This window comes from Phyllostomus discolor, chromosome 3, assembly GCF_004126475.2.
Source record: "Phyllostomus discolor isolate MPI-MPIP mPhyDis1 chromosome 3, mPhyDis1.pri.v3, whole genome shotgun sequence".
NCBI classification, from domain to species: Eukaryota; Metazoa; Chordata; class Mammalia; order Chiroptera; family Phyllostomidae; genus Phyllostomus; species Phyllostomus discolor.
The window spans coordinates 15,097,747-15,241,925 of record NC_040905.2 but is presented as its reverse complement, the minus strand read 5'-3'; the positions used below and the strand labels follow the sequence as shown (position 1 = coordinate 15,241,925).

General features: G+C 35.8%; 1 pseudogene; it reads right to left on the bottom strand.

Moving 5' to 3' along the window:
- Positions 1-39,251: 39,251 nt before the first annotated feature.
- Positions 39,252-130,651, bottom strand: LOC114501507 (annotated as a pseudogene).
- Positions 130,652-144,179: the final 13,528 nt, after the last annotated feature.

Below are 144,179 nucleotides of genomic sequence, written 5' to 3'. Positions count from 1 at the left end.
ATTCTCATTCAGTGATTGTGTGTATGTAAATATTTGATTGTGAGTTTATTATTTAATAATTCATAATTTGTGGAGACCCAGGGCCTAAGTTAATAATGGTCTCTCTTAGAGAAAATTTTCAATTCCTTGCACTAGAATCAAGGGTGTCATATCCCCATGGTTTTATCTCCTGCTGGGACTGACACTTTCATCTCTCCACCTCACAGAGAACCAGCTACCCCGCATCCTTAGTACTACCTGTATTGGCCAGTGAGAGTTGTCTACAGCATGCTGCAAGCCCCTCAAATCCATAAGCTTTCCATTTTATAAAGAAGTTAGTTCTTTAATAGTAAACTTCCAAAAGTATCTTGTCAGGAAATGTGCTACAAGCAAGTACCATAACTGGCCAGTTCAAATTACACTGGGTTACTTTTTAATATGAATGTAATAATACAAGTTAGACTTTCAGAAATCAACAAATTTCATATAACCAAAAACCAGAGAACAAAGAGTCATGGGATTTTAATAAATTACTAGTTTCATGCTTAGTAATATTTATTTCAAAATACATCACTAAAGTGTATATCAACCAAGTTGATTTTATATTTGTATATACTATTTTGATATACTCATATAAATATTTCCTCATATTATTGAGCTTCTCTGTATAATGACAGCCTTTTGTGTGTGTGTCAGGCAGTAGCTGGGAGTCAAATAATAGCTTCTTATTTTAGTTTTCATGTTATTGTGTCTGGTCACATAATTTGCACAACAGATCCGTTGGTGACATCAGCTGAATTTGAATTAATAATATATAACAAATAAATTAGTTTACATTGGAAGATTCCAGTTGCCACAATAATGGTGTTTGCTAGCGAATTGCTTCTGCTCCTCTTATTTTATTCAGGGTACTTGAAAGTCAAGTCATTACAGAACTGCTTTAACAAAGATGGAGACCTACACTGAGTTTGACCAATTTAATTTCTCTGCCTAAGGAAATATGATTAGGGGTTGCTGCATATGGGTTGGTCATAGAATGAAAGATTTAAGCCATGAGAGCTGTGTAGTGGTAGCTTGTCTGAACCGTGAAGATAAATAACCAGAGAAACAGTCTGGAGAGAAGAAAGACTGAAGCAGCAGAAGAGAAAGAAAAAGTGAAAGGTAGAAGTGCAATTCTGAGTGCTTTCGTGTTGCATGGCTCCAGACCCTTCCTTAGCACCGCCTGTATTTGCCTTCCATGAGATGCTGCTGTGTACTTAAAATATGTCTTTTTGTGGTCTTGCTTTTTTTTCTTAATTTATTTTGCTATTTGCAACCAATGAGGGGGCCAAACTAATTTCAATCTGAGCTTTGAATGAAAGCACAGAAAATAAAATTTCTCCATGAGCAATATGCTTACCAGATCCACTGTGTTAATCTGGGCAATTATTTAAACTTCCTTGTGCTAACTGCATACAATAATAGCCCTACCTTTGTGACAACTAAGTAAATTAGTACATTAAAAAATGCTAAAAAACACTCCATTTACCTAGTAAGCATTATCTGTGTTGACTCATTTGTATCATCCCCATTTTTTATGAATTTTAAATGTCTGTCAATTCCATATCACATGTCACATTTTAATACAGCAGAAAACGATAGAGTCCATTTGATCATACTAGTTTTTTGTTTGTTTTTTTCCCTATGGAGTTCCTTGTCAGTGCTTGTTTAAGGCAGGGAGGGGACTGGGACAAAGGGGAGCATTGTAAAAAATTCCTCCTAAATTAGTGCTTTGTCTGACAGATGCAAATCTATTTTTTAAAATTTTAATAGCAATTTTTTTTAAAAATTGTCATATTTTAGATTGCTGTTTATAATATGTACCCCATTGTCATTTGGGAAATAAACCGAATGACTCTCAATAGTTATAATGTTGAAAAGTAACAACTTTTAAATAGGTCACAATTCCTTTCCCTGGTTTTACATTCAACACCACCTGCTGCTTTAATTTAAAAAAAAAAAGAAATTTAAGATGAAAATAGTTCACTATTAATAGAACACATAGTCAAGGTCACAGCAGGTTCCTGTCCGCGATGAGGTACTTCCTTTGGATTCTTGGCCTTCTCCTGAAGGACCAATGTGTTCAGCTTTAAATAATAAACTGAACTGGCCTTGTGTCAGAATGAAGGCCAGGTGGCCAGAAAGATAACATGACAACTTCAGGGAGGAATTTCCTACTCCTTCATTCCTTATGGACTAATTCTTTCTCTCACTCCTCTTCACATGCTGGCAAGCAAAGCAAGAATGTTCTTCTTGCATGGGGGGAATGTTCTTCTTGCATGGGGGGAAAAAGAATATTTCAACACATCATGGCGAATTCATGAGTGAATATAGCCATATATTTCTAAAACCAAACCAAAGCGCTGCCCCTTTATTCTTGTTTGAAAAGAATAAAAAATGTATCTAGATAGTTTCACTACATGTAAACTACACGTGTATAAAATTTAATGTATACATTTCCCCCCTGAATAAACAATGCGAGCAGTGAATCTAGGGACTTTAAGCTGTTAAGCAGAAAATGGAAAACTGATGCTTATCACAATTTCAGTAAAATTTAAAATTGCTCAGAATACTACTGAAGTATATAAAATAGATTCATGTGCTATATTAAGCTAACATTTTTTTGCTACAAAGGAAGTTGCTTGGTATTTTTGAAATTGGCACCAGTTTCTGCATGCTGTCCTGCGGGTAGACTAGTCACACTTGCCACATTTCTTTAATGGGGCTCCTAAAATGTTCCTCCTTTGCAAAATACACCGTCTGAAAATTAAGTGAGTCTGCAGTCATAGGTGTTCAGTTTGCACCTAGGTTGGTTGAACCATGAGTCAGGACAGAAGGGAGTCATCAAGAGCTGAGGACCATATTAGTTTTCTCTTGCAGTTGTAAAAACTACCACAAATCTTGTACCTTAAAACCAAACACATCAATGTCTTAGAGTTCTATGGGACAGAAATCTGACACAGGTTTCACGTAGCTAACATTAAGCCATTGGTAGGGCTGTGTTCTTTTCTGGAAGTTCTAGGGGAGAATTTGTTTCGTTGTCATGTCCAGCTTCTGGTGTCTACCCTCAATTGCCCATCATGACCCATTTTCCTCCAGCATCAAATGGGCAGGTTGAATCTTTCTCCTGTTGCATAAATCTGACTCCCCCTTCTGCACTTCTCTTCCCCTTCTCAGTGGTAACTTTGAGCCCGCCATGTAATCTAGAATAATCTCATTATGTTATGTCAGCTGTTCAGCAAATTTAATTCCATCAGCAAATTTAGTTGCCTTTTGCCATGTAACAGAACATAGTCACATGTTCCTGGGATTAGAAAGTGGATATCTCGGAGGTGAGGAAGTGCATTACTCTGCCTATCATGAGAATGATATTTGCTCTCTGTGTTGTTTAGGTTGAAGTATTCAATGTTATTTTCATAGAAAATATCATCAATTTAATAACTAAAGATCACCTTTTGATAAAAAGTTACAATAATGGATATATAATGGAACTATTACTTGATATTCATGTAAGAAACTGGTTACTGTCAATGAAATGATAATTATTAGAAAAAAATTGTCTGTTTCACTTCAAAGTGAAATGAGTTACAAACTGAGGATGCAATTTACCCATTTCAATTTACTGAAAATCAAAATAGTGAATGTCATATGTACTGTTCATTATTCCTTTGATGCAGTTCAGCAGTTTTATAAATAACTGAACAAATTTTGAATACCGCCACATGATAAACCCAAACAGGGTGGTTTAAAGACATGTAAATGAGGTAATTGAAAAAAGAGGTAGGAAGACTAAATACAATGTTGAATCACTCAAACAGAATAAGTCAGTTGATATTTTATATTAAAAATCAATTATCTTCCTTAAAGACCTTGACAAATCATGCATCTAACTAAGCAATACACGAATGAAGCATCGGGTACACAGAACCCCGCCCTTCAGTTTTAGAGTTTCCACTTTTGAGAATTATTTCAATGTAGGTATTATTTTGCTAGAAATGACAAAAAAACATTTGTAGTAACATTTTATAAATAGCCTTTAGACCTTCGGCACTCTTGACATGTAATGAAGCTAATTAGACACATTTACTATGTGTGAGAAACAAAGATTTTACCTACTTTAATTCAAGTAGTCTTAAAAGAACCAACAGTAGGAAGGCAATGTTACACCCATTTTATAGGCTTAGAAACTGAAGTGCTGAAAGATTAAATAACTTGTTTAGGAATGAGGTAAGAATTAGATCTGGCATTTCTAACCCACCCAACCTGGTTCCACAACCTGAATTATTAATAGTGCTCTCCTGCCTTCTAACCTGGGTCACATGCAAATCTTTTCCCTCTTATATGTGAGATGCCTTACAGTTCCCATTGTTGAGTTTTAGGTGGTGATTCCACAGATATATATCATATATATATAAGCTATGACATATTATATATTACATAACATATACCATATGTGTGTGCTATTCATGTAATTACTATATTTTCAACATCAAAAAATACAGACTTCATGCTTTCCAAATGTATGGCATGTAAGCTTTTCACAGTTGAGCAAAAACAAAAGTCAGATGAGGCTGGCTTGGTATTGTTCCAATTGAAACTGGATGGACATGCTTGCCATCCCTCTTATCCAGAGCAATACTTTGGAGGGAGCACACGCTAATATGACCATGTATTAGTTTTCTGTTGCCTTGTAACAAGTTATCATAAATTTAGCAGTGTAAAACATCATTGATTTTACAGTTTCCAGGTGAGGACCCCAGCTCAGCGTCTCTCCAGGCTACAATCAAGACATTGGCGGGGACTGAAATCCTATTTTGGGCTTGGGAACTCGTTGATTATTGGCAGCATTCAATGCCTTGTAATTTTATAGGACTGGAGGCCCTCAGTTTCAAGAAGCCACCCATTGTATTGTGGCCCCGTGGTCTTCCCAGCAGGGCAGTCAGTTTTCTCTAGGCCAACAGGAGAGTATCTTTCTGCCTCTTCAGTTTCTTTCACATGGCTCATTTCACCAAGCCAGCTCCACCCAGGATAACCACCCTCTTGATTAAGTCAAAGTGAACTAATTGGTAATCTAATCACAGGGATGGCGTCTCATCATAAACTCAACAGGAGGAGATGACATAGGGTACATAAATCAGGAGCAGGAAATTTAGGGTGTCTTAGAATTCACAGATCATTTACTCAAATTTGATACCAACACGATAAACCTCCTTTCTTCCAGGTGAACAGATTTAAAAAGACTTGAACTCTTAAAAAGGAGCAATCTAATGGATGTCGTTGTAATATGCAGATGCACGCTCTTTGTGGACACGTAAAATGCTAACACGTATTTTGTCTATTTGAAAACAGTATCTTTCGTTATGCAGATGTTTTCACCCGTGCGGGTCTCCATCCCTATTCTCTGCAAAACTATCTTTTGAGTACTTGCATATGAAGGAAAAAAAGCACTTATTTTAAAATTTTTTTGCAGTGAATTTTCATGCTGAATTTTTAATACTGTTAACATATTTTAATATATTTCATATTGAGGCTTCATTCTGTTTAAGAAGCCAGTAAATTGACCTATGCTAATGAAAAATGAATACAACTGCTTAAGTACAATACAAAACTTACAAGAATTTAAGGGATTGAGAGTATCTTACTTAGTCAAAGATGCCCATGCTTGACCCTTTGGAAGTCTCTGAGAGTGAGGAACTTAGCATTGCTTTAGCATGAGTAACGCAAAAAGAAAAACATTGTCATCTTTTACATTTTTGGTTTTAGTCTTCAAAAATATTTTTCCATGGGGAATAAATTTCTTCTCTGACTGTTAATCATACGCTCGCTTTCTGGATGCCAGTGGGAGATAGTACAGCAAGAAATATTTTCCAACTTCATGGCAAAAACCAAAATAATATCAGCTGAAATGTGCAGTCGTCTGCCCCACTGGGCCTGGGAGGCCAAGCAGGGGACAGCTTTATGTATTTTAGCATCTCCTGTGATAATTTTTAGAATTTGGTATGTCACATTACAATTTCATCTGGTGACAATCTACTCAGATGACATATGGCCACAGCAGATGCTCGGCAACAACTTGACCTGGAAGTGGAAGTTCATTGTAAAGATAAGCAACGTTAGCACGACTCTAAAGAGTTGTTAATTTGACTAAAAATACATCCACTTATTATTCATAGAGGATATCATGGACTTTCTGAATATGCATGTTGTTTTTAACAACAAAGCTTAAATAATTTAGGTTGTTCAAATAAGGTAATTGATCCTCATGAAACAAACTTGTTTCTCACATTTAATTATCTGTTTATAACCTAGTTCTCTAATATTCAGAATGTCATTTCCAAGACACAATGTAACAAACAATGTTTATATTCTCAAGTTATTCTGCTCTCTTCAGGCTACTCATAATTTAAAACAATGCAAGTTAGTGATAATATAGTTAAATATATCTTGTTGTTATTCTAGCACAGCTCAGTGCTGTAAAATAATCTTATATTCAAGGCATTTACTAAAGTCAAGTTAATTAAATTATTATAAGAACTTATGTTTACTCCCTTGGCTTCTAAATATAAATGATACTAGGTTTTAATAAATATCATTTCACTTAAAGTCATATACTTTGCATTTCTCATAGGGTATATCCAGCACTGATGTAATTCACCTAAGACTCATCTTGGTTTAGGATACAATTCTATCTCCCCCACTCAGAAAAAATAGAGAAATTCTGATTTATTGCATGTAGCATAGCCATCTTATATAATATGTATTGTTTCAAATTATCTACTATAGGTTCTTGAAGTCATTAATCCTCCGTACCTATTAAATTTCCTTACCATCAACTATCTTCTGCCATATTTAAATCTTTGCATGCATGGCCTCCACAACGGTTTTTGTTGGTGCTGCTTTTTTGTTTTATTTGTTTGTTTTGCTTGTTTTCACCCTGTCATAGACTCTTCCATTTCAGTTATCTGTTGTTGAACGGCCAGTTGTACTCATCAGGTGGTTCTTGCTTGACATCACTCATGCCCTGTGGTTGTGGGCAGATGGTAATGGATATTCAGACTTCATGGTCCCAAAAAATACAGATTTCAATTTTTTTCAGGAAACACTTTTTTTGTATTTTGCCCACTAGTTGACACACATAGACATCTCGTCACACCCTCCAACAAATACGTGGTTGTTGCCTTCTCTCTTCATGTAGAATTCAGTCCTTTTTTGTCTACGGTGTGAGTATGGTTTTTTTTCATATATATATATATATATATATATACGAAAATATACATATATATATATTCCAAATTTTTTTGTTGAGAATAGTTTTTCTCCCATTGAATTACTTTGTAGATTTTTTTCCAGATATTAATTGAACATATAGTGTTTAGGGATTGTCTGAGTTTTTGTTCTTTGCTTGGTTGCCTTAATTTGTCTGTTCTTGTCAGGTGTAGCATATTATAAGGTAAAATTTACATGGACTGATTAAAGCAGGTAATGTCACCCTGACATACTGTTCTTTTTGAAGTAGATTTGCACTATTTTAGGCCCATTGCATTTCCATATACATTTTAATTTTTTAAATATTTTATTTATTTATTTGTTTGTTCCAGAGAGAGGGGAAGGGAGGGAGAATGAGAGGGAGAGAAACATAAATGTGCTAAAGAAACACCCATTTATTCCTTCCTGCATGCCCCCAGCTGAGGACCTAGCTCACAACCCAGATGTGCGTCCTGACCAAACCAGGGAACTTTCTGTTCGCAGGCCTTTGTTCAATGTACTGAGCCATACCACCATGGCTCCCTATAAATTTTAAAATTAGCCTACCAACTTTTACTTAAAAAGCACTTTGTATTTGATGGGAATTACTTTGAAACTATACATCAACATGTGAGTATAGATATCTTAGCAAGAGAGAATCATCCAATGTATGGATATTGTATATCTTGTCATTAAGGTTTTATTTCATCTCTTTAAGCTCTTTTTAGTTATATTCGGTTTTTCATTGAAACTAGAAATAATCTGATCACTTAAAAATTTTACATTTTTAAAAAATATTTTATTGATTATGCTATTACAGCTGTCCCATTACCCCCCGCCACCCTGCACACCCTCCCCCACCCACATTCCCCCACTCTAGTTCATGTCCATGTGTCATAAGTTCTTTAGCTTCTACATATCCCATACTATTCTTTCCATCCCCCTGTCTATTTTCGACCTATCATCTATGCTACTTATTCTCCATAACTTTTACCCCTCTCTTCTCCTCCCACTCCCCTGTTGCTAACCCTCCATGTGTTCTCCATTTCTGTGGTTCTGTTCCTGTTCTAGTTGTTTGCTTAGTTTGTTTTTGTTTTAGGTGTAGTTGTTAATAATTGTGAGTTTGCTGTCATTTTACTATACATGTTTTTCATCATCTTTTTCTTAGATAAGTCCCTTTAACATTTCATATAATAAGGGCTTGGTGATGATGAACTCCTTTAACTTGACCTTATCTGAGAAGCACTTTACCTGCCCTTCCATTCTAAATGAAAGCTTTGCTGCATAGAGCAATCCTGGATGTAGGTCCTTGCCTTTCATGACTTAGAATACTTCCTTCCAGCCCCTTCTTGCCTGCAAGGTCTCTTTTGAGAAATCAGCTGACAGTCTGATGGGAACTCCTTTGTAGGTGACTGTTTCCTTATTTCTTGCTGCTTCTAGGATTCTCTCCTTCATTTTTACCTTGGTTAATGTAATTATGATGTGTCTTGGTGTGTTCCTCCTTGGATCCAACTTCTTTGGGACTCTCCAAGCTTCCTGGACTTCCTGGAAGTCTATTTCCTTTGCCAGAATGGGGAAGTTCTCCTTCATTATTTGTTCAAATAAGTTTTCCACTTGTTGCTCTTCCTCTTCTCCTTCTGGTACCCCTATAATTCAGATGTTTGAACGTTTAAAGAGGTCCCGGAGCTTTCTAAGCCTCTCCTCATTTTGTTTGAATTTTTATTTCTTCATTCTTTTCTGTGTGGTTGTTTCTTTCTTCCTTCTGGTCCATTGCATTGATGTGAGACCCAGCTTTCTTTCCACCACTATTGGTTCCCTGTGTATTTTTCTTCATTTCAGTTATTGTAGCCTTCATTTTTTCATCTAATTTGCAACCAAAATCAAACAATTCTGTGAGCTTCCTGGTCACCAGTGTTTTGAACTGTGCATCTGATAAGTTGGCTATCTCTCAGTCATTTAAAAGGATGGGTTCTGGGGCTTTCATTTGTTCTACAGTTTGAGCCATCTTTTTTGTTTTCTTTGGTCTGGTCACACCTTTTACGTATGATGGGCGAATCCTTAGGTGTTCACCTGGGCTGGGCACCCCAGTCGCTGGGTTGTGACGCTGTATGTGGGGATGGTCCAAGAGGAAACAATGGTGCTTGCTCCCCCAAGCAAACTAGACATTTCTGATGCTGATTCCCATGTGGGTGGGCCTGTGCACCCTGTGGGTCTTTCCAATGACCTTTCCTGTGAGGCTGGGAGTCTCTCCCTGTGCCTCAACCCCCACAGGTGTTTTCAATCAGTGCCCCAAGGCTCTATTTCCCAGCACTGGGATCCTGGCTCGAAGTGCCTTGCTTCATAATCACCGCCTCTCTGGGTCTGCCAGCCGCTGCTTTCACACCCAGGGTCTGCCCACTGCAGTCTAGTGAGCTCCAGACGCTCATTGTGCGCAACTCCTCTCCGTCCGGCTTCCCAACTCCGCCCCTCCTACTGGTCTGGATGAACATGTCTGTTTTTAACTCCTTGGTTGTCCGACTTCCATACAGTTCAATTTTCTGTCAGTCTGGTTGTTATTCTGTTTCTAAATTGTTGTTGTCCCTATCTTGGTTGTGCGAGGAGGCACAGTGTATCTACCTGTGCCTCCATCTTGGCCAAAATTGTACATTTTTAAAGTTATTTTATATTTTAAAATTCTATTTTCCATTTTTAAAATTTTTTAAAATTGTTTTCCATGTTTCCTATATAGATGTTCCTGAAAACCCTTCCCCATTTTCCTCCCTATATCCCCTCCCACCTCCCATCTGGTTACTGTCAGTTTGTTCTTGATTTCAATGTTTCTGGTTATATTTTGCTTACTTGTTTGTTTTGCTGATTAGGCTCCACCTACAAATGAGATCATATGGTAATTGTCTTTCACCACCTGGCTTATTTCACTTCACATAATGTTCTCCAGTTCCATCCATTCTGTTATGAAGGGTAGGAGTTCCTTCTTTCTTTCTGCTGCATAGAATTCCATTGTATAAATGTACCATAGTTTTTTGATCCACTCATATACTGATGGGCATTTAGGTTGCTTCTAGTGCTTAGCTATTGTAAATTGTGCTGCTATGAACATTGGGGTGCATAGGTTCTTCTAAATTGGTGTTTCAGTATTCTTAGGGTATAATCCCAGCAGTGGAATTGCCAGGTGAAAGGCAGTTCCATTTTTAGTTTTCTGAGGAAATTCCATATTGTTTTTCGTAGTGGCTGGACCAGTCTGCATTCTCACCAACAGTGCACTAGGGTTCCCTTTTCTTCACATCCTCTACAACACTTGTTTGTTGATTTATGATGTCATGGATATTCTTTTTATTTAGGGTCACTATGTACTATTACTTTATTTTATGCCCAAAGTGCTTGAGAGTTCTTTCAGTTGCACCAACTGTGCATCATTGCTGCATTCCCATAAATGTATGTGGGTGGCTGGGTGGGTGTTTTTAATAATATATTATAGGCTTTTCTTTTATAGTTTGTATATAATGGGCACCAAAACTAAATCAGCCATTTGTCTGAGAGACCTTGGTGCTCTTTACTGGAGAAAGGCATTAGAAATCAACATGTGGTTTCTGGGAAACCTTGTTGCTATGGAATGTCTTTGTTATTAGGCCCTTTCAGCTGAAAAAGCCAGAAAATGTATGCTATAAACTACTATGTGCTTTCATTTATCTGCATATATGTCTGTATATACCCAACTATCTCTGTATTAAGTTAAGCATAAATTCATTGTGATGTCTTCAACTACATTTCATTACCCAGTGGCTCTTTTTAGCATCTTGCTCATGCTCGTCTATACATTTCTACTTCACCAGTTAAAAAGTTAGTTCCCAGTATATGCTATCAATATACACAACTTTTCAGTACTGTGTACATGAATAAAGTACCAATATTATTAACCTGCACACTCAAGGGAAGCAACTCCTTCAATTAGCAAACAGTGTCTTTGTACAGTTTATTTTGCCTTTGGACTTACAGACCCCTCCTTTCCAAAGTTTCTTAGGTCAGCACTGTCTTGCCTCATTATATTCAGTGAGGTTGTTTCATTTAGTTGTAATACAGTTTGACTGATTTGTCACTTTTTACATTTTGTCCTGATATCTTCCAACTTCCTAAGGGATTTTTTAAAAATTTTGCACATATTCTGGTTTATTCTTACTTCTGTAAAGTTTTATAGTTTTTCCCAATGCATAGTGCCACATATCCACTGTTATTGTACCATCCAGGATGGCTTCACTGCTCTGCAAATTCCAAGTGCTTTGCCTATTCATCCTTCTCAACCTCCCCTCCAAACCCAGGCCACCAGGATCTTTTTATTTTTGCTGCAGTTTTACCTTTCCCAGAATCTTCTATAATTGGAATGCATTATCTTTTCAGACTAGCTTCTTTAACTTAGCATTATGCATTTAAACTTATCTATGTCTTTTCAAGACTTGATAGCTCATTTCATTGCTGAATAATATTCTAACATTTGATTGTTTTGTCCATTCTATTGAAGGGCATCTTGGTTGTCTCCAAATTTGGAGATTATGAGTAAAAATGCTATAAACGTTCAAAAGGAGTTTTTTTTGTTTGTGTGAATATAAGTCTTTGAATCATTGGAATAAATATATGTATGAGTGTAATTGCTGGATCACATGGTAAGACTATGTTTAGCTTTGTAAGAAACTGTCAAACTGTCTTCCAAATTGACATCACTTTGCATTCCCATCCGCAGTGAATGAGGACCCCATGCTCTGCATTCTCACTGCAATTGCTAGTGCCAGTTTTTCTGACCTTTAGCTATTCTAATAAATGCATATCTTATTAAGTTTTTAGTCTATTAGTTCAATCAGTAAAAGAATATCAACTAAATTTTTAATGTCTTTAAAGACTGAGGTATTTTTAACTGTCAGTTTCACTTCCAATATATTTTAAACTTTATTGCTAGGTATACATTTAGAATTGTTATTTATTTTTGGAAAACTTATTTATATTATAAAACATTCCTCTTTATATCTATAAATAACTATGTTAAAGTTTATTCCCTGATATTAATTTACTTCATATTACTTTATTTTTCATTTTAAACTGTTGTTATTATTAAAATATGCATCTGATTATTACCATGCACTTGACTCTTGCTTTTTCTTTTTTTAGGCAAAGAGTCTCATTTATAATAATTAAAATTAATAATAGAATTTTACTCGAATACTTTGCTGTTTGTTTTTTATTTGTGTCATTTTTCTCTTTTCTTCCTTTCCTGTTTTCATTGAATTAAGTAATTTTACTATTCTCTTTTATCTTCTCTATTGATTTTTAGCATTATTTTAAAAAAATATCTGTAGGAATTACAATATGCTTTTCATTCTTTTCACACACTCTACTGTGAATAAACATTATAACACTTCAAAGTAAAATGTAAGTCTGACATTGTACTCATCGTAACCACCTCCTTACCATTTTTTTTTGCCTTATTAGGCATGTTCTTTGTACTTGTAATTATAAACCTTAAGTTCATTGTTATTTTCCTTTCAGCAGTCATTCTTTTCAAAAAAATTTAGAGAAAAAAGCTATATTTACCTACATATTTATGATTCATAGTCTTTTTGATTATTTATATGGAACTGAGTTTCAGTTTATTATAAATTTCTTTAGCCATAGTAACTTCTTTTAAGTATATATTGTAATACAAATCTATGGTTTATTTCAAATATTTTTTTATTTCCCCCCATTTTTAAAGGATATTTTCAACAAATACAGCATAGTAGTTTGACCTTTCAAACATTTCTTCTGGCACATTAGTATGTAATTTCACTGTCTATACAATAGTTTCAGAAGAGAAGTCAATAGTATTTCATCTCTCACTTACTCATATGTATTTTTCTTACACGTTTTTAATATTTTTGGTATTCAACAATTTCACTATGATGTGCCTAGGTACAGTTTCCTTTTGTTTGTATCCTGCTAGGTATTTGATAAGCTTTTTAAATCCATGAGTTGATATTTTCATGGAATCTGCAACACCTAAAAAGCTATTACTTCCTCAAATATTTTTTTCTGTTTTAACCTTCCACAACTCCAAAGGCATACTAGATAGTAGATTGTTTGATATCACTAAAGCTTTCTGTTTGTTTATTTTTTAGCTTTTTTTGTGTGTTTTTAAATTAGATAGTTGCTCTTGGTCTGTCTGATCTTCAGTAAAGAATCTATTATTAAGATCATCCAGTGATCTCATTTCAGATACTGACTTTTCCAATCAAATTTTATTTGATATATTTTATAGTTTTATATTTTTACCAAAATTCCCTATCTCTTCTCTCATTATGTTATTTTTTCATAGTCTTTTTAACATGTAAAATCATTTGCTGCTAATTTCAATAACTTTGCATCTCTAGTTGCGTTTCCTTTGACTACTTTTTCCCTGGATATGGCTCCTATCATTCTGCTTTTTTGTGTATCTGTCAAATCTTTATTGTATGCTGGACACTGTAGATACTATAATGTTGAGAATAAATTTTATTGTTTTCCTTTAACCTCTATTAAAATTTTAGAGGGAGGAAGAGATAGTTCATTTAGTAATGGGTCTGCTTTATCTTTGGATAGTTGGTTTTAGCTTAATTGTAGTAGGCCTATAAGACCTCTCATTAGAGCCACCTTAATCTTTATCTTTAGGCAGAACCTTTCAAGGGGTTAACTACATGCCTACCATGTTCAAAGAGGTCTCTTGACTACCTATTGGATCTTCTTGCATATCCCAGCATAATGTGCAGTTTCCACTGCCCCGGGGGTAATTGTTCTCCATCACCTCATGGAGATTTACACTGCATATTTACCATGCACTGTATTGTTAAGAACTTAAGAAAACTCCTATACAAACTTGTGGATTTTCTTCTCTGCGAAAGACCCTCCTCTCTGGGATCCTGTCACACAAATCCCAGCCAATCTGGCAGCTCCGAACTCCAATCTCTACTTTCTCAGCTCCTCAAGGCTTCTGTGCTGAACTTCAGCATCACTTTCCTGCACTACTGGCATCCAGAACACACCTTGTCAAAGTGCTAGGATCACCTTGGTGACTTTCCTTTTCTCAGGTATCACATAATAGTTTTGCTGTGTCTAACATCTGAAAACATCCCTCAGGTTTTAGGCATATACATTTTTTTTTCTTTTGGCTGAAGAGCTAGTCTGGTGGCAATTACTGCATTATAACCAGACGCAGAAATCCCATTGAGCCAATTTGAGACAGATTCTGTGATTTCTGTTTGAGAGAACTCAATTTTAGAAAATTTAAGCATTTTGCTCAAGGCAATAAGTCATCATTGGAGCAGAGTTTCATATCCCAAAGTGTCTATTGCCCAAACTAGCCATTACAAGAATATGCTCCTGCTTCAATTAAATGTGTCTACAACAGCTTTTTAGAATCTTATAATAAAGTATTGTGACAAAAGTTATACCCTTTAAAACACTATATTGTAACCCAGTGAATTGGATATGACGATCCAGTTAGATATGGTACCTCAGTGACGGAACATATTGTTTGAGGTTAATATGCCTATAAAATGTTAGATATGTGCTTACGATGAAAGTACACATTTCAGAGTAAGTGCATACTTAATTCAATCACTCCTGACTTCAGTATTTTATCCACATGCATAATGTTATGAGCACAATTAAATAATCAGAGAAAAGAAGGAAAAAACACCACAATAATCTTAAATATAACAGATAAGTCTGTTAGATTGCAAATGGCAGCCATTATTTAAAAAGTCTTTATGTCTTTTAGATGAGTAAGGAATTGAAAACTGGAGCAGGACAAAGCAAGCATTTTGAGGTCAAACAATGACATACATAGACACATTAGATGCATACTAAAGTAGACTGCTAGACAGAAAACTGACACATAACAATCAGACAAACAGATGGAATATGTCTAACAGGCATGTCAACTCCACTTCTAGATGAAGAGATAAATGAAGCAGACCAAGTACATGCTTATAGATATTCACGTAAGATACCATCCTTAAGATGCATACCTTGAGCCAGCCGCAGGCATCACCACTACATACATTGCATGTACATATACTGAAATATTCCGAGAAGAGCTAAAATCTTTTTTTTCTTTTTAATTTTTTTATTTCAATCATTGTTCAAGTACAGTTTTCTCCCCCCTAGTCCCGTTCCAGCCCCTCCCCCCAACCCACCCCCCTTCCCCCCATTACCCCCCACCCCTAGTTTTTAGCTAAAATCTTTATAGGACGTCAATGCATTTAGTTTGTTTGCCATCTATGTCTGTTCTACCAGGAAGAGGTATAAAGGATATGGGATAGGTTTCAGACACACCTGAAAGAATAAAACAAAAATTTCTTCTGCACTATGAATCTTAGGTCTACCTGTTTTTAACTGAGGAATCTTCTGCCACTCACTTAATACTTTTAAGTCTTTCATTTAAAAATAGATGTTCCATAAGTGCTATGAAATTAAACCTATTTTTATATAACACATGTGATTATGTAATGTACTATACATGAAACACTTAAGAGAGTACAACACACATAGAAACAATTTATTACATTTATGTCTTAGCCTATCTTATAAATACATTGTCTATGAACAAATTTTTTAAAGTTAATTTCAATATTCACCAGAATTACCATTTTAAAACCTTATATTTCGAGGATTCACTACCTCAATAATTATACATATTTTGACCTTACTATATGAGGCAATATTTTTTATGGCTTCGTTAGTTTAATGATTACATATTCAATTTGTTCTGACCTTCAGGATCACCACATAGTATTCTTTTTAATATTACCATTTAGAGCATATTACTTGAGAATTTTTTAAAAAGCATTTTAGCATTTTGATACCAGTTACCCAGCTTTTCAAGGAGAAACATATTCCATCTTTTCTGTGATTGAATTGAAATAACAAGAATGGAAATGGAAACCATTTACCTGCCTCCAAAACGTCGCCACTACAGAAAACACTCTGATTACCTCCACAGTATCTAACCTGAGATTATAGGAGGGGGGCTGAAAAAGAATATTCCCTTGCTTCCAAATTCAAGAGAATTTGAATATAAGGACAGAATAAAAAAGAGAAATGCATCCCTCATGGATGCATGTGCAAAGGGCCTCTGTGCTTCCACTTACGATGAGCTGAAGTGACCGATAAAGCAGAACGCACAGCAGCAGGGAGGAGAAATAGCCATATCTGTAAAGCAAATGTTGGTGTAATAAAAAAGAAGTGAGGTGACTGATGTGATCAAAATACCAGTGTCGTAGTTTCAAAAGTGAAGCTTGTTTTCATCAAATTAAGAAGCATAACTTCATAGTAAGTATAGAAATTAAATTTTTATAAGAATCAGCTTAGTCCAGTATCCATATAGTATAACCACTTGATAAAATCACATTTCAATTTGGCTAAGTCAGGCATAAAGACTGGAAGTACTGTAATATACGAAACACAAAGATTTAAGTGGTAAAATTAAAATTACCCTCCTAGAAAGAGAAAAGCAAACAAATATTCCTACTGAACTATTTTCTATTTCTCTTATCTAATATTTAGATGTTTATATTTCTCAGAATGTTTTACTTTCTTTTAATTTGTATGTATTTATTTATTTTTAGAGAGGGGAAGAAAGGGAGAGATAGAGGGAGAGAAATATCAATGTGTGGTTGAGGGGGCCTGGCCTGCAACTCAAGCATGTGCCCTCAACTGGGAATCAACCTGGTGATCCTTTGGGTCACAGGCTGGCACTCAATGCACTGAGCCACACCAGCCAGGGCAGAATGTTTTAATTCTCTCTCTCTGACACACACAGACAGATACACACAATACACACTCACACACACCCTTTTAAGAACTTTGACTACTTATAAAATTCCTTTGAAATGCCAAGAAAAACAGGGACTATTTTAATTTCTATTTCATAGAATGTAAAACTGAAATCCAGGTTTGGCTTTGTTTCATAGAACTATAATCAATATATCATGAACAGAAACCAGCCTTGAATTTTTATTTTGTGTTATTTGTCATTACCACAGAATAGGATGACATTATAAAGAACTCGCTGCCTACAAGTGAAGACAGACCCTTTTCTATTCCATTATTTCATGGTCACAAAACTACTGGCTGTCAGAGAAGATACATTTTCTCTAATGAGACATCCTACGTAAGTCATTGAAATTTCTACAGCTAACTACCAAGTCAGGTCGGTAATATCCACTGGTGAAGTAAGTGAAAGGAATCATTCTTCTCAATGGTCTTAAGAGCTTTTATGAAACGATAAATCCTGAAGGAGGCAATACTTGCATGGCATAAAGCCCTGAACTCCACAGGTGGCTTCAGCTCAGTCTCCTAATTCATGTGTAGTGAACCACCGTGGGAATACTTGCACGACGTTCTTGACTTCGCAATTCGAACATTTTAGCCCACTCTTAGCTTTATATTTTGGAATAATTTTTTTAAAGATTTTATTTATTTATTTTTAGGGGGGGAAGGGAGGGAGGGGGAGAGAGAGAGAAAGAGAGAGAAAGAGAGAGAGAGAGAGAGAGAGAGAAACATCAATGTGCGGTTGCTGGGGGTTATGGCCTGCAACCCAGGAATGTACCCTGGCTGGGAATCGAACCTGGGACACTTATATTTTGGAATAATTTTAAAGAATCTTATGAATATTTTTAAATAAAGAAAGCAGTATAGATAGTATAATGATTATTTCCTTTAATATTTCCTTTAAAATACATACGGTTTTCCTTTGGTGCAAAGTATCTCTTACCATCTACTGTGTATCTCCCCAGGTTGCACAGAGTGCACGTGGAAGGTGGAGTTGGTGGAGAGAAACTTTCCAAATGACGAAGCCAGGTGTTTTCAGGATGCATGCATTTTTACTACATTGGGGGAAAATAAAGACAACTGTGCTTGAACCACAATAAAAAATAAAAGCAAATAAATAAAATAATGTTAGTGATAATTTACCCAATACAAATGAACAAAGAAGTCCATTTAGATCAACTCTATAAGTTATTTTATTTTATGTAGGTAATTTTTTTTTAGTAGTGTTTGCATTTCTTTTAATATTCTTCATATTCAATTCAGAGTAGAAAGCAGAAAGTACCCAGGGAAGGACCTGGAACATTGTCCAACAGGCCTGCACACAGTTCTGAGAATCTGTGATGCTTTAGAGAACTTTCAGAATGACTTCACTTAAAAAGGCAGCAAATATACATTTAGCTTGCTAATACCAATTCATCATCTGATTTCTTTTTTCCACTCCAAGTTGAACTATTTGGGGAGATAAAATGAAGTATAAAATTGCTACAGACAAATGCAGAATGCAGGGGAATGTTCAATAAATGCACAACTATAGTTGCAAAATCTCTGAATTTGACGCTGTGGATTGTGACTGTCATGTAAAACAAGTGACCATTAAATAATGGCATGCACAAAGGAAACAGGCATTTCAGAGAGGAGAAGCATATCTGGAATGGACAACAAGTTAGAAAACATAATGGAGTGGAGGACAGAGCTGACAGAGCTCAGCTGTATTTCTATGGAAACTTTAGTTCTTTAATTAGGGTAAGTTCCAGAAAGCAGTCTTTTCACAGTGCTTCCAGGGCACTGAGTGGTTGGGTACTGTTTACCTTAGCACACGGAGCAGATGAAAAAGAAGGCACAGGTTTAGAAGACCAAAGTGGTCTCCTCTTCGCATACAAAGCCTCTGGCGGCAGAGAGTGTTGTTTGCTTTCCGAGAACTGCAGGAGGTTAAGTGAATTGGACAGTTAAAGGAAACGAATTTCTCCAGAGGCAGATATTTCCAGAGAGAACCTCAACCAAAGATGAGAAAAATTCCACCTCCGGAATCCATTAAATATAGCTTAATCTAAATTATTACCCTTCAAACATTGTAAACGTAGTTCTACAACAAAATCGGAAAACATGAAGCCATTCACTAATTCAGGCTGTATCCTTGAGGAAAAGTTTCTTCACCTGAATAATGCCTGGACTTGACACTGGATCCGCAATGAGCTGGGGAATCAATATCACATTAACTACTTCTAAAATAAGTGATTATTTATTTACAAAGCATATGTATTGCCTGTGTAATTAATCCTCACTCTCCTAATAGTACCACTATACTAATAATTGTATAACAGTGAATAAAGAAAATAAGGTCTCATGTAAATGCACAGCTATGGCATTAGCATTAACAGCCTAGAATTCTCCAATCAATCTTATTTCACCTTTCTGTCTCATATAGGTTAATAATATAATTACCTCTTTAGGAGCTTTCTAATACTGTAATCTCTCTAAATAAGTGTTCTTAAAGAAGATTATTCATATAGATTATCAAGACTATTCAGGTTGCTTACTATTTGCCAGTGTCTTAGTAAGAACAAAGACCTACTTCTTTTATATTTAAATGAGACTGTTCCATAAGTAGAAAATATTTTTAGAAGCAGTTTCCTGAGCAGCAACAATATAATACTGTGATCTAATTGAAACGTTTAGTTTCACAACCAATAACAGGCATGTTTCCTGCCAACTTGCCAGACTAGAGGTGAATGTATAAACCAATTTAAGAATATCTTATTAACTAAATTAGTTCTGGGATAGTAATATTTTTCAGCATGTGATTTGCTAGAAAAAATAATCTAATAATTCTCAGCATACCTAATCCCATTCCAAACCTAGAAATAAAAGTCTCTCACTTCTATTTTTCTATTACAAGGGTGTGGGGGACAATTAAGTAATAGTCAGTTGACTTTTCTGTATTTGAATTTGATAAGATTTGATCATGCAATGAAAGAAAAAAGAGTCAAGGATCCAGAAAGAAAGCTCCATGTCTCCAGGTACAACTCTCACAGCCTGCAATCAATGCCGGCACCCCCTGGAAACTACACTGAGGTCAAATGTAATAGCTCTAGAAACAAACTGAAATGTCTCAAGACAACATGTAAATACAACTCAAGTTACTACACTGTCCCAATCATTTCTGTGCAAAAACTTTACTGTGTTGTGATATGAAAAGAGACCTGGAAAAATCATATTGAGTAACAGAATTGGTCTGCTCAGGCTGACAGCACAATGCTACAGACTGGATGGTTTAAGCCACAGAAATTTGTTTTCTCAAAGTTTTGGAGCCCGGAAGTCCAAGATCAAGGTGCCAGCACGGTCAGTTTCTGGTGAGAGCTTTCTTCCCGTCTTATGGGGAAGTTGCCATCGTATTCTGTTCTCACACGGTCTCCTTGAAACACTGAAGTGGAGGAGAGAGCGAAAGAGTGCAGGCAGGAGAGCAGGAGCTTGAACTCCGGTAGTATTTCTTCCGTGAAGGGCATTAATCTCTCAGATCAGGCACTCCATGTCAGGCCAGGGACCCACGCTTCTGACTTCATTAAACCTTACTTCTTAGCCCTGGCTGGCGTAGCTCAGTGGATTGTGCATGGGCTGGGAACCAAAGTGTCCCAGGTTCGATTCCCAGCCAGGGTACATGCCTGGGTTGCAGGCCATAACCCCCAGCAACCGCACATTGATGTTTCTCTCTCTCTCTCTCTCCCTCTCCCTCTCTCTCTCTCTCTCTCCCCCCTTCCCTCCCTTCCCTCTCTAAAAATAAATAAATAAAAATCTTTAAAAAACCTTACTTCCTTAGAAGCTCCATCGCCAAATTCCACCAAACTTGGGGTTAAGGATTCTGCATATAAATTTGAGGGGGAAACAACTCTTAATCCAAAACAGGAACTACCTGATTTTTATGTAGAGGGAGCGTGTACAACTGGCAGGGAGAAGGGGAAAGATAGTTGTCATGAATTATTGAACTGGTCTCTTTGAACAACCTTAAATACCCAGGTAATTATGCTGCATCTAGTGGAACTAGCCTAATCTAAGAAAATAATATTCTCTCCATATAAAATTCTCATGTTAGGCTACCTTAAATGTAAAGTGAGTGCAACTCACTGTAATTATACAAATGTTAGAAAATTTCCAAAATAACCTCTTATTTTAACGTGGTCCACTTGTCAGGTCAGCTACAATAATATGACTTTTCCATGATGTTAAGACCATTTTTTCCTAAATTGTGAAGTGGATGACTGAGTCACTGAGTTAAGTCAAAACAATTCCAAGTGTGAATGTAGTATTTTCTAATAGGAAAAGTGACTGAAACTAAATTATTGGGAATTGCATTATGGTTTTCATCTCTTATTTTGCATAAAGCAATTAAAGCAGTCATGATATATTATGTTAAACAAATGATTTCACCTGTGACCTTTAAAAAGAGTATATGAGAACCATCTTAGCAGTGGCCCAGCATAGTCGCTTTAAGATCATATACACAGATACTATCTATGGATGATGTAAAAATGGAGATCTATTGCAAACTGAAACTCAGTAACTTATTTTTGAGATATTCAGATTAACTGTGAAATCTTGTAAATAAACATAATCTATACACAAAATATATACATGAATATGTGTCAATTATATAAATGAGAGTATTAATAAACATGAGTATACACTTTGTAAATGGATTGTGCTAAAATGTTACAATATGATGTACAAGGTCTAAGTATAGGAACTTCCACCTCTCTCTATATGAGTTTTCCTATTTAAAAAATGAGAATGTGGCCCTGGCTGGTGTAGCTCAGTGGATTGAGCGCAGGCTGTGAACCAAAGTGTCACAGGTTTGATTTCCAGTCAGGGTACATGTCTGGGTTGCAGGCCATGACCCCTAGCAACCACACATTGATGTTTCTCTCTCTCTTTCTCCCTCCCTTCCCTCTCTAAAAATAATAAATAAAATCCTTAAAAATGATTTGTTTTAAAAATAAATAAATAAATAAATAAATAAATAATGAGAATGGCCTTTTTAGCTGCTTCGTAAGATTACTGTGATAAATACATGAGATAATACATTTAAAGTGATAAGAACAATGCTTAGCATATAGAAGGCACTAGAACAATGTTAGATGTCATGATCATGTCCATAATGATTATTCCCACCACCACCTCCATCATCATCATTAACACCTTCATCATCACCACCACGTATAACAGGTAATTTCAGTCTTTGTATTTGCCTTTGGATAACAAGAAATTCTACTGGATATATCACAGCCCAATAAGAACAGAACAGAAGCAAACTTAATAGGGAATTATCCTCTTCCATGTGGAGGCTAAATGATATCATGCCCCATTGCCCTCTGAAGGCTTTATAATAATTCAAAGAGAGGACTGTCATGAGAGTGCGGTGTCATCTATTGGCCCAGGTAGAATTGAAGAATCGCTCCTACTCTCATGTTATTTGATTAAAAATTTTAGCTATTTGAATTTATGCCTAGTCTTTAGTCTGAGTGTATCTGTGTATTATTAGCATTACAATAGTAACATTTAACCCTGAAAATCCAATGAAAAATGTTTTACTTTTCCAGGTAGAGCTATTTACCACATAGCATAAGAAATATTTCAATAATAGGAGAATTGCTTGTCAAGAAAAGAGCTTTCTTTCACTAAAACACCAATACAAAAGAACCTTTGCACCCCAATGTTCATAGCAGCACAATTTACAATAGCCAAGTGCTGGAAGCAACCTAGATGCCCATCAGTAAATGAATGGATCAAAAAACTATGGGACATTTACACAATGGAATTCTATGCAGCAGAAAGAAAGAAGGAGCTCCTACCCTTTGCAACAGCTTGGATGGAGCTGGAAAGCATTGTGCTAAGTGAAATAATCCAGGCGGTGAAAGACAAATACCATATGATATCACCTTTAACAGGAACCTAAACAACAAAACAAAGAAACAAGCAAACTATAACCAAAGACACTGAAATAGAGGACAGACTGACACTGACCATAGGGGTGAGAAGAGGGAATTTCAGGGGAGAATGGGTAGGGTTTACAGGAACAAATTTAAAGGACACATGGACAAAAACTAGGGGGAGGGTGGTAATGGGAGGGAAGTGGGGAGGGTTGGGTGGGTGGGCTGGAATAGGAGTAAAAGGGGGAAAACTGTACTTGAGCAATGATTAAAATAAAAAAAATAGGAAAAAAAAAGAAAAGAGCTTTCTTCTTCTTGCCCTGTACACTAAGAGAGAGAGAAAAAAAAGCTTTTTCTATAAATATGTGAAATCTTCCCTTACCATGAAACATTCTATTTTGAAGGAGTTTTTTGCTTACTCTAAAAAATGTCTTAGAACCATTATTTCCAGCAGAGACATGAGAAAAGATGGACTCAGTCATTTACATGGCAGTGCCGTGATAACAAGGGTTTCATAATCAGGGACCGTATTGAACTATAGCTATTGAATACAATGGCTTTTATTTCAGGCTCAGAATAGCTCCTTTCTATCTGGCCAGGTGAACAGCTCTCTAATTGAACTGTTTTGGATGTCTGTCCCATGCCTGACAGGGTGATATAAGCATTGGATTGTCAATAGGTCTTCATTTCTCTGGCAAGAGAATGTCGTTTTTCCTGCAGAGTAAGTGCATCTGAGAGGTCTCATGATTCAATATGTTACAGAAAAATTAAAGCATATTCATATGAACCATGAATATATGTATTGTTTTTAGCATTCTGGATATAACATTATTTAGTAGAATAAATATCAAAAGAAAAAGCAAAAAGCAAAATTGTGTAAGTGGTAAGGGCAATCTCAAATATATATCTATCTGCTCTTCAAAAATCTTACTGTGATACACTTAGGAAAATTTTAGGTGTTTTTCTCCTAATTCTATGAAAAATAGAAGATAACATATCTAAGCTATTCTGAGCCTGAATCCACAGCAATAGTTTGTGTACCATATGGCTATCTCCTTATAAGTATTCAGATATGAGGTTAATTAAAGTAAACATTATTCTATTCTCACTTTATACATGCTTAGTATACACTTAATCTTAATAAATATTTCATAATATTAGGAACCAATGAAGTGACAAAGTCATCTTCCTTTTATAGATATAGCTTCTAAACTGAAGTACAGAAACTTTATCTATAAAGGCCAACTGTTCTGTAACTACAGTGTTCAGAACCCATAATCTTTAAGAGACCTCCATAGCAGTATCTACATTAGCATTTAAATGGAGGAATAGTTTTTTGAAACCAGTAACTCTGTTGAAATAATGTGGTAGATTAGCACAAAACAATCTGTTGAGCTACAGTGTGCTATTTTTAATAGAATACATAATCTGCTACTTAAAAATGCCCAGAATAGATTTAATCCATTTCTTTAATTTTAATTCCAGCTCAACTTTCTATTTCTCACTCCAGCAAAATTCCTTCAAAGCTCTTTTTGATTAGAACTAGTGAAAGTGACATGTGTATGTAAGACAGCATATATATATATATATATATATATATATATATAGCTATAAATAAATCTGTACAGTCTTTTTAACTAAAGTTTGTATTATGAAAAAGGAGAATTGAAGGCTAAAATTAGATATGCTTTTGAAAATGCACTTTGAGCTTTCCATAAAAAATTAAGTGATTTGTTCTTTGTTTTCATTTTTTTTAAATACAAATGTTATTCAAAACTCCAAACTATTAAATCTCTTTCCTGGCTATCCTAATTAGCTGGAATTGCATAAATTTAATCTGAGGTATAAATCAGGGCTTGGGTTGTCTTTTGTATACCATGTGTACTGGAAAGTAGAAAAACTTCCTTTATGGACTGAGCAAGGAGAGGGGAAGTAATGTGTGCACACAAAAGTGTGTCACCTTCCTTGGTTCCCACACCTTATATTTTCCTCCTTTTCCTAATGTATAATTCTATTTCTTTTTTTTTTTTTTAACTTTAATCAGTCTTTTTTTTTTAAAGATTTTATTTATTTTATTTTTAGGGAGGGAAGAGAGAGAGAGAGAGAGAGAGAGAGAGAGAGACGCATCAATGTGCGGTTGCTGGGGGTTATGGCCTGCAACCCAGGAATGTACCCTGGCTGGGAATCGAACCTGGGACACTTTGGTTCCCAGCCCGCGCTGAATCCACTGAGCTATGCCAGCCAGGGCTGTATAATTCTATTTCTTGAAACAAAGATTTTTAAATAACAATCATTATAATACTAAATTTTCTAGAGGCTAAAGATATTTAATATGTAGGAAAATGGACAAGACTAATCATTGAACTTATTCCTTTCAAATAAAACTGTAAACTTTTTAAGATGGAAAACATAAATACTACAGGTGATTTATTTTTAAAGAAGTAAAGCAATTTCAAGGCTATGTTATCCAGATGGTGGGTTAAGACAATCAATTTGTCTCCAGCTATTACCGGAGTTTATATTTGTTCAGCGTGAGATTTATTCACAATAGGTGGAGGTTGTCTGTTGGACATTAGATGTGAATTTTAAATGCCATTCAAATAGATTAAATACAAATAAAGAAAAACATTTCAGTTTCATATTTTTGATACCATTTAGCTATCTAAATAATATATCATTTAGAAGTTTATTTTTAGTTCAGTGGTCTTGCAAAAGTGTGTCAATTCAGAACACTGTGGAGAATTTTATCACAGCATTAAGAATTGTGATTCTATGTCCAGAATATCAGAACAAAACTTAATTTCAACATTGCATGCTCCAAGATAATAACCTCAAATTAGGTATAAAAATGACATCTTATTGTTGCTTTGTTGTGATTATTTTTTAAAGCACTTAATAATCCTGACATTCCCTACTTCAAAAATGGGACAGAGAAACCTGTGATAAACAATTCATATAATTGAATGGCATCAATGAATGACCCCTGTTCGATCGTTTAGGGATACACTAGTGTTTGTTTGGTAGGTCACACTTACTCACTTTTACAGTTTAACACAGAAGAGTCTACATTTTAGAAGACATCATAGTTATTTAAATGTTTTAGGAACTATACATAGACATATGATCAAAACACAAAAACAGTAATATTAAGAGCTCATTTCATTTTATTAATATTGTGCCTACATCCTGGCACTGTTATATAAAGATCCTATTAAACTGAACTGGCTATAATGCCTTGGTACCCCACATAAGTAATTCAAAAATGAAGCTAGACTCAAGTCTTTATATGCACATATAGCTGAGAAAATGAAATTTAAGAACAACCAGTTATAAACAGCAGAACAGACTTTCCCCAATAGAGCAACCACTTCAGCCACAACCAATCAGATAACTTGCTTGCTTTGCTCCTGAGTCTGCTGTGTAAAAGCAGCCCCCCTAAATCCTGTGGGCAGAGCGCTCCTAACAACTTTCAGTTTGATGCTGCTGGATTCCACTGATGGAATCAAGTAAGTTCTTGAAATGTTTAATATACCTCAATTTATCAACTAATGTTGTATTTAGATATAACTCCAAATAATTGGAACTTTGGCTGGTAGCACTTGGGTAAGAGTGTCCAGCCAGTTCTGCTCTTTCTGGATGAAGGCAAGAAAATTAAACTATCAAATCTCCTTTGCCACTATAGTCAGAGAAGATATTGATAACATTACACAAAAAGTATCCTGGTTTCCATGTCCATGATACTTTTTGCGTACCATCATCAATATTTGCTAAGGCAGGATTAACTGCAGTTTAGATTCAATCTTGAAAAAAAAAAGGAAGAAAATCACTCTCATTTTAATGAAGACTGTAGAAAATAGATGGAATGATATGTTGATTTCAGATTAGAAAAAGAGTATAAATGCCAACTACTAAGAGAAGAAACACAAGCCATTTGAGTGTGGTGGATGTAATTTTATGTTCTGCAAGTCAGTTCATTTTTTTGTCTGTCATACAGGAAGGATGTATTACCAATTACTTCTTGCTCTAGGTGTGACTTTATCTTGACCACAAGAATGGGGCATTTTAAAGCTGTTCTTTGAAATGTCTTCTGTGTAGTCTCTTATATAATACATTGGCCACAAATCTCACAGGGGCATTCAGTCAACTATGATATCACAAAGAAAGAAGTCTGGGTACCTTTATCATTGTCTACATTCTGCAGATTTCAAGACTCAGATAAACAAGATACTTTGCATGCCTTCCATTCTTTCCTCTTCCAAGTAGGATATTTTATTCCTATTCCATTGTTGTATATTTAAGGTGTGTGTGTGGGCACATGCTACCACTATTCTTAGGTTAAAACAATTCGTATATAGTTATTAAAAAATCACCTTTCCAAAAAGAGAATTATATAGACATGAAGTAGATTAAACTGAGGTTCTGGATTTGACCTGTGGAGACTGGATGATGGAACTCTGTGTTGTCACACTCTGGTTAAAAGTGAGGGCATTTAGCTATAGAGGAAGGCAGATGAAATGCAATATCTGGGAACCAAGATGGAGGAGGTGCCCAGGAGAGTGACCAGACCCTCATTAGACTATGCTATTTACAAGAAAAAGCTGTAAGGCACTGTGATTTGGGGGATTTATTAAAGCAATTACCATGAATTATCCCTATTAACACACAATACTGATGACAGTATTTTTTAACTGGTGTTTAGAGCAAAATAATCCTTTTTGGAAAGTACAACTCAAATGTGTAATTATTGTAAACTTTGAATATTTAGAGACTTAGAATTCTTTGTACATAGTAATATGAACACTAATTAGAGGTTATGGTCAGCCAAGAACAGAAGGATGTGGACATGAATAGCATGAATTAGGCACAAGAGGATCAGTAGCAGAAAATCAAAACTAAAGAGACAGAGTGACTTAGAGCAGATTTTTATAATTCCATGGTTAGGAGAAAATTAAAATTTAGTATTTCAACCCACATAGCCTATCATTTAGATTTTTGTGCTTATGCAATAGATTTATTGATAAAATATCTAGATCCAGCCATTATTGTCAGGTTGTTGTTTTTCTTAAATTATGAAAAATTTATATTCATTGTATTCCATAGTATAACTTCTATTATTCTCTATTTTAACATTTTCATTAACCTTGTCATTAAGAAGTATTCAAAATAGTATTAATTGTTATCTGGTAGACCACCTCTGATATTTATGGTTGGATAACATTACCAAATTGGGCATAACAATACTGTGCCCAGAATTGTTATTGTCTAGCCTCAGAAATATCATTGTTCACTATGCTTTACATTCTAGGAGGTTCAAAGATTATTAAGGAAAATAATATTTCATAGGTGTAGAATCAGTCTTATTATTACCACACTTCTATCTCTTATCATTATTATTAAAATTATTATAAGAATAACAGTCAGGTCCTCCTTAGGGAAAAATAGGGACAACTGTATTTGAGCAACAATAAAAAACATTTTTAATTAAAAAATGAAGAATTAGGTATATTGTAGACATAAATCATTTTCTTAGAGGTACATTTCTCAATTTCTTGCTTTGTATTGTCTTTTTCAGTGAAATACCAAACATGCCTAAACAATGTTAAAATTAATAGTTTCTTCCTATATAATATGTACTCATCAACTGGAAGTAAAACATGGACACAAATTGCATACATCTCTGCTATCTTTTCCAGCAGCATCCATTGGTTCTGATAGTGATCAACTCTATTTTTTTGCTATGATAACATCACTTTTTTAACATTTTCTCATCCACAAGCTCATATTATTATCAAGGCTACATGTTGTAAATGTTACTAAGTCTTCCTTTGGAGCATATGGAGTACCCTGGTTTAATTGTCCAGGAAAATATGCAAAAGTAGAACAAGCAAAGCCATGCACAGTATCAGATCTGAGGTCAGTATCATGGGCTAATCTGTCAATGGAAGGTGGAAAGCTAATTCAGATTTCTGTTACTTCCACCTCTATAAACAAACCACTCCTTGGGGTTATGAATCTTTGATTTGTTTGCATATGTTTGAGTGAGAACAGAGTGGAGGTAGGCCAAAAAAATCAGTTCATTATAATTTTTAGAGATCAAAGCAAACAGATAATTAAGTTAAATATTAAAGTAATTAAAAACAAAATTGTTATTTTCAACCCTGAGATTATTCTTTCTATGTATTTTGAACAGTTTACAAATAAAACCACCTAACTAAAGATGCAGCTTTGGATATTTTAATTTTTCCTTTGAGTTACAGTGAACAAATTTTCATTATTTGGAATCAGGGAATTTGTGCCCACCATCATAATTTGTGAAGTTTAACATTAAGACAGATTTTAAATTTGTGTTCTTATTTTTTTCTAAACAATGCAACATCCTTCAAAGATATTATTGCTCATTTCTTATAATTTTGTATTCTACACAACAGAGTTCAATGATAAATAAAGCAAAATTTCCATGAAGTCGTTTAGACTTCATTAAAATAAAAAAAAATTAAAAAAAAACTTCCATGAAGTCAAGGCTCTTACCAATTATCCAGGTATCTTATTGTTTTCAACAGTGGTTTGACTAGAAGATAATCTTGGACTTCTTGAGAAACAGAAGTTGTTAGAAATTTTTTAGATTTTATCTATTTATTTATTTAGTTAGTTATTTGTTAGAGGTAGAAGAAGGGAGGGAAAGAAACCTAAGCTAGAGAACCATAGATTATTTGTGCCCTAGGATACTGAACCTGTGACCTTTTTGCTTTGTGGGCAGACACCCAACTGAACCACACCAGTCAGGGCAAAGTTTTTAGAATGTATAACTTGAAATATAATAGGATAATTTGACAAAAAGATAAAATTATGCTACTATATGTTTTTTTTTTCAATTAGGCCAAGGGTTAGAAGAAAATGGATAGATGAGTTTCTGACTGTTCATGATTTAATATACCATCTGGTTCAATAAAAAAAAAATCAAGGTATTTTAAAGCATATAAAATACAACTTTTTAAAATCCCATTTAATAGCTGCTGTACAAGTATCTATCAATATAATCCACATAATGTAAGTTCAGTGAAGATAGAAATTAGGTCTTTTGTGGCTTATTGACATATTTTTAGCAAGAAAATTAATGACACAAAGTAGATCCCTGATAAATAAATGCTAGTTAAATATTTAGTGGTTTGATGAAAAATATGAAAGAGAAGTGGGCTCAGGTTTCTATAAATTCAGAGTTGTATACCACTTTTTTCACAAACTTGTCATACAAAAATACATTGTCTGATCATCAGTTTTCTTACTTATAAAATGAGGGATTCAATTATTATGGCAGCATTAAAACTAAAGGAGTTCTGGCTTCATCCCTAAGACTTTCCCTTTCAACAACATGTGGTTGCTAATTACATAAGTCCCCCAGTCTTATTTCCCACTGCCACGTTATAAATATATTTTTCTGCTCCTTCTCTTGCCCCGATACCTGTCAGTAACTGCATGTCTGGTACAGCTGTAAGAGTTTTTAACAGGCTCATTCTGTTCCACAGAAACCATGGAGGAAGTTGAGCACATATTTTATCTTCTTAAATATTGAAGGGAGTTATAAAATAGCACTTATGTTGAAAAGAGAACTTTTTTTTTCAATTTAAGCAAACTAAGCAAATGGAACAGAATGAAAACAGGGTTCTTTAGGGATATATCCAAAAAACAAATATTATGTATGCTTCTTGGAGATACAAGGAAGTGCATTTTCTGCCTCAGGAGAAAAAACCCATTCTTCCAAATAATGTGAAGTTTATTGAGCCATAGTTCAAGTCTATGTTAATTATTTTTTCATGAAGAGAGTTTATATAAGCTATCCTATAACAATCAAATTTCATATTCCATATATCATTGCACTTAAATGAAACTCGATGTTTAGTTGGGGAGATGTGTCACTGAATGGCACAAGCTGCAAGCAAGAAAGTTCTCTTTAAAATGATACTATTTTAAAGTTCATTCTCTTCACTAGGTTGCTATTTACACACAGAATGATGTTAACGATACACATACTTTGAAATTAAACACAGGGTTTAAACATTACTTTTTTGTATGCATTACAATAATTTTATTTTTAAAATTTGATAAATAAAGTCAGATGAACCCCCATCCTGGTATCCCTTTGCTGATGCTTCTTTTATTTAATTTCTTGTCAACTTGGTAATTCATTACAAAACATACAAAATTCATTTAAGAAAACTAAAACAGTGAGGTCAAGAAGATATGCATTTTATCCAACTGGAAAACACATCTTTCTGTGATTCTCATTTGATAATATTTAAATAGACTTAAAAAGAAAAAACATCCCATTTTTTAGTCTATTTTATAAAAATAGTTCTAATATTAATTTTAGCACTTAAACAGCTTCAAAATTCTCTTGGGCCCTCCCAAATTTATATGGAGTTTTAGTAGTATTTTGATTTTACCTCTTTATTCTTATCATAACAATGCCTGGCAAGGAGGCTAGAAACATAAGTTATAGTCTTGACTCTGCTAAATAATATTTGTTCTACTGTTTGCTTTCATCTTCTTTTGATTATAAAATTATGGATTGCAACTACTTCCCGAAGGCTACTTCAATCTCCAATTAACAAAAAGAAAACAATATATTTTGTGGATTTACTGCGCTTAAGATCCTCTGGACAAGGGAGACCTAGAAAAAAAGATAAAATATGCAATCCTTTTTCCCAAATGGCCTTTGGAATCAATTGGGTAGGATACAGGTTGAGTGTGGATCGAACATGGGGGCAGCCAACCATCTCCAGGTAACAACTGGTTTTGAAAGGCAACCTTGGAGCAGAAATACACTTTACAGAAGTCTTTTTCTTGTCTCCTATTCTTTGACTATTCTTCTTTGTACTAGTACTCCCTTCTTCATTTTCATTCCCTACCCATCTTGTCCCCAGCTCACCCCACCCAATTACTCGAACACATCAAGCTCATCCCTGCCGCTGGCCCTTTTCATTTGCTCTTTCCTTTGAGTGGCTTGCTCTTCCACTGACTCACTGTTAAATGACCTATTTACTCTTTAAACTCAAAGTCATACCTGTACCTAATTTATAAATCAAAATGTATGAGGAATGATTATAATAAAGAAAACAACGCTTGCTTTGAGATACTACCCTTTTAAATTTTCTAACAGTTTCTTCTAGTTTAAATTTATGTGTAAAATCCAGAAAATTAAGTTAAAGAACTACTTCATTTTATGAAAATAAACAATCAGAGAATGAATGAGAAAACCAGATAGTACCCCGAAAGAGATTCAGGTCTCAAACAACCTTCTACATCTTTTTTGGATGATGAATTCTGGGGATTTTTGGTGACTGGGAGCTTAGGGTTTTGGTTGCCACTTGTGTGTAAAAGCCATAGCTTTTAAACTGGGTCAAGTTCATATTTTTTTATTTGGAAAATTATCTGATCACCAATATCAGACTGAGGACTCTTAGATCGGCAACCTGGAGCCTAAGAACTTTGGTCCACCTGGGTGATTTTAATTAGCAAACAAAATCATACAAAAAAGCAACTTTTTACCTAGAAAATTAACACAATCCTGCTTTAAGTAATTTTTAGTAAATAAAAATTTTATTAATTTTTATGAAAACAGAAAGCTAAAATAAGCCTACATAGTTAATATCATACCCAAAAATTGATTCAAGAATATAATTCAATAATTAACTTATAAATGCCAGGAAATAGATTCAGCTAAGTAACTTCAAATTATTAGCCTAATGTAAGATGTACCTACTAAATATAATTTCTACCCTTTTCTACCTTTTTTCAAAAGGACAGTAATATATTTTGCATTATTATTTTTTCCATTTTTATTTTATTGTTTATAGGTATTTCACTAATATATAGTGCATTTTATTAGTCTCTCACTTTCCATAATAAGCCTTCTTTGTCTAGCCAATTGATTGTAAGTTCCTTGGAGTTACAGAAAAGTCCAATTTTCTTTCCCCACAGAGTAACTTGCTTAGAGTTTATATCATAATAAATGTTTCTAGAAAAAAATAGGTCATAAAGAAAAATACACTTAGTTATTTTGAGACACTCAAACCCCAATTTTTTACAATCACTGAAATATACTAAAATACTATTAATTTGCACCATTAATCATTCCATGCATATTCCAGTGAAAGCATTAATTTCCCTTCAGAGAAAAACTCTTCATTCTTCAACGGCAAGGTGTTCTAAGTGAGCTACAACCAGAGCTGAACCTGACAAATCCGCAACAGTTCCCTAGCAGCAGATAGATAATCTGATTAGTTCTGACACCACGACCTTTCTAGTATTCAGAAGTGTGGTGTCTCCTGCAAGTTGTTGTTTAACACTCTCACAGAAGGTTAAGTAGCGGGAAGAAGATTAGTGTCTTTGGATACCAGCACTGTATCATCAGCAATATTTCTGACAAATAAAAGTCATTAGTTTGCCAAAAATTCTAATGAAATCATGATTAATAAGTGCTTCTCAAAGGTCTTCATCAAAGTCAAGGCCTGTGGGTGATAAATGTAAACATGCAGACCCTGCTTGGCCGAAGCTGTGTGTTTCACTTACACAGCTCCGCTGATTGATCTGTCCATTATTCTAATGTATAATTTATCACATCAAAGGGGACAATTCATTATGTGCATGGTATAGGCAGAGAGTTCTAAACAACAAAATCTTTAGGAGACTTAACAGGTTGCCTAGGTACTAAAATTATATTTTTTCTTATAGAAAATTGAAAACATTAACAAAAATAGCATTTACCAAAAGAAATATCAAATTGTATCATTTTAACTTGAGAGCTTTTTGAGACATTCTTTCGCCAGATGATATTTCTTTCTTTTTTTAATACATTTTATTTATTTTTTTAGAGACTGGAAGGGAGGGAGAAACAGAGAGAGAGAAACATCAATGTGTGGTTGCCTCTCATGTGGTCCCCCATTGGGGACCTGGCCCGCAACCCAGGCATGTGCCCTGATTGGGAATCGAACCTGCAATGCTTTGGTTCGCAGCCCACGCTCAATCCACTAAGCTACTCCAGCCAGGGCAGATGACATTTCTATTACCTTCCCTATTTTCATTCTTTAGGAGGGGTCCATCTGTTGTTAAACTCAAAAGGGATACTGCCCAATCCCTGGTAAATAAGAATTCTCTGGCTATATTGCTTGAACCATAAACAGCAGGATGTGCCATCACTTAAAAGCTCACTGAATTAAATGATAGATTATGGCATTTCCTCCTGTTTAAAATGTGAGACATTGAATAGTTTTGCACACCTTATTTCAAACCATTCATTCCTGATGCAGTCATCTGCATGACTCAAGTCTACTGCTATATGCTGATGTTTGAGTTTTCTGGAACTCAAATGAACTTAACAAATCCTATGAATACCTTAGGAAAATGCATGGTCTTGTTGAAGATAAAAATTATGGTAATGGATGAGATATTCCTCTAGTCTTTGATGTGTACTTGCTTTTTAGAATGCTAAGGATCTGACTATAACTGTATTAAAAGGAGTAGGCATCATTACAGAATGATGCCTACAGAATTTTACATTTTTTTAGACAGAAAGTGAGAACAGATGACTAATTAGTTGATAATACCAACTTATGCCTCCACAGTTTACAGTCACCTAACTAAACTTTCTCATCAGCAGAAAATTTAAAAAGGTCAATATTCATTAATTTTTTAATTAATGGAAATGCATATAGGACTTTGTAATTCTGGATAACAATTTTAAAACTATATTTGCTGTGATGAATGCATTAATCTATTTCAATCTAATTGGCAATAATTATGTACATTTAAAGGAGAAACTCTTTGGCATTGTTTTCTAAAGGATATTATAAATATTAAAGAAATTTGCAATGCAATATATTTGAGACAGTGTCTAATTTAGTTAAGTAAAGCTGCTAGAAATTACACCAAGACACCTCACATTGCAGGTTTCTGTCCACACGATTATGTCGTTGTTTTTATCTGAGTGGCACTGTCATCAAAAGGCTGTAATCCAGCACTTTTCACCACATGAAAGACATCCTTTCTTTCTATGCCTGAAACAGGTTTGTAATCCCCCTCCCAAAACTGCGTTACCAACTTTGACTCTGCATTTAAAAAATTTTGTAGATATCTTGGCATCAGAGATATTTAGAATCAAAATACTTTGGAAGCTTCTAAAACTGATTTCCAAATCCTATCCTAATGCCTGAAATTTGGTTTTTCTTTGGCTAAGTGTTTGCTATAACAACTGCATTACTTTACATTTCATACAGACTATTGAACTCATCATTTGGTTAGGAATTGTCAATGTGGCCAATGAAAATTCTAAATATTTCAAATATTGTGTTGGCCAAAATGTTTGTTTATTTGTTTTCCATATGATGGCTCTGGTAGTGCTTAGTTGTCTTTAACTTCATCCAAACCAGTTTTGTTAGACTGTATTGTAACAGCTGTCATATCAGCATGCATTAGAAAAGATTTATCAAAATTAGTGATTGCTGTGTGGCCATTTTAACACTGATGATGGAAGAAAACAGGCAACATTTTGGAATATTACTCTTTATTATTTCAAGAAACGTAAAAACACAACTGAAACGCAAAAAAGAAAAGATTTGTGCAGCTCGTGAGAAGGTGCTGTGATTGATGGAACGTGTCAAAAGTGGTTTGTAGAGTTTCCTGCTGGAAATTTCTCTCTGGACGATGCTTCATGGTTGGGCAGACAAGTGGAGGTTGATAGTGATCAAACTGAGACATTAATTGAGAACAGTCAATGTTACACCACATGAAAGATAGCCAACATGTTCAAAATATCCAAATCAATAAAGTTACCGGTGAAATGAAAAATGGGTTCTTTATTTTGTAGAAAATACTAAACAGATTTTTTGGCCAGCCCACCATTATAATTTAGTATAGTTAAAACATACTTTATTTGCATCTACAGATGGTATTAGATGGCATAGATGGTATGCATTTTGCTCTTCAGTTCAAATAATTAGTATCCTGCTCTTTTGGCTCAACTTCCCTATGCCTGGCTGTGGTGCCAGAGCACCAATGCCTCTGAGAGGAGCTTTTGGTTCCCTCTCATAGGTGCATTGTCTGTGCATCTAAATGACCATGGAATTTTTTTAAGTGGGCATTAAAGAATGCATGTCACCCTCAGCTTTATCTTTAGTGTTATAGACTGAATTCACATGTTAAAACTCTAATCCCAATGTGATGGGATTTGGAGATGGGGCCTTAGGGACACAACGAGATCATGAGAGGGGAGCCCTCACAAACAGGATTAGCATCCTTATGATAAGAAGTAAGAGAGCTAGCTTGCTTCTGTCTTGTGTGAACACAGACACAGATCAGCCTGCACCTTGACCTTGGAATTCCCAGCCTCCAGAACCATGAACAATACATTTCTGTTGTTGATAAGAGCCCAGTTTGTGGTATTTTATTATAGAAGCCCAGGCTGACTAAGACAATAATATTCACTGAATTTAAACAACAGAGAGTCAATTGCTATCACTGGTATTAACAGATTCTGAAGTCTTTAAAATACTTTAATTTAAAAATATATATTTACACATTCTTAATCAATTTTTAAAAAATTGTTCAATTTGAATCAACCACATGATTTATTATGTGATGAAATATTTCTGAATGGATCAAAGATATGCAAGCAGTCAAGACATTTGTCATCAAAGACAGTGACGCAGAGTGGAAATTGTGCACCAAGTTGTCAATCCCTTTGCTTAAAGTCTCGTCATGCTGTCTAAATGAGCAGGCTTGAGGAAGGACCTACTGTCCTTTAACTCCAGCATCCCAAAAATGAGAGGTAAATTTTACCACCAAGATAGACTTTTAAAATAGCTGATGTATAAGGAAAAAATTGGCTGACTTAACCTTCTAGTAATGCAGTAATGGGTCTGTATCTAAAATTCATAGATTATTCATCTTTATTTTCTATGAAAACTGAAATACAATTTTAAAAACAAACTGAACAAATTAAAAACTAGAAATTGTTCCTTTTTCATACTTCCGGGCCTAGCAATAACCAAAAAACAATGAGGAGAGTTGATAAGACAATCTCATTGATTTTTTTTCTCCGACTACATTAGGCAAGTTCTGTTCATCCACCCTCTTAAATGGATATAAATATGAATTCCCAGAGGTATTTTTAACAAGATTTCTAGGAAAGGTTTCCATATCACTGCACTAACAAGATTTCCATGTAGTTGACAGCTGTGGCACGTAAATTAAATAAAATTTTATTGATGTGTTAAAAACATGCCACTACACAAAATATAGCAAAGTGAATGTTTATTTTAGGTGAAATAGAAAACAATCATTTGCCTTAAACCAAATGTCATTATTTGCTAGCAAAACACTTGTTTCTTTGATTTTGTTTTATTTTTTGTATGTGTGCTTTGCATGAACAACAAGGAAATAAATGTGAAATTTCAGTCATTATAAAATAGGTGCCCTTACATGTGTCTCTAAGAAAGATGATTTAGATGGGCCATTTAAAGCTTAAACACGAAAGCAAACAGAATATGAGAAGACTTCAATACTAGTCCTGACACTGTTATTAACTACCAGTATTTGTTGTTTGTGTGAATTGCATACTCTTTTCCACTATTGGGCTCCTTATGGTTAAAAATAAGGTTTCAAAGGCCCCTCAGTGCCACCTATACAATTCTATACCACCATCATCATCTAAGACTGAACAGAATCGTGCTGCTGAAGAATAATTTACATAGGAAACAGCTTAAAACAGGGAGCATCTTGTTCACAAAATGTTCATGAATTTGTTGCCATCTCCCATTTGCTTTCTGCAATTTAGTCAAACATGATTCGTGAATTTATCTAAAATGTTATGATCAGCACATTTTATAAAGCAAAACAAAACAACAACAGCAACACCCAGAAGCACTCTTCATTGTCCACATTTCTGATATGCCAGTAATATGATGTACTTCACACATTGAATGAAGCACTTTCACAAAATGAGCTCAACAAGCTATTGGATTGCTAAGGAAATTGCCTGATTTAACCTCAGGAAGAGGTCAACTTTGTGGCCAAAAAACAGGCCCAAAATACGTGCATTTCCAAAAATAGGAAAATATGTATTGATATTTGCAATTGTTATATTATAAAACCAGAAGCCCGCCTTCAGCACATCAAGAAGTGAAAATATGATGGGACATGTGGTAAGCTTTGCCACTAGCACACACATGAACTAGCATGCACATGAACTAACACATGCATGAATAATCACACACATGAATGAGTGACAGCAGGAGAGACTACATTGTTGAGAGCTCTTATCTTGCTCTGAAGCTGTTCTACAAATTTTTGCAGCTAATTCAGCTCAAAGAAAATGAGGAAGAGAGAGTGGACGGTTTTACCTACAATACAAAGATCCAGATATAGATAGAGATGGGTTAGTAAGAAATTTGGCTCATTTGATTTCTTAAGTATACATGACATATCTCTTTCCTGTCAAAACAGTGGCAGGGGCAATTATAAGTCTTCATGCATTACATTTAAATAAAACCAGTTTTGTCATCTACAATAGTGGTTTCTAATGACTACCAGTGGTACATTCTATAACTTGAAGTTCAAAAAGAATATAAAGTGACCACTATACTTAATTGAACATAGATTAGTAGGTCCTTATCAGTCTTCTCTAGTACATCCATATATTATAAAAACAGATATATTATTGAAATTTGTGTATTACCTCGTGAGTGGAAAGTCTTTGTGTTTTATTTTCATTTTTGTTTTGTATTGTTTTCCAAACATTTAATTCTGTTCCAACCCCAAAGAAGGGAATAAACCTAAATGTTAAAAATAAAAATTGCTCAAAGACCAAACCATTATAAAATTAAGCTCCCTCCCTTAGCAATAAATACTGAAATGAGGCTCAGCGAAGGAGACAAGAACAGGAACACTGGGGACTCTGGTCCATGGCAAGATCCCAGCACTTCGACCAATTCTATTCTCTGCCTAAAGCATAAAAGAGCAATGAAAAACACAGGAGTAGGTGGCCCCAGAGAGAGCTAGAACTTGTTAACAAAAGAGAAAGAAAGGACACAGAGCAACTTACAGGGCAGAGGAAGGAAAGGTCATCATCTAAAACAGCTCCTTATTCTGGATGAGTCACTGGATGTGGCCACTCCAGCTGATGAGTGCCTACCGCTTCTCTCTGGGCCTCCACTCCCTCCTTAGCGTGCAGGTTAAGTAAGGTCATTCACATCATGGCTGTGAGACTGCTGTAGCAGCAGCCTGGCTGCTGGAGCCCTGAGGCTTCCCATTCACCACCAGCAGGAGAGGTGTCTCCACGTGAACACTGGAAAAGGAATAGTCCTTTCCTTTGTGCTGACTTCAGTGAAGCAGCAGGTTGGGCTCAGGGATGATTACAGAGTCCCCAGTGAGCACTCCTCAGCTCTGCACCATATTACACACCATCATGGCATAGCAAGGCCACCTGAATCTACCAGGCCACGTGTAAAGGGACTTTCTCCTGTGTGGTAAGGCTGAACACCACCTTTCCCAGGACCACAGCACCACCGTTCACACCGGGCTGCAGTGCACTCAGCAGCTTAAACTCCAGGATTACCTTCTGCCTGGAGGCTGACTGATAGCGCCCATCACCACAAGGGCCTAGATGGTCTGGGTGCAAGTTTCCCAGCATGCTCTGCAACTTTTTGGTCTTCACCTTTCCCTTGCTCTCAAGGAGGCTCTTTATCTATTCAAAAATTCCAGAAGTTGTTCTCATTGTTGCGGCTCTGGCTGGGCAGGGTACAGTGCTGTTGCCCAAGAGAAGCCTTCCAGGGCCTCCCCATAATGCTCTTCATATTTATGTAACGTCACCCTGTTCAGATGAAGATCAGGGTTGTTGGAAGCTGTCCTGTCAACCTTCTCTGCTTGACATAGGCACTGAGGGCTTGCTGGAGATCTTAGGGTTCTGACCACTCTTGAAATACAGAGAAAGGCAAGCATTCCCCAGTATACCAGGAGCAGCCATTGTGGGTGTCTATCTGCACAGCCAACTTAGCCTGTCAGATGTGTCCATGACATGGTGAGAATGCTCATCCCCAGAGTCAGTCTGTAGCTGGCAAAGCACCACTGACAGGTTTTGAAGGGGGACTTTTTCTTGCAATGGGTGAATGTTCCTGAGAGCAGGTGGGGGCAGCTACAACACCCCTTTTTTTCCAGGAAACCTTCCTCAGCTGGTTCCAGACTTCCCCCAGCTTGGGCTCCAGCTTCACTGCCTTTGACAGAAGCTCCTCAGCCTTAGGGCTACAGTCAGGAGCTGCATTCAGTGCCTCCCAGTCAGCACAGAACCTGGGCCTTGCCCTGAACAGAGCCCACTACTTCTTTCATCTGCTGCATCTCCTCACACACATCTTGTGGCTTCCTCCTGACATCCTCAACACTATGTGTCTCAAAGTAACACTCTTGAAATGCATAGAGTTGATCTGCCAGTTTCTACAATGTCTGCAAGATCCATTCTGCTTCTTCATCAGCCATCACTCCCAGCCACTGTCCTGTTTGTTTTTTATTTTCCCCCCCAAGATTTGGGAACTTGTTCAATGGACCAAGAAACAGGAAAGAGTATAATGCTGATTTAATCTATATTGAAAATGCGTTTATCAATTATGTAAGACTAAATTAAGGGATGAAAAGCAATACTAAATGTAAAACAATGGATTGGTTATAATAGAGAAGAAACACCCACTAAAGATAATATCATGGAAAGTTTCATGTTTTCAATGTTTCAATGTTTTGTCAATCATTGACAAAATGAGCGTATATATGTACTATAAAAGGCAATATAAAGATTCCACACAAAAAAATTAAAAGGAGAACTACCATATAACTCAGCAATTCCACTCTGGATATACTCAAAGGAAATAAAAATATGATGTTGAAGAGATATATGCATTCTCATATTTATTGCAGCATTATTCACAATAGCCAAAATATGAGAATAATCAGTGTCTAATGAATAAAGTATAGTTTATATGTAGTTATATATAATGATAGATATGGTGATTAACTAAATTGGAGGAAATCTTTATGGTAGAATTATATATCAAGTCATCATGATATACATTCCAAACATCTTACAATTCTACTTTTCAGTTATACCTTAATAAAGCTGAAAAATACAATCTTTTAAAAACAAACAAAGGAAGAGGTTAACATCTCCTGGGCTCCTTGAAAAAACACTCAGGTTCAGATTTTTTTCTCACTTTATAATCACATTAACAAGCAAAATTGTAACTCCTCATTTTTACATAGTAGACTCTCAAAAACTTTCCAGGTATTTTTAGTCACCATTTATGATGCAATTAGTTTCATAACCAAAGACAAAGTAGTCATTTTCAACCACAACAACATTCTAAGGCTTCTACAACTTCAAAAAATTCAGACATAGATAAACTATCTACTATGTATGGTCAAGTTAATAGATAATATTGAGCACCATCACCAAAATTCTAAACAAGCATCAAATATGTGTATATACATGTATGTATATATATGAAAGAGTAGCAAGAAAATAAGAGCATAGATGGAAGGATTCAATGATCACCTAATAGGAATTCCAGAGACAAGATAAGGGAGGCAAATAGAAAGAAAAATATGTAAGAATATTGCTTAGAATTTCACAGAATCATAGAAAAGCACAGGTCTTCATGTTTAAAATAAACTAATTAGTGAGCAGAATAACTAAAAATCTATTCTTGCTCATGTAAATCACAATAAAACTTAATAATACTTTAAAGATATGGAATACTCCTGGCTGGCATAGCTCAGTGGATTGAGCACAGGCTGCGAACCAAAGTGTTGTAGGTTCGATTCCCAGCCAGGGTACATGCCTGGGTTGCAGCACATTGCAACTGCACATTGATGTTTCTCTCTCTCTATCTCCCTCCCTTCCCTCTCTAAAAATAAAAAATAAATAAAATCTTAAAAAAAGATATGGAATACCTACAAATGAATAACTATATGACCTTTTACAAAGAGGTAAGACCAGACCATTAAGCAATAATTTTAAAGTGTAGAAGGAAAATAGTTAGTCCAGAATTTTATACCCAGCTAGTCTACCTTTTTGAATAGGAGAAATATATGAATAATACTTGAGGATATATGAAACCTAAAACCTTAAAAAGCATGGTCTCTCAATGAAAGAACTATAAACAAATGTACTTCACCTAAAAGAAAACTAAACCCAGAGGATACATATATAAAACAATTTAAAACATAGCATTGAAATTAATAAATATATGAATATATTGAATGAACCATTTCTACAAAACATAAAAGCTAAACAAAAGTATATACTTCCAATTAAGGTGTTCCTCTTTAGCTACATAAATAAAATAATAATACTTGTAATTTGTGTAATAGAGAGAACAGGTTTTGGTGTAGATGATTATAAATTATTTGAGTATACAAAGGTAGAGATGAAGCATATGTTTTAGAAACAATAAGAATGATAAAAAGATAATGTATTTTAGAATTAGAGTTAAACATGAAATCTTAATAACAAAAACATATATTAGAATTAATATTAGTGCTCAAGATCTACTTAATTTGCTAAATATACTATTATGTTAAAACACAATTATACATCAACCTTTTTCACCTTTATTTTCCATACTTTTTAGTTTCAGTATATTCCATGTTTTATATTTCTATTCAAATATATCTTGTAGTGATAAAATATAATTTCTGTCAAAAGAAGATTATTGAGAAGTAATGAGGAAATATAACTCCTCTATATGTAAATTAAGTGTGATGGTAAAAGCAAACACAAGTTGTTACTATAAGTAAGCATTCTTTTCCAAATGGAAGCCTTTTAGCTCTAGAAAGTATATGTTTTACTCTTAGGGGTTTGTGCACCCTGCAGAGAAAGAGTACATGAAGAAAGGTTACATTAACCTTTCTTAGGCCTCCACTTTAGTCCCACACTTGCCTGGGCATTTTATTGCTTGGAGTCACTCGTCCTTCTTAGAGAATACCTCACTGCAATAAAAAACACATTGGGTTTGATTTTGCAGATTTTTGCTGAGAGTATTGTATTCAAATGCAGTGTATTACATTACAATTATGTTTATATTATGAACACTACAAATAAACAGAAATCAGAGAATTGAAATCCACAGGTTTTGTGCAATTTCAACTATCAAAATATCTAGGTGCAAAAATATTCAAGGAAATGAGGGTGAGAGTACAGCAAAAGAACTAATGTGACTTGTGACAGTAATTTTTAAAATCAAACACATAAAATATTTACCTCTATCCCCATATCCAATATCCCCATGCACAGTTGGGTCAATGTTCATGCTTCCAAAGGTAAAACAGTTCATGGAGCAGTTGGCAGAGTTACCATCATCCCACTTAATCTCCATAAAGCAATACAGTGCCTGCATCAAGTGTTTGGAACCCTTATAGAGAGGATTTAGAAAGAGAATAGTGTGTGTGGGAGGGTGTGTGTGTGAAAGGGAAGGAGGAGAGAGAGAGACACAGAGAGACAGAGAGAGAGAGAGAGAGAGAGAGAAGGGCGGCAGAGGAAAGGGGAAGGATTGGAGGCATGTGAGCAGAGAAAGAGCACACAACAGAGTATGACACTTGCTAGAATGTATATTGAAGTTCACTTAGGTCCTGTTTAAGGAATTTCTCCAAATGAAGGTACTTGCTCCCTAGCTCTGTGAACTAGAGCTCCAGCCACCGATACTTTCACGGACACATTGTTTAGACAATATTCCCCTGTGGCTCGGGAACAGTCATAAAACTCTTTTATCACACTGTGCTTTTCATTTATTCCTCGGTGTACACATTCATTTCCTATTGCCACTGTAACAAATTACTCCAAACTAAGTGCCTTAAAACAGCACAACTTTGTCCTGCTCGGTGGCTCAGTTGGTAAGAGCATTGTCCTGAAATGCCATGGTAGTGGGTTCCATCCCTGGTCAGGACACCTACAACAATCAAACAAAGAAGGCATAAATAACTGGAACAAGAAGTCATCTCTCTCTCTCTCTCTCTCTCTCTCTCTCCAAAAATTAATAAAAAATAAAAACATTTAAAAATGAAAATCAGATGTTTCTTTAAAAGTAGCACAAATGTATTATGTTATGGTTCTGGAGTTGAGAAGTTCAAAATCAGTTTCACTATGCTAAGTTAAAAGTGTCAGCAGAGCTGATATTTTCTGGAGGTGCTAAGGGAAAATCCATTTTCATGTATTTTTCAGCTTTTTAAAAAAATTGTTGACACTATTTTCCACTTTCCCATCTTTAAAGCATGTCCCTCAAATCACTGCTTCCATTACCACATTGCCTCCTCTCCTGTCTCTCTGATCTGTTGCTGGCCTCTTACAACGACTTCTGTGATTAGTATCATACTCACCTGGTTTACCCAGAATAGTCCCCATCTCAAGATTCTTAATGTAGCCCTGGCTGGCGTAGGTCAGTGGATTGAGCACAGGTTGAGAATCAAAGTGTCGCAGCTTCGATTCCCAGCCAGCCAGGACACATGCCTGGGTTGCAGGCCATGACCCCCAGCAAACCGCACATTGATGTCTCTCTCTCTCTCTCTCTCTCTCTCTCTCTCTCTCTTTCTCTCTCTCTCTTTCTCCCTCCCTTTCCTCTCTAAAAATAAATAAATAAATCTTCTTAAAAAAGATCCTTAATGTAATTGTGTCTGCAACATCACTTTTGCCATATAAGGTAACATATCAGTATATGGACATTTGGGGAGGTCATTATTGAACATAGCGTAGAATATAAAATCGTAGGTTCAGTAGGGTGTCCATCCTTGAAAGCAATATATCTATAATAAACCAAGAGCTTATTCTGAAATTAGAATGCAATTTTTAAAAAAGCATTAGTATCAAGACATATTTTGTACTAATATAGTGCTAAAGTTTATTAAAACTTTTCATCTGAACCACTGAATTTAATTCTCATATATCTATAAGATGTCTTGTTTCATATTTTGTAAATATATAAGCAACAGGCCTATTTTTATGTCACCAAATTGACTGAATGAGAATTCTAGTTTCAGCTTTAACACATAAAAAGCTTGAAGTTTTCTGTCATGGCCTTACATTAAGAAAAAAATCTCACAAACTGAAAATCAATGACTTTTCTTGGACCCATCAGTAAACTAAGGTCATGAAACAAACACTTGCCCAGAAATCTGAAGAACCGGTGTACCCGGAGGGACACAGCAACCTGGGCCTGCTTACCTGAAGCCCCAGCCACTGGAACCATGAACGGCGGGTGCACTGGTCGTGATGACTTCCGGAAGCTGCGTGTGGACCCAGAGAGAAGCTGAAGGGGCTGCAGTCCGAGGGCCAACACCTTCGGGCGCTCTCCCCCAGAAACCGCCCCCAGATTCTCACAGTGAGGACTGGGGGAAAATGACCTCCTGCTCTAGTAAGGAGAGTGAAAACTGTGATTGTGAAATATCCCAGGGCATTCCCCACAGCAAAGGTTTATCCTCCAGGGAAAAGCCTTCTTTTCCCTGGTGAATTTGGGTCAAAATTTTTTATCTCTTCTGAAAGCATCAGTCAATCGAGATGGTTAGGTCATTCATATATGAAGTCATTACTGATATCTGAGAGGATTGAAACTGATATCTGTTTATTTCCTTTGTATCTTGTTCCCCTTCTTTTTCTGCCTTCTCTGGTTTTAACTGAGCATATATGATCCCATTTATGTCTAATCTTAGTATAACAAATACTTACTTTGATCGTTAAGTTCTGGACCTAACATAGTACATATTTTGTAATTAAAGCCCACCTTTAAAAAAACAGTGTGTTGTTTCATATGTAGACCGTGCAGGCAACTTAGAACTGAGCATGGTCAGCTCCTTTCTCGCCTCTCAGGACACAGCTGTCATTCATTTCGCTTATCTGTACGGTGTACATTACTACATCACAGCTTTACATTGTTATAACTACCGCTTTAAACACTGATATTGTATATCATTTAACAATATAAAGTAAAGCATTTGTTTACCTTTATGTGTTTTCTCTGTGACACCTTCCTTTGTTCTACATGCCTATGCATCTTCTGTTAGAGGCATACATGTTTGGGAGCCTAAGGAGATATGATGACTAAATATAATGTCATTTTCTGGATGGGATCCTGAAACAGAAAAAATACTTTAATAAAACCGAAGAAATATTAATAAGATATTATTTAATAAGTATTTCTTGATTTTTGTTCATTACTTGTAACAAATGTGTCATATTACTTCTACAAAGCATGAATACTAGGAGAAACTGGGTGCAAGATATAGGGGAACTTTACTTTGCAACTTTCTGTAAATGTAAAACTTTTGTAACATTTCTTAAAGTTTATTTCAAAACAGTCCACAACAATTGGAATGAATCAACTCATATATTTCCTTCAAGTATTTTACTTTCACAAAATATGTAAGTGTAGCCACAAATATAAATGGCAATAGTGGGTTGAAGGTCTGAGGCATTAATTAAATTTGAGCAATAAGGACAAAGAATTTAAATATATGATAGTAGTATTGCAGAGTATAAGTACATTTATCACCTGTTATAGTGTTTAATGGACAGCTTTCAAGTTGGTCTTCAATATCTTTGTCCTTAAATGAAGAGATCTGTACATTTGTCTTCCACTACCAACTTATTTTAATCTGAAAATTCCCTTGATTTTTACATTTCAATTTAAAATGTTTTCCTACACTATAAAATTTAATGAGTATACAGTTATTAAAATACACCTGCCATTCTTTCAATTAATATTTTTTTAAAGATTTTATTTATTTATTTTTAGAGAGGGAAGGGAGGAGGGGGAGGGGGGAGAGAGAGAGAAACATCAATGAGCGGTTGCTGGGGGCCATGGCCTACAACCCAGGCATGTACCCTGACTGGGAATTGAACCTGGGACACTTTGGTTCCCAGCCCGCGCTCAATCCACTGAGCTACGCCAGCCAGGGCTTCCATTAATATTTTTTAACATAATAAAAGTGTGTGTGTTTACATGTGCTCATTGTGGCAGAATATGCGTATGTATTTTGCCCACAGATGCTCTGTATTACTCACATTTTTGAAATATCTCAACTCTCGGAATACGGGATGAGTGTTGAAACAACTACTACTTTGAGCAAATGACTACTTTGAAGGTAGGTTCAAGTCCACGCCCCATGAGAAAAAAAATAATTAAGTTATAAATTAATAGTTGCTTTATTCCATTTGTTTTGCTCCTTTTAATCCAAGGGCCATGGACTAAAATCTCTCTCACATACTGAATTTGGGGAGGGAAGGGAGGAAAGAAGGTAGGAAAGAGGGAGGGAGTCAGGGAGAGAGAGAAAGAGACGGGCAGAAGACATGCCTCTGTGGGGAACTGGCACAAACTTTTCATTTTCTTCCTTGATACACATGTAACTAAAGATGTATTCGTATAATGAAATGAATAGAATGCATAAAAAAGATTACTGCTCAAATTTTTTTTAAAAGAGCACCTCGGCCAGGGCTACTTGAATGTTACAGAAATCTGCCTCCCTCAAGAAAGGAAACTGATATTGTGGCTTTGCTTGATTTCCTACATTGCTTCCTAAATAATAGAAAGGATAGATGAAGATAGATGATCTTAAAATCCATGTGGAATTATCTCATGACTTATTCCTCTCAGCGTGAACCAGCAACAACTCTTTCCTAGCCGTTTTAAAATGTCCTCAGTTGATTCTACAGTGTACAGCTTTTGAAAGAAACAAATCTCTACCAACTCCTGGACTGGTTTACTTTTCTCTTTGTCTCTCACCCCCTTATCTCTGTTTCTTGGGCCCCATTAAGAAGAAGGAGGAGAAGGAGAAGGAAGAGAAGAGGAGGAGGGGGAGGAAGAAGAGAAGGGGGAGGAGGAGAAGAAAAATCTAAATGCTTTGTAACTTATCCAAAGCAATCCATCATCTTGATAACTGTCCCCAGAACATGTTTGGGAGTGTCCATGTCTATAGAAAGGTTAAGGACAGCAAAATATTATAAATTCTAAAATGGCAATAGTGTTTTATAAGTAAAGAATGAATTTTGAATATGACAAATGCTGTTCTTAGTTTAAGTATATTTTGGAGATACTGCTCTTTAAGAATGGTACTGAGATTCAAATCACCTAGTCTACAATTTTTAAATTAGATATTTTATTGATAGAAAATATAGATTAGATTTACAATTTCTTTATGTGTATATCCATGTACATTGTTAAATAGAATAGCCTATTTTTAATAAAATATTAAGAATAGGAGAAATATTTGTCATATTTTTAAATTACAAAAATGCATTACTTAGCATATTTGTTAGATAATAATTTGTTGAATGTTAGCTAACATATAACAACCCACAATTTTCATAAAGCTTATTAAAAATTACCTTTGAAGTATTTTAGTTTTCTTCTTTTTAACTGTGTCTGGTTACTCTTGGTTTTTTGCTCTCAGATAGATGGATTGGAAAGATAAATAAATAGATATTAGGCAGAGTTTGAAATATACAACTTGATTAATTTCTCCCATTTTTCTTGATCTTATTTACCTGTAACTAGGTGAATAATGTACACAGTAATTTACCAGATGGTCATTCTCCTTTTCAACGTTACAATTTTGTTAGAGAAAAGCTGCATATTTAGAACAGAAATCAAAAGTTGAACAAAGAAATAAAAATGAAAATTTTGGTGTGACCAGTTTTACAAAACACTATGGATTAATTTTTATTTTCACACCACAAACTTTATATCTGGGCTGAGGAATTCATTGTGTTGCAGGTTAAGCAACATTAAATTTTAAAACACCACCATGGTTTCATCCTATGAGCATTTGAGAAACTTTTATATTTTAGCCCACTTGCATATTTAACGGGCTATACTCTGCTAAGCACCAGCAGCATTATGAAACTTCTGAATAATTGAGGTCCATGAGAATGACATACAGGAATGTTATTAGGATTTTTCATTTTTTATTACAGTCAATTAGACACAGATATGCTAATAACTTTGGAGGGTACATTTTTCTGCTTAAGTGAGCAGGCAGGAGAAATCTGTGTTCTACGCCATAGAATAGAGTACCATAGAAATAATCGTGAACAAAATTTCAAAGATCTTGTTTACTCAGCGATTAAGAGAACTGTGATGACAAGAGGGACAAATGTTTTAGCTGTTATTCACCAAGTCTTTTAAATGGCATTGATAGATACAACATTTAAATTACTTGTCCTAATAAATCTCTATCCTTCTGATAATTTATGGCAGTTCAGGCAAAATAGAAACATGTTTCAAGGCATAGGGCCCCTCTCCCCAGAACTGTAATTGTAGTTTGAAAAAACTGCGTTATTGGATAAAGTGCTAATGAATCAGCTACCCCATGCACATGTTCATAAAAACAGTGAGCTCTTCTTTCAGATCTTACCCCTCAGGTGGCATTATGATCTGGCTACGTCCCATGGGAAGCACAGCCCTCTCCCACTCAGAACATCGGTTCCACAGGATCTAGATGTCTGAATGTCACGTTGTGTTTTCTTGCTTTTCGGGATTTTTGTTCTCCCCTCAACCTTCACTCAATTAGTCTGTCCCATCCACTCACATATCATATTTCTGTCAGCTCATAAGTTCACACGTGTGACTGAAGCTACAGGTTCTGATTCTTCTGAGGTGTGTCTTCCGAATAGGCAGACATTCTCAGTGCGTTGGTAAGTAATAAGATGGAGAGGTGGATGTTTGTTAACAGGTAACAGTAAAAAAAAGGATAGGTTGTGCCAAATTTTATAGGTTCTCAATGCAAACTTTCTTCAATAATAAATCTTTTCTGTGTCAAAAATTGCTGAAGTTCAATAAGAGCTTTTGTGTAAATAACTTATCTAATACCTTCTATGGTTCATCCTCTCAGCATGAGCCAGCAGTGACTCTTGTCCTAGCCTATTTTAAAATGTGCTCAGTTGATTATACAGTGCGCTGCATGTGAAAGAAAAAATCTCTATCAAATCCTGAGCTGGCTTTCCTTTCTCTTTGTCTCTCACCCCCTTATCTCTGTTTCTTGGGCCCCATTAAGAAGAAGGAGGAGAAGGAGAAGGAAGAGAAGAGAAGGAGGGGAGAGAAGAAAAGGAAGAAAAAATCTAAAGGCATAGTGAGGGCTCTTAGGGCCCTGCTCATTTATACTCAATTTTCTTATGTAATAATCAGGGAAAGCATATGAAATGCAGTTAGAATTGCCCCAATTTTGCAAATTGAGATACAAGTTTTAGAAAGACTAAGCAACAGTCCCCAGAGCATATAACTAATAAGTGGAAATCTGAGCCTGTTGCTCTTCAGAAACAGTGTCTTCAGCTGCAGTTACAGCTTCCCATCTGTGTTTAAATGTGTGCTTGCAAATACAGAAACTAGTCCCTAATATTATATGATGTGTTTGTTTGAATGCAGTACCTATTCATTTCAACAGACATTTATTTTATTCTAGTTGCTGGAACTCTGTAGGCTGCATTTGCTCATGAGAAAATACAAACTATCAATATATGTTGCCCTTAGTTAGAATGAATTGAGGTTTATACTTACTAGCTGTGCTGAAGTATTGGACGATATGCACTGTATCATCACTCCAACGCTACCTGGAATGCGGGCTCCAGAATGTTTCCTAACTTGATGTGCTACCCTTCCGCTAGTTTTGAATGACAATTTTACTAGGACAGAAAATTAAGTGACTGCATACTTATGTACACATTTCCATCCCCGTTATTTCCTTGAAATACAGATTTTTTGATGAAAGCTCTGAATGAGGAACACCTGCAGGATGAAAAAATGCACAGAATACCGATCCCAGGTGATGCAATTACAAATGTTGTTTCTGAAGGATAATCTTGTCTTCTCCTTGGCTTCACGAATGCCTGGGATTTCCCACTTCAGGTGACAAAACAATTATTCTGGTTATTTAAAAAAATTCCAACTTCTCTTTACTTCATCTGGAAATAACTGAAAGTATTTCTTGGAAGTTTTGTTTATTTATTGTTCCTTTTGGATTTCTAAGCATTAGCCGAATTTTTGGGAACACTCAGAAGGGGAAAAGCAGCTGTTAATGTTAACCTGATAAAATTATTGGTAAGTTACATATTAAGGTAGTTAAAATGGAAGATTTCATGAGGATCAGAAAGTAGAACCAAATAAAAACAAAATATTTCCTTCCGAGTTCCATCCATGTTTATCAACCATTAAATTTCTTTTTTGTTTAGTTTGTTTTTGTTTCAACAGCATTTAAAAGGAAACTCCCCTTGGCTTCTTAGGTGTGATTTATAACAAACACTAAGTTTAAAATTAGTTTTTGTTGGAATTTCCCTGAGAGTCAAGTCCCCTTAGGAAATTACTACCCCACTTGAAGCTGAATGGTCTGTAGCAGGTGAGTTATGGCTCAAAGCAAAACATTCATTAAGGGAAGTTGAGAAGAATTGGGGAAATCAAGGAGGTGGCAACAACCAAATTCTGATTTAATTTGTTCAGTCAATTTCTGAAAGGACTGAGTTCTCCCATCCACAACAAGAAATGCATTTACTTAGGAAAAAAGAAAAACATTATCCTTTAGCAGCCACATGCATCCCTCATTTCCCACAGGGGAAAGCGAGCAGGCTTCCTGAGAGACCTTAATTCAATGGCTGTGCCGCTCTTTTCAGTGCCGGGTTTCCGAAGCCATAGTTCAAGATGCAATGAGGTGTGGATATGGCTCAAGAATGAGCCAATGCAATCATCAAGAAGGATTATTTCTCAATCAAACTCCATCTCTACTTGTATAATGTATACCTAAAAAACTAATTTTTACAGCAATATAGCGGTTAGGCTGTTTTGTTTTGTTGAGACATAGGTGAACAGTGCTTGAAATACTTTCCAATGTTACTAATTTAAAAAGTGTTTAAACAGCCCTGACTGGTGTGCCTCAGTGGATTAGCGCTGGCCTGCAACCAAAGGGTGGTTGGTTCGATTCCCACTCAGGCACATGCCTGAGTTGCTGGCCTGGTCCCTGGTTGGAGTCCCTGGTTGGGGGCATGTGAGAGGCAACTAGTTGACGTATCCTTCACACATCGATGTTTTGCTCCCTCTCTTTCTCCCTCCCTTTCCATCTCTCTAAAAATAAATAAATAAGATCTTTTTATAAAAACATTTAAACATAGTACTCTTTTAAAAACACTGTGCAATGAACTAATTCTAATAAAAATTTAGAAAACCATCATCATAAAACACTCGGTGGAATAAGATCAACGATGCGCAATGAGACACTACTACTATTACGGCAGATAGAGGCTCTGACAATTTCATTTACTTTTTGGTCCATGCAGTTGTTGTGTGTGGATTTGTAAAAGAATCTTAATCTCCTAGGTTTTGGGATTAGTGCTATCTCACTGATAAACACAAGGTTTGAGACTAACTGATGTATTAAGGCCAGAATTCCTTTCACATGAAAAAGAATACCCAGTTGCTACTTGACGCAATCATGTTTTCACTAAATAAAATAACTATCTTTATCTGAAGAAATGAACATACCTTTCAATCACGTTTTCCTCACAAACACTTTAAATAGGAAAAAGGATTGTAAAGTTGAATGAGATACAATGTCTCTAGTCACACTAATATATCTCCTTCAAAGCTGTTTTTGAGATATACAGGGCGGGCAACGGTCAGTTTATAGTTGTTTTTATGAATACAGACATGCTGGTTATGATGATCACAATAGCTTTATTATCTCAAAACAATGCCATGGCAACTGTAAACCTATTCTGCCCACTGCTGTGTTGTGTCCTGGCATCCCACTGTGCCCATATCTCATTAAACCTACAACTTCTCCTTGACGTGGAAAACTGGCCAAAGAAAATAAACCTTGGACCATATGATAATACGATTGGAGACAATGCCCAAAAGAGAAATTAAGTATTTTCATTGGTTCTCCTGTTTTTCAAAGAGAGAGAGAAGATCCTCATCCTGTATGGTTTGCGTCATCAGTTTTCCTTTCACACACAGTGTCTGCGGTTGACCAGAGATTTCAAGACTGCCTTACTTTGCTTTGGCAGGAGTAGAAAGCTCAGGGTGGGAGAATAGGGAGAATCCTTCCCTGAAAAATCTAAAGCCAGAATTTGAAGCCAGAATTACATCCATTTTACTATCTCAAAAGAAGGCAGAGAAATAAATTCAAGTGCTGTTGACTTAAGAACTTTCCAGGTTTGCCACTGTCCATCTCTAAATTGCCTGTATCTTCTGTTTTCCCCTAGTGATTTTTTCTTAAGACCCATTATAAGAAAAACTATCAGAGAAAGACAAATAGTGTATTATCTCATTTGTAGGTGAAATCTTAAAACTCAACGAGACTGAGAGTAGAATGGTGGCCACCAGGGATTGAGAAGTTGAGGAAACCAGGAGACCTTGGTCAAAGGGTGTGCATAAACTTTTAAGTACAGCTCAATAATTAGTTAACAACACTGATTTGCACTAGGTTCACCCAGGAAATAGCCAGTCATGTAATATAAAAAATAGACACATTTATTGAAGAAGATACAAGATTCATAAAACAGTGTACACAGGACAATGACACCTCAGTCCCCTTCAAAGTAGGTACCTTGGAACCTCACACAGTTCTCCCAGTTGCCATCAGCTGCCCTGTTGTATTTTCCTGAATCTCATCAAAGGTCCAAAATCTCTTCCCTTTCAAAAGTGATTTTAGTTTTTGGAAAGGCCAGAAGTCACAGGGTGCCAAATACAGGCTGTAGGGGGCCTGAGTCACCTAGACAATTTAATATTTCCCCCCCAAAAAGTGTACATGACACATCATGCATGAATGGGCACATTGTCATGATGAAGCTGCCAATCACCAGTTTCCATAGCTGTGGCCACTTTCCTCATGTTGCATCTCTCAAATGACAGACAACGTAGAGGTTGTAAACCTTATTAATTGTTTGGCCTGGAGGACCAAACAATTGGCATCATGATGGATAACACCTTTCCAGTAATCAAAAAACAGTTAACAGGGTCTGGATATTGCTTTGACTTTGTCCCACCTTCTTCAGGCTTGGAGAATCAGGTGATTTCTATTGGGACAATTGGGCCTTCATGTTCAGATCATTGGCATAGACCCACAATTCATCTCTGGTTATGTGACCTTCCTGAGGAATTTCGGTTCATTGATAGCAGTTTGAATCAAGTCGTTAGCAACTTCAGCATGATGTTCCTTCTGTGCTGGTAGCTGTGGAATGAATTTTGGCATGACATATTTCATGCCAAGATCCTGCATCAAAATCTCGAACACGTAATTATTTTTAATTCCCAGATCAGCTTCTAGTTCTCACGCTGTCAGTCACTGATCTTTGTTGACTGCAGCCTGCATGCACTCAACATTCTCAAGTGTTCTGCCTGTTGCAGGCCTTCCAGAAAGTGGGTCACTTCCAGCACAGTCTTGGCCATCTTTGCAGCATTTGTGTCACTCTTTTATTTGTGCTGCTCTCCTTGCCTCATCTCTGAAAGTCTTCTGAAACACTCAAATAGTTTTTGTGGAGGAATGTTCAAACTTAATGCAAAATTTGATGCAGATTTGTTTTTCTAATGCCCATTTTGAATGCAATGACCACACAGTACACATACTCAGCCAACAGCATCTACCACCCCCACTGGCTAGTACAGTGAAGTCGTCATTGTTCACACATGCAGAATCCAGTCCACTCTCCTTAGCTGCCAGGTTACATCGATGTCATGCAAACTGTTCTAGTTATGTTAACAATGCTGGACTTTTTCCAGACAGACCTTGTACATTTGAAGGTCACTATGAGAGTGAAGTTTTATGGTCTCACCACAACAAAAACAACAACCAAATGGTAACTGAGGTGAAGGATGTGTTAATTAACCATACTGTGGTAAACATCTTGCAGTATATCCATATATCATGTAATCATATTGCACACATTAAACCTACATAGTGACACAAAAATTACATCTCAAATAAGCTGAAAAAAAGAAAGAAAAATGTCTGAGAGCTTGTTTTTTGAGACTAGCAATGAGCAGGTGATTCAATCTGTTCTCCAGTTTAGTTAACAAAGGGGATATAGATTTCTAGGTGAAGGTATTGGTGATGGAGACTTCTGAGAGGTAAGGGAAGCCATCTACTTAAAAAGCCCTAAATTAATTTTCTGGCTTGTTTGTTTTGTTTATGAGGTTTCATTTATAGCTGAGATCATATGGTATTTGTCTTTCACCACCTGGCTTATTTCACTTAGCTAAATGTTCTCCGAATACATCCATGCCGTCGTGAAGGGTAGGAGCTCCTTCTTTCATTCTACTGCATAGAATTCCATTGTGTCAATGTACCTACCATAGGTTTTGATCCACTCATTTACTGATTGGCACTTAGGTTGCTTCCAGCACTTGACTATTGTAAATTGTGCTGCTCTGAACATTGAGATGCATAGTTTTTTTGAACTGGTGTTTCAGGATTCTTAGGGTATAATCCCAGCAGTGGAATTTCCAGGTCAAAAGGCAGTTCAATACAACCAGAGACACTGAAATAAAGAACAAACTGGCCCTGGCTGGCGTAGCTAAGTGGATTGAACGCGGACTGTGAACCAAAGTATCACAGGTTCGATTCCCAGTCAGGATACATGCCTGGATTGCAGGCCATGACCACCAGCAACCGCATATTGATGTTTCTCTCTCTCTTTCTCTCTCCCTTCCTTCCTTCTCTAAAAATAAATAAATAAATAAATAAAATCTTAAAAAAAAGAACAAGCAGACAGTAACCAGAGGAGAGGGGAGAGGGCATAATGGGGGACAAAAAGAGTAGGGTCATCAAAGAACATGTATAATGGACACATGGAAAAAGCTAAAGACAGGTTGGATGGAGGGTAAAAAATGGGGATGGATGGGGCAGGGATGTGTGGTGGGGATAAATGGAGACAACTGTACTTGAACAACAATAAAAAGAGAAAAAAGAAAAAGAAACAAAAGAAAGAAAAAACATTTTCTCTTTCTTTTTGGATATATTCTCTAAGAAACTAAGCAATGTGGTTGTGAAATAGCTAGAAATTCTTAATTACCTGCATATTGTCTGGATTTCAGACTAGGATATAAAATTAATTTTCATAAAACCAATATAAAAAAAGAAAAATGTATTTCTCCCTCCTTGAAATAAACAAAGCAAAACAGAAAAGCCCTCAATTAAACGATAAAAGCAAAACCTACAGAGATAATTGAAACTTGAGAAGGAACACTGTGACTCAGCCGTTACAAGAAATCTTTGAGGAGGACAAAGGTAAAAAGCAAAGTGACAAAAGTCTGGATTGTATATTTGGTTCTAGGACATTAGAATGAACTTATTCTTTACCAAATTTCACCCAAGTAAGTTTGATTTTGAAGAAAAAGATTTAGGTTCTTAGCTGTTAATCTGGCCAAACACTAGAAATTAATTTTTTACTTTGAAATTTCATAAATATCTAGGAATTTTGGAAATTCTGAAATTCAGAAGCGGCCTCTGCTGTATTTTTGTCTTCAGAAGAACCACTTGGGCTCCATCCTTAGCCATTTTCTCATCTCCCTCCTCAGGCTTTCTGCTGGGGAGCCTTTTAAGACCTTTAGAATGTTAAGTGACTTCAACAAGCACATTTGAGACTGATTAATTGCAACTTTGTTGCCAGTTTTTTTCTTTCTATACAACCTCCTCCCTGGCAACTCCCGTCTTCTCAAATTCAACATATCTAAAGCTGAACCAGTTTTCCTACACACTCACCTATGAACACGTGCACCCACTGTGCAATACTATCCCCCATGCATATGTATGCAGGTACAATTATAGGTAGTATCCCAACTATGTAGTACAAGGAGAAAATTATATTTTATTTATTCTCTCTCTAGCAATTAACACCATGCCAAGCCTACAGTAGTTTATTACATGGTGAAGTGCTAAGTGTGTGAAAGAAGTGAGATTGAGGAAGGTGGTCCCATACTGTGCCTAAGCGGCAATGCGAATAAAGTGAAGTCCAGATCAAGGAAGCTAAATCACATGAGATTAGAGGTTTTGAAGGAATTAACTTTTAAAAAGATTTATTTATTTATTTATTTATAGACAGAGAGGAAGGGAGGGAGAAAGAGAAGAACAGAGACATCAATATGTAGTTTTCTCTCCCACCCGCCTATTGGGGACCTGGCCCACAATCCAGGCATGTGCCCTGCCTGGGAATCGAACCAATGACCCTTTGTTTCATAAGCTGGCACTCAATCCACTGGGCCACACCACCAAGGGCTGAAGGAGTTCAAATAGGTAGAACATATGTGTTCACAGGGGGCCAGCGATGTGAAGACATGGAGAGAAAGTCCCACCTATAAGTCGAGGACAAAGGCCTGGAACAGACCCTTTCCTTTGGCCCTCAGAGGAAACCAACCAACTTTGATCTTGGACTTCCAGCACCCAGAATTGTGAGAAACTAAATTTCTGTTGTTTAAGTCACAGAGTCTGCGCTATTTTGTCAGAGCAGCCCTAGCAGACTAAGGCAGATTTCAGTATGTGGTATTAGTATATGCAGATATTCTGTGGCAGTTAGTGTTTCTAAAGTAGAAAACTACCTATATACATTTTTTTAAAACCTGGGTCTTCTACCTAAAGAGTGGAGCAGAGTTCAGTTCCAAGCCTATATGCATACCCTGAAGAGAAAAAACTATCTGATGAGAGGTTGCCATTTTCCATCAAGATCTCAGTGAATTATAATAAAACCTAAACCGTGTTCGTTTGCACTGGAGTTAGATGGTTAAACAAGCCAATAAATTTTTGGAAACACAGGAAAAAAACATGTTATGTTTACTTTTATTTCCACATTAATTGTAGTACTGACAGAAGAATGACAAAGTGATAGCCTCAGAGACCATTAAAATCGCTCCATTCACAAAACGGGTGTTTTATGAGTAAGTGCTCTGCAGATTGCTCCTCTGTCGGGACGTTGCTCAGGGCTCAGCAGATGGCCACTGGATTTTGAAAACATCTGTTCACTCTCCCTCCTTTTGTTAGTCCAGACCCTGCTGAAGCTAAAGATTTTCATATAATAATGGCATCTGCCTACCAAGACGATGGTATACCTATCTGGCAAGAGCCAAGGAATATAGGGTAGTTTTGATAAATGTAATTTAAATAGTGTCAAGGTGTGAAAACATTTTCAAAATAACAAAGGCTATCCATATTCTATGATGGAGTAGCAAATGCAAGGCCATGGATTGGCTGATGTTTGTACTCTTGAAGGTAACTCACAAGTGAAAACACATTTGCACTTAAGAAACGAGTTGGGATGTCAAAAAGTTGCATTTGTTCCAAACCCCACAAAAACTTAATTTTCTAAATAAGCTTGGCTTGTAAAAATAAGCTTTAAAAAGAGAAACATAAAAACTTACATAAAATTAAGTATCTTTTAAATCCAGGCATTCACTGGGATATGTTTTATTTTTTTTCAGATCAAACAAATAACTGGACTGAAAATATTAAGCACCTGTTTTGTTCATGGGAAGTAGCTGGTTGTTAGGATTGGCAACTATACAAATAGCATTTCTGTCTTTTAGGGCTTTAAAGGTTTTTAAATAAAAAGACCAAGAAGTAAGAGTAATGTAATAAAGCATTTATAAATTATGTCTGAGGGGTCCACCCGGTCAAGTAAACTCTCCTGGAGAAGAAAACCCTTTAGGTGAATTTCAAGGGACAAGTTGTGACAAAGGTTGGGAATATGCATTCATTGTGAAAATAGTGTTAAAAAAGGGATAGAATCATAATTCCACTGGTGAGTTCAGATGCACCAGATAGATTAGTCCAGTGGTTTTCCGTGCTTCATAAGATATTTACTAGAATATATTTTGGTACACATCTTTGTAATTTCACATTTACAGAAAAGTTGCAAAAGACAGTCCTCTATTCTCTGTGTGCCTTGCATTCACCCGTTGTTAACAGTTTCTCTCTTACTTTAATATTCTCTTTCTCCCTCGCTTTGTGTGATGTGGCTGTCTCCTGTGTCCCTCTGACATGTCTTCATGGTGCACAGACCCCTTCTTTAATGTCTGACACGACAGGATGGCCCGGGCTGGCATCTCACTGTTTTCTGGCTCAGCCTCCTTGTCAGCTGCAGCCTCTCCTTTTCACATGAGCAGCAGTCGTTAGAAAGCAAAACTAGGACACAGGTACATGCATAACCTCTTGGCATTCTCTTGGGGGAGAGAACTCAGAAACTAGTGTATCTGTTGCATGATGAGCTCCTGCTGATGTTTCTAATTTTACTCAACACAACAGACACCTTCAAATATATTTATTTTTTCTTAATCTTTTTCATTCCCTTCCAAAACAGTGAGAAACCAGGTATTTATTAGCCTCGATATATGTAACATTTGTTAAAGCTTAGCAAACACAGAAGATAGTTTCAAAACTGGTAACCTACACTGTTGTAAAAGAACTCGGCTAATGTTGATGTTGGCACTGTTCACATTAATTACTAAGATTGTAATTGAAAACCTAAATTAGTTCAGTTAAACAACTCTGGATTTGAATTACATATTCCTATATTCTTATATTAAAGAGCAAAAAATAAAAAAATAGATATTTTCTAAATTTAATTTCTTTGGTTACATTTCCTGTAAAATTTCCTTATTTTTATGCCAAATTTTATATTTCATAAAAAAAATTTGCTATAATATTGTTTCTATTTTTTTCTTAATTTTCATTTGCTTTTTTTCTTTACCTTTACTCTTTCTTTCTTCCTACCTTCTTCCTTTTCATTTTTCCCTTAGAAGATCATTTTTTGTTAAATATTTTTTCTCATCTTCAAGCCTGTCTCTGTTTCTCATGTTAGCCTGTGAGCTTTGTTATCTTAACTTCACAGAAGTATTTGCCTCACGCGTTAGGTGTTTGTTGACAAAGTGTGTCTGTAACAGGGAGGCTCCGAAAATCGGCTGCGAAGTCCCTTCACTGGAGCCAGAATGACTGCCACCATACTGCCGGATCGGGGCAGGGCCAGACAGTCACCGTGGAGATTCTTTCCGTTGTCTTTGCTTTCTAGAAAATAATAGCATCATCATTGTTTCATCATCATATACGTTTGTCTGTGAGCTTTCTAGACAAGGAACTGGAGAATTGGTGCTGAAAATCAAACTGTTTAGATGGACTCACCTTAGCTTCCACATGGAATTAAGAAACTCGAAGCAATATGGTTCCTACTAGTTTTTCTTCAATGGATGGAGAAATAAAAAGGAGAAAGCTGACCCTATGATATATTTTCTTTGGTTATTGGTCAAAAATAAAAGTTTCAAAGGTTTTCTCTGCTTTATAAACCATTAGGTTGTAGTCTTTTAGTTCACTATGAATTGGCACAATCACGATAAAATATGCAATGCAAAACCAGGGCTCGAAGGTTAGAAATAACATGAATGAGTAAGTATATAAATAAAGGGAGATGAGATATTTCAGTATAACCAAAGAGATCATTTTCCTCTCTCTGTAAGTCTGTATTTTGTGTAGTAGAACTCAGTTGCCTCACTCACTTCTTTTTATATGAATTCACCTATATTAAACTAAAAGACTCAGAGACTCAGAGATGGATTTCTCCAAAAAGACTCAATGGATTTACATTATGCCTTCAGAGTTCAGGATCAATGTTTTTATTACCGCAGAGCTTCTCTCACTTTCTGGGAGCACTAGTTCCTGGAATGCTAAAACATGTCACATTTGATCTTGGTGATAAACGAGGATTTTTGACCTATCCTCTTCGGCACTGAGGGCCTTATTTTCCTTCTCTCATTTTCCTGATCAGAAGGAATACATTTTCACTCTGTAGCCAAGTTACATCTGAAAGGGTTGCTGGAGTTTCAGAAGCACTTATGTAGCTTTCTTCAGTTTCACACACAAAGAATGAGGTGGTAACATTTACTATGAATAAATCAATAAGACTGATGTACTAGAAACGCAGTTTGAAAAGGGCAGAAGCCTTCTAAAAGCTTTGGAAGCTAACTTTAAACTTAAGAGAGAGGGTTGAAAGTTGAAACTCACATAGTGGGATTATAACCATTATCTTTTTTTCATGTGTATAAAAGAACTATAAGTCACTGGGATTTACTGCACTAGTAAGGACTTTTCCAAGGGATGAAGAAACATAATAATCACTTGCTAGTGCCTCAAACTGTTTATTCTGCAAGAAAAAGCTATGTATTTTATGTGGTGCCCCAGTAATGGTCTGCAATTCAAGTGAACCTTAATATATGACAATGATTGTAATAAAGCTACAAGAGCAGACCCACTCTTTAAATTGGTGGTGGGGGGAGGTTGTCAGGAACATCTCTAAAGGACACATGGACAAAACCAAGGGGAGGGGTAGAATCAAGGGTAGTGAGTGGGGATGGCTGAGGGTGGGGGAGTGGTGAGGGGAAAATGGAGACAACTGTACTTGAACAACAACAAAAAAATTTAAAAAATGTCATTCTATACAGAATGGACTTCCTTTAATAAAATTGAAAAAAATAAATAGTAGATATTTATACCTAACAATACATCATTATCTGATTAAATAAGAATCACAAGATGCATTTTGGTGTGGATATTTATATAGCAAAAGATTGTAATGGCAATAATATACATTTTGGGGTACACAGCCCTTACTTACATGAATTGGAATTCTGACTTCAAAAAACATTCTTGAGAATGCAGTATTTGGAGCTATCACAGTAGTTAGTAACCACAGAATACAGAATGACACCTGCAGAACACGTCTGAAGTACTCGATAAGCAAATGATGATCTATATCTAAAAGCAATTCTGTAGTGACCCTGCAGGTAACAGAGCTAATCTGCTTTTGAAAAGCCCTGTTCAGAAGGAACGGGATGTACAGATACTTGCTGGTAAGTCCAAACACAGCTCTCAGAAAAGCTCATTCCGTATATACCAGCCTTCGCAAGAATTTCTCAAACAGCGGGCAAACAGCATTAGATTTCAGGCTGCTTCACTCCTCAAGCAGAAGAAAAGGTTATTTAGGGCTTTGTGTGTTTAGCAGATTCATTTTAACCACAAGATAATTCTACAAGTTTGAAAAGTTATGTTTTATTCAATACAGAGGGATAATAGTTACAGAATTAGTAAGCGGGACAGAATTTAAAAGTCAAGAGATTTGTGAGGTTCTTTTGTCACCTTTAACATCATTGTTTTTTAAATATTTTGGCAAACTATATTTAAAACATTATTTTAGATTCTGGAGAGATGGAACAAGGAGGGAGGTCATGGAGAGAATGACACAGGATGAAAGGACAGCTGCTCTCGTCTAAGAATCTCAAGGGACAATGGAAGGACCAACAAGCACACATGTCAGTGGAGAGACTTAAAAGAGAAAGGCAAGGAGTGTGGATGGAAAGCAGAGAAAGACAGGTGTCATGTTGCCATTGAATGGCACAGGCAGTTCTCCTGTACATGAAGAACACATGGAGTTAACTGCATATATGTTCAGATAAGTAGAAACCAATGTTTGTGTTATGACAACAGCTCCTTGTTTGGGAGAGAAGAAAAGGGGTGACTAGGAGAAAAGATTCATATTGGACTTGTATCAGAAAAAAAATCATGACATGTTCAATTAAGAATCTCTGTTCTACTAGCAAAGTTTCTTTTCTCTGCTACATAACTTATCTGTTCCTTCTTTCTTCACTTAGAGAGCTGTTAAACTTTTTTCTGCATTCTCATAAACAATTCAGTTTTCACTTTCAGCTGGCACACATATCTTAGCAAACAGAAAACTGGTGATTAGTGGAACAACATTTTCTAATGCATGCTTTTGGGGGGCCTTATGACCCCAAAGAACATACCCCAAGGGCCTTATTAATATATTCATTCCAGGAAATAAGTGCATCCCTAGGGTAAACATTTCTTGCTAGAATTTGAAGGCCTTCTCAATATGGTTACATAGATATGAAAAACCTCTGCCATTCAAATTCATGTAGGAGAAGGAATTTTTAACTTGTTAGAAACTGCCTAGCATATTTTTTAATGGAAAACTTATTCATATAACGACACTTAGTAATCCAAGGTCTCAGAAATGAAACTACTGTGTTATAGCAAAGTAATCTCTCCTGCCTGCCACTTCTCTTTCAATTTTTTCTCTCTCTGCCTCCAAAACTAAAAATTAATTGAGATGTAGAAGATGGTGAGAATCTAGCTTCAAAACAGTGAACCCACTAAAGAGTTTTTAGAGAAAGGATGGGAGAGTGAAGAAAACAGGGAAAGACAGATTGGAGAAATGAAAGGTCAGTCTCTGGCACCTATTTAAAAGCTACAGAACTTCATTACTGGACTAGATGCCAGGGTCAATGAGAAGGATGAGTTTATGGTTTGGTTAGTTGAACAGTCTTTCAGGAGGTTTCTGTTCATTACTGCACAGATTACTGAGAGGAGGATCATTTAGAGAGGATTGACAAATTTATTATTAGGAAACTGTTTGAGACAATGGAAGAATCCACAAGGTTTTTGCTGTTATTGGTTCTCAGGTTAGAACATACTTAAGGTGATTTATTTACATTTGAATTTCCCTGCATTTAGTAGTAAGTGAAAGAAGGCGCATGGATATATTTCCATAGAATGAACAGGTAACCATGTTCTAGGAGATCCTTCACGGAGGAACAACATATAAACAGTGGATACAAGAGAAAGAGAGTGTAACATAAAATAATGCAATAAAATAAGGTGCAGAATATATTACCACAATAATAGGAGAGCTAGAAACTTTAAGAAATTCATGAGAAAGGCTTTTCACGAAATGTGAAAATCCAGTGGAGAAAAATGTTATGGAGAAATTAAGGAAAATCAAGACTACAGTACTTGTCGACTTTGCAGTTAAAAGAATTCCAGGGATTTAACATGACAAGTTCTAAGAGAGTCTTGATAAGATGAAGTCAAATTGCAATGATTTAGTGATAGATAATGACAAAGTGAAGACATGAGGTAGATCATTCTTCTAATGAATTTGTCTAGGAAAGGAAGGGTGAGTGAGTTTCAGCAAAGGAGTCAAAAACATGCAAGGTCTGTCCAGGAAAAGTTAAACCATTATTAATATAATGAGAACGGTTTGCACATGACACCAGTGTAACCTGGCAGCCAAGGAGAGTGGACGAGCATATGCATGTGTGAACAATAATGACTTCACTTACTAGTCAGTAGGGATGGTAGATGCTATTGAGTGAGCATGTGTACTATGTGACCATCACATTCAAAATGACTGAGCAAGTACAGCAACAGATCTGCAACAAATTTTGTGTTTAACTTGAATATTCCTCCATGGAAATTATTTCAGTGATTCAGAAAGCCACAGCTATGGGCAACTGGTGATTGGTGGCTTCATTGCAACAACACGCCCACTCATGCATCACGTCTTGTGCAGAGTTTTTTGGTGAAACATCAAATCACTCAAGTGACTCAACCCTGCTACAGCCCAGATTTGGCACCCTGTGACTTCCAGCTTTACCCACAATTTGAATTTCCCTGCAATTCAGACTGTTGATGAAATTCAGGAAAATAGGACAAGGCAGCTGATGGTGACTGAGAGAACTATGTGAGGTCCCAGGTGCCTACTTTGAAGGGGATGGAGGTGTCATTGTCCTATGTACAATGTTCCTTGTATCTTGTAACTTCTTCAGTAAATGTTTCTATTCTTCATAGTACATGGCTCGGTATTTTCTGGACAGGCATCATACAATGGAGAAATGAAAACCTCTTTAATAAATGGTGCTGAGAGTATTGGAAATCCACATGCAAAAGAAAAACTAAACCATTTGTCATCACACATAAAAATTAACACAAAATGAATAAAAAACCTAAATATAAATATAAGACCTGAAACAATAAATCACATAAGAGAAAACAGGTACTAAACTTATGAACCTTACTCTCAAAGAGAATTTTATAAATTTACCTCAAAACTAGGGAAATAAAAATAAAAAATAAATGAATGGGACTGTATCAAAGTATATCAAATTAAATAACTTCTTGACAGCAAAAAAAAATCACCAGCAAAACAAAATGAAAACCCATATAATGGGAAAAGATTTTGTAGACAACAGCTTCCAACAAGGGGTTAATATACAAAATATATGAAGAACTCATACAACTCAACACCAAATAATCTAATCAAAAATGATCAGAGAACCTGAATCGTTTCAGGTCAGACCTGAATCATGTCAGAAACACTTTTCCCACGAAGACATACAAATGGCCAACAGATATACGAAAATATGTTCAACTTCACTATTAGGAAAATGCAAATCAAAACTACAATGAGAGTCCACCTTACACATGTTAGAATGACTACTATCAACAGAGAAAGAAGTAATAACTTTTGGAGATGTTGTGGAGAAAAAGGATCTCTCATTCACTGTTTATGAGAATATGGAAAACATATGGAGTTTCCTCAAAAAGATTAGAACTAGGGTTACCATATGGGTTACCTAGTAACCCTTCTGGGTATTTACCTATAAAAGTTGAAAGCATTCTTTCATAAAGATGCATGTATCCTTATGTTTACTGCCACATTATCCACAGTGACCAAGACATGGAAATATCCAAAGTGCTCTTTGTTAGAGGACTGGAAACAAGGTGTGGTACATGTATACAATGGACTACTTACCATTCAGCCATAAGAAAAGATGAAATACTGCCATGTGTGGCAATATGGGTGGGTCTTGAGAATATCATCATGCTAAACAAAATAACTCAGATGGAAAAAGTCAAGAACCATATGACTGCATTCATAGGTGGGATATTAAACTGAAAACAACAAATGAACAAACAAGAAAAACAAACTCATAGCCACAGGCAACTCTATGGTTGTTACCGGAGGGAAAGGAAGCTGGGAGATGAAGGCAGTAAAGAGGGTTGAAAATGTGGTGAAAGAAAGATATTTGACTTTGAGTGGTGAACATGCAATGCAATATACAGGTGACGTATTATAGAACTGTATGCTTGAAAACTAGGCAACTTTATTCACCAATATAATCTTAATAATTTCATTAAAAAATAAAAATTAGACTGCTGAAATCATTAAAAAATGACTTCGTTTTGAGGAAACTAACACCTGTTTTCCACCACTGTGAAGAGATGAATTTGTTTGAACTCTTCGTTATGTTGATCATGAGAGGGTTACAGACTCAGAGCAGAGCAAGACATCGGTACCCGCTATCTGAAGCACAGCAGTCACTCGCACACACGAGAGGAGGAGAAAACGCAGCAACAGAGGAAGATAAAAGTTGAAGAAAACTGTGTGTGGCGGGGGGGGGGGTGGTGATGAACAGAGTGGGATTCTTGAAACTTTAAATAAACTAAAATAATTTAGGTATAAAAGTTTGCATTAAAAAGTTATACAAATGTGGAGAAATAGGATATTATTTATCACTATTTACTTGACTGATATTAAATATACATATACATATATATATTTCTCTGTGATTAAAGTCTACCATTAAACTCTCACATAAGTCTGCAAAAACCAGCACCAATTCTTTCACTGTTAATCTGAGAGCTGTGACACTGCTAGTGAAGAGGAATTCCCATTGAATCAAAATAGTTAAATTCTGAGAACTGCATAATTACATAACATTAATGTTTTCCAAAAGTATTTTCTGGTATTGTGCATGCATCTGTGTGTCTGTGTGCCCTTGATGTAGACAGATCATTCTGCCTTTTGAACACAGGGAATTGTATCCCATCATCTCCAGCTTCAGTGCGCTGAGTACTGGCTTTGCACTTGGACAGCCATGGCACACAGGCAGAGAAAGCGACCCCTTTGCTGTCTGAAGCCAGGAAATGTGTAGCTTAGTCATTAAGTGAACCAGGCAAACGTGTGGGCAGTCTATTCCTTTTCACTTGACATCTAGGCTCTCACAGGAAATGCCCAATTATTGTGATTCTATGAAAGACAGCCCTAATAGTTTTGTAAAATATAAAATTGAAAAAACATACGACATATTTTTAGAAAACAAAACAGTGGTAAAGATACTGTTGAGTGTATATAGGAAGGTTCTAATTCATGCAACATTTTAAAATTATTTTTCTACTCTGTAAACAACTAAAACAGTATATGGATAGATTTTATTTTGTTTATCTAGTTTTGCTCTACTTTATCAGGATATATTTTCAGTGTTTCTATAGTGTCCATACCATCTTCTAAATTCTGTCAACAATTACCTAGATACCCACTTCAAGTCTATTGATTTAAAATTTTGTCTGGAGTGCAGAAATATTATCTACTCTGCCCAAAATGAATTAAGTATAGGAACTGCCATGTCTCCATGTTCCACGGAACAATAAAGGATTCAGAGCAGTGCGCCCTTTATGAACGGATTGCTCTCCAATGCTAAAAAACATTTTGAAGTCATTGGAAACTTGGTTGATTTCTCACAGTAGTAAGGCAGGACATTATTTAGCCCCTTGCTTTCTTTATGTCACTGTAATAGCAGTGCTTATTTTCCTCACTCTTTAAGAGTTATCTGGGCCAATAAAAGAACATATTTAAAACACAGTCATGGCTTTTACTATTAAGTATCATAAGTCTGTCAAAAACAAAGCCAATTCTTTAATCCCTAACACTTGATCTCAAGGTACAAACTGGGATGTCCTCCATAATGCCAAGAAAGAAACCCGCACTCACTATCCCCAAGTTGAGTTGCAGCGATGCTGAACCAAATACAGGGAACATAGGGACAAATCTGAAGGAAGGTAGGCCTGGATTCAAATTCTCTTAATCTGACAGGGCAATTTTCATATCTTCTATAAACTACCACATCATCTATTTTTCCTGAATTATTGCTACAGTTATTCATGAATCTCTCTGCCACCACCCTGCCTACACACAGCACATTCTGTGCAGAGTAACCAGTGCAGTCCTTTAAAGCCACACAGATGAGTTCATATTAGCCCTCCACTCAAAGGTGCACGTGAGGCTACAAGTCTCCATACTCCTTTCATCTCTGACCTTGCCTGCTATTCCTCTCTTCATGTTTACTCCACTTCAGACACAATGGCTTCCAGGATGGTCTTTGAATATCAGGCAAGTTCCCACCTCAAAGCTTTTCCACAGGTGAGTCCTCTATCTAGGATGACTTTTTTCTCACCTCATTAAACTTCTTCTCAAAAGATACCTTTTTTTGAAACCAAAGCAACTATAGTATGTAAGAGTGTAAGCCCATCCTCACTGCTATCCTCTTTTAGCTGCTTCAAGTTTTTCATAGTCCTAATCACCTTCTAGTTTAGTATGTAAATCAGTCATTAATTCTGTTTATGGTATGCCTTTTCACAAGAGAACATAAACAACAAGTACACACTATTCACATATATGTCCAAATTCACACACACACACAAGCTTTGAAAGTCATAATGAAGTTTGATTTTAAAGTGAACTGACTCATTCTAGCATTTTGCCAGGCCCTGGCAAACAAGACCACTTAGTGATTAACAACCTGTGACGTGATAACTCTGAATGAGGCATCAGAAAAAAATGTCACATTAGGGAGCAGTGATCCAAAATCAGAACAATTCTCTTTCTCTCTTTCACACACACACACACACACACACACACACACACACACACACACCTGAGAGCATCTGTAAGACATTTTTATGCATCTACAAAGTTGACACATTTTGGAAAATCTAGCATCTTCCTTTTAAAACTATCTTAGGGAGAACCAGTATAAATTTTTCTAAACATGCATTTCTTTTCCTTTAATCCTCATCCAAGGATTCATTTTTATTGATTTTAGAGAGAAAGGAATGAAGAGAGAGAGAGAGAGAGCACAGCATCCATTGCTTCCTCCTGTATGCGCCATGACCAGGAGTCAAACCCCTGACGTTCTGTGCATGGGATGGCACTCCAACTGAGTCACTCAGTCAGTACATTGAGTGCACTTCTTACATCTGTGTTCATTTATTTATTGGTTCATCCATTATAACATACCTGATTTTTTTTCATTTTTGAGATTATAGTCATTGTAGTGCTTTGCTGCTTCACAAAAACTGTATATTGTAAGGAAATATATCATGAAGTTATAGTAAAAATGACCATGTATTTTTAGTTACCCTTTAGGCTGCCTAAGTATTCAATTATTTATTCCAAAAAGGTTAATTTTACTTTCATTTTAGAGTAGAAAACCCATTCACATCATAGAATAAAGTTTTCATTCGGTTAATTCTTGAATGAGGGTCATTCATATCTATCATGAGAAGCTGATAGCTGAAGCTTTTAAGTCATGAAAATAAATTTATCCTCTGTGCATGCGAATCAGCTTGGAAGCGCCGGGTTTAAGTACTGAGATGTATCAAAATGGAATGAAAATAGATGCCACGTAGACATGCTAGAAGAAGAGCTCACTCACAAACACAGAACAACATTTATACATTGAAATCTTTAATGCTGTTGTCAGTGTTTCCTAGTTCAGGATTTCCTGCAAAACTAAAAAGCAGTTGCCTCTTGTTTCCCGTTGTTTTGAATATGAATTTTTCTCTGCCGTATTCACGACATTCATAATGTCCCCCTAACAATGTTCACATTTAAAGACTTTTAAGTTTGCTTTAAATCAGCTAAAAAGGAAAATGTAGTCACTGGTTATATAATAAGTCCAAATGTTCTATACAGATTTCCTTTAAGTTTAATCTCTTGTTTTGTTTATGTGAGGTCTGAATGGTTAATGAGAATTTATATTCACAAATAATTTTAAACTGAACACACTATAGAAATGTTGAATATCAGTGACTCCCAGGCTAGTTTTTATAAATGAGTTCATTTAAAAAACTGTGTCAGGCAATGGCCAAGACATAGAAACAACCCAAGTGTCCTTCAATAGATGATTGGATAAAGAAGATGTATATATATACAGTGGAATATTAATCAGCCATAAGGAAAGATGAAATACTTCCATTTCTGACAACATGGATGGATCTTGAGAATATCACAAAGCAACAGGAAATGTCAAGAACCATCTGATTTCACGCACATGTGGGAAACAAAAGTGAAAGTAACAAATGAACAAACAAGACAAATAAATAAAAACTCATAGACACCGACAACAGTATGGTGGTTACCAGAGGGAAGGGGTTGGAGGGTAGTAAAGGGTAAAGGGGGTCAAATATATGGTGACAGAAGAAGATTTGACTTTGGGTGGTGGGCACACAATATACAGGCAATGCATCATAGAATTGTACTCTTGAAACCTATATAATTTTATTAACTGATGTCATTCCAATAAATTTAGTATTTTAAAATTTCATTTATTTATTTGTACTGAGAGGGGAAAGGAGGGAGAAAGAAGAGAGATATAACAATGTGTGAGAGAAACATTGATTGGTTAACTCTAGCACACACCCCACCTGGGGACAGGCCCACAGTACAAGTACGTGCACTGTCCGGGAATCAAACTGGTGACCTTTTGCTTTGCAGGACGATGTCCAACCAACTGAGCCATACCTGTCAGGGCAAATTTAATTTTCAAAAACCAAAAAGTAAAAACATGAGAAAAATTGTGTCATAAAATGTTGTATTATTAAATATCAATGAACTTTACTATACATTTTACAGTCACAAACAGGAAACAAACACAAATATAATGCATATTTTTTCACTTTTGCATACAGAGCTATTGGAGATAATATGTAAAGATATAAGAAAGAGACTGGCCTTTTCAAAAATATATTTACTGGGGTGTTATCAGCAAGATGGTGACATAGGGAACATTAACACCCCTTAACTCATGAACACACCAATTCAACAATAATCAATAGATGGTTTATGTAAACCAAATGGTAACCACAAAAAATACTTACGGATGTTACACAAAAGAGAGAAAAGAATGAAAGTGTATTAATACAAAACATTAATAAAACATAAAAGCCAAAAGCAAGAGGAAAAGAGGGTCAAAAACAAGACAAATAGAAAACAATGTACATATTTCAATAGTAAGTTTTCCCTATTAGTAATTATTTAAAATGTAAACAGATTAAACTCCCTAATCAAAAGACATAGAATGGCTGAATAAAAGACATACAATGAATGGATAAAAAAGAATATCAAACTATATAAAGCCTATAAAAAATTCAATTTAGCTTCAAACACACATAGGTTGAAAGCAAAGAAATGGAAAAAGATATCTCATGTAAAAGGCACCCTACGGAGAACAGGGATGGCTATATTTGCACCAGACAAAAAAGACATTTAGTCAAAACTGTAACAAGAGACATAAAGGCATGTACAAAATGATAGAAGAATCAGTTCCATAGAAAGATATTTTAAATAAACAATTATAAATATAAAATTATTTTAAAATTTTAAAATAACAATTATAAATATATATTCACCCATCATCGAAGCATCTAGGTATATAAAACAAATGTTGAAAGAACCAAAGATACAAATAGACAGTAAGCCAATAATAGTATGAGACTTTAATACCCATTTTAAATAATGGATCCAACTGTGCAGAAAAGCAGCAAAGAAACAGTAGACAACCAACATTATAGGCCAAATGGATCAGACACACATATACAGAAATTGTCCCCAACAGCATCTGAATGCACACACTTCTCAATAGCACATGAAACTTTATTGAGCGTATTACCAAATGACAGGTCACGAGACAAGTCTTAATCAAATTGAATAAGATTGACATCATCCCAAGTATCTTTTCTTATTACAATGGTAGGAAACCAATTGCAAAAGGAAGCTGAAAAAGTCACAAACACGTGAAAATGGAAACAACATTGCTTTAAATAACTAATTGGTCAAAGAAGAATTTAAGAAGAAAATTAAGAAAAATCGTGAGACAAATAAAAGTACATTATATCAATACACATGGGTTGCATCAAATGCAATAGTATAAGGAAAATGTATAGCAATGGATGCTTAAAGAAAGAAGGTCTCAAATAAATAACAAGTGTACACATGTGGGCACGTTACAGAACCCTGGCCTGTGCTGCTCTGGAACATCTGTGGGGTCGTCTGATTGCCTGCCGCCAACAAGTGTGACATCCAATGCCAGAGTTCAGTGAAAAGGAAAGGGATTATTTATATGAAAGTTATACAGATTTAGAGTAATGGTGAAATTCTGCCATTGAACCCCCCTCCCTTTAAAACACCCATAAACACCTAGTCCTGCCTCCCTTTGCCAAACCAGTTTGAGATACCATCTTTCAGAAACACAGAAGTCCGTAGCTCAGCATTCCTGGTCAACAGTTCAACATTCCAGGCATCTCCCATTAATCTGTGCTTGGCTGGGCAGTTCCCCACAGTTCCATCAGCCATGCCACAGTGTCCTCCCAGGCAGGTTTCCCAACGGGTCTCCTCTTTCTGTCATGTGATGCCACAAAGCTTCGTGTCATGTCCTTACTCCAAACCACGTGGCACCTCATTATATACCTCATGGCGGCCCAGTGGGGGCCCTTCTACACCCTTTCAAACTGCATGGATGCACATCATGGCTGGCCGCCCTAATTTTAAATGCTGACCCAGGGCTCCCTGTGTGACCTCATAGATGGCACTATCCATTCTGAAAGACATACGTCTCTTATCCAGGTGGCAGCACAGCTTCCCTTCATGAAAAACACAGCTATCACCTTGCCATTGTTATAAAAACTGTTTTAAGCCATATTTTCCACCATCCCCAACCAATAGCTATGGGCATCTTGGGGACCTTTCACCCTATGCCCCACTTCAGGGACACTCACATACAAAACTCTCTTAATGCTAATTTAAGAACCAATTAAGTGGCAGAACACAAAATTAATGTACAAAATTAGCTGTGTTTCTATACATGAACAATTAACCTTCTGAAAATAAAATTAAGAAAATTCCCTTTATAAAAGAAAAAGGTAAAATAAAATATTTAACAATAAACAACTAAGGAGAAAGACTAATACACTAAAAAAGACAAAAAATGATGGCAAAGAATAAAATGAGACACATAAAGAATGGAAAGACATTCCTTGTTCAGTGATTGGAAAACACTATTTTTAAAATGTCCCTACTACCCTCAGCTATCTGTAGATTCAATGCAATCTCTGTGAAAACTCAAGGACTTTTTTTACAGAAATAAAAAAAAAATTAGAACTTGTATAGAAACATAAAGGATCCTGAGTATTCAAAGCAATCTTAGAAATTCAAAGTTTAAAACATCACATTGTGGATTTTCAAAATGTATTATGAAGGAATAATACTTAAAACAGTATGGAACTGGCATAAAGACAGACATATAGGCCAGTGAAACATAAGCCCCCAATAAGCCCATGCATTTATGGTCAAATGACTTTTAACGAGGGCCCCAAGGATGCACAAATGGGAAAAGATAATCACTTCAGCAAGTGATGTTGGGAAAATTGGATATACAGATGCAAAAGAATGACTTTGGATGCGTATTGCAGCATACATAAAAAGTAACTCAAAATAGCCTAGAGACTTAAACATAAGACCTGAAACTATAAAATTCTTAGAAAAAAATTCTTTAGAAACACAGAGGAAATGCTTCATGACATTGGTCTTGGCAATGTTCATGGATTTGGCTTCCAATGCACTTGCAGCAAAAGTTAAATAGACAAGTGAGAGAATATCAAATTAAGAAGCTTCCACCCCTTAAAGGAAACAATCAACAGAGTGAAAAGGCAACCCATAGAATGGGGAAAAATATTTGCAAACAATATATCATATAAGTCATTAATTTTCAAATTATATAAGGTCTTCTACACATCAATAAAGAAAAACCCTAATATCCCAACTTAAAATAGGCTAAAGATTAAAAAAAACATATTGAATGTTCTTAAATGCATATTACTAAGCGAAACAAGCCAATATGAAAAGGCTACATAATGTATGGTTCCAACTGTGGATGTTCTGGAAAAGGCAAAACTATGAAACTATGAAGACAATGAAAAGATAGCAGTTGCTGAGTTTGAGGGATAACATTGAGGTAGCACAGAGAATTTCAGGGCAGTGAAAATACTCTCTATTACATTATAATGATGGGTACATATCATCAACATTTGTCTAAATTCATAGAATGCTCAACACCTAGAGAATGAATCCTAAGGTAAACTATAGACTTTAGATGATTATGATGTGACACTGAGGATCCATCACTGGTTTAAAAAAAAAAAGTACCACCTTGGTAAATTATGTTGATAAAAGAAAGGGGGGCCCTACATGCGTGGGATAAAAGGTATGTGAGAAAGCTCTACTTTCTTTTCAGTTTTGTTGTGAACTTAATACTTGAATAGGTTTTTTTTTTTTCAAAAAAGATACACGAACGACCAAAGAGCATGAAAAAAATGCTTTATATCACTAATTATCAGAGAACTGCAAATCCAAATCACAATGAGATATTGCTTCATACTTTTTAAGATGGTTATTATAAAAAATGTTGGTAAAAATTTGGAGAAAAGGGAACAAACTCTTGTACACTGTTAATGGGAATGCAAAATGGTACAACCACTTTGCAAAATGGTATAGAGATTCCACTCAAAATTAAAACTAAAACTACTATAACATCCACAGTCTCAATTATGGATATTTATCCAAAATAATTGAAATCAAGATATCAAAGATATGTTAGCATATCAATGTTTATTGAAGCACTATTCAAAATAACCAGGGTGTGGAAATAAATGTCCATCGACAGATAAATAGATTTGGACAATATAGTCTATACACAGAAGGGTATGTTAGTGAGCCTTGAAAAGGCAAATCCTGCATTAAGCTAACAACATGGATGAACTCTGAAAACATCATGCTCAGCAAAATAAGCCAGTCGAGGAAGGACAAATACTGCACCAGTACCTAAAATAGTCAAAATCATAGAATCATAGAAATGGTAGTTTCCAAGGGCTGGTAGGGAGAAAAAAAATGGAAATTTAAAATAAATGAGCATAAAGTTTCAATTATGTTAGATGAATGTGTTCTAAAGGTCTGCTTTGCAACTTTGTGCCTATAGCTGACATTACTGTGTTGTACACTTAAAATTTTACTGAGTGTTAAAATGTGTGTTCTTATCATCGCTTCTCAGTCTTTTGGCTAAGGCCACATGTAGCATCTATTCTTATCAGTTTAAAATAAAAAAAAATCCTTGCTGAAATATTGGTGAACATTTGTTTCTTTGAAATGTTCCATAAAAGGGTATAAAATGATGCAGGTCTCTTACTAGTTGCTGTTTTTAGAGTGGTTAAAGCACTTCTATGCCTAACTGGAACATAACGAACAGTTGCTGCTTCTGTTTTCTCTTCTGCAAAGTCACTCTGTTCCCAAGTTTCCTCAATAGTGTCTATTATCATTGTACTGCCCTCTTCAAAGTTTTCTGATGGCTTTTCACTGACTATCGAAAATAAAGCATATTTTCTTGTCCTCGAATTCACAAACATCTGTAATGTCTTAAAAATCTGTCCAAACTATAGCAGGATCATCTACCAAGCTATCAGACACTCAACTTATAGAGCATATAGAGATGGGCAGGAAGCCGAGAGCAGGCAGAACTAAACTCAGGATTACCTATAACTAAGCATTAGTTTCTCAAAGATGAATTGTATTTTCCCTAACCCCAGGCACATAGTGAAGGAGCTCTTGATCTGTATCAGTGACCACAGCCAGTGGCCTCTGCTCTAGGGAGTGGTGGGTAGAGCACATTAACAGGTGTCACCAAACACACTGAAAGTAGAAGTCATTTCAGGGCAGGGTGACAGCCAGTGAATGGGGTTAGAAGAAAAGGTTCCATTAGAGATGAGAAGATTCTTCCTAGAACTTCGTAAGGGGCAGCATCCAAGCCTAGGAGGTTCCTGTGTGATAGCAGGGACCTTCAGTGTTATTTAGAAATGGAGGAGGGGAGTAGTGGTGATGGACTGAGAATCCTCTGGGACTGTAATTAGTAACAATAGCATAGGGAACATGGGGACTCCAAGGATTTATTCAATGAATTCTGTAAACTGGTATCCTTAATCATCCATTATATAAAGATTCCTAGCCCTGGCTGGCATAGCTCAGTGGATTGAGCTTGGGCTGGGAACCAAAGTATCCCAGGTTCGATTCCCAGCCAGGGTACATTTCTGGGTTGCAGGCCACAACCCCCAGCAACCACACATTGATGTTTCTCTCTCTCTCTGTATCTATCTCCCTCCCTTCCCTCCCTAAAAATAAATAAATAAAATCTTAAAAAAAAAGATTCCTAACTCACTTCCAGGTATGATGTTCCCCTGATTTACTCAAATTGGATAAGATTAAGAATACTCACCAGGGATTGGTGAAGAAAGTAATAGTACCTACAGCAATATCCTGCTTTTGTGCTCCCGTTACGAAGAGAAAATCGAGTGCCTAGGGAAGATCAGAGAGATTATCAAGGTGAACAAAATATTTTGAAAATCTAGGGGTAGGTCTTTCTTTCAGTAAAATGATTCTTTAGGTGAGTTCATTTTGCTTCATCATATGTAGATATGGAGACTGTCTACATTTCGGTGAACCTGGTGGAGGGAATTGTATAAGCTATGGGAGTCACATGCTTCATTCCTTCTGATTAAAAGTAAAACAAATTAATTTAAAAAACAAACAAACATTAGAATATAATCAAGTCCTACTACAATCATTGCTCCAAAGGTAATGTCTAAAACTGAAGGAGTAGCCAAAAGCAGTTTGTTGTGTTTTGGTTTTTATTAAACTCTACCAAGCTAAAGGGAAGAGAGGAGCAGTAAGCAGTGTTTTGTGTAGTTAAATATTCATTTATTTACAGACTCCAAGGAAAATAAAGATGTTTTGCAAAATGTACAATAGGAAATAATTTCCTTCTTAGTAAGGGTTTTAATTTTTGGACTGAGAACAAAATCCTATGGGCATTTTCCAAATAGGTAATAAAAATAAGTTGGGTGTAAGAAAATCTCATTGCCAAATCATAATCATTATTTCTATTTCATTAATGAAGTTATAAGCATATTACTATATACAACAGTACGTGGTATAAAGGATTATATTTTAAATTGCAAATCTTAAATAAAAGCAATTGAAAAAATACCTACTTACATTTTAATTCTATAAATCTTTCATTAGCCACAGAAAACCTGATACACATATATGCATACACACATACCCACACTAATGTGTTAAAATCAGATCTTGTTTTTCCTGCTGTACAAATTTAGATTTGAATCTTTTATCTAGTGGTGGTAATGTATAGAAGGCTTAAAATTGAAACAAGATAAGATCTTTACATAATAGAGTTATTTGAGGACTTAGTATAAAACCCTGAGCAATACTTTGAGGTTATTTTTAGAATCCTGGCAAACCAGCACCATCATATGTAATTGTCAAGAGTCTTTTCTCAATCTTCATAGTAAATTCCATCTCTAATGTTTTGTTTACCTATTCAATATTTACTGAAAAAGGCAAACTGATCAATGTTATTTCATTATTTCATAAATTATTTGTGAAATTCAGATTTTAAATCCATGCTTTAAAAATGTAGTTCAGATGCTTCATCCATTCACCAAGTCAATGTTGAGCACATATTTTGTACCAAATATTAGTCTAGACAGTTGCTGAAGGTATCATATGAAGATGAAAAAGTTCCTGTTCTCATAGAAATTAAATTGTAATAAAGAAACAAAACTTAGAAATATGATTGACAAAGGAAAGCCTTTTTAAGGAGGTAAATATTAGGCTAATATATGAAAAACAAAAAAGATCTGGTTTTATGAGTAATTAAGAAAATGCAATTCCAGACTGAGGATACAGTGCTTCTGTATACCAAAATTAGAATGGGAAAAATCATAATTGTATAATGGTTTTCTCAATTTACATTAACACCAGGCAAGACCAAATCACAACAAAGAAATAATGGACAATGTCTATAAAGTCTTTAATTTCAAACTTTGAGTTCACTCCAACTTTTGCTGGTGAATCAAAGCAGGATTCCTCCCATTAGTAACATTATTAGGATAAATCCTAAATACTGCTTAAGACATCTAGCACTGGCATACAGTAATTTCCCCTACACTCTGTAACACTACAATATATTATTGCCACTTTTTGTAAGCTAAGGTTTCACAACACACTCTGTAGAAGATGGTTCACAGGTATATCATTGAAAAACCTAAGCTTCAAATTAAGGAAATCTCTTTTCTTGTGTGTAATTCATGTCTCCATAGGAAGGTTATATCTTTTTAGCCAGATAAGGCAAAATGAAGTTCTAACTGAGTTTCAATATTGATCCATATTTTTTTCTGGAGAAAGTAATAAAATCTATCACCATACCTGGCCATTTGCAAAGACACTCAATGTTTGCTACATGTGTTGGTCAATAAATACCAAATGCTCAGCGAGCTACCACTGTTTAGTCTTGAGTCATATACCTTCAGATGATGAAGCTTCCTACCTTTACATAAAGGGCAAGAGGTGACGTTGGTAATGTTTACATAATTGTTTAGAGTTGCATTGCAATGTTATTATTTATGAATTCCTTCATTAATATTCAGGGATATATTGCATAGTGTTGAATTTGGCAGATGTAGGGAGGGAGAGGTGTAGTCAGAGAAGATTGTTGTTGCTGTTGTCAGTGTTTTTGTCTCTGAATCAGAAGGAGTCACAGTCAGTCCATGTAGAGATCCTGGACTTCAAAAAAGAGACTGTGTATCTATGGGCCATTTGTATGTCCTCTCTGGAGAAATGTCCCTTTGGATCTTTTTCTCTTTTTTTTTCAATTGGATCATTTTCATTGGATCAATACCATCTTCTTGGTATTGAGTCATATGAGTTCTTTATGTATTTTGGAGATCAAATCCTTTTCTGATGGATCATTGGCAAACATGTTCTCCCCTATGGTTGGTTCCCTTTTCATTTTGATGATGGTTTCTTTAGCTATGCAGAAGCTTTTTAGTTTGATGTAGTCCCATTTGTCTATTTTTGCTTTTATTTCCCTTGCCCTAGGAGATATATTGGCAAGAATATTGCTACATGGGATATCTGGCATTTTTCTGCCTATGTTCTCCTGTAGGACTGTTACAGTGTCACAAAGTTTATTTATGCCTTTTATCCACTTTGAGTTTATTCTGATGTATGGTATGAGTTGGTGGTCAAGTTTGATTTTTTTTTTTAATGTACTAGTTCATTTCTCCCAACACTATTTATTGAAGAGGCTGCCTTTACTCCAGTTTATATTTAAGACCCCTTTGTCAAATACTGATTGACCATAGAGAGTTGGGTTTATTTCTGTATTCTCTGTTCTGTTCCATCGATCTGTGTGTCTGTTCTTATGCCAGAGCCTGACTGTTTTCATTACAGTGGCCTTGTAAATATAGTTTGATATCAGATATTTTGATCTCTCCTACTTTAGAGAGATGCAAAATAAAACCACAATGAGATATCACCTCACATTTGGAGAATGGCCATCATAATCAAATCAACAAACAACAAGTGCTGGCAAGGATGCAGAGAAAAGGGAACTCTAGTGCACTGTTGGTGGGAATGCAGATTAGTACAGCCACTGTGGAAAACAGTATGGAATTTCCTTAAAAAATTAAAAATGAAACTGCCTTTTGACCCAGTGATTTCAGTGCTGTGAATATACCCTACAAGTCCCAAATCATCAATTCAAAAGAACTTATGCACCCCTACCTTTAGAGCAGTGCTATTTATAATAACTAAACACAGGAAACAGCCTAAGTGCCCATCAGCAAATGAGTGGGTTAAAAACTGTGGTACACTTACACAAAGGAATACTATACAGCAGAAAGAAAGAAGGAGATCCTACTCTTCACAAAAACATGGATGGATCTGGAGAGCATTATGTTAAGTGAAATAAGCTAGGCGATGAAAGAAAAATACCATATGATGTCACCTATAAGTGGAACCTAATCAACAAACAAATAAGCAAGCAAGCAAAATATAACCAGAGACATTGAAATAAAGAACAAATTGACAGTAGCCAAAGGGGAGCGGGGAGAAAGATAATGGGGAGAAATAGGGGAAGGGTTATCAAGGAACGTGTATAAAGGACACATAGACAAAGCTAAAGGGAGTAGGATTGAGGGTGGGAGGCAGGGATGGGTGGGGTGGGGGAGAGTAGTGGGGGGAAATGGAGACAACTGTACTTGAACAACCATAAAAAAGAAATGAATAATACAAACCTACAATTTCAAGTTAGAATTACCATAAAAATGATTTAAAATTTTAAGTATACTTAAAATGGGAGGTTGAAGTCACAAAATTTACTTAATTTAAAGAGCATCAACTTTTTAAATATAGTTTTCATCTGGAAAATAATTTAAGAAGATGAATTCAAGGGGAGTATTGATAAAAATATCATATTTATTATTAAAAAAGAAAAATTTTCATTAGACACCCATAGAATTCTAATCTTTAATCAACAGGCTTTTTAATGTACTATAGGAGATATACTAAAATATATGTTCAAATGTATTTCCATTTTAGCTGTTGTTCTTTTAAATTGTGTCTACTGAAAAATAGGAAACATGAAAAATGATAGAATTTTAGGGAAATAAGAGTTCTCTTTGTTTTGAACATCTAATAGTTTGTCTTTTGCCCCATTTTATAACAATAGCTTATGAAAAAGGAAAAGTAGAAAAATGCTTTAAAATTTGTATGGATAAATTTTTGTTAATGTTTTGATGAATTTTAGAAAATGTGTTTATTGAAGAACTTCTATTCCTTTTATAGGTATAGATGAATCCACATGCATAAGTCTTTATGACAGTCTGTTTTTTCTGGTAAGTTTCATGCCATATGGGTAAAAGAGAGCAATACAAACAAATAAAAAGGCAAGGTGGAGCTATGTAACTTGTAGAGGCAGTAAGGAAATGTAAACAAGGCCTCCAGATACTTTTAGTCAGGTAAAATTAGTTGTATGCACACGTAATTGTGAAGTGGATATAATTTGTGTTGTTTTTGCCAGTGGCTGATAATAATGAGATACTTCCTCATAACGTAAAATCACATCATCTATACTATGTACACATGCTCACATTTTTTCATGAATAGATATGGAATCACTAAGTTGTTTCTAGAAAGATATATCTTAAAGTGGTTTGGTTATGGCTTGTAGAGAGAATATTTCTCTTTAAACTTGTGTTAGATCACAGTATTTTGACGGCATGAGTAGTGTCTAATGATTACCATGGAGGAGAATTTGATACAAAGATTCCCATGTAAGTAATTTTTTTTAAATGCTCCAAAGAGAATCTGGTAAAAGATGGGGGAAAGCAGGATAGTGAAGGAAAAGAGGATCAATCAGGTGAAGTCCTAGTTTCTTCTGACAAGGCAGGGATCCAGACCCCCCCCCCCCCCAAAAAAAAAAATCACTGTAAAGCATGTTCTCCTTGGAGGTGACCACACCAGACTTTCATAATCCTACACCAGTCAGATGTTGGGGGAGACAAGGACTGCAATTCCAGGCATAGTTATCTCTTGGGGTATCTGAACATCTGGGCACCTGGCCCCCAGAATTGTTAAGAGGATGCTAGATGATCTGAGAAAGAATACTGATTGTAGCCACTAGAAAGAAATTTTTAAAACTTGAAGTGGACAGGATCATGAAAGAAATTTAATTTTACTTGCATAACATTGTAAGCAGTGAGGTCTGTTTGATACCATATCTGATAATTATAGAATCACTGGCATAAAGGACTAGGCATTCATTGATAAAGTAAATAATCAATGAATAATAACAATGACCCCAATATTAAGTGAGCAGAAGCCATGGAGGAACGCATGGATCTATAAATGATTACGTGAACGGAGATCCTCTCAGGTGGCCTGAACAGCCCTGTGGGGCTGTGTCATGGAGAGAAATCATGATCTTACAGAAACATGATGGTGAGATTAGTTGGCCGAGGAGTGATGTGTGGGGGGCAACCACAGTGTACCAGGCATTTCATAATCCATATCTCATTGCACTTTTAGCACGACCTGTTGTGTAGGTGTCATTTTTCTAGCTGAAATGGAGAAACTGAGAGTATAGAAAATTGAATACTTTGTCTTAAGTTTATACAGCTATTAAGAAAAATTCGAATTCAGGTCTCTGAGTGCTAAGATCTGCACTCTTTTCAATATTATTTTAGATATTTTCTACAGATCCACTTTTGATTATCAGAGTTTTTATATTAGAATGTAAAACTAAATGCAGCTGATTTAAGCCTCCAGAAGAGAAAATTTCCTCTAGGAATTTTGATCATTTTTCTTAAATAATAAAGACTAATCGACTCTTAGTTTTTAGAATGTAAATAATAAATATGAATAATGAATTAAAATTTTACTAGTCAATGACACCCAGGTATGAGGATGGTGTGGTAATAAACTTGTATCCCTAAGTGAGACAGAATAAGTAAACTAACAATAGATATGTCCTTCTATCTTCTGCCTAGTCCTCAAGAGAAAACAAGGAAATAAAAACTATGTCCTGTTCTTCTTTCCCATTTAATAGTCTTTTTTTTAAATAAAAAGTCAATTTTTAAAATTACAAATTTAATTGGCCCTTTTGGAAATGGATAGGCTAGGGGGATAAACAGTCAAACGTATGGTTTGCTTCAGTTAAGCCACAGATGTTTTCCAGTGTCAACCTGTGTGTGTGTGTGTGTGTGTGTGTGTGTGTGTGAATTCTGTAGATGTAATTCACTGCCTTAGGGAAAACGTACATTTTCACCTACACTTAGGCTAAGAATACTCAAGGCACTGAAGGATTATCTAGTGCTGCTTTTCAGCAGTATTTTAAAAAGGTTTTAAAAAAAGGTTGGGAATGTGTATGTCCACACTCTCTTTAATTACCACACTAGTTTCTTTATCTCATTTTAGAGGTTGCTTTTCAACTGGGTATCTTGAAGCCCCTTTCTCTATGTTCCAGGGAATGGGAAGGAGAAATGTAGAGTGGTAGACACACAAAAAAATGCATTTTAAAGAATGCAAACTGGATATAACTTGGGGCCCTAAGAAATACAGTTTCTGATGGATGGATCGCAACCTCTAGGTCAAGAGAAAGTTGTATTTCTGAAATGTGTTAGTTTCCTAGGTCTGCTGTAACTAATACCATAAAATGGGTTGCTAAAAAACAATGGACACTTATTGTTTCACGGTTCCAGAGACTAGATGTCCAAAATCAAGCTATTAGCAAGACCGTGCCCCCTCTGACACCTGCAGGGAGAATGCTTCGTTGCTCTTTGTAGCTTCTAGCGGTATCCACCAGCCATTGATATGGTTTGTACGTGTATCACGTCAGCCTCTGCCTTCATCTACTCACGGAGTTTCCCTGAGTGTCTCTGTCACCACATGGCTATCTTCTTTACTGAATACTGATGAGAGTGGATTAAGGGCCCACCCTACCCCAGTATGATCTACTGTGGGATGCAATAGCATCCACAGCAACCCTACTTCCACATAAGAGTATTCTGAAGCACTGGGCATTAAGACTTCAGAATACGCTTTTTTGAGAGAGACACAATACAACCGACTACTTAAAGGGAATGTAGGAGGAAGATAAATTGGTGGTAGATCATAATCTTTCCTGTGGTCTTAATGAGGCCCAAGGAGGCATGAAATTATTGACTATACTTCTTTTTTTTTAATTAAAACTTCGTTTTTAGCTTTGAAGGAGAGAAAATATATGCTCAAAAATAAGTCAAGCAAAATAGCCAACTTTTAAAAATATGATGTGATATTTAACTCATAATCTAGTAATAAAATGATAAATGTACTATGTTTATTAAAATATGGAGTCTGAAAAAAGCATTTTTCACACTTTATTCTGATATGCTCCATATTGAAAACTAATATATACTTATTAAATTCTCGAGGGTAATAGATTATTTAATTAAGAATGGCTTGCTTTAGATTCATTGAGATAATTAGAACAATCTGATACTTAAAAAGTAAATTGATTTAGCAGCAAAATTTTTCTTGTAAAGCTAATAATATAATTAATTTTTATTTGCCCAGTTTGGAACTCAATTGTTTTATTTTTCTGCTGATAAAGGCTTCTTTTTTATGAGGGAATTTTAAAGTTTGATCTGAGAAGCTTAAAAAAAAACAGTTGTGGCTTGTCAAATATGAACAAGAAAAATGAGAAATGATTTATTTTAATGCAGCAACACTGGTGACAATGAGCTGTGAAAGGTTTTATTTTTATAATAGAACTAATTCAAGAAGTAACTATGGAAAAGTTGAAATCCCATGAGCTTGTAAATCATACTGCTGTAATTATCTCTGCTTTCTCCTTCTTTCATAGAAACAAATTCACTTCAAACAAAACTATTTAAAAGGAGACAAAGCCCCCACATATAATATTCTCAAACCCAGGAAAAGTCAGTTATTTTAATGAGTATGAAATAAAGTCTAATGAAATGAATGACATTAAGTAGTATGAGCATAATTTCCATTTTTTCCATCTTTTAGGAAACTGTCTTATTGCTTCACTTTCTAAAATAATAATCTAAAAATAAAACAAATTTTAACAATGGTGACTGGCATTGAGTATATTGTAGATTTTGTTCCCACATATGAAGGTAATTTTGCTGTTTTATAGGAAAAAACATGCTTCTTTCATTAATATAATGTAATAAAATACAACACTTATTTCTAATATTTTGCTTGGAATCATTCAAAAGTTAACTTTTTGAAGTAAATGAAATAGACCCTAAATGAAATTTTGGTGTAATCCAAATAGCTATTTGTCAACTTGCTTAAAGCGATAAAACCCTCTCCTACAAGTAAAACAAATGATATGGCATTAAGAGAGAATAATTTATGATGAAATTGCACATGTATTTTAATAGGTTTATTGAGCTATAATGTAATTATAGTAATAGTCGTTTAGTTGATGTATAGTTTTATGTTTTAAAATCATATACAACCATATATTTATTAGCATAATCAAGATATAGGAAAAGTCCATTGCCCAAATCATTTCCTTGTGCTATGCTATCATTTTGCATTCATGCCCTCTCGCTTCATCTATACACCTTTGCTTTTTCTAGAACAGGTGTGTCAAACCCATTTCCACTGGGGGCAACATCAGCCTTGCAGTTGCCTTCACAGGGCCTAAATAATTTTAGGACTGTATAAATGTAACTACTCCTTAACTGTTAAGGAGTTGAAATTACATGCAGCCCTTTGAAGGCAACAGTGAAGTTGATGTGCCCCTCCACCGCCCCAGGGTGAAAATGAGTTTGATACCCCTGATCTAGAATGTCACATAATGGAATTATATAAAATCTAGCTGTTTATGTAGAACTTCTTTCATCTGAGATTCATCCATGTTATTGCACATGGTTAATGATTCATTCCATTTCATTGAGGAATAGTATTTTGTTCTGAAATTATGCCATGGTTTGTCTATCCACTTACCTGATGCAAGACATTTAGGTGGCCTCCATTTTTCAGTGGTTAGAAATAAAGTAACCTATAAACCTTCATACACAGGCATTGTGTGAACATAGCTTTCAGTTATTTGGGGGAGGGTACTTGTGAATGTCATAACTAGTTAATATAAATCTAAGTTAGGTGTAGAAGAAACTGTCCATCTGTTTTCCAAAGAGGTTGTGCCACCAGGAATATATGAGAGTCCTAATTGTTCTGTGACCTGTGCCAGAATTTGTAATGGCCGTTTTAATTTACATTTTGCCATTCTACTAGGTTTATAGGATATACCTTTTTAAAAACAAAAGTAAAAAGAACAAATTAATCATTAAATGGAGCTATTTAGTTGAAGGTGGAGAATAATGTCAAGAAAAATACTGTCTTATGTTCTTAAAAGTAAGCTAGTGCTCCCTAGAATAAATTAATATTCTCATTCTTCATAGTAAAGTAGCCATTTGAGATATTTCATCATTATATGAATTGACAACTTCTGTTGCCAGGGTATCAGAACAGATCAGAACACCTAGGTCAGTGGGTACAGCTATCTAAACTTACCCATTGTCATTTCCAAAACAGCACATCTGCCTAAAACAGTATTTTTTTCTTGTTCAACAGGGAATATTTATTAACAGTTCATTGTTTTTCTGTATTAAATTTCCATAGGCCAGTTAAATAGAATTAAATTTTTTAAAAGTTCATGTATTTCTTAAGCAGAATGAATAGTTTTACCCATATAGTAGGGGTCAAATTATAAATAAAAATATTATAAATCTCAATCTTTAATGTTGAGTCAACAAGCAAAATCTCTCTTGAAACTAAGGTAAGTTTCAGCTATGTTTCTAATATTAATTAATAAGCAGAGAGCAACATTTCAGAAAACCTTGTCTAATACTGATTTTTGGCAAAGTTTGCCATCTTAATTTCATCAGTAATGGTGTCACTCTTACATCTGAAGAAAAACGAGAGTAGATTTTTATACATTTAGCAGATATTTCATGAATGTAGCATTCACAGAGGTAGTATCACCAGTTAAAGTTGATACTTTAACTTGTTTTGTCCTATTAGCTTGTACTGTACTTTAACTCGTGTTGTACTATTGATAGTACAATAGTAAAAGCTGTTGTACTATCTCAAGGTTATTCTAGAAATTCATGAATCGGGCACTTAGCAAAAGCCTTCCCCCATCTGATAATTCTACATTCCTAATATTTAGATTTTGATTACATGTACAAAAATTAGTTAATCGAACAAAGAAAAAGAAAAAATATAAAGCACGTTATTGAGGTAACACACTTGAAAAGAGCTTCTATTGTACTCAGTAGTCCTTCTTGGGATTTATTACTGTACGAATTTTTCACTAAACTTATATAGAAATTTTTGAAGCAAATAATACTAACAATGACAAAAATAAGAATAGAGCTTTATCAACTTTTTTATAAAGATTTTATGTTTTTTAGAGAGAAGAGAAAGGAAGGAGAAAGAAAGGGACAGAGACATACTCAGTTGTAACCTTTCAGTTCATAGGTCGGCACTCAATCCACTGAGCCACACCAGCCAGGGTTAACTTGATCAATTCTTACGGATAGGTCTATGAATGGTTTCCTTGGTTAATTTCCACATCATTAAAATATGTTCACTGTATATAAAACATAGATCAAATCCTTAAAATAATTTAATTGATTTGGTTATTTATTTAACATAATTTTATAGAAAAACTAAAATATATTTATCACTGAAGATTATTTTTACATTTTACATGGTTATATTCATACCCTTTCTTTGCAAAGGGATGCACAGAAAAGGGCTTCATCACTGTAACTTTTCTTCCTTTGTATACTGCATAAAAATGAAACTATATTAATATTATATTGAAATCATCAGAAATCTGTTTTCTTGAAAGTCCCTGACGAGATTGTTCATGCAAAAATATTCAATGGAAAATTGGTTAAATTTCCATATTTTTGTTCTTAATTAAGGAGATTATGATTATCTTTCTAGAGGTCCAGAGAGGCTTGAGTTTACCAGAGACATGGTGGAATATTTTTATGTTTTAAGACTAAGTTTAATGTGCCAGAATATAACAAGGGCACAAAGACAAGGGATGCTGATACCTGTCAAACTCAACCAAGTTAATTAGGATAAACTGACATACAGGAAGCTAATTGTGTCAGATAAAATATCACACTTTAATTATAATTTTAAGAGATCTGATACTAACTTCACCCCAATCATTTCTTATTGCGAACTTTCCAACTACTTCCATAGGTGACATCTGCGTTTGCTTATTCTTTTGATGATTAAAAAGTATAAAATTCAGAAACTATTTTTTGATACATAAAACCACAGGTTTATATCTCTGTTTATAAATTACATAACCTAACAAAACAAGAGGGACCTATAAACTCTTAGAAATAAACCATCATCACCCCAATATTTTCCTTAGAGAGAAGAAAAATTAAAAGTTTTTCACAGTTGTTAATAACAAATTAGAAATAATTAATATCCAAAAATAGAACACTAATTTTGCCTTCAATGTGAATTCAATATAGTTAATTATCTCCCTATTAAATCTGAACAGAAACATGTAGCCACATATTCAGTCTTACAGAATTGAGACTGAATTCAAAATTATCTCTAAAGTAAGTACCCACTGAGAGTTCTTCATCTCAAAATTAATTATCAGAGATATATTCCCACAGGAAAAATTTCTTCAGTAAGGAAAAATGACTGAGTTTTGATTTATTATTTGCTGATATGGCTAACATAGTATGTAGGAATGGTTAAGATCTAAAAAAAAGAAATCAATATTAAAATTAATATATTTCAACTCTTTTGTCTCGTCATTACAGAATTTGTGATTAGAGAGGTTAAACCAGTGAACTAAAATTGCATATTTATTGGGTTGTAGAAAAACAAAGATAGTTTTAAGCTAGATCTGAGCCTGAAACCTGCTATGCTGTCATCAAGTAGTCATATGACAAAGGAAAAGTTCCTTAGACCATATGGTATCCTAGAAATATGGGTTATTTTGAGTGTAAGCCCAGGAGTTGTTATCTATGCTATAACAATAGGAAAACCTGGAATTAATGATCACCTCACCTATAACTTCTCAACTTCACTCTCTTTATCTGGTACAGCACTCTCCTACCGATTTGTCTACCTAATGAAAACACATCTTGGAAATAAAGACCACTTCTAGAGGCTGTAATCTACTTCAGATCCCTGTGCTTTCTGTGGTGGATATTATAGGGTTTGGGAAAAGCGAGATGAAAAATGAATTATTTACTAATGGAATCTAAAGTACCAACACAAGAAAGAAAATCTTTGGTGTCAACTGGCCAGTCTCAAAGCTCAGAGGTGGCTTTCGGTGACACACACAGTTCAGCGCCTTCTCTGCCTGCAGACACAATGAGGGTTATTATCAGAACATCATGAATGCAGCCGAGCTGGAGAATATGAAATTTCTGACTTCCTATAATTCATTTGCTATTTAGGAAATTGTAGCAGGGATAACAGAGGACAGGGTAGAGTGATTAGAAATCCCGATTCTTCTGACTACTCACGAACCACCTGCAATGGCATTAGTTGAATTAGTTCTGAACATTATTGTGATCTGGTGGAAAACATTTATGAAAACATATGCAGTTGTTCTTCCTATTCACCTTTCAGTTACTTATTTCAGAATAGATGCTTAAAGCTGTACTATTAAATTGCCATGCATGGGGTAGGTGAATTACAATGCAAGGATTCTTCGGTAGTTGGGTAGATTCTACCACCAACATCAACTGTCTGAGAAGAGGGAGTAAGGTATTCCAGGTCACTCAAACACTGCCAGTAATGTTTGTTAAGTAGCCTTCGAAGACAAAACCACCTGGTATATCTGCTGCAGACCGTTTCCAGATGAAAACCTCACAGCCCTTTGTTACAGAGCTAGCATATCCTTGACAGAAGACACTGCCTGGCAGGTGACTGCCTGAGGCAGCTTTTCCTCTCAGCACATATACACAACATTGGGTCAGGACACTTTTACTAAATGCCAGCCTTCCATATACTAACACTGACAGTCCCATAAACCCTGTGTTCATTCACCTACACTCACGGCCTCTTATTCTCTCCTGTTTAAATGCGGAGTGTCCCTGTAATTCTGAAGATGGGGATGTATACTTAGTTTGAGTAAATTTTCAACTGTTTTTTCCAGGTCTTTACTTTTCTCACTCATCATTCTCTCTGCCAGATGGAAAAGAAATATTGGCATACAAATATAACCTGTTCTACTATCTCTTATTATTTTAAACCAAGATATTTCTGTCATAAATTCCCTTGCAGTCTTGGTTGCCCTTCTCTGTACCATTTCTCTGATGGTTTGTTTGTAGAGGTTGCCTTCCCATCTCTACCTGTGTTCATTCTTCAGCATCCTTCACCGTTTCTCACCTGGACAACTGCAACATTCTCTTTGTTTTCTCCACACTGACCCAAATTTATCTGCAACAAACCAAGCAACATGATCTGAACAATTTTTTTTAGTTTGAAAGTTGAGGTTTTTTTAAATTAAATTTATTGGGGTAACATCGGTTAGTAAGATCACATAGGTTTCAAGTGTACAAATCGATGATACATGATACGGTATATTGCATTTCATGTTCACCACCCAAAGTTAGATCATCTTTCATCGTCATAGATTTGGCCTTCTTTACCATTTACAAACCACTCAAACCCTTTCCCTCTGGTAACCGCCATGCTATTGTTCATGTCTATGAGTGTCAGTTTTCAATCACACATATGAGTGAAATCATATGGTTCTTAGCTTTTTATGACTGAATTATTTCACTTAGCATAATATTATCAGGCCCATCCATGTTGTCACAAATGGCAGTGTGTCATCTTTTCTTATGACTGAGTAGTATTCCATTGTGTGTATGTGTGTGTCACATCTTCTTTATATGATAAAATGACAATTTGGTTGTTTCCATGTTTTGCCCACTGTGAATAATGCTGCAATGAACATAAGAATGCATATATCTTTGCAAACACACATTTTTAAGTTTGGGGAATAAATACCCAGAAGAGGGGTTGCTGGGTCATGTGGTAGCTGTATACTTAATTCTTAAGGAAACTCCATACTGTTTTATATAGTGACTATAGCAGTTAACATTCCCACCAACAGTGAATGAGGGTTCCTTTTTCTCTAGAGCCACTCGAACACTTTTATTCCTTGTCTTCTTGATAATATCCATTCTAATATGTTTATCTCATTGTAGTTTTGATTTCCATTTCCCTTACAGCTGGTGAAGTTGAACATCTTTTCATGTATCTGTTGCCATTTGTATGTCTTTTGGGGAAAATTGTCTGTTCATATCCTCTGCTCATTTTTCAATAGGATTGTTTGGTGTTGGGTTATATTAGTTCTCTATACATTTTGGATTTTAACCCCTTGTCAGAACTGTTGTTTGCAAGTATCATCTCCCTTTTCATTGCTTACCTTTTTGTTTTGTTGCTGGTTTCTCTTTCGTAAGGAAACATTTTAGTTTTATATATCCCATTCATTTTTTTTGCTTTTACTTCCATTGCATTTGGAATTAAATTCATAAAATATTCTCAAATATCAAGTTTTGTATTTTAGTACCTATGATTTCTTCTATGTAATTTATCATCTCACACCTTATATTTAAGTCTTTGATGCACTTGAATTAATTTTTGTATGTGGGGACAAACTATAGTCTAGTTTCATGCTTTTGCATGCGGCTTTTCAATGTTCCCAGCACCATTTATTGAAAACTCTCTTTTCTCAATGTATATTTTTGACTCTTTTGTCAAAAATTATTTGCCCATGTGCATGTGGTTTTATTTCTTGGCTCTTGATTCTGTTCCATTGGTTCGGGCATCTGTTTTTCTGACAATACCACACTGTTTTGTTTACCATTCCTGTGTAGTATAACTCGAAGTCAGGGAGTGTGATACCTCTGGCTTCATTTTTTTTTTCCTGAGGATTGCTTTGGCTGTTCAGAGTCTCTTCTGGTTCCGTATGAATCTAATGGTTTTTGGTTCTAGTTCTTTAAAATATGTCATTAAAATTTTGATAGGGATTGCATTCAATGTGTATATTGCTTTGGGTAATATGGCAATTTTAATTATCTTTCTTCTAATCCATGAACACAGCATATCTTTGCATTTCATTGTGTCCTCTTAAATCTCTTTTAATAATGCTTTGTAGTTTTCAGTATATAGTCCTTCACATTTTCTGTTAAGTTTATTTGTGGGCATTTTATTTTTTTAGTTGCCATTGCAAAATAAATTGTTTTTCATTTCTCTTTCTGAAATTTCATTGTTAGTATATGGTAAAGTAGTGGAATTTTGTACTTTTGTATCCTACAACTTTACTATATCTGTTTATTGTTTTATAGGTTTTTGGTGGAGTCTTTAGGGTTTTCTATATAAAGATTCATGCCATTTGCAAAAAAGGACACTCTTACTTCTTCATGCCCAGTTTGAATGTCTTTTGTTTCTTTCTCTTGTCAGTTGCTCTGGCTAGAACTTCCAGCACTATCTTGAATAAGAGTGGTAGGAGTGGACATATTTTTTGTTTCTGATTTTAGAGGACAATTTTTTAGTTTTTTACCATTGAGTAAAACATTAGCTAAAGGTTTGTCATCTATGGCTTTTATTATGTTGAGGTTCTTTCCTTCTATACCTATTTTATTGAGTGTTTTAATCATAAATGGATGTTATATCTTATCAAATGTATTTTATGCACCTATAGAGATCATATAACTTTTATCATTTTTATTATGTGGTGTATTATATTGATTGATTTGTATGTGTTGAATCATCTTTGTGTTCCTGGTATGGACCCCAGTTGACAGTGCTGCATTATTTTTCTAATGTATTGTTGTATTTAATTTTATTGTATTTTGCTTAGGATTTTTGCATCTGTGTTAATCAGATATTGCTCTATAGTTTTTCTTTTTGTGTGGTATCCTTACCAGATTTTGGTGTCAAGGTTATGCTAGCTTCATAAAATGTGTTGGAAATTACTGCCTCTTCTCCAGTTTTTTGGAACACTTTGAGAAGGATTAGTATCAAATCTTCTTTCAATATTTGGCAGAATTCACTAATGAGGCATTTTTAATCACACTATTGCTCCTCTCCAATTTTTCCACCCAATGGCTTCCCACTAAATTTTTTTCATTTATTTATTTATTTATTTATTTATTTATTTATTTAGAGAGGGAAAGGGAAAGAGAAGAAAAGAAACATTGATGTGAAAGAGAAACATTGATTGGTTGCCTCTGGTACATGCCCTGACGAGGGTCCAACCTACAACCCAGGTATGTGCCCTGACTGGGAATTGAAACTGTGACTCTTTGCTTTGCCCAACTACATCCAACCAACTAAGCCACACTGGTCAGGGCCCCACTAAGCTTTTTAAGGACCTCCTCATTCTTTGTGATTGAAATCTGCTTTCTCCACCACTGTCTTCTTTCCTCATAATCCCCAGAAACGCAGGTATGTTGTTCTCTCAAACATGCTAAACTTGTTCTAACATAAGAATGTTGTACTTGCTCTTCCCTCTACTTTAGACATATAACTCTTAGGATCACCCTCTGTCACCATTCACATATCAAATGTTCTTTTTCCTGAAAGAACTTGGTTGACCACACCTGCAGTTTCTCTGTCATATCACCTGTTGTCATATCACCTGTTGCATTTATTCATGCCATTGGCCACTGTCTGACATTATTATTCATTCACTCTAATAATTTACCTGCTTCTTTGGAATAAGTTTCAAATGGAGAGAGGGGGATCTTAATTATTGTTCACAATTGTCCCCTAAGTGTTTGGAACAGAGCTTGACATCTTATAGATTCCTATAAATTTTTTTTGAAAAATCTACTATTATGTGTAAATGTTACACAGTTACATTAAGATCAAAACTGAAGAAATCTGGCTAAGTTAGGTATTTCAAGGAAACTTCTTTTGTCTAAAATTAAACAAGGGGAAATAAGTATCTTCTAATTTGTTAGCAAATTGTTAAGGTTATAAGGTAATCAAGTGATTTCTTTCTCAAACCTGAAACATATTTCACATATATACTTTATAATAAGGAATCTCCTAGGAAATCAAAGCCAAATTAACAATGAGACAATAAGACAAACTATCAAGAAAACAAGGCTACTATTTCTTGCCAAGGAAAGCATCATTTGCCTTCACTTTCATGACACACTGCCAATTGTCTTCATTTACACCCAAATAAACTATTCTATATTTTGAGGTTAAACATGTTGTTAAAAGAGACAGACTCATTCCAAAATGAACAGTGGTGCAGATATAATTCCTTTGCCACAGATTTTTAAGATTATTTTTAAATGAATTTTTAAAAGTCATGAAGTAAATGATGAAATAAAGATAATTAAACCTTCCAAAATGAGCATGGATCTTTGGAGACATACTAAAGTATTTCACTTAGGAACATCTGATGTATCCACAAATATCCTTTTGATGGAAGGAAGAAGACACATTTAATTCTCAAGTTACGTGAATCAATGTCAAACCTAACATCTTTGGAGAAGTTAATTGAAATTAAATCCAGGAGGTTTAGTGCAGCGGAGGAGTTTCAATGCCTGAAGTTACCCATTTGGAATTGCACTGAAAACAAACAAAAACAAACCTAATGACTGTTAAATAGCTAGTTTCACAGGGAGAAGAGACTATATTATCAAACAACAATAGCTTTTAACAGAGGATAATTTATAATAAAAATGTCAATTTGTTACTTCAAAAGTACTGAAAGAGATGAATAAACAAGTAGCTATAAAACATATTTCCATTTTTAAGCACCCCAAGAAAACAATTTCAACTTTTGAACATGGAGTTTTTAAAACTGAATTTATTAACTATAATGGGAACAAATGATTTAACATTCTGCTTTCTCTTTCCATCCAGTGTTGTAATACAAAGTAAAAATACAATAATGTTACAGGAAGCAATGGAAATGATTCAACGATCAATAGAGACAAGGTTAATTTAATATCGGGGTGTCCATTACATATGTTAACAAATCTGTACTGAAGATATCAATTAATTGACAAGAAAAATACCAACATCAACTGTTTCATGATGACAAGAATATTCTTCTTTCATTGACTTGAATTAGTAACACTGACATTTGAATTTACCAAGGAAATGTGATATCCCTAGCCCTCTACATAGGAATCACAGGTACCACACGTTAGTGTTTGCACAGTGGGGAAAGAGCCGATATTCTAGAATGATGCTGTTTACTACAATAATGCTTGATGGCTAGGCATTTATGACAAGTGATGCAAATATGGGTTACATGAAGTTTTCCAAAAGATAATTTTTATTTTTTAAATTATTTTACTGTTGTTCAAGTACAGTTGTCCCCATTTTCCTCCCAACATGCTCCTCCACCCCACTTATCCCCACCTCCCACCCTCAATTCTACCTCCTTTGGCTTTGTCCATGGGTTTTTTACACATAGTCTTTGATGACCCTTCCTCTATTTCACCCCATTATCCTCTCCCAACTCCCCTCTGGTTACTGTCAGTTTGTTCTTTATTTCAGTGCCTCTGGTAATATTTTGCTCAATTGTTTGTTTGTTGATTAGGTTCCACTTATAGGTGAGGTCCTATGGCAGTTGTCTTTCACTGCTTGCCTTATTTCACTTAGCATAATGCTCTCCAGTTCCGTCCATGCTGTCACAAAGGGTAGGAGCTCCTTCTTTCTTTTTGCTATGTAGTATTCCATTGTGTAAGCATACCACAGTTTTCTGACCCACTCATTTACTAATGGGTACTTAGGTTGCTCCCAGCACTTGGCTATTGTTAATTATGTTGCTATGAACACTGGGGTGCATGGGTTCTCTTAATTTGGTGTTACAGGATTCTTGGGGTATCCTAACAGTGGAATTGCTGGGTCAAAAGTCAGTTCTATTTTTAGTTTCCTGAGGAAATTCCATACTGTTTTCCATGGTGGCTTCACCAGTTTGCATTTCCACCAACAGTGCACTAGGGTTCCCTTTTTTCCACAACCTCTCCAGCACTTGTTGTTTGTGGATTTGTTTATGATGGCCATTCTGACAGGTGTGAAGTTATGTTTCACTGCAACTTTAGGGGATAAAGAAAATTCCAGCAAAATGAAAAGGGGACTGGTCATAGAAAAGGGGACAGGAAAATATATTTATAAATGATACCTGGGACAATAGTTTGATCTCCAAAGTATATAAGGAACTGACACATCTCTACTCCAGGAAGACAAAGAACCCAACTGAAAAATGGGCAAGAGACCTGAACAGACATTTCTCCAAGTAGGACATACAAAGGGACCAAAAGATAATTTTTAAAATTAAAGTAAAAAATTATTTTGTTTAACTTGCTTATAGAAGTCAACGGGAAGAGGGGTAACACTTAATGACCAGCTACCATATTCCTGTTGCCTGGCAAGACATATTAAGTCTGCTGGTTACTGAATTCTCTTCACAGCCATGTACACTATATTTTGTATCTATTGCATGGTTGATAAGTTCAGAAATCTATGTACTTTTTTTGAAGCCACTCTGCTGGTTAATGCCCTAGCTATGGTTCTATGCAGCTCTTCCCACATGGAAAGTATACTGTGCCATCTCACACAAGCTGGTGGTCTCACTCTGGGGCTGGTGGGGAGGAGGGTCAACTAGTGAGCAGTCACAGGACTATGTCATACCTAGTGGGAACAGGGAGCAAGCGATGCGCACTCAAAATCTCTTTTTCTTTAACTCCAGTTGCTCAGATGAGCTGGTTTCATTGCATAATGTTCTAGAAAGTAAATTATACCAGCAACCCTTTGTTTCAAATGTCCTATGTACAGTTTTCCATGACACCTGTTGTATGGTAAAGCACATGATATCCCACAGGAGATACAATGTTTAAACTTTTAAAAATCAATTATTAAAAATGTCATTCTCAGAATTTTGCAAATACTATCTCCTTTACATCATAACACAGGTAAGAATGAGGGAATGCAGTTTCCAACAATGTCATGGATGTAGGCACACAGTCCCTGAATCTGAGAAGGCCTTGCTTTCCTCTTTAAAAAGTGAGGACAACACTGTTCTCAGTGTAGAGGGAGAAGGGAGTGGACCCCCTGTGTTAGTATACTGGGTCTGTCATACAGTAATTTCACAATCAATTCATTTTTTTATCTTCTTCAGTTAAGTTAGCTTATATAGAGCACAGAAAATGTAAAACTGTTGTCTTTTCAGGGCACCACAAATCTCTTTCATAGCCACATTATCATAGTCACCCCAGCTGCACAGCCACTCGAGAGATCAGAGCTCACTCTGATCTCTGAGATACAGACTATGGACAAGTCTGGTTGGACTATCTAAAGAGGAATTGGTCTACATTGTAACAAAAACAATAATTTTCATTCTCCAAATACTGCCATGAAGCTGAAATTAGAATCATAAACATTGCATTAAAATAGATGGCAGAGTTAGCAACCATAAATCACAGACACATTCTTAGGTTTGTAATGTAGGTATTTAATAACAATGGAATTAACCTTCCAGTAGCAAATGCCGTGAAAATGGCTTATGCAGGTCCTGTTCGAGTTGCTCAGGTGGTTGGAACATCATCCTCATACACCAAAGTTGTGTGTTTGATCCAAGGTCAGGGCACATACAAGAATCAGCCAATGAATGCATAAATAAGTGTAGCAACAACTCAATGTTTTTTTTCTCTTTCTCTAATCAATAAATTAAAAATGGTTTATGCATAGAGAGAAAAGCAAAACTCCTATTAGTTTGCTACCCTATTGATTTTAGGTGTTACATGCATGGGTACTTGGCGCCTAATTCACTGTGCTACCACTACACATGTGTTAACTTATTTCAGATGCCACTACTTTACTAATCGTATGCCAAGACACAAAAGAGCATGTAAATATGTTTGTCATTCTCTTTAGATTGATTCTCTTTGGAGGATGGATTGTTAATTATTCTAAGTTTGATGATGGAAAGCAGATTTTAGTTTTTTCAAGATTTTATTTATTTTCAGAGAGAGGGGAAGAGACAGAGAGGGAGAGAAACATTAATGTGCAAGAGAAACATCAGCTGGTTGCCTCTTGCATTCCCCATCCAGGGACCTGGCCTGCAAACCAGACATGTGTCCTGACCAAGTATCGAACAGGCGACCTTTCAGTTCACAGGCTGACACTCAAACCACTGAGCCACACTCGCCAGGGCTGGAAATAGATTTTAAATAGATTTATCCCAGTAGAAAACTACTGCTAGTTTGGCCACATCATGACCAAACTAAAAAGAAAAAAAAAAGCTTGTTTTTATTTAAAGTTATCATTCAAATTCAACTTGTGTATCTCCTTTGGATATTGAGTGGATTTTACATGCTAATATACTGCCAAGTAGAAAGAGACTGTAGATATCAATAGGGATAACTACCTGGAAAACACTTGCAATTGCTGAGTTATTTTCAAAAGCCAAATGTCTAACTTTAGAGATTTCATTATATTGTAAATATCTAACAATAATGTTAAAATAAAATTCTGTAGGATATCCATTTCCAATTCTGGTTGCACATTACAAATATATGCACAGGGAATGCCTATGGTCCTCATTGAATCTGTGTATTCTAATCCCTTGTTTCTCCTGTATGAATGACTACTGTACTGCCACTTATTAACCCACAACTCCCACTCTTATTTAATACATTCCATTGTCCTGATGGCCTTCTGCTTCCCAAGTTTCGCCTTAGCTATTTGCACAATGATTGCACTATCAATCATTTATTTTCTTCAAATTAGTTTTGCATTCCATGGCTTTCCCTCTCTTGTACTTGCAACTTGACCTGTTCTCTAGGCTACAACTTTCTTTCAACATAAAATTGTAGATCCATAAAGTGCATGTGTATGTGCATGTACCATGTACACATGCTTTATTTGGTTCTTCATGTAAAATGATAATTCAAATACTATTTAGTCAATTACTTTACAGCATAATTTATAGAGCTACAAACTAACTGGGAGCTTTCCTGTCCAAAAGCAAACAATTAAGAACACACACACACACACACACACACACACACCCCAGTACAGCTTCTTTTAATGTAAAATGATTTCTTAATGATGAACCTATTTATGTGAACTACACCACAGAATAATATTACTCTGAGAGTTCACACTTCAAATTGTACTCTGTTCACAAGGAAATCAATTATTTAAATATTGAGTCAAATAAAAATAGCACAGTAGGTTAACCAGTCTTATCAGTAATGAACTGAGTTTGAAATCAAGAAGAGTGGGAAGTAGAAGGTAGGTGAAAGGTTTGGTTCTTTCTAATGAAGTTACTTAATCATAGAAAAGTGAGACTCCAGCCTGTGACCATTTATTCTAAGTGCTTTGTTTTTCAATGATGGGTGAGCAGGAGGGTTTGAAACTGCCAGCTTATTGATTGCCTCACCTCAAGCTTCCACCTGGGGTGTGTAATCAGAGCCGAGTTTGTATAGGCAGCAAGAAAGCAATATACTCATTTGTAAGTATACAGTGTTATCTTATTTTATTTTACTCCTCTCCCGCTCTCCAGTGATTTCTGTTGTGACTACACACTTGTGAGGAATTCAGTCATTTGATAATTTATTTAAACAGACATATGAACTTGAAGAAAAAACTACATTAAAGAATATTGATTCAACTACAAAAACTGATCATGTAAATGTTTATAAAGAATATGCTTTTAAACACATCGAAGTAAACATTCATGAATATCATTGAAGTCAGTGGTATGGGGTTATCCTACAAACATAACATACAATTATATATAAAGTATCCCCATGTATAAAATACAGTCCAATGCCTTTCAGCAAAGCATACACCTATGTAACCCTAGCCATATTAAAGATGTAAAATATTTCACACACCCCACAATATTGTTCTTGACTCTTTGTAATCAGTCCTCTCAATACCCTTGACTTTAGGCAATTTGGGCTCTGATTTTTTGTAACTACAGATCAGTGTGTATTTTTTCCTATATTTTTGTGATACAGAGTTCATTCATTTTTCTTTTATTTTTTACAGTAATCTAATTTTATTTATTTATTTATTTATTTATTTATTTTAATTGTTGTTCAAGTACAGTTTTCTGTCTTTTACTCCCATCCCAGCCCACCCACCCATCCCTCCCCTCCTCCCTCCTATTTCCACACCCCCCCAGTTTTTGTCCATGTGTCCTTTATATTTGTTCCTGCAAACCCTTCCCCTTTTTCCCTGAAATTCCCTCCCCTCTCCCTTCTGGTCACTGTCAGACTGTTCTCTATTTCAGTGTCTTTGGTTATATTTTGCCTGTTTGTTTGTTTTGTTGATTAGGTTCCTGCTAAAGGTGAGATCATATGGTATTTGTCTTTCACCGTCTGGCTTATTTCTCTTAGTATAATGCTTTCCAGCTCCATCCATGCTGTTGCAAAGGGGAGGAGTTCCTTCTTTCTTTCTGCTGCATAGAATTCCATTGTGTAAATGTACCATAGTTTTTTGATCCATTCATTTACTGATGGGTATCTAGGTTGCTTCCAACACTTGGCTATTGTAAATTGTGCTGTTATGAACACTGGGGTGCATAGGTTCTTTTGGATTGGTGTTTCAGGGTTCTTAGGATATAATCCTAGCAGTGGAATTCCTGGGTCCAAAGGCAGATCCATTTTTAGTTTTCTGAGAAAATTCTATACTGTTTTCCATAGTGGTTGCACCAGTCTGCAATTCCACCAACAGTGTACTAGGGTTCCGTTTTCTCCACAACCTCTCTAACACTTGCTGTTTGTTGCTAAGCCTTTATGATGGCCATTCTGACTGGAGTGAAGTGATATCTCATTGTGGTTTTAATTTGCATCTCTTTGATAGCTAACAATATTGAGCATCTTTTCAAGTGTCTCTGGATCCTCTGTGTGTCCTCCTTGGAGAAGTGTCTGTTCAAGACTTTTGCCCATTTTTTAATTGGGTTGCTTGTCTTCTTAGAGAAGAGTCTTGTAAGTTCTTTATATATTTTGGAGATTAAACCCTTAGTCTGAGGTATCGTTGGCAAATATGTTTTCCCATACGTTTGGTTCTCTTTTCCTATAATTTTATATAAATGGAATCACACTTTGTTTTCTCTTTGGCTTCTTTTTCTTCAATAATTTTTTAGATATGTGTGTATATTTGTGTGTATCATTAGTTTATTTTTTATGGCTGAGTAATATACCATTGTATTTATAGGTCACAATTTATTTATTCACAATTTATGGATACTTGGTTTGAATTCAAATCCATTATGAGAAGTAAAGTATTATATATATCTATCTACATATATTATCATTTCCTTTAGATAAATAATTATAGATTGAGATAAATTGCTGGGTGACACAATAAATGCATGTATAGTAAAATGTCTCTGAATTATCTTTGATTTTCTTAAATTTTATGTGTTCCATTTTAATCAGCGTTCCTATTTGGCAATTGTGCTCATTGGTCTTACTTCAGAAATACTTGCCGATGCCAAGGTCACAAATATAATGGTGTGCACATTATTTTCTAGAAATTTTAATAATTTAAGTTTTGAGTTTAGGTCTGTTATATTTCTAAGTAGATTTCTTTATGCTTTGAGGTAACGATAAAGGTTCACATATTTTACACATTCACACTCAAATTAGCACTACCTATTTTATAAATTGAAAACTATCACTTCTCCTTATGTAATTATCTTTCCTGAATATATGAGGTCTGTCCAGGAAACATCTGACCATTGTTAATAAAACAAGAAGCATCTGTACAACATCAGTGCAATCTAGCAGCCAAGGAGATTGGCCTGTAATATGCATTCATGAACAATGATGACTTCACTGCACTAGTCACCGGGGGTGAAAGACTCCATTGAGTGGACATGTGTACTGTGTGACCATCTCATTCAAAATGGCTGAGCAAGTAGAGCAAGGAATCTGCATCAAATTTATGTTAAGCTTGGACATTCCTCCACAGAAACTATTATGATGATTCAGAAGACCACAGTCATGGGCAACTAGTGATCGGCAGCTTCATCAAGACAACATACCTGCTCATGCATCACATCTTGTGCAGAGCTTTTAGGTGAAACATCAAATCACCCAAGTGACTCAGCCCCACTACAGCCCAGACTTGATACCCTGTGACTTCTGGCTTTTTCTAAAACTAAAATGACCTTTGAAAGGGAAGAAATTTCAGACTGTTGCTGTGATTCAGGAAAATATGACAGGTCAGCTGATGGCAATTGGGAGAACTCTGTGAGGTCCCAAGTGCCTGCTTTGAAGGAGACTACAGCATTCCTGTCCTATCTACAATGTTTCTTGTATCTTCTTCAATAAATGTCTCATTATTTCATATTACATGTATCTATTTCTAGATTACTTTATTATCAATCTTTTTGTCTTTTGTTAATACTACAGTATCTTAATTACTGCAGCTCTATATACCATGAAATGAGGCAATACAAATCCTCCAATTTGTGTTTCACTTTGAAAATTGTCTTGACTATTTTAGGTATTTTACTCCTCTATATATAAATTTGACAATCAATTTGTCATTACTCAAAATGCCCTGTTAGAATTGTAATTGAAATTATATGAACCTGCATGTCATATTTGAGATATTGTACATTTATCAATATTGTGTCTTCCAAATAACATAAATTTAGGTATTGTTCATTTTCTATCAACAATATTTTGTAATTTCACTGTACCAGTCTTGCACTACTTTTATTACCTTTATCTTTAATTATTTGATCCTTTTTGATATTATAAATGATATATTTATTTGGTCCTTTTTTCTTCATTAAATATGTATATATATATACACACATTTACACAATGGAATTCTATGCAGCAGAAAAAAAGAAGGAGCTCCCACCCTTTGTGACAGCATGGATGGAACTGGAAAGCATCATGCTAAGAGAAATAAGCCAGATGGTAAAAGACAAATACCATATGATCTCACCTTTAGCAGGAACCTAATCAACAAAACAAACAAACAAGTAAAATATAAACAAAGACACTGAAATAGAGAACAGGCTGACAGTGACCAGAGGGGAGAGGGGAGGGAATTTCAGGGGAATTTCAGGGGAATTTCAGGGGAAAAGGGGAAGGGTTTGCAGGAACAAGTACAAAGGACACATGGACAAAAACTGGGGGGGTGGAAATGGAAGGGAGGTGGGGAGGGTTGGAGGTGGGCTGGGATGGGAGTAAAAGGCAAAAGACTGTACTTGAACAACAATTAAAATAATTTTTTAAAAAAATAAATAAATAATCAAAAAATAATTAATGGTTATCAAATTTAAAAGAAAATGTCAAACTGAAAAAGGGAAACATGTAGCCATACAATTGATTTTTGTATACTGACTTTGCTAAATTTATTGTTTTGACAACTTTCTATATATTTAGTTAGATTTTCTATGTATACAATTATGCTACATGCAAATACTAATGGTTTTTGCATTTCAATCTACTATAGTAATTCTTTCTAGTAGTGATGTTAAGACTCTTTACATTTAACACAAGTATTAGTTTTGTCACATTTAAATCTATCACTTTCCTATAAGTTCTTTTTTTGAACATTTGTGCTTTATTCATTTCTCTCTCTCCAGTCTTCTTTTGCATTATTCTCACAATTCAATTGTATCATTTGCTATTGTTCTATTAGTACATTTTCCTGCTGCTGTTGTTTCCAGTGGTTCTTCTAGGATTTATGGTGCGTACCATTGGTGTATCACAGTCTACCTATTAACAGCATTTGCCATTACATTTGTATTGTCATTTTTTACCTCTATGTAGTCTCTAAACTTCATAATATCTTGTGAATTTTCTGTTTGAAGTAATCACCTGTATAGAAAAGAGAATACACTACTATTATTTTTATGTTAATAATTATTTTATGGAATATATTTAAAATGCAAAAAGAACCCCCTTTACATTTAATCATTTAGTTTGTGTTTCCAGTGCTTTTAATTTTCAGCATAAATTCAATTTCATTGTCATAGTATTATTTTGCATTATCCTGGGGAACTTGCTGTAAGCGCTCTTCTGCTGCAAATCCCCTCTGAAGCCTCTGTGGGAGATCCTTCCACACTGCTCCTGCTTCTGGTGGCTCCCAGCACTTCTTGGCTGCTGGGCCATCTCTGCCTCCATCTTCACGTGGCTCTTCCCATGTTTTCATCCTATGAGTGTCTCCCCCGTGTGTCATTTCTGAGGACACCAGGTTTAAAGAGCCCTCACAGAAAATCCAGGATGATCTCACTGTAAGATCCTTAAGTTACATACATCCACAAAGATTTTTGTCCAAATAAGCTTATTTTCACAGGCTGAAGGGGATAGGGCATGAATACCTTACAGTGATCTACCATTAAACCACTACAGTTCTGTTGCTTTTTTCGGTTTATTATGTTTCTGTGTAATTCAGCTTGAATGGTTTCTACTGTATGCTATTGTTATTGATCTTCCTTCATTAGAGTCTAACTTGCTTTAAACCTCATCTATAATTTTTTAATTTAAAATGTACATTTTAAGTCAAGAATTCCTCAATGGCCTTATAAGTGGTAATACATGTATCTTCTCTTTGTGTTTATATTTTACTTTAAATTGGTGAGCATGTTTATGAAGCTGCAGTAGAGCCCTCGTCTGATGATGCTTCAACATTGTCATAGTGCCTCTATGTCTGTGGGTGCTTATAAAGTTCACATAGTGTTTCCCTCTTCTCAGTGACCACAGCTCTGTGCTACATGTTGTACAATGTCTAAAAACTTTTATTTCAGGAAAGTGGGCCCATTTTTAAAAGATATTTATAGTAGAGAAATTTATTCAAAGTTACTCTTCAAGCAGACATATTTATATCTACCTATGTGTATCTATATCCAGATATATATAATACATAGCTATAAAGATATAAAGGTATAAATATATGTACAGATACAGATATAGATAAAATGGAAATATTCCTTCTCCTGATATTTCAAAGTGAAAGTGATTATACCACTATGAAAGTTTTTTATTTTATCAATATAACTGTATTTGAAACAACAGATTTTGTATGGGAATTTAAGCAATTAAATTGCAGTGAGTCCAATCCATGAGTGAATCTCCAGTGGTATATGTAATGATGCCCATGTGCACTACCAGTCCACTCATGGAAATACATATACTAATGGCTGCCTCCAGGACAATGAGACAGAATTCTATCTGTGCTAATTTGTTTCTACCCATGTTTGCACTCAAGAAATAATTAGAAACCAATTAGACTTGATACTTGGTACAACTGATTAGAATATACTTGTATGCCTCACCATGAAGGTGGGAAAGTATATGTGAAAAAGTACTCTTAGCTAAGCAATTAAATACACTTTAAAATACAAATGTTGACAATTATAAAAATTAAAATTATACAGAAGAAAACTGAGTGATTGTGCAATTTGTTAGATTCAATGCTAAGTAAGTCCTGTCATCCCTATATCTCCCTCTATTAGTTAGGGACCAGGTTTGATTGGAGAAGAAACCACACAGTGCTAGTGTGGCTAAAACAGAATATGAGCTATCTGAAAAAAGGCACTTGAAATTAGGGATCTCGGACATTATAGAAACTTGCTGCTATCCTCAGAGATTCTAGCTCCTTCCTTCCTGACCCCACGTCTACCATTACATCCCTTCATTCAGAATGGTTGCTAGAAATACAGCCATTACCACTGACTTCCAGGTAGCAGAGTGGAAAATAATGTTATTTTACAAAGATTTCTGAAAGTGCTTCACACTACTTTTTCCTCATATTTCATGGTCAATATTAATATACAGTACCAGTGGCCAGCAAAGATGCTGGAAAATGTAGGATTTTATTCTGGCCAATGTCTGCTGGATTAACGTTTGAACTTCTGTGACCAATGGAAGGGGGTAATGTATATTAATAATTGTGTCTATTTAATGTTTTTCACTTCATTTTATGTATTTTTCTTGTCAAAACAGTACATAATCTAATGTGTATATATATAAACATTGGTAAACATATATATATATTTGCAATGTTGATTTTATGACATAGGTCAGAAGTGTTAAAAATTTATAAATATAACAGTATTACAAATGGAAGAAATCAAAAGAAGTATACTGAAGTGGATATAAGTTCATATGATTTTAAGGGATGGATTAAAATCTAGGAATTTCTTCATTTGGAATTCTTAAATAAAGTTCAGGAAAAACAGTGAAATCTAACCTAGATGACATCATCAGATATAAAGAAATAGTATTCCAGTTACAGGAAATCAGTATGCTTTTTAAATGTTTTATTTATTTCAGGGTTATAACATGATTGTACTAAATTTTATTCTTTAAGTAAACCTGAATATGTTTTTAATTAAAAGCATAAACAGGTACCAGGTACGCATTTGGCTATGTTTATAAGTTTTACCACTATTAAGGAAATTGCAAATGAAGGAGAATTAGTTCTATGATAATACTGCTCAAAATTCAGTTAGGTGTCAATAGGAGGAAATACTTGTTATAAAATGGGATGTAAAAGAAACTTAGGACAGCAAGTTTTAATTGCACTGCGTTTTGGGTTTATGTGCGTCTGTGAATAAAAGAATGCATCTAATTCCACGTTTGATGGAAAGCTTATGGCAGCTGTTTCAATACAGCACTGAAGTATCAGAATATAATACATCCAAACGTAAAAGACAAACTCTTTGTATTCCACCTGCTTCTTCAAATCTTGTATTCTGTTCATTTCAGGGTGTTTTGTCTTTCGTCTCAGGAGCCCACGTAACAATGTCACTGGCAGCTGGATCACGCGGACACACTTGACATCCAATTTAGTTAATGCCAGGTCAGTGTGAGAGGGGCAGCGCCACAACGAGTGCAGCCAGGGAGGCTGTGTGTGACTCCCGAGGATTGCCCTCTGATTCCCAGGGCACTTGTTAAACAATTCCGTGTCAGGACACCAGCAAGAGAACACTAACAATCAGTGTCAACAAAATGCATAGGTAACAGATTGTTTTGAGAGTCAGCGGGTTAAGATACACTGCCATTTGTTTCTCCTTCTGAAATGCATTCTTTCCATAGAGCTTACAGTTAAAGATTCAGGGAGATGATGACAACTGACTGTACATAACATTATTGGAATAATCATTACTGTCATTAGTTTTTGACACAGTGCAGTATATGTTTAAGCTTTGTCTGTGGCACAGTTTAATTCATCTGAAGTCTGTCAAACTTGAGAAGAGCTAACTTGCAAAGTGGAGTGAGTTGTTGCATTTACACACATACAATAAAACACAATGATGTGTGCTACCAATGCAAATTGTTACCAAGAGAAGAGTAAAGTGGAACCCAAATAATAATTTTGCATGATGTAAAAACTGGAGGTATTTTATGTTGTTTGTTTTATATCTTTTTTTTACAGTTTATACCTTATGCACACCCATTTCAATTTTTAAGAAAAAGTCATGTTTGTAATTCAATATTTTATATAATTTATTGAATTAATGAGAAAGTTATTTAGCTTTAATATTTGCATTCTTAAATATCAAAAAATGATGTTTCTAGATGACTTGCTTCAAAATGTGGATTCACCCTTAATATTTCTGAATTTAAAAGGTTAGTTTTAAAATTTGAGTTCCAATAATATACCAAGTGCTGTGATGTGACTAGAATGAAATATATCTGAACCAACAGGCATTACCAAGAGTTATTGAGATTGCTGAGGCACTTTCTATTCAAAAGTGTTTTGATGCTTACAAATGGAACAGAAGATATATTTCACTCAAAGCTTGGTGACAACAACATTAAAAACACTAAAAACAAAAAAAGTTTAAAAGTTTTTTAAATAAACTTTTTAGAATAATTCTAAATTTACAAACCATTTTTAAGATGGTACAATAAGGATCTTTATAATTAGGTACAGGTATAGGCATATACCCATATCTCATTTCCTCCATGTTAAACATATTTCATTGGTATGCTGCATATTTTACAATTAATAAACTAATATTGATGCATTATTATTAACTGAAGGTCATACTTTATGCAGGTTTCTTAGTTTTTACCACATATATATGCATATGTATGTATATGATCTGTTCAGAAGGTATCAGCCATATAATATGAAAAATAGAGACATTCACTGAAGAAGATACAAGATACAAGAAAAATTGTACATAAGACAATGATGCCTCAGTCTCCTTCAGAGTAGGCAACTTGGGACTTCATATAGTTCTCCCAGTCACCATCAGCTGCCCTGTCATATTTTCCTGAATCACATTGATGGTCTGAAATCTCTTTCCTTTCAAAGGTGACTTTAGTTTTGGAAAAAGCCAGAAGTTACAGGGTGTCAAATCTGGGCTGTAGGGGCACTGAGTCACCTGGGAAACTTGATGTTTCACCTACACACTCTGCACAAGACATGATGCATGAGTGGGCATGTTGTCTTGATGAAGCAGCCAATCACCAGTTGCTCTTAGGTGCGGCCTTCTAAATTATCCAAATAGTTTCTGCAGAGGAATGTTCAAAATTAATGCAAACTTTGATGCAGATCCCTTGCTCTACCTGATCAGTCATTTTGAATGTGCTGGCCACACAATACAAATGCTCACTCACTGGTGCCTACCGCCTGCCCTGACTAGTACAGTGAACTTGTCACTGTTCACACATGCACATTCTGGTCTAGTCTCCTTGGCTGCCAGGTTATATTGATGCCCTGCAAACAGTTCTCACTGTATTAACAATGGCTGGACTGTTTTTGGACATACCTGGCCTATATATATTTTTTGTCCCAGGATCACATCCAGAATATCATGTTATAGTTAGTCATCACCTCTTCTTAGGTTCTTCTTGGCTGTGACAGTTTCTCATGTTTTCTTTTTTTTCTTTTCTTTTATCTTTTTTTTTTTGATGACCTTGACATTTGTTAGGAATATTTTCAGGTATGCTGTAGAATACCTCTCAATTAAGAATCGGTGCCTTTCTTTTTTGTTGTTGTTGCTTCATGACTGGAATGAATAGGCTATGTCATTATTCTCTAGCCTTTGGGTGGATGTGGCTAACAGAAGCCCTGAGTAGGAAATCACAGGAGAGTGAGTTGAGTTCTGTGTTTCCACAGTTGTCTCTGTGAGGAATGTGGGTTGACTGTATCCATTGAATACAGTGTGCAACTCCACAGAATCTCTCTGCCTGGTTCTCAGTTGTCTGTAGCCATTCTCTCTCCTTAATGAATCTTCACTCTCACTGTTCCTAGATTATCTTATTACCCCTCATGGTTTCCTTACCCCTCACACATATTTGTGAACAGTCCTTCGTTAAACTTTTCTTGAATCAGCATAATGAAGTTGTGTCAGGTTCTCCACTGGAACACTGGTTAGTACATTTTGAATCAAATTTAATTTCCCTTAACATTGAGGCAGGGCTAATTTTATAATGTATCTTCGTGGTACTATAATATTGGGTTGGTAAAAATGTTTTTTCTGTAAGATGGCTCTGATAGTGCTTACCTGTCTGTAACTTCATTCAAAAACAATTTTGTTAGATGTACTGTGACAGCTGTCATATCAGTGTGCATTTAAAAAAATCAAAATTGGTGAACTTTTGTATAGCCATTTTAGTATTGAAGATAGAAGAAAACACACAACATTTTCCACATACCATGCTTTATTATTTCAAGAAAGGTAAAAATGCAACCAAAACAAAAAAAAAGAGTTGTGCAGTGTATGGAGAAGGTGCTGTGACTGACTGAACATGTCAAAAGTGGTTTGCAAAGTTTTATGCTGGAGATTTCTTGCTGGATGATGCTCCACGGGTCAGGTAGATCAGTTGAAGTTGACTACAATCAAATTGTGACAGAAATTGAGAACAATCAATTTTATGCAATGCAGGAAATAGCAGACATATTCAAAATCCAAATCAATAAAATTATTGATGAAAACAAAAAATATTTATCTCTTGTTTTATGGATAAAAAACTAAATATACTTTATGGCCAACCCAATACTTTATATAAAATAATATTTGTTTATAGCTACTGCTATTCTTGGATTAGCACTCTCACTCTTTGAAGTCCTTCTAAAGCCAGAGAAATTTATTTATTTATTTTTCTATTTTTTTCCCTTTTCAACTTACCTACAATTCCAAAATAATCCAGTTTTATTGCAGCACTTTCCTATATCCATTATGACTGGCTAAATGCTTGCTAACCAAGACAGGATCTCCTGCTGCTATGGCTATGGTCATCAGTAGTAGTCACAGACTGTTAGTTCATAGCCATCCCTTTGTGTTCTTGAGCTGCCATCTAAGAAATCCAACTACCCCGTGCTCAGCATAATCATGTAGGTACCTCTGTCGCTTCCAGCTAAGCCCAGCCTTCCAGCCTTTCTCTCCAGGCCACTAGACACGTGAGTGAAGATATATGTAACTTATGATTAAGCCCATATGCCAGGTAGATACCACATGTGATGTCATCACATCTCACGTGATGTCACGTGATGCAGAAGAATTAAGTAGACAAACTCTCTTTCCAAATGTCTCACCTATAAAACATGAAATATAATTTTAAAAATTTCTATTTAAAACCCTTCGGTTGAGGTAGTTTGCTGTGCAGAAACAGACAATAAAAGCAGAATCTAGTACCTAATAGTTGAAAGACGGACACCTCCTCAACATCCTTAACACAGGGCATTGTTTGCGGGATGGAGTGAGGGTCAAGACCTTCAAGGGGATTGACAGTGAAAGGTTTAAAAGCTCCAAGAAGAATTTTCCTTCAATTTTCCAATCAGTGAGGTAAATTTATGGGAGGCTGGAAGAAAAGGGCACCTATGTTTTGTGACGAAAAGTTTGGTGACACTGTCATCTGTAGAAAACAATGTCAATTGTATAATGTGTTTAAGGTTTGGTTAGAAGGTTTTTAATGGTGTATGTTTTTATACAATACAAGATACTAAAAGTGATAACATAATTTATTTGTAGGATTTTATTATAATAGATACTTAACAATAAAAATACGCACAGGTGAATTAAAACTAAAACTGGGGATGTGTGTTATAATGGTATTTTATTGGTCCAACGAGAATGTTTCATGGCTTCTGTTGGTAGTGGACTTGAGTAATGCTAAGCTCCTATGACTTCATATATCGCCCTTCCTTTGTGTTGGTCTTCAGCTTCTTTTAAATTATTTTCTAGTGAAACACTTCATTATGTCACTTGGATATACAAATCAGTAACCACAATAATCAAACATTTTAATTATGTATTAAATTTAAACAATACATTCCCCTATTGCTTGCACACATTTCTAGAGTTAGTAACTATGGATGTTAATTTTCATATAAGTATGGATTCTGGGGGGTAAGAATCACTGAACAATTTAAAGTGCATTTGTACACCAGTATCCCAGACATGAGAAAAAAGCTGCACTTAAAATAGCATTAGCTCTTCCAATAGTGAGGCAGTGTCTCCATTGATCTTAAAAAATGTTAAATTTAGCTGAGATCTTCTTTGTCAAGTAATCAATGTGTTTACTAAATGAGAAAACAGTGTCAAAAAACTAGTGAGACTCCAAGTCATTTGGAAGATGAAATGTGGGTCAGGAAAATTTTACCAACTTGAACTTCACCATCATTAGTCAGGACTGGTGATACAAGAAAGAAAATAGAAACATCTGTTTGTGTTTTTGAAGGGTAAGAATGAGGTAAGTAGTTGACCTCGTGAGCAAAGTCTGAGAAAAACATTTGTAAAATGTATACGTACAACAGATGGTGGACAAAGCCTTCTTCGATAGCTGTGATTTCGATTTGAAAAAGTTTATGAGTATTTTAGAAGCTGACTTAAAATCACTAAGCAATAATTCATCAGTCCTATCTAATTGAATGTAGTTTGTTGTGTTCTGTGGCTCTTGCTTTTCACCTACAATCTCACACTCACTGGAAAATGTATATGGTGTATATTATTATGGCTTAACCCTCAGCTATTGTTCAGCAGAAGTAGATAACTTATGCCCCACCTTCATTTTGTTATAGTGATCAAATTAATCGCCATTGAAATTGTGAAAAATAGACACCAGGCTATGAGAAGAAAGAATCCTTGAAGAAATGTCCTTGGTGCTGAACAAGTCTCATACAAATGGCAACCTATTGAGTGCAGAATAAATGAGGTAATTACCATTCAGTTTTACAGATGGAAAAGCTGAGTCACCAGGAGGTTAAGTGACTTTCCCAAGGTCAGAAAAAGCCATTAGCATTATTATATAGTTCTCCTTATTGTCTTTTATTTCTTCTCTTATATTTTATCTACTCTAGCAAAAAGCTTTAAAAGATAAATATTCTCCACATACCCAGCAGGTTCATTCTCCCAGTTTGATATTGACACAAAAACCATAAAAGCAAGTTTCGTTTTGTTTGTTTGTTTTTAACAGGTAAATATATTTTACTCTTTAATTCTTTTGTCGTCACTGTAGAAATTGGTTTATTCTGTGAATGTAACGAAGACAACAGAAATCAACTGCAATACCAGGGAGTTTTCCACATTAGTGTATTGGAAAGTAAACGTATGTCAATGTGTTGCAGAACCCCACCAATGTGCTCTGGAACAGCTGTGGGGTCGGATTGCCTGCCCCCCAAAAGTGTGAATTCCAAGGCAAGAGTTTAGTAAAAAAAGGAAAAGGGTTGTTCATTTAAAGGTTATACAGATTTAGAGTAATGGCAGATTTCTACTGTTAAGTCCCATTCTCTTAACCACCCCCAAACACATAGTCCTGCCTCTCTTTGCCAAACCAGGCCAGTTTCAGAATACGCCACTTGGAGGCACCCTCTTTCAGAGACGCAGAAGTCTGCAGCTCAGCATTCCCAGTCACAGTTCGGCTCTAAGCGTCTCACCCGACTCTGAGCGGCCGCGCAGGCCCCTGCAGCACAGCCAGCTCTGCCGCCGTCTTCTCTAGGAAGACCTCCTGACCTCGTGGCAGCCCACTCTACTTTAAATGCTACACTCAGAACTTCCTGCACGATCTGATAGACAGCCCCTCCTATAGTGTGTTACTGTCCGCCATTTTTGTCAGCTCCCCATGTGTTTGAGTCTTTGGGCTGCCAACTATAGGCAGGGCAAGAGTTTGCAGTGATGCTCAGTCATCCGGGAGGGCTATGTCACTTGTCACTGCACATTCTCAGATTCACGTTCACAGTTCTGCAGCTTCCAAGGTCTTCCTTTCAGGAAGGTGTGGGCTGTTACCTTGCCTTTGTTATGCAATGTACCTAAAATGCTGTACCATCTGCTCTTCCCTGCCCCCAATGCTGGATTATGGGGGTTGATCCCCTACTTCCAGGGTACTCATGCTCTGCACCCCTTTATAAATCTATCCCTCCTGAAGAAAACCCTCTTTCCCTTCTGATTACTGATTTATATAGAAATCATTTTGTACTACATGAATTACAGAAAAAACAGTAACCTACATAAGTATTTTTGGTATTCTATAAGTCTGTGACAGCAAATATATTTCTAAGTGATTAGTACTCAGATTTATAAATTTTATATAATTTAACAAAAATATCACTTTAGTGTGACATACATAGGTAAACAATACTCAGATGCCACTTAATTTCTTATCGAATCTATAATTGGTTGGTTGTATATTTTAACTTAATTTAAATAATAGTTTCACATAATGTTTGTTCACAGTAGCTGTGGGAAGCAGTCTGTTCTATCAAATGTGAATTCACTTCATGGATGAGGATGAGACTATACCTTTAAATAGAGTCTGATTTCATCTTTCTATCTCCAGATAGCTGCATACATAATAAATATTTTCTCCCTTTTCACATGGTTGTTTACCCTAGAATATGTCAAAATTTACCTTCTTGCTATTGTCTCCATAACTAGATATGTAACTCTACAAATAAATAGTTTTGTGAATGTTGCAAAATATGTCCATAGGTATTAAATTTATATGTACACACGTACAAATCCCCGTCAGTTTGTCACTTTTGTCTTACTCGAGGGCAGATGGCTTCTTCTCTATGGCATGTCAACACATACCCAGAGGGTGTAGTCATATATGCCAAAAACACACAATATTTTTATAATAACTGTAAAGTTTCTATCATAAGGATCAGATTTCTGGCCAGTCAGGATGATTTCACTAACGACATTCTCGGCTGGCCTGGGCGATAACTAGACTGTGTCACAGATACAGAGTACTAACTACTTTATGACAATAAGTGGTACATGGATTTAACTTTTTTACCTTTAAAAAAAAAATCTAACTAACTAAAGATTTCTCCCTCATTTCTTGAAATATATTTTCTCTTCCCTCGGCTTTATGTTGACTCCGTTCTATCCTGGTTTGCTTTCTGTCTCTGCATCTACCTGTTCTCACCTGGTTATTGTGTATCTGAATGTTCTCCCTGTGTGTACATGTTTTGTTTTTATTTTTCATTTGATTCTCTTCTGATTAAGGAGCCTTAAATATCAGCTTCCCTCTTCTGCCTTCTTCTCTTATTTCTCAGAACTTCCTGCATGATCTGATATATAGCTCCTCCTACAGTGTGTTATTGGACACTATAGGAGAAGCTATATGATCTGATACATAGCATGATCTGATATTCCTGCATGATCTGATATATAGCTCCTCCTATAGTGTGATCTTTTCACGAAAAAGATCATCAAGAATAATGAGAATTTTCTGATATTCCTAAATCTATGGCTACTGCCAAAATTTGGTTGCATAACACTTCTTGGACAATTTACAAGTACCTCAAACTTGAAATGGTAGTGATTGAACTCAATATCTGTCCACCAAAATGTGTTATTTCTTCTATGCAGCTTACCCAAGAGAGTGCACCCAGTCACCCTCATGTCAGTCAGCTCTCACTACTATGCTACATGAAACACAACCTCAAATGTACTTATTCAGGTACCCAAACTGAAAACCAGGCTGCCATCATTGATCCCTTCTTCTATATCCATCCCACAGTTGATCAGTCAAAAAGCTGTTTACTCTTTTCTTTTAATAACTCCCAATTCATTCACTCTTTTCATTTTAAACACCACTATTCAATTTATCATGAACCATCTCCTGTCTGGATTACTGCAATAGTCTCCTAAACTGAATGTCCTCTCCCCTACTCTGACTGTACAATCCTATTCTTCCAGATAGCAAAGTGACATGTCTACAACTATATGATTGCACGAAAAAAGTGTATATTTGGGTTAGACTGAAATAATATTTCCTCTCCTTTGTGATTATAAATTTCCAGGTCTGGGAATTTAGATTTGACCATATGAACTACTTTAGCCAAAGAGATACATGAAAAAAAAATCCATAGCAAGAGGTGCGTTTAAGAACCAGCACATGTTTACTACACTCTTTCTTACTTCTGTCATGGTGAGTGATGTTGTCCCCCAAAGTGGTCTCAAAGATTGGTCTCCTTGAGTAAGGAGACAGCGACAAAGCCCAGCAGAGTCCCTGGCCACCTGTGACAAGCAAGAAATGAGCCTGTGTTGTTTACAGTCACTGAGCTATTAGGGGTTTTATTAGCACAACATGACCTCTTCTACCTTGACTAGTGCAACATTTGGCCTCTGAACATTTGAAGCATTTGCTAGGTTTAAGGAATCCCCTACCTTGTACTCTTCAGAAAGAAACTACGGCTCATTGCATTAGTCAACATTCTCCAGAGATGCATGTCAACAAGAGATAGACAGATGATAGATAGACAGATGGTAGATAGATAGATGATAGATAGACAGATGATAGATAAGAGATGATAGATAAACATGAATAGATTTTCTATTAAGGCCTTTAATTTTTTGGATGAAGCTCACATATTTTGAAGGGTAGTCTGGATATTCAAAATCTACCAATGTAAATGTTAATCTTATTTAAATCAGCCTTCAGAGAAACATCTAGAGTAATGTTTGAGCAAATATCTGGGTACCATACCCAGCCAAGTTGACACACAAAAGTAATCATGATACTCACTGTGGCAACAGGAAACGCTAGGCTGAAACATGAGATTCATCTGACCCAGGCATTGAACTGATGCATAGGAGCAGGGGCTGTGAGAAGCTGTCTCTGGCCACTGTGATGCTTTCAGCAGGATCAGTCTCTCTTGTGGAGCTAGTCTGGGTCCACTGTTGGGGGGCGGGGGTCAAGCTTTAGCATTCAAAGGACAAGAGGCAGTGGCAGGGGTAGGATTTTTATACCTTTTTCCTCGTTCCAAATCCTCAGGACCTGTTCTCTAGATTCCCTGGTGAGTTTAGAAGGAGATGTATATCTATATCGTACTGTTTTAATGAACTATTATTAGTTGCTCTTACTAACCATGATGGCTCATTCTTGTAAAAATCTTGTAATAAGACACTAAAACTTTAGTATCAAATACAAACAATGTTTAATTGTGTAATGTAACCAGTTGCAGTTGGCAGCATGTCTCCTTCCTCTTGAATTCCGAGTGTCAGCTGTTGTGTTAGCATGTTTCTCTGTCCTCAACCACCTCTTCTCTACCATGAACTTCCTGAGTGTGTCAGAAAGACTTACTCAAAAACTCTAAAAAGTCATTGGCCTTAAAAATCTTCAAGATAAGGTTCAGATGCCCCTTCATTTAGGAAATGTCTGTAATGTTTACTTCTATCAAGGAAGACTTTGCTTACTTCTACCAAGCATATAATACTTCATTATGTTAGTAATTGTCACAAATTCAGGACTTTTTCATTGCAATTTAAATCTCTGAGGACAGAAGCCATTCAACCATTTTCTTTTTTATTTCCAGCCCCAATGTAATGTTTAATATCTGGTACATTTTCAATTGTTTTAAAAATGAATTGTTGAATGGAAAAAAATACCGCAAAATATTTAAGAAATAAATGAAAGCTCAAAGAAATGAAAAGTGAAGAAGACTGAGGATGAAGGGGGTCAGAAAAACATTAGAAAAACTCACCTATATTCTCATGGAAGTTAGTTGGATCAGGTTACAAAGAGATCATGAAGAACTTTTCTCATTTTCTTCTAAAAATTTCATCAAGTACAAATGGATAATTTATAGAATTATAATACTTTTATAAAGTATAAAATTCTTTATTACAGATAAATCACTGATATTAAGACATTTAGAGCCTTTGGTTTGTATTGATAAGCTGAGACATTTAATTAGCTGTTTCACTAAAGCTATAAGTCCTCAGTGAGAGGGTCATGGAGGGAAAGGGGAAAGGTGGAAAGAAGATGGGAATGGATGAATGGTCAGACCAATATGCTCTGTACGGTGTGCTGGAAATCTATTAATCTTGTGCACTTAGGTGAGCAATTGTTTAACTTGACTACTTCACTGAACTTATCACTTGCTTTAGTCATTATTCCTATTTCTTTATTGATTACCAATGGCATTGGCATTGTAACAATAAAATTAAAGCAATCAAATAATGATGATCTTGTTCTTTCTGTATGTGGCAAAATAATGTCCCTTTGGGTTTTAGACAGGAGGTTTACAGAAAGAGCATATTAAAAACTAGATGCAGAATATGCAAGGATGAAGAAGGGGAAATGCACATGAAAAAAAACATGACATTGCAGAAACTATGGATTTTTTCAATTTAAAATGCATTTATTGTTTTCTTGGTTTCATAAAGAAGTAAGCTAAAATTATGTAATACTCATTTCATTTCTTCAAATTTCACCTTCTTAGTAGATATATTCAGAGTTCTAACTAGATAAGTTTGAAAGGGAAAGAGGTTTGCTAAAATGCAGTTGTGTGATTGGGCCACTTTTGGGAGCCTTTCTGCCTCCCGATGCATTCTTCATCACTGTCCCAGAGCGCTTATGTCACCATGCAAACCTCATTGTTACTTACTGTGTCCAAGCCCCAGTGATACTCTCCACACTTCCCAACTTGGCAAAAGTAAGAGCTCTCAAAACCCCAACTAATGGCATATTGTCACCTTGTTCTCCATGCTTCAGCTTCCAGACACTGTGCTGGAAGCAGCCTCTGACCAAGCCTTTCCGCAGCCCTTCCTTTTGTCCCACTCCTCTGCCCACCATTGAGTGTCTGCCAAAATGCAAGTGATGGTGGCTGACTCCTTTGCTAGAGGAAGCGCTGAATTTATAACTTTTGCTTTTCTCACTTGGTTGTACTCCACGTATTTTGACAGAGGTATCAGGTTTTAAAGTCGGATTTAGTGTCTGGTCACCAGGAGTGATCTGCTGTGTATAAAACAGGGCCTTAACGCTAAAATGACTTGGATCAGGTAGAGGACCAACAGACTCTACAGGCGTAGAGGGTCAAAGGCTGATTTGTACACTGAGCTGCTGCTCTGATGAAACACCATCAAGGCACCCTGATTCTGTAGACCGCTCACTAATGAAATGGAAAAACTGGACTATATGACCTCTCACGTGCCTTGAGACCTGAAACACGCCTCTCCATGGCCAGGTTTTGTAGAAAATAGAGAACTCTGGGTCATACTTTAGGAGAGGTTGTCTCAGGAGAATGAAGAAAAAAATATTTTAAATGTCCTACTGCAATTATCTCTAAGGAGTATTTTCCTGGCATCCATTAATAAGACTTTTAGATAAGAAAAATAATACAAAATTAATAAGACAATATGAGGGAGACAATTATTACTATGTCTGTTTCACAGTTAAGGAAACTGCAAAATGCTTAAATGAGAAGAAATACATCTTTTTGTAAGGATTATTGAAGGGTCATAGGAAATATTTTATAAAATACTGCTACTAAGATAATTTCTATGAAACTGTTTTACCTAAATAATATCTCTTACCATGATAAGGTTTGGAAATTAGCATTTGGGATCATAATGAAAATACATGATCTATGAAAATGACAGAGGTAAGCAGGGTCTAGAGCCACAAAAGGGGACACAACACTTGTAGGATGCCATACACATAATATTGTATAAATGTGTATTTTAACTTGATATGTACACATAACTCTTTCATTGAAGAGGGTCAATTCATTAGGGAAAAAGCATGAAAAATTTTTTGCAATAACTGTCCCATCTATGATATATTAACCCACCCTCATTCCTCTCTATCTTTCCACTGAGGATGCTCACTTCCTTGACCATCTCCTTAGTTATTCTCCATTACTAATCAGTCACTTTTTATTATTTAGAACTTCATGAAAACCTCAGTCTCATTTGATTTAAAATCCTCCTCTCAGCCCTGGCTGGCATAGCTCAGTGGATTGAGTGCGGGCTGGGAACCAAAGTGTCCCAGGCTCGATTCCCAGCCAGGGTACATTCCTGGGTTGCAGGCCATAACCCCCAGCAACCGCACATTGATATCTCTCTCTCTCTCTCTCTCTCTCTCTCTCTCTCTCTCTCTCTCTCCCCCACACTCCCTTCCTTCCCTCCCTAAAAATAAATAAATAAGATATTAAAAAAAAATTCTCCTCTCCACAAGCGAAGTCTAGCCCAATGCCCTTTGAGTCTTGGAGCAAGTGGGGTCATATGGTTTGTTTTTCAATAGCAACTTTTCCTTCCTTTCCTGCATGTGCTCCACCTCAGACAAGGTGGTAGGGCAGGCACAAGACAGACTTCTGGCTTCCACATAAGCACACAGTGCCTCCCTGGGGGTGTTCTTACTCCTACTATTCTACGACATTGGTCTAGGTGCTGTTTTCCCTCTTTCACATTGATGACGAGCAAACACTTGGAGGGTGGTCCCAGCTTCTTCATGGGGCTGTCACAGCTCTCTTTTCCACCAAGCACATTACAATTCTGGGAAAGAAGTGTTAGTTTATCCAATTTGCACTTATTATCTTGGGAACTACCTTTCTCCAAACACTGCACTCCACTAAACGTGACTTTTCTTCTCCCCAGATAGATTTCCATGCAGATTGGGGTGAGCAGAGGAGGAGTAAAGATATAGGAAAGGTGGCTCCTAGCGAAATAATGAGTATCAGAGAATCCTCAAGAATACAGTTGGTGCCAACTGATGACATTTCTCTGAATTTAGAAGGGAGGACCTTTAGTCCTCTAATTATGTCGTTAGTCCTCTAATATGAAGTTAGTCATAACTCTGGGCAGACACAAATAATCTCACCCCACATGTAGCAACTTCTACTTACTGAAGAATGAATATATAAAGTAGATAACAAATATAAAATATATACTGTCAGCATTGTAATCATTCAACATAAGTTTGTCTAAACTTTCCTGGAGATTCTATAAATGTTTACAACTCTACAGATGCACTTCCCATGGGGAGCATCATTCATCATTGCAAAATGTAAAATGAGATGTGAATATTAAAGGCAAGTATTTTTATGTTATTCAACCTACCTGAAATTTAAAAACTTAACAAAAATATTACATACCTAAAATACAGCAATCCTTAATTCTCTCTTCCTCTCTCTGTCTCATAAAATTGTATTAGAAATGAATATCAGCTGGTGTCATTTATTAAATGTGTGTGTATATATATATATATATATATATATCCTAGTGAAATATATCAAATTGGGTCTGAAGGACAAAAAATCTGATATAATTAGGAAAGATAACATAACATGCAAATTCATTTTTTGTTATTATTTGTAAAAATCAAAGATTTGATGCTATAACTTTTTATATAAACACTAATTCTCCTTACATCATAAAATATGTTTCAAAATTAACCAGTTAGATAATTAAATTTATTTAATTACATGCTACCTAGGAAAATCAAGGGGTCTAGTCTAACCTGGTACCTTTTTAAACATATTTTTCCTGATTCACTGAAGAATCATTTCAGTTTATTGGCCTGTGCATGTAAAAAATGGACCTCAGGCTAGCAGTAAGAAAGGAATAACTTCTTTTCCATTTTGTTAATGCTAGAGTGCAAACACTTGTTGGACAGCTGAATCTTCTTATTAATCAATTTCACTGTCACTTATCACCCTATACTCCTACCATCACCCAAATTAAAGCAAACAAAAAAAATCATTGAAAACATACACATGAAGTTGCATTAGGATAATTTACAGATAATGCTAGGTCTTTCTTTTAATTTCACCTCCATGTACATAAATAAGTATTTATATAACTATTAAATAGTTTTCATTTTCATAGTTTCTAACTTAAGAACAAACTATGAAAACAATATACAGCTTTTCTTAGACATATCAGTAAGCAAGTTTTATCTCTGAGTTTATTAGTCTAATTATTTAAATGAAGCAATAAAATATACTTACCATAAGCATGTTGTTGGTGGAATTACAATGCCCAAAGCCAACAAGCGCTCTTTCGCATTGCTTGAGAAGTCAGAGAAGGCAGCACTGCCCATGGAGACCAGGTTTCATACCTTTCAAGCATGTGTTCCATCAAAGACGGACACGAAAGTTTAGGACCCGACAGCAGCTCATGAACAAAACACACGTGTGTGTTAACATGAAATGATGGAAACCTGCATTAAACTCATGGTAATCGAAAAAATTGTAAATAGTGTAGGGATACTGGAACCATTATTAAGGGAGAATTAGCCAGATTTTATATAGCCAGTCAATTTTATTATTGCCTGATTACAGAATGGTATAATGTTAGAATAAAACATGAAATGAGAAGAATATTGCTGGAGTGATAACAGAGAATTATCTCAGAGAATGTATCTCTGACTACATTAGAACAGACTATTTTTAAAAGGCTCATACTTGGGGTGAGCACATTAATATCTTGATATATGAGAAGCCTAATGGTAGCATCCAAGAAATGTTGCTAAATGAATGTGAATTGTTTAATGAGTAAAAGTGGTAAGCCGTAGTATAGGATTAATATTGAGGTATGATCAGATAAGCAGATATTATTACCTTGGGAAATGAAAGTTTTGAAAGTCTCACTGGGTATCACCACTAGTCTGTCACGTCCAGAAAGCCAACTGAGCCAGGCCTTAGTCTGTGAAGCTATATCACTATATCTCCACCCTGAGAAGTGAGAAGTATGAAATCTGAATTTCAGTGCTGCTGATCCCAGGCTAACCTGTGAGTTTATCGTTGACTCTGCTTGCGTCCTAATCTGCTTTATTCTTGCTGAGTCTGAAGCATTCTCCTTCTCAGGCATTATTTGCTGTCAGAAGGAAGCTAGGCGGCTATAGTTAAGTATTGATCCTACTGCAAAAGGAACAGAGAAAATGCTGAATATGATGTGACAGGCAGGTACTGAAGTGGAAATAGTGAAGAGATTTCCAAAGAGTGTTGGACGGAACACAGGCAGCCATCGAGGTGATGGATAGTTTAAGTTTTTAATGTTTCGTATAAGAGAAGGCAGACCCATGCCGTTCTATTAAAAATAATTTAATAATTAAAGGAAAATCGAAGATGCTTACTCTTCAACCCAAACCAAGCTAATGCAATAATAATAGCTTCCATTTATTAATTATATACTTTTTCAATAACCTGTTCAGTTCTCACAGCAGCCGTGTGAGGGAGAGTTGAATGCTAACTCGTCTAACTGAAATGGAAAATGAGAGGTTAAGTGACTTTTCCCATATCACTCAAGCAGTAACTGGCAGAAGCAGGGACCCAAATTTATGTCTGCCCATCCCTAAACCCAGTTGATTTTATTTCTAAGCCATTCTGCCTTCCCACCTGGAGAAGCAACTACAGAGAATATTATTTCTGAGAAGCAGAAAAAGGATTTGCTCGCAGAAAACATACCCCTGCCTGCCAAGCGATGCTTAAAATCCCCTTAACAGGGTGTTAAATTCTTTGCTTCCACAGTCTGAGATAAGGTTTAAAATAAAATGCAAATAAACTTTGGAGAGATAACATTTGGAAGTAAATTCATGAAAAAAATATAAAATCTTTTTGTGAGCAGATTTGTGGAGGGAGTAACGACTGTGTGCCACACGGCACATGAAGGCGGGGCAAGCGAGGAAAATGGGAAAGAAGGGAACTTGGTGGACGCGATAGGTAGACACCCTGCGGCGCTCTATTCTTGTGTGACAGTCTGTCCTGAACTTCCTCCTGGCGTGGCATTAGATTCTTTAGGAAAATAATAACTAAAAAACCGCATGGTCTTTTATAGACGTTTATGTTTTTGAACTCTGAGAAAAGAATAAAAACAATAGTAATAAAAAGAATATATTCAACGCCTCGATTTTGATTCCCTGAACACTGCCGCTGAGCCACAGTGCGACCCTCTGCTTTCCCCACATCTCTGTTCTTCGTTTGAGAAGCTCTGTGCTCATTGAGCTCAGAGAGCCAGCTCCGCTTGCCAATGTTGTCCCTGGGAAAAGAGGCACGTTCAAAGAAGGACATTTTGCTGCTCCTGTGATACGAGAAAACGTGTGCAGCTGCTACAAATATGCTACGAGGGTAACATCTGGAAGGACAGTTTCTCTATTGATTAGATCATTGTCATTTAGCTAAAAATACAAATCTTCTCTGACAGCTTTCCCTTTCCTTTTTAATCCTCAGTTCATAACTCAAAAAAAAAAGGAAAAGAAAAACATACTTTAAATATACTTGCATTTATTCTAAGTTTAGAATTATCTTGAATTTTGTTTACTTGAAATTCCCATGTATTACAGAATATTTAATATTAAAACTGATAATGTTTTGATCGATTTTCATAGTGTTTCCTTATAACATTAAATAATTAACTCACCTTATATTAAGTGATGGGGTATATTTAATAACTGAAGAAAGTACTAAGAAATCCCCAATATAAAAATTTCATAATTTGATAAATGCATGAGAAATATATATGGTAATTTAAATAATCAAATAGGGATGGTAGAATACTATGCAGCCATAAAAAGAAGAAAAGTCTTACCCTTTGCAACAGCATGTATGGACGTGGAGATTATTATGCTAAGTGGCAAAAGCCAGTCAGAGAAAGACAAATACCATATGATTTCACTTATATATGGAATCTAATGAGCAAAATGAACTGTTGAACAGAATAGAAACAGAGGCACGGATACATGGAACAACTAGTAGTTGTCAGAAGAGACGGGGGTTGGAGGGCTGGATGAAAAAGGTTAAGAGATTAACCAAAAAACATATATACATAGCACAGAGACAAACAGTGTGGTGACAGCCAGCAGGAGAGGAGGGTGGGGTGGGAGGTAGAGGCAGGCACAGCGGGGAAAACTGGGGGTGGAAAGAGGCTTTGCTTGGGGAGACAGGCGCACGATGCAGGGTGCAGGTGACATTTTACTGAGTTGTGCACTTGAAACCTGTATGTTTTGCAAATCAATGTCACCCTGATAACTTCAATAAATAAAACAAAGTGATGTTATTTTATACAAACAAAACTTGAAGGGTTTGCAAATGAGATTGGTAAAGAAATCTTTAGGAATCTATTTTTTTTTTTGCCAAGCAGCTATAATTTGCCAGTCAGAATGAAAAAGCACCACACCTCCACTGTAAGGAAAAATTAAGAATTTTTGTGTGTAGAATTTCAATAAATACTTTCATCAACAGAAAGTGTTTTCACGTGCAATTTTTAACTTTTCCAATTCCAATTATTTCATATGGTTGAAGACAATATAACAAAATGATCTTTATTTACGATGATGGAAAGATAAAGTAGAAATAAGGCAAGAAAGCAGGTCATTTCAGAACAAAAGCAAAATGAAACATTAGTCTCTCTCTCTCTCTTTCTCTCTCTCTCTCTCTCATACACATACAGGAGCCCTACAAATCACTGACATAATGTTAGCCTTAACTAAATACATAAAAGACACTATACTTTTTCTTGGAACAATTCGTTAACAATAGGGCATTGTGAGTTCTTTAGAGAGATAAAATAATGAATATTGCCCACAACTCACTGGATTATGGAACTGTTTTTCAAGGAACCAAAAATACTAGCATTTATTAAATTAGTATATGCCAGACACTGTGTTAAGCATTTTGTACATCACATTCTAGCCTGTAACCACTGTGTCACTTTGTAAGCAATGGTTTGTTTGTTTTTTAATTTCAGTTTACAGAGAAGGAATAAAGTCCCAGATGATCAGGCCATCTGCCCAAGCGAGCCACAGTAGGAGACATGAACCCCATCTCCTGCATTTCCACAACCCCTCTCTTGCCCACTGCGCTCTATTACCTCCAACAATACAACCTGAATCCTAGCTCAGTGGTGTATCTATCACCAAAACAAGTGTTCACTGAGACTTGTGATCATTTCAAAGCGTCAAGAGAAATCTCATGGAGTTACAGGCCTTAGAGCCCATTCAGCCCATGCAAACTATGGCGATTTAGTTATTAGCAACACCTCTATTTTCAGGAAGATAAATGTGTTATCTCTTTAAGGAATCCTACTGTAAAGTGGAAGAGTACATTAATTGTGTTACAATGTACGTAGTTTTCCACATGTTATAGAACTACTATTAACTTTTACTTACCTTTGAACTTTTCATCCAAAATCCATTTTAATAAAACAGCCAAAGGTAATCCAGTGTTTGGAATTCGATGCAGGTGCCTCTATTCATAGACCTATATTTGGCCACAAGAAAATAGAAAGATGGAGGCAGGCAAGAACGAAGGGAGGTAGGCAGGGAGAGAGAGGGGGAGGGAGGGAAATGATAGGATGGAAGAAAGGAGGAGGGATGAAGGGAGGGAAGAAAATAAAGTCAAAGGAAATATTTTTTTTGCATTTAAAAATGTTAAAAGTTTGTAAGTCAATGTCCAAAGTAGCAAATATATTTTGAGTTTAATTTATAGACTAGAATTATACCTTGTTTTAAATAGTGTTTGACTAAATCACTAGCATAAATTGTTATAATTAATATTTTCAAAGGGTTTACACACTCATTACACCAGATCACTGCCAGCTTTGTACTGATATAGTAGTAAAATTATTATAAAAATGAACATTTCCACTATCTTTTACATAAGTTTGAATCTAATGGTATTTTGATTGAAGTTTAAAATATTTTATCACTACTGCATTAAGAATTTTGTGGCATGATATATTTTATGTAGTATTATGTCTCACTAAAAAACTAAAGTAATAACTGCATTATATGCAAATATACTTTAATGCTCATAATAGGTCATGTTGCCAAATATTTTAATTATGCCTTAAACTCATAAATTTATTATTTGAATTTTGTGACTTGTATAAGTGGAAATTATTTTAAAAGCTTAATTTTCTCAGGTTCCATGTTGCAACTTAATGCCAGTGTAATATATTTAACAGAACTTCAAAATAGATAAAATATCACAGCATATGCATTTGAGAGAAAATTCAATGTACATTTCCTTGTGACCGACAAAATTTTCAGGTCTATTTGACATTGTGTATCAGTAAAAGTGGGTCCTCCATTACTCAGCTTTCTGCATTTTGTGTTAAAGTGAGTGCACTTATTTTCTTCTTTTCCTTATTGAGTTCAAATCGACCATCTCTAATTATCATGAACTTCCCTAAGGTGTTATGAAACAGGACCCACAGAATTAAAGACTATTGCACATCAGATTACTACAGATTAGTAAAAATGAAAGAAAAAGTTTAATGATCTAGTAGCTTTCCCCTTAACTAAAGTATCCTTAGTTAGTTCCCAGGTTAATAATTGGATTTTATAGCAGGGCCCTGAAATGATCAGTTTTATTAAAACTTGCTCCTTTAAGTTCAGATATGAAAGGGCAATTTGAAATATATTCTATTACCTTAGGAGTTAGCAGAAATTCATATATTTTTAAGCAATTGTTAAGAGGTTTGGAAAGGTTTCTGAGACGAATGTGAGGAAAAGGAGAGAAATCTACCATATAAAGGCATAATTAAGTTATTATTAGGGATTTTGTTATTTATAACCTTTTGATCCTTTGTAATTAAATCATATGGTCTCACAAAGCCACCTGCTTTGAATTCATAAGAAATAAGCAAAAAAGTAAATTATGATTCTTTTATTAATTATCTTAAGGTGCTAAAATTTGTCCTAAAACCAAATTTCTGTCAAAAGAGTTTCATAAATTACTCACTGGTCTTTGATTCTTTTCCACTTTAATTTATATTTTGGAAGTACTTATACTTCCGCAGCCTGCATCTTAAATTGTTATTAGATGGTATCAAAATTGCTATTGACTCTTCATTGACCCAGTTATTGAGCATCCACAATTAATGCAATATTTATTTGGACTTACTCTATGGCATTATAACATTCTGATATGACTCCCTAATGTACCTGTCCTATGTAATCACCTAACCTTAACATGAATGGGGTTTATGAATACAATGGGATATCACTGTGATGATTGTGTTATATAGCAGAAAGATTGATGGTCTCTAATCAGTTGACTCTGAATTAATTGAAAGGGATACACTGGGTGGGACGCATCCATAAAAGGAGTAAGAGAATATCTCCTGCCAGCCTTAAGAAGCAGAATACTATGTCTCGAAGAGGATCACATGGCAGGCAGCCTCTTGGAGCTAAGAACAGCCCCTGTTGACAGCCAGCAAGATAGCAGTCACCTCATTCCCACAACCATGAGGAGAGAAATTCTGCCAACAACTTGTGAGATGAGAAGAGATCCCTCAGCATCAGGTGAGATGGAAGGTCTAGCGAAAGCTTCCACTGCAGTCTGACTCCCTGAACAGAGGACTCAGCCAGACTGCCAAGATTCCAGCTCACAGAACTGCGAGACAAGAAAAGCTGCTAACTGTGTGGTAATGTGTCACTCGACAATGGAAAACAAGCACCATGTTCTTATTTGCAGGGATTCTTCCATTATTTAAGCATTGGTGAAACTTTGAAAAATTCAGAAAAAGATTGTATGAGGAATGTCGTGTGGGCTATTGTGAACAATTTTAGCACACATATGAGCAAGTGCCCTCTGATGGCAAAGTGTCCTTGCTCCAAGAGACCACCCAAACTTCATATAATGGGTGTATTTTAGGACAGAGTTTAAAATAGGTCCTGATTAGATTCTGACTGATTGTATTTCTTATGAAGATACTAAACTTAACAAAGATCAGTGTCTGAAGAAATTATAGAAGGAAACAGGAAACAGAGATAACGGTGAGATAACTGTTATATGACAGAGGGTGAGGCTCGAGTGGTGGCCTCAGATTGAGGCAGGAGGCATCTGGATGCCACTATGGCAAAATAACTTGACACAGTAATGGATGGAGGCCTACTCGCTCATTTATCACCTCCACTCTGGACCATAAAACTCACCCACTACCTACCTGTTCAGTCTCTGTCAGCTCAGCCTCACCCCACCGTTATCTTTGGACAAATAGTGCCAACCACAAATCACCAGTCAGTGATGAAATGCTTAGGTCCATGTGTTGTCATGGGTAAAATCAGGACCTACCTGACCTTCAGGGATTCAGGTAGCAGTGAAAAATGGGTGGGGCTAAGTTAACCCAGGTGAACATGCTTACTGCTGTCTTCCAAATTATTACGACTGTTGAATTAAAACTCAAAGTCTAGACCTAATCTTGATGTGAGTAGAGTAAGAAATGACAGTGTGCTCTTTGGTGCTTGGAACTTTTAAGTTGAGCCCATGGATCCCCAGCATGAAACGCAGGAGTGAGAGGTATGAAGATCTGACCTTTTGTGTTATTCATTGACTGACAAGTAGCCAATGATATGGATCCATTTCCTAAATCAGCAAAGTTGGTGTTGGTATGCCTATTTTACACAAGAGAAAACTAAGCCTTAACGTGATTAAATAGCTCAGCTGCTACAGCATAGAAATGTGAACTTACACTGCCTTACTCTACCACCTAAGACTTTTAAATTCTCCCTGCTACCTTCCTAATAACAGTATTTATAAACTGAAGCACACAGGGAAAGGTTGAGGAATTTGGGACAATAAAATGACTTCTGTCTGGTCATACCGACTTTTGGATTTCTGTTGAGCATTCATATGCAGATTTCTAACAGACAACACTGAAGGAATAGGAATATTCTAAAGGGCATTATTGGAGGAGTTACCAGGCAACAGGTGGTAGAGGAAGCACGGCGTGCAAGAGGTCATTCCAAGAACGTAGAGTGTAAATACACAAGAAGTCTATACAGGGAACAGAGAAAGAGGGGCATGTCAGTGACTGGGAGGAAAATGAAGGGGATACACAGGAGAAAACCTAGAATGGTGTTACCAAGAATGTAAAAATCATTACAAAGGAAGAATTTTTAGCATTGAAAATGCCACAGAGGGACCAAGGGAAATGAGTACTTAAAAAAATGACCTTTGAGTTTGGCATTTACAGGGACACTGACAACTCCGAAAGAACAGGTTGGGGAGAGTTAGGTGGGCAGCTAACTCCACACTAATAGGATTCTAGAAAGTGAGAAAGTGGCAACTACTCTATTTTAAAAAAAATTGTCTGTGAATGGGAAGGGGAGGAAGTGATATAACTCTAGAGGAAAACATAGTTGAACAAGGGCTTCGTTCTAAAGAAGAGCAAGAGTTAGGTATATTCTCAAGGTGACAGAAAGTGCTAGCAGAACTCTGAATATTCAGAAAAGATAGATGGTTGATGGAGAAAAAAATTCCTGCTGAAAAAGTGATATGGACCCAGGGGACATACAGGCCCAGCCACTGATTGGATGAACAAGACATAATGGAGAATTCCAGTGAAGCATAGGGTGGCTATAAACAGGCGTTTAGGTTGAGGATAAAATTTTGAAGGCTCCTTACCCAGTAATCTCCATTTACCTGTGGTAGATGAGGCCAGTTTCTCTACTGAGAGAGCAGAGAGATTGCCAAAATGGGACAGATACCCTGTGAAAACTTAGAAAGATTTGGAATAACATCTCGGGAAAAAGAAAGGAAGCTGTCGGTCAGGGACGAGACAGCATTGGCAGGTACCACTTTATGGAGTCCTGGGGGCCCACGGCAGCAGCTCAGGAGGAGATGTTCTGAGTGACCAAAGCTTTAGGAATGGCAAAGGTGAGACATGTAGGTGGTACTTTTTGGTGAAGGAGAAATTACATGCAAAATAATCCAAAATGATTTGGATTTACTGAATAAGGATGCAATGAATGGGAAGGGTCACATTACTAAAGAGTAGCTTTAAGCCAGGACAGGGTTTAGTGTGTGGCTTGGAAGTTGCAGAAGTGGAATAGTAGTGAAGGTTTTAAAGTCAAGCATGTAATATACCTTGAGGCTTTAAAATCGAAATGGCCATCTCAATTGATGCTATAATCCTCTAGGAATATAACTGACTTGAGTTAAAAGTCAAGCTACCAAAGACGTGGTAAAATCCAGTCGTCTAATAGAGGAAGATATTACAGGGTTTCACAAGGCTAGAGGAAAATGTCTTTGCATAAAAGTGGAAGAATAATATTTGTGGATTTGGCACTTCGATCCTCAGTACCTTACCATGCTCCTTGATATTTGAGGGAGAAATACTCACTGTTGTTTGTGTTTTGGGCTCTCTTAAGTTGAAGGCCAGGTGACAAATTACAAAGCCTAAAGCACGAGTGGGGAAAGACAAAACCCCTGGGGGCACGTCCAGGACGACAGCCCGAGCAATCAGAAGAGCGGTACTTGGGCTGATTCCAGATAAAACTTTCTCCGCCTCAAAGACTTTTCTGAGGAATGATTCTCCATGTAGGCACAAATATAGAATCTTTAGCTACTCTATTTAAAACATTTTTAGAATTTTTAACATGCTTTATTTTTCTGTATCTAAATTTAAATTGGGGGATAATGCTCATCTCAGCAACTAAATATCTACAGCCAACATACATAAATTAGAACACAAAAGCCCATGCAGCTATTTATTGGGTGGGGAAAATCTACTAGGTGGGAAAAACCCAGAATAGAGTGGTTGTAAATTATATATTTGTGCGTAAGAACTTACGTGGTGCAAAATATGCTCCTCCATCAGCAAAACTCACAGCATTTATAGATCAGTAAAACATCTTTGAACATTCTTCAGATATCTGGCTTAGCAAAAACTTGAAAAAGCACTTCCTCATGTATTTTTGTGCTGGATAGTAAAGCCTATGAATACTTCACAAGGCACATTTAATCTTTTTTTCATATCATCTATGCCAGCCCCATCCATGTTGAATTTGTAGAAAATATTAGCTTTGCAATCATACATTTATTTTGAGAGGGAAGATTATGGGATGTCAAGCCTGTGAGAGACATTAGGGGGCAGAAGCCCACCCACACAACGGGGCAAACTTTTTATGTGGAGAGTCATCATCGCCCACGGTCCCCTCATGGAACAGCAGCCCTACAGCTGCTCCTGGAGGCCAGAGCTCCTTGTGAGCTTTATCTCTGCAGCCTCATCGCAGTCGGCCATGATGTTAGGTTCTATTAGGGCCATTTCGGTAGTGATGAGGTGTGGTGGACTCCAGCCAGCAGAGTTCCACCTGTTGTGGCTGAAAGAGAAAATCAATGCACAGGTGACAGCAATCCTGTGGAGAGAAAGGGAATTGCATGGCTACTCTCTCAAGGGGAGAGAAAACCTATGAGTGCCTCGGCCACTCTCCCAAAAGGAGAGCACCCCGACCCTTGCCTAGACAGGCTTTTATTGTTTTTCTCGGGGCTTACATCAGAGGAAGATTTATTATCTATTATATAGAATATTGTTGTCTATATTTTAGGTACAATCAAGGAAATAAAAATAACATGCAGAGGGGAATGGTGGCAAGTTGATTAGCTCTGTCCTTGGGTGAATTCACACAGGCTTTGGGAATTACCTTGAAGATAGACAATACACATGTTATTTCAGACCAGGGTGATGGAGTTTTAGCAAGAGCAAGCCATACCAATCAGTATGCATTTTCTAGGCCTGATTCCCATGGAAAAACTCGGTTTGAAGGTCTGGCTCCTGCCCACCACTTCGCTTCTATAGGTTTTCCATACAGAGCTGAGTCACATTTGCCAGGCTGAAACAAACCGGTCCCCTACAATGAGAGCATTTATTGAGTGTGTTATGGGTTGAATTGTGTCTCCCCAAAGTTGTATATTAAAATCCTAACCCCCGGTACCTTAGAATGTGACCACAGTTGGAGGTTGGAGATTTGGTCTTTAAAAGAGAGATTCAATGAAAATGAGGTCGCTGATGTAGGTCCTAATCCAAAACGACTGGTGAACTTTCTAGAAGAAAGACAGGTCATCGACACGCACTGTGGGAAGTATGTGTGAAGACACACAGAGAGACGGCAAGCCAAGGAATGAAGCCTCAGAAGAAACCAACCCTGCCACACCTTGATCTCAGAATGGTGAGGAAGTAAATTTCTGTTGTCTAAGATGCTTTGTTATGGCAGCCTTTGCGAACCAGTGCGGGAGCTACAAGGAAAGCGACGCCTAAGAAGCCCGTGTTCTCTTTGCAGATCCAATTTTCAAGACCCTTTCTTCCTTGTCAATGACAGCCCAGTTTCCCTAACACAGGAGACTGACACAGACTTCAAACAGAGAGACGAAGGATGCTAAAGGATCTCTGTGTGCCCTGAAATCCTTTTTGTGCTGTGTTTGTCCCTCACGTTTCAGAAGGAAGGTCTGAGAAACAAGCTTAGCTAAACAAGTTTTTCCCTGGGGCGAAAGGGGTGGGGAAAAGAAAGAATTTAAATTACTTGCTAATGAGTAAAATTCCTTGGTGTATAAAGCTAAACTTTAAGTTACTAATTCAGAGATTTTCTGTTTAATGTATGATTTTGGAACACACTCCAATTTAGTGTTTAGGGCATTAGGAAAACTCAGAGGCACAGCTTGAATGCATTCTAATTACAAAATTAAAAGATGGGATATTGAACTACTTAGTATGCCACTTACATACTTTCAAACAATAATGAGTGTTTTGAAATAAACAGTAGTCTAATAAAATTCGAATGAATGATTGTTAGGGTATGGTAAATAGGAGCAAAGTGTGATTTTCTTATCTGAAAAGCAGTACACAGAATGGAAGCATGTTAAATATTTTTCTGCAAATGTCAACAATATAGTAAATCCTAGCAGTCTTTTGAAGACTTACAAAACAGATAGAAATGACTCAGCAGTAAAACCAGTAGTTTATATTAGCAATTTTCTAATGGAGAAAACATTCTTGTAGGTAAACACTAAATTTTTTTCCCTCTCTGTTACTGTATGATGTGGTGAACTCCTCCTATATTGCCAAACTGTAAGCAACGCGAGGCTGCCCTGGCTGGCCTGGCTCGGTGGATTGCGCGTGTGCCTGCTAACCAAAGGGTCACCTGTTCCATCCCCACAGGTGTGGGTTGCAGGCCAGATCCCCAGGTAACTGTATGAAAGAGGCAACCACGCATTGTTCTCTCCCTCTCTTTATCCCTCTCTTTCCCTCTCTCTAAAAATAAATAAAATCTTAAAACATAAAATTAAAAAATTCGTAGTTAAAAAAAGAAGAAATGCGACGTTCATGTTGTGAAGAGGCGATGTCCGTCTGCCAAAGCTATGGGGAACAAAACTGTCCAGTGAGCATTTCTAAGGAGGAATTCTTGTACCACAGATACATAAACAATAAATAACACATATCCTAGCTGGCATAGCTCAGTGGATTGAGCATGGGCTGTGCACCAAAGTGTTGCAGGTTCGATTCCTAGTCAGGGTACATGCCTGGGTTGCAGGCCATGACCCCCAGCAACTGCACATTGATGCTTCTCTCTCTCTATCTCCCTCCCTTCCCTCTCTAAAAATTAATAAACAAAATCTTAAAAAAAACAATAAATAACATCTATCAAGAGGGAAAAGTATACATGTATCTTTTCACTTGAAAAACCTAAGTCCGTAAGATGTTTTATGATGCTATTGCTTCTGAACTGTGTCCCTGAGTCCAGGTGAAATAGTGGACCATCGATGAAGGAAGGAAACAAAATCTAAGACAGCAATTTTCAACCTTTTTTTTATTTTCATGGCACACATAAACTAATTCCCAAATTTCTGTGGCACCCTGAAAACTATATTTTTTGCCGATCTGACAAAAATAGGTATCTTGTTCATTCATTCACACTGGATGGCTATTATTGTGTTGGCTGTTGTCATTTTTTTAAATTTGACAATCTAAGAGAACCAAGTCAGTGCCCCGGTGAGCTGTTGCATGTTTTAAAGATTCCCGTGGCACACCTGTTGAAAATCACTGGTCTGAGACATAAGGAAGGAAGGGAAGATATGAGACATTGTGGACCTCTTTCTATTGACTTCAAGAATTAAATTTAAAAACTGTGAATGATGTACCAATAATATTCCAAGCGTATTCTTTTGCTTAAAAAACTCTAATGTTTACACTTTGCCTTAATAGACTTAGGCTGCATTACAAAATATCCAAATCAGTATTTAAAACAGGTTGACTATTAATTTTGACCTTATAGCAAACTATAAAAATAATTTGTTTTCAGATCTTATCGTATTTATGACTGTTTCCACAATGGATTTATTGTCCCTAGTTAATATTGTTTTATTTGAAATACATGTGATTTTCATTTTCATCCTTTTTACAACATAAAGGTGAAGAAAAAATATTACAGTTTAAAAACCTGACTCAATAAATAGAGCTGATGGTTTAGTGCTCCCCTTTTAAAAAATCTCACTGAACATGAGGGGTAGGCCGATCAAACAAAAAGGAGAAAGGACTCATGGACACGGACAACAGTGTGGTGACTGCTGGGGAGAGGGGGGTACAAGTGGACTAAATAGTAATGGAAAAAATACAATGAAAAGTAAATTTAAAAAATTAAAAAAAATTAAATGTCACTGAAGTGTAATATGTCAGTATGGATTTTGCTAAACTTCTCATTCATTCCCTGGGCCAAGTTTTTGTTTTTTTAAAAAACATCTCTCAAAGCCTTGGTTCAGAACAAGCTAGGAAAATGGAAGACAAAGGCCTTTGATAAGATAAAAAAATGGTGATGCAAATTCTGTCATCATAAACAAAATAAAATGAACAGTAAAAGTGGATTTGACGTTAACAATAGAGATACCTGATTTACCTGCTCATGTCGATTCAAGTTTGGTTGGGCAGCTTTTCTTTTCTCTCACTTCACTCCTCAAACCCCCAGTGACAGTTCCGAACACCCTGAAGCCATTTCCTCTTCTATTTAAAGGGAAAAGCAGTTAAAGCTTATTGATGGAGAACGTAAGTCCAAGCCGAGAGGGAGAAGCGGGATCCTAAGGGGAAAGAAAAATGTATAAATCTAAGACCGTGTATTCTGAAATGAAGGAAGGACGGGGTGGCAGGGAGAGGGAACACCTTGACGGCAGACACAGGCGCTGCAGTGCGGGCTGATTGGGACTGATGCGTGTGCTGAAAGAAAACCCTGCAAACAAGCAAGCAAACAAAACTTCTGCACTCATCGGGACCTTACGTATATACTTGCTTTTATTGTTTTGTTTGTCGTGTTATGGAAATAAATTATTCCTGCTATATCAAGTAGGGCATGAGGGGTCACAGAGAGAAGTACAAAAATAAAAGAAACTTAATATCAGAGATGGAAAATAAAAAGCCATATACGCAAGAAATGAGGTTAGAGAATAGTTTTTGGAAGAACCAAAGCTAAAGAACCTACAGTCACAAAGATGAAAGGTCATGCGAAAACGTGTGTCCACGAGCATCCACAAATAATTATACAATCAGAAACAAATCACTGGAGTCAAGACAAGACTGTCTGTCAACTTAACACACAGCACATCAGAGCCACCCACTCCCCTGTCCTGCAGCTATCGGAGCAGAGGGGACCTGGGACCGGACCAGTGAAGGAGTGACTCAAAGGGCACAGCACTAGGAGCAGCAGGAAACGGCCACCTCTGCAGGACCCAATCATCAGAAGGTGAGTGCCCCTAATCAGAGCTGCACTAACCACAAATACAGGAAAAAACATCATTCCCGTTTGTATTGAGAATGAATCATTATTAATTTTGCTTAAAATTCATTTAAAAATACAAACAACAAATTCCACCAAACATGAAGGAAATAAGCAGTATTTAAAACAGACATCAAAAAGGAATTCTTCCTCGTAGTTTTATAAAGGAAATGCAGGATGGGGCAAAAGCAGGTGTATAGAGAACTGTGCTCAAGTGTGCTTGAATACAGGAAGCAGACCACAGGAATGAGTGACAATGAAGGCCAGCAACCTGAAAACCCATGAGGTTATACCTAAGTGCATCGTGCCGTTGTGACATTCTTTTGAGTTAATAAAGTTAAATAATCACGAAGTGCATTTTTTTCCATATCAACAACTGTAAATGTACTTTTACCCACCACTGTATCTAAAAGATAAAATTGGTACTATCCGTATAGAAAGAAATATTAGAGTTAACACATTAATTTCATCCTTTAGAAAGCACAGTTTTCTAGGAAAATGTAAATATTCTAGGGAAAAGATAATTACCAAAGCAAAATAAAATAAAATATTATTTGAAGATCACAATTGAAATGGCTGGGGACAAAATTAGGCAACTGGAAATGTTTAATACAAAACCTGAAAAAAAAATTTTGGAATTGATGCTATTTCTCATTTATTGGCCATGTGAGAAATACATGGCAATTTTATTTTCCAACTGCTAAGTATCCATCACAATTCTAGACAGTTTACATACATTTTTACAGTATATTGGAAGTAAATTATATTTCATTTTTACAAATGAAAATCCACAAATTTTGAAATTATAATAATTATCTTCAAGCCATTAGAATAAAAGATTGTCACTATCCTGCCTCTTGAAAGTCTAAAATATTCAGGGACTTGGGTAATTTAAGCTGAATCAGGTATAAATTCTATGTTCCTGGGTGCAAGGTACTACCAGAGATCCCCAATAAGCATACCATATTGCATTGAAGTACAATTACTTAACACATTGCCATAAAATTTTCAATTAAGAGAGTCCAAGTCTCTCAAACCTATAAATGTAATATAGTAACATACATTTCAGAATGAACTTTTCTATAACTCTTGGTTTAATGGCACTTTGATATCTAAATATATTTTTATTTAACAGAACTGAGAATTATAATGAATCATACTAATAAGACAGCATATAGTCTTTTGCTAATGACTATATAACTTCTATTGCTGTCAGTGGTTAATTTCAAAGTCATTCATTCCGTATGAAAAATTGTAATTTTACAAGTTTTTATGTAGTACTTGGCATGATTTTGGGTTTAAGTATGGTAATCGTACTATTCTTTACTTTTTTAGCATTGTGTCTTTTGTTGGTTTTGAAGCCACAAGTTAAAATGGAGTGGCAGCATGAATATATTTTATATATTAAAATTTTCTTAATGATACAATTTTTGTTCCAATGTTATCTTAACTTTTTATTGACTTTTTTCCATTATCTTTCTATTAAACAACAAAAAAGTTAGCTTTAGGGTAGGCTATTTTTTTTAGATGGAAGGGAGAAGATTATTAAAAACTTACATTATAAAGATCCAACATATTCTAACCTCTAATGAATATGTTTAATTTTTTATAGATGTTCAGTCATTTTAAACTCATGTACAAATGAGTGAAGGTCCAATCAGGAAAAAAGAATTGCTTTCCTGCTGTCTCCTTGTTCATCAAAACAGATTTTAATTTTAAAAATTAGAAAATATTTAATACAAATTGTAATTTGAAGTGATTTAATTAAAATATTCAGAAAGGCCTTTAGAAACTAGAAAACAAAATAGCCACCCCAAATTTGTAGAAGCCAAACATTTTCTCAAAAGAGTTGCTGGCCGAATCACAGTGCCAGTAGGAAGTGCATAGTGCGCCTTTTTGCTCTAAGTGCCGATGATGTTGCTACTTTTCCATTTAAAAAGTGAGAGAATATACTTTTGTTCAGAGAGGACTCAAGATTTGAAAGAAAGAAGCAAATGAAATCAGTAGTTTTGAATGCCTCAACAAGATAAAATATTAGGAATTTTATATTTTTAAATCAGATAATAAACACCCTGAAAGGTAGGCATGTAGAAATTTCATTTTACAGATGACAAAGGCAATGCAGTGAGAAACCCAGGAAAAGTCCTAGTTAGCCTGGGTTATGGTAGCCAGCAGGGCTCAAGCATTCCAAAGCTCATGCCTATTCCAACTGACTCAGACACACTGAAGTGTTTTGGGGGCAGTACCTAACAACTATGCCAGAAATTTTCTTTTGGGAAAAAAAAGAGAAAGGAAAATGAGATAACCTATTTGTTTGTTATAGGTAGAACATTCCTGTGTTTGTAGATTGGATGAGGGAATCTCTCCTGTATAATCAGAAACTGTCAATCAGCTGTGCTTCAGCACAAGCTTAACGGGCCACAAGTGCCAGAGCAGGATGAAGAGAGTAAGTGGGAGAACGTTATTGACACTCTTAACAAGCTCTGATCAATTGATTCATGTAGAAAATTCAATGAAACCTGCCTGACCGGAGCCCAGTTGACATCAGAATGAAGTGCAATTGCGAGTAGAAGCTGTTGTATAGGATCCCCATTGGCCAACTGAATTGATCAAGTATTTATATCCCCTTCGGTTTAGATCCCAGAATAAAGACACTGCCATTACTCACCCACATATATTACAGCAAAACCCCTGAAAAAGGCATAACAAAGACTGGGTAAAAATAACCATGCAATTGTGTTTGTTTACACGTGCAAATAACAAGAAAGTACGGTATTTTGTTCTTGATCGAATGTATCTGAAAAAACTTGTTGTAATTCCAGCTCTGTGGAAAGGCCTAGAAATAGTGAAAGAACATTTTCCTATAGTTTTCATGTCCTGTTTTGTCACCAGGATTTTATTAAATATCATAAATTATTTAAAAAATTATTTAGCATAGCAGTTAAAAATAATTGCCTTCACTAATTGTAATTGAATCCTATTAAAAGGCTGGCTGACTTTTTAAAAAACCTACTTTTGATGTGCCATTTATGTATATTCCTAATAGAATTCTGTGATGTAAATTCTAAAAATAATATATACTAAATGAACATATGAATGAAATAACCACAGACTCTTTCAACATAATTCTGCTGCTGATCCATTCTTCTGAACATAATTCTTTGCATTACTGGTGGCTGAATTCCCACACATGAAGAGTGGATTTAGCCCCATCTTCCGTACAGGTTCAGAACATTTTATCTTAATTAGATTTTATATTGCAAACTGCAATTTAGTATAATATTCATGTGATGGACTTTTAGTGAGCTTTGTCAAACATAATCCTAACATTGATTGTGCCTATTATATAAAGCATTAAAATTATGAGTTTAGCAGCAGAAGGTATTGAAACAATCAGGAAGTAAGCCTGAACAGTTGATATAAAAGACAAAAATAATACTTCAGTTTCTTGTACTCAGATTAGTTCGCTTTCTATCATTCCACATTTGACATTATAGTCCTTATTTTGGTCTGCCAGGTCTGTATTTTCCCTAAATGGTTAAAAGAACAATAGAACAGAATTAATTGCATCTCTGGATACCATTGCTTTTTGTACCATATAATCTCTTAAAAGTTATTTGTACACCGCATAAGCAAAATGAAGGGTAAAAAGCACATAATCATGTCAATAGATGCAGAAAAGTAATTTGATAAAACCCAGCACTCATTTATGGTAAAAACCTTCAGCAAAGTGAGAATAGAGAATACACACCCCAACACAATGAAAGATGCATATGACAAACCCACAGCCAACAGTATACTCAGCTGGCAAAAACTAAAAGCCTGCACCTCAAGATCAGACACAAGACAGGTATATCAGATTTCACCACTCCTACTTAACATAGTATCGGGGTCCTAGCCTCAGCAATGAGACTGGAAGAGGAAATAAAGGGCACAAAACTGGAAAAATAAATGGTCATTATTTGTTTTTATTGTTTAGATTTAACTTAGTCACTTATTTGTTTATAGTACCAATGTAGGTATTGATACAGGTATAAGTTTAATAAATTTTCAGTAAATTGCTGAGCAGTATTTCTAAGAAAAATGCTACATATCAATGTGTATCTATCTATTTCGACACCAAACAGAATGAATTACATTAACAGTAGGCCACCATGGCATTTAGACTTTTTCCTCAGAGCAGGCACACTTGACTTAAAACACAATAAGCCCTTAAGTATTTGCTGAAGCAACAAATGAATGAATGATTAATTTAATATGATTTTATAATCTGTAAAAGATCACAAATATTTCACAAAATTACACTGTGTGAAAAAATTACTTAGACTCTAATAGTGCCATTTTGATCTATTGCCCACACTTGAGTTTACAATTTTTTTCTTGTCTAAGATCTCATTTATAAAACAGGTTTCAAATACAGGTGGGGCAAAAGTAGGTTTACAGTGGTTTCTATGAAAAATAACTCAATCACAATAAATAAGAATATCAGAACAAGCTCTGTGTTTCATGTACTCACAACACTAAGCTGCTTTTGTTCCACCTTGTATGATAAAATAGTATTCTAATGGTCCCCTTAACATTTTTTTAAATCGGAGACTTTTTAATCTAGTCAAGAATGTCACAGAGAATCCAAAGTTGTTCAGAAGTAGTATTCGTGCAGTGAAAAGATATAAAATCATTAAGCTGTGCCTATGAGCATGTGAAACCACTTTAGAAGAAGAGACTTCATGAACCCAGCGAAACTTTTTATCACACCAGTTCTGTGAAACCTTTGCTTTGCTGCAGCAAAAGGAGACTTTCCTCATGTGCCATTAAGAATTTCATGGAGACTAATGGAAGCAAGTGTAGGGAAAAACACTGCTCACTTCACAACTGAATGAGGTTCAGCCCCTTCCTGAGAGTAACTTACTTAATTCATTCTAATGGACAAAGAAGATAGTAAAACGCTCAGCTCTAGGTTTGGTGGGGTGTGGGGAGAAACAATTTGCTTCCAAAGAGTCATGGGTTCTTTCCAAAAGAGTACGAATAAGTAACTGCAAATATTGAGTTACTCTCCTGTGGTTTGTTAATAACTTCTGAGTAGCATAAAATTCCCAAGAAAACAGTCACAGGATCTTCAGCACATGTCAAAACATAGCCAGAGCTGAAGAAAAGGAAAAACAGGATACGTAAAAGCCAGAGAAAAAAGGATGCATCACTAAGAAAGGGAATGATAAAGAATAATAATGCACACTGAATATTTAATTAATGCCTCCCTCAATATTTCTTTTTTTGAGATTTTATTTATTTATTTTTGGAGAGAGGGAAAGGGAGAGAAAGAAACATTAGTATGTGGTTGCCTCTCACATGCCCCCTACTTGGGACCTGACTCACAACCCAGGCATGTGTTCTGACTGGGAATCAAACTGGCAACCCTTTGGTTCACAGGCCGGCACTCAATCCACTGAGCCACACCAGCCAAGGCTATTTCTTTATATCAATTGTGTAGTTTACTACTACAGTTTATGACATGAGACATGCTTTTGAACATAAATTATGATCATAACATATGGAAAATAGTATAGAGCTTATATAAAATTAGCATCAAAAAATTTCAAAATCTTTAAAATAACTTTTTTACATGCTTGATCTCAAAAAAAATTGTATCAATTTCATATTAGCTATAACCAGAAAAAACATTCTGTAAGGAAGCATTTGTAAAAGTTTTTCATTTTGTTTGTTTTGTTTCATTTTCTTTTTCCTTATCTGTCATGCCTACTCCATACGCACAATTTTGTTGCCATTATAACCCCTCAATGAGCCAACTGTACCAAATAAAGCAGATAGTATGTCATTTGGACTCTGTGTGACAAAGAGCTAGTGAAGTATAGCAGTAAACAAAATAAGTCGTGTGTGTGTGTATACATATGTGTGTATATACTGCATATATGTATGCAATTATTACACTGGTAAATTTACCTAATAACATGCAGATTTGCGAATCCACATAGAATCTGTTCTACATCCTCAGAGACTGACAGCAATGTGATTCTCCAAAGTTGTGTCACAGAGGTTTACATAAGTGAAACATTCATGACTGATTTACTTACAAAAGGCAAGTTTCAACATACCTTTCCTCTATTTTTAGGGCTGTGTTTGTCACAGAGTGGGACTGTGAACCTGAACCTCTGAAATCAATGAAGCCACGTTAACAAAATTCACACAGTTTTTACAAAAGGAGGCAATAAAGTCCACTGAAAGCCCGGAAACTTTTGGATCATCTAAGAGCAGCTCAAACTTTCTGCCCTCTTCTCAGCTAGGGAACTTCCGAAGCACCCTCTGCCAAGGTGCTCTCAGCCCCGCGGACAGCCTGAGACGGGAGCAGGTGACTGGATGGAGAGCACTTTCTGTAGAGGAGGGCCGGCCAGCTGGCAGGGTCACTGTGCCTTTGACATCAAACTCACAGAGGCCTCTCCTCTCTTCAAATTCCATGCACAGACCTTTGAACTCACTCTGATACTGAGATCCACTACAGTGCATTTCATAATATAGAGGAAAAGATGATAAAAACAATGAAGATATAAGATTTCCTCCTGTTTACAAGGCAAAATTTCTACTTAGTGGGATTAATCTGAACATCTATATGAAAGAATATAGTCTCTGGTCTCTTAAGATTTGCTTATTTTTTTTAGAAACCTCATTAGCAAATTAACTTTTCTGTGATTCTGTGACCAAATAAAGGATTATTTCTTTAAACAAAAGCATTATATTCTTTGCACAATTTTTGAGACTTCCTGTCTTAAATGCAGAATTCCTGTAACCATTGCTAAAGAATGAAGCTTCTCTAATTCCCTCATAAAAGAAAATGACTTCTGTTTTAAGTGTGTCACTGTGTGACTCTGAGACCATTCTTTTTCACCTATGCTTTTTGCTTTTGATCTAAAAATGTGAGTCAGATTTTAAATTCCTTTCCTTCTAGGGGAATAGTATAAAGTCCATGTAGGGCTTTAGCTGAAACCAAATCTATTCATGAACATACATGGTTATTATCTGTGTAATATTCTGAATATAATTCCTGATTGCCACAGTTTGGTCTTTTGTAATTTCTCTAGGGCAGCGATTCCTAAACTTCTGGGATTTTGAACCAGTTAGAAAAAATAAGAAGCCACTAGCATATTAAAACCAAAAACAAAAGTGATTTGTTTATCACCAATATATCATGAGAGAAATATTGAATGATTAGAAATAGTGATTTCACTCTAATGACAATTTTTCAAATACTAAAAGATTCAATTTTTAAGAAACACTCTGTCATCTTTCTTATTTCTCTGTCTCTGATGGGAACTTTGTCACAGATTGGCACTTTTCCCAAGGCAGTTAGGAATTCGGGAAGGGCAGTCTTGGCTTCTCATGTACTCAGTCTATGAATATTGATCACTTCATACACTACAGCCTTACACACAGACATGAGTTCCCTGTTTAACAGGCATCATTTATTGAATTTAATGACTGTCCATCAGCTGTTTGCATATTCTATGTCATCACTGTATCGTTTGGAAAATTAAGCAAGCATTGCTTAATAGTTTTACTTTTTCTGTTGTTTATATGTGACTCCAGCCCCCTATTTTGGGGAATTATAACTTTGCATGATAGTATGTTAAATAGGATTAATATAAATTTAACAAAATTACTTAGAGTAAATGTTCTTAATGATTCATTAGGTAAGTAACTCCAAGGAAAAAATAATTGGGGGTTTCTAATTTATAACATGATCTAGAACTAAAACTATTTATTTAGTGAAACAGCTTCATTAGGTAGACACACTGAGAAAACATCACTTAATCTTGACCTCTATTATTGTCTTATGGAGACTTTCAGTGTTCTTTTGCAGATATAAACAAAATGTATGTTAAATATTTTATATGTTGTTTTTACACAAACCTAGAAACAATAGACCTTTGTATAAGCCTTTTTCACTTGGTAAGAATACCTTAAAGATATCTTCATATCAGGACATAGACAATAACTTCGTTCTATCTATTTTGGACATTTAGTGAACTGCAGCAAACCTAGAGAGGCATAACTTTACATACTGTGTATAAACAAAGCCCATATTTGCTGTTATTGCCTGGAAACATATATACTAGACACCTTTATTTAACAGCTAAATGTTTGCATTTATTTCATTTCTTTACCATTCCAGGATGGATGTTCTTAAAATGCTGTGGCAGGAAAAGTTCCAACTTGCTTGTCTTAAAGGTGAAAACCAATTGCTCATCCTGCAGTTACTTGGTGTTTCCTGGAAACCCCTATTAAATGTGTGCTGGAAGCAGCAATCCAGGAGCTCCGTGCGTCTTGCCAGTAATGATGAGCAGGCAGACATACTACATTGAAAAATGGAAATAACTAAGACAAACTAATAAGTTCAAGTGTTTTAAAAATCCAGTGTCATTTTATTTAGACTAATGATTTTACATTTACTCAGAACATTTGCCCTCTTTACAAAGCAGTTGCACACTTGTACCAATGTTTTGCATTAACAGTCTAGAAAAGTCAGAGTGGGCTCCTGGCTGGAACAACTATGGTTTAGTGTTTGGGAGGTTAAGAGCATGCCTCCTGCCTCATCCAGCTGAGCTGTGTTCCAGGAACGTCAACAATGAGCTGTAAGAGTTGTGGAGAAGTGTGCTTCTCGCCCAAGGTACAGTCATCGTCTGACTTGTAAAATGGGAACCTATTTCATAATAAGATTGCCACATTCAAATGAGAAATACATGTTTAGCAAAGAACTTCAAAAATAATGCACACTCAAAATAAAGTTAATATGATGCAGCTGATGATAATGATGATGATGGTCAGCCCCCATGAAGGAGAATACATTAGTAAAAATAGAGTTAAAACTGTAGCTAAATTATGTTTGAGGCTTAACTCTATCTGAAATTTTCACTTTAAAAAAATGAACTTAACCTTTAGACTTATGTTCAGCTAAGATAAAATTAATTTATATCATATGGTTTTAATAGAAGATCAATATTCTATTATGGATTTTGGTGGTGATATTTC